The 144,179-nt window shown below is 37.7% G+C and overlaps 5 protein-coding genes across 7 annotated transcripts in view; 4 read left to right on the top strand and 1 right to left on the bottom strand.

Moving 5' to 3' along the window:
• The window catches only part of LOC763882 (ephrin-B1), a 24,011-nt gene extending 7,559 nt beyond the window's left edge, over positions 1-16,452 (top strand). The window contains exons 2-6 of the mRNA XM_030993635.1: positions 835-866; positions 13,547-13,878; positions 14,439-14,540; positions 15,298-15,471; positions 16,103-16,452. Of these exons, the coding sequence (XP_030849495.1) occupies positions 835-866; positions 13,547-13,878; positions 14,439-14,540; positions 15,298-15,471; positions 16,103-16,242 (780 nt within the window). The 3' untranslated portion in view covers positions 16,243-16,452. The remainder of the gene's footprint in view (positions 1-834; positions 867-13,546; positions 13,879-14,438; positions 14,541-15,297; positions 15,472-16,102) is intronic.
• An 18,658-nt stretch (positions 16,453-35,110) lies between these two features.
• On the top strand, positions 35,111-76,084 carry LOC583090 (nuclear pore complex protein Nup160). Its single transcript, XM_030992726.1, has 33 exons — positions 35,111-35,233; positions 37,794-37,905; positions 38,563-38,770; positions 39,456-39,687; positions 47,832-47,910; positions 48,782-48,896; positions 49,109-49,273; positions 49,518-49,693; positions 50,561-50,645; positions 51,147-51,215; positions 51,560-51,769; positions 52,097-52,162; positions 54,654-54,759; positions 55,478-55,646; positions 59,645-59,781; positions 60,462-60,619; positions 60,942-61,075; positions 61,467-61,718; positions 63,668-63,737; positions 64,370-64,588; positions 65,933-66,028; positions 66,635-66,729; positions 67,367-67,463; positions 67,861-67,966; positions 68,603-68,772; positions 69,582-69,648; positions 70,690-70,803; positions 71,238-71,364; positions 72,217-72,312; positions 73,002-73,146; positions 73,979-74,104; positions 74,804-74,908; positions 75,860-76,084. Exons 1-33 carry the CDS (start codon positions 35,122-35,124, stop codon positions 75,965-75,967), a joined length of 4,326 nt encoding a protein of 1,441 aa, XP_030848586.1. The 5' UTR covers positions 35,111-35,121; the 3' UTR covers positions 75,968-76,084.
• Positions 76,085-87,832: 11,748 nt separating this feature from the next.
• Positions 87,833-108,141, top strand: LOC577062 (crk-like protein). Of its 3 annotated transcripts, none has more exons than XM_011684738.2 (8): positions 87,833-88,228; positions 89,408-89,527; positions 91,622-91,763; positions 98,482-98,538; positions 102,484-102,603; positions 105,250-105,378; positions 105,961-106,068; positions 107,419-108,141. In XM_011684738.2, exons 1-8 carry the CDS (start codon positions 88,176-88,178, stop codon positions 107,605-107,607), a joined length of 918 nt encoding a protein of 305 aa, XP_011683040.1. In that variant the 5' UTR covers positions 87,833-88,175; the 3' UTR covers positions 107,608-108,141. The 3 variants fall into 3 exon arrangements, with proteins under 3 accessions (XP_011683040.1, XP_782409.3, XP_011683041.1); XM_777316.5 differs by having other exon boundaries at positions 105,958-106,068; XM_011684739.2 differs by lacking the exon at positions 98,482-98,538 and having other exon boundaries at positions 87,835-88,228; positions 105,958-106,068.
• Positions 108,142-119,245: 11,104 nt separating this feature from the next.
• LOC115918862 (proton-coupled folate transporter-like) lies at positions 119,246-126,291 on the bottom strand. Its single transcript, XM_030992724.1, has 5 exons — positions 124,579-126,291; positions 123,786-123,917; positions 122,667-122,750; positions 120,136-120,292; positions 119,246-119,362 (listed from the first exon to the last, which is right to left on the bottom strand). Exons 1-5 carry the CDS (start codon positions 125,633-125,635, stop codon positions 119,281-119,283), a joined length of 1,512 nt encoding a protein of 503 aa, XP_030848584.1. The 5' UTR covers positions 125,636-126,291; the 3' UTR covers positions 119,246-119,280.
• A 15,768-nt stretch (positions 126,292-142,059) lies between these two features.
• The window catches only part of LOC762767 (proton-coupled folate transporter), a 4,332-nt gene continuing 2,212 nt past the window's right edge, over positions 142,060-144,179 (top strand). The window contains exon 1 of the mRNA XM_001198512.4: positions 142,060-142,294. The gene's annotated coding sequence lies outside the window, so the exon portion shown is untranslated. The remainder of the gene's footprint in view (positions 142,295-144,179) is intronic.

Below are 144,179 nucleotides of genomic sequence, written 5' to 3'. Positions count from 1 at the left end.
AAATATGCTCATATATGGTTTAATCCGGCTGAATTTGATTTACTTAGATGAGAATCGATGAAAGATATATGGTCTGAAAAACAACTCAATTATCAAGACTTGGCCAGCCAGCTTTGTAGCCAGAAGAAAAGGTTAACCCTGACTCATAATACTCATATTTCAATACTTTTTGTATGTACTTGTGCATTCTATTTCAATGAATTTTGAATTTGAATCTTAATTTGAATTCAATACAGGATGTAACAAGAATCAGGGGTTAGGGCATTCTGCCACCCCCCCCCCCCCCCCCCACCAACAAATATTATTTCAAAATTATAATACAAAGTTTTGAGTCAAAGCCCAATGTTCCTAAACCTTGTCAATTTCTTTCGAAACCCTTCTTAACATTTTTAGTCTGTAACCCTGCATACTACCAATGAAATATAACATACCGGTATGTAACTGAATTTTGTATGAGTTTTAAGTTTACCTGATAATTCTGCACAAGTTATAATAAATGATAATATGATGAAAAGACGTTAACAAATTATATGTTGCATCCAGTACAAGGATTTTTTTTTCCAACAAACCTGTAAACAAGTAAAACAAATATATATCTTAACGGAAAATGAGAGGAAAAGTATTTGTGAAAGTTTGAAATACTTGATGAAAGTTCAACTAAAGAGTTATGGATTCAAGGAAAGTTTTACAGAATCATTAAAATGATGAACGAGCCAGTCCTATAAAGTGTAAGGAATGTGGATCAAAAAAAGAGAAGAGAAATGTGGAAAACAAAGTTAGGGATACATGCTGATTGTCATATCAAACATGAATTATTCCTTGTTGTTCTACCAGCATCAGTTCCGTATCCTTGTTGGTCAAATAGCGTGAGTATTATTTTTCAAAACTGCTATGTTGTCATTTTAATATTGATGTTTGTGTGAAAAAGCTTCAATTTCTCACACCATGTTTTCTCATACCAGCAGTCAATGTTGACTAATGTTAGAATTCATACCAAACAAGACCCCTCTTAATTAGCTCCCTGTGAAACCCACCCCATCCTTCACTTTGTTTGTTAGTGCAGATCCAGGGGGTTGTTTCCCCAGAAGTGTTATCGAATAAAATTTGTGGTGTAACAGAATTTACCGAAATAACAAACTAAAAGTGCCGCCGCTGAGTGTAGATGAAAATAGAGCATTTGTGTAGACATGTGTCTATGATTTAAGGCCCTTGCTCCAATTGGTGTTGAGAAAATGTGACGAAATTAGAATGACCCTCGATTGCTCCAGAAAAACAGCGAAAACACTTCAAAGAAGATTTGGAGCCGATTTTGTTGCATTGAAATGTGTCACTGCACGAGTCTAAAGAAAAAATCTTTGTTGGACCCCCCCCCCCCCCTCCCCTCTAAAAAGGGTTAAAACATGTACATTTGCATGTGCTTTTTTGGGGGGTAGGGCTAGTTTTATGTTCTTGAGGTCAGTATGATTTAGTTTTAAGGGGAAGGGGAGGAGGGTCTTGGGCTGCTAGTGGCCCCTAAAGTCCACCAGTGGTCCAATGATGACTTTTCCATAATTTTATGTTAGTCTTTACAACTATGATGTTAAAGAATATAAAATATGCAAATCAAATAAAACACTCCCCTTATAAACACACACACACAAACAACATCAACAAATGTTAAATTGCCCATGCTTTATGTATTAAAAAACATTTTTGAAGTACCGGTACTGTAGCTACGAAACCTAAATCTGTTTGCAATTCCAGAAGTAGTTTCACACCCTTTTGGATATTTACTCGTCAATATTGCTCGTAAATTCATCCCAATTTACACCGCCGCTTTTGTTTGTTGATGTTACCATACCACCAGTTGCCCCCTCTCAAAACTAGACTTGACCCCAGCAGTTATGTAAAGAAAGCGGTTAGAAACAAGGCACTGTTTGCATTAGTTTAGATTTATTAGTCTGGTTAGGAGACAAGCACATCCCCTGTCTCATGTAGGAGATGTTGTTATATTCATTGATGTTGAATTCCTCCCCCTCCCCCTGCTCAAAACCATACAGATAACAACTAAATTATTCATACCCTGTATTACCAAGGTTTGTAATTGTTTAAAGATAAAGACCAGTTATGGTCATGCGATTGCAATGTGAAAGAAACGTCGTGGAATCGATCAGAAAAGGTTGATCATCTAGCATCTAGCATCTGCAAGGTTCTGGTATCATCAAAATGATAAGAAATTTGGCCCATTCTTCGTAAAGTTACAAGCACTATACACAGAAAGATGTATATGGGACTACCCTATATCTCTCACAGACCATGAGAGAAACAAATTTACCAAATATATGAATTAGTAGGCGGTTTCCCTGCAAATTTTTTATCATCATGTATTAGTCAAAACATATTCTTTCACATGATTGGTAATGAGAGCTTCCATTTCATTTTTTGAAATTTGGGCGTTTCCAATACTGTTCTTTACCTTTAAGTATGTGACAAATTGATTTGTCCTGATAAATGCTTCTTGAGAATGTGACATATAACAGCTTTCATTAAAAACTATTCAACAAAGATCGTAATCACACCAGGACACTTTTTGTTCTGGAGTTAATACGAAAAGCACTCATTAATTTTTTTAAGAAGGGGTATGATTAATTAAGTTGTTCAAACTGTAAATGTGACATTTATTATACCATGAAGAAAACATTTCCTGTGCAATGATTCTTTATATGAAGTTTTTTTAATATAATTTGTTCATATAAATTTCATTTAGTCTGAGTTAGCATGTATGCTCTTATCTTTGGAAACCTGGGAGATTTCAAATTGGCCCATCTAGCATGGATGACATTTATTAGGCGATGGGAGAGGGTTGTATTTGGTTATATGGCGGTTCGTTATGAATCGACACATACCTGTTATTGCGGAGAGTGGATGATATATGATGTGCTTGACAGAGAGATAGAAGCAGAGAGAGCAAATGACGGAGAAGTAGAGAGAGAGAGAGAAACCAACATACAAAATAAAGAAAGGGGATATTATGACTTAAAGATAAACTTGAGTTCTGGTAATGCGATTGCATTGTGAAAGAAAAGGTGGGGAATGGATCAGAAAAGTTGATCATATAGCATGTTAGTAACGGTGTGTAATGCAAGGTTCTGGAGTCATCAAAATCATCATAAATTTGGCAGAGTCTTGGTAAAGTAACAATCACTTACACAGAAAGATGTATATGGGACAACACACATGGTGTCGGGGCTAGTACTACCCTGATTTCCTTATCTTTCTATGCTCATTACTCAGCCAGTATACATTTTCTTCCAAAATTGTTTGGCACATGACATTTATTTGTAATCTTGAACATTCAGTGTAAGTTTCGTTAGATTCTGTGAGAATTCATCTTCTTTTTTTACCAGAACTCAAGTTTATCTTTAATGTACATGTATATAAGTGTGGGAAGAGAGAGAGAGAGAGGGAGGGAGGGAGAGAGAGAGAGAGAGAGAGAGCAAGAACGAGAGAGCAGAGTGCTTGAGGGAGTGGTGGGGAGAGGGAGGAATAGAGGGAGAAAGGATGACAGAGAGAAAGAGGGAGGAAGAGGAGGAGGAGAGAGAGAGAGAGAGAGAGAGAGAGAACAGAAATATAAGAGGGGAAAGGGGAGGAGATTTTAGATTTGAGGGGGTGGGGTTGAATAAAATTGAAACAAGAAAGGGATATGACATGTTCTGGGTTTATCATCCTGTTATTCTCCTTCCAAAATTTATCTTTGTTTACATTATGATGCATTTCATGTCATTTGATCAATTATAAACACATCATTCACAGAATTGTGTAGGTCCATAATATGATTTGAGGTGAGGTATTTATGACCAGATAAGTTGGTGATTACGATAATTCATACAGCAAGAATGTGACATACGTCATTATCAACATCTTCTAGAACATTTCTTACTTGTCAAAGGTAAATGCAATGATTGAGGAAGACTTTTATTGCATAATTAAAGTCATTGATGTTACTTTCAAAATACGGTCATTACTTTGCTCCTCAAAGATGTTTTGTAAGAAGATGAAAATACATTTCTCAAAAATATTGGATTCTGCCTGGTGCCATACCCCCAGAATATACATAATAAGCAATTTCGTCTCCTCTCAAAGCTGTATTTTACCTTTAAGACGTGAATGGCAGGGGGAGGTCATCTTCAGGTGTTGCTTTTGAATTGATTTTTCCGCAGTCATTGATCTTTGGAAGGCGGTAGAGGGGTAATGTGATGCGCCCCTATACCACCTGACTGGGGACCGTACAGGCCACCTTACACCCCTGTTCATTAGCTTGTGCTACGTGTCTTGCAATTTCATGAATGAAAGAATGGGAGGGGGGTGGAGGAAATAGGGCGAAGGGACAATTACCGGTGCAAGGGGGAAACTTGATGCAAAGATCTACTTAAATCGATCTAAAGCGTTTGATGCTACAATCCCACTGTCCAACTTTTTAAATGGTACAAGGGTAACACGATGCGCTTCTTTACCACCCAATTGGGGACCCCAGAGGCAGAGGCCACAAATCCCATTGCTCGTTAGATAGTTGTACACTTCTTGAATATTAATGCATGATATAAAGTGTGGAAGCTGCAGGACAAATTTAAGATTTGAAAAATAATGAGAGAAGGGGGAGGGGGTATCTAGCTTTCTTGTTCACTTTACACGAATATTATTTCATCAAACTGTTGATATTTCATTTTTTGTTAATATCATTTTTTTAATTGGGGCAGTGTCCATGAAGGTTTTGATTGACAGAGGAGGGGGGGGGGGGATACCATTCCACATATCTAAGAAGCTTGCACATTTAATCTTCTAGCCCACTTGGGTAAATTTAGCCCACTTTTTAAACTTTTTACTGGAATTGAATTTGAAAGAATGCCTGCATTTTTTCATCAAGTTTGCGTTTTTACTAAAAGTATGTGTGTACTTAGTTGAACCCCTACAGTAGTTACATTGCGGTCAAAGACCCTTGTCAACAAAGTCTGCCAACTAAGAGACTAGGTTAACTGCGTGGTCTGCTGCACCCCATAAGTCCTGGGGTGTTCATTTGACACAGTCAGAGATTGTTAGAAATAGGCTCTGCTCAAGACTTTAGGGGTTGTTAGTAACAGAGTCTGGGAACTAAGAGACTATGTAAACTGCGTGGTGAGCTGCACCCCATAAGTCCTGTACTATAGCTCATTTGACACAGTCAGAGATTGTTAGAAATAGGCTCTGCTCAAGACTTTAGGGGTTGTTAGTAACAGAGTCTGGGAACTAAGAGACTATGTTAACTGCGTTGTCTGCTGCACCCCATAAGTCCTGTACTATAGCTCATTTGGCACAGTCAGAGATTGTTAGAAATAGGCTCTGCTCAAGACTTTAGGGGTTGTTAGTAACAGAGTCTGGGAACTAAGAGACTATGTAAACTGCGTGGTCTGCTGTACCCATAAGTTCTGTACTACATTCTCATTTGAAACACCTGTCTATAAAGACCATGTTTTTTGTTTCCCTTGAAAACGGTTTCTCATTGAATCATGTACTAAAGGAACCTGTCTTCAAAGACCACTCTTTGTGTATCCCTTGGGCGGTTGCTATAGACAGGTTTGACTGTATTTGTGATAAAGTGTCAAATTAGAGTCTGCGCGTTCAGACTACTTGTATACCGCAATTCAAGAGCGATCTATTATACAGGTTAACATTTCTTTCCACGTTTCTTTCCACGTTTCTTTCCACCTTGCAAATATGAGAAACACCCCGCAGGTGAGATCTTAATGGAATCTCAGGTGTGTTGAGTCATGAATATTCATGAGTGACTCATTGCCTTATGAATTATTCAAAGCACTAGTCACCCGACTTGGAAACACTTCTCACTTCATTCACAAATCTTGATGAGCCTTGGAAAACAGACCCCAATCAACCAAAGCTCATGAAGCATTGCCTCAATATCCAAACCATCCAGGTCAAAACAGGTGAAACCAGGTTAAACTAAAAAAAAAAATCCTGGCAAAAGACTATTTTAGAGTTATCAATCAAATTTGAGTAATTCCTAACTTTTATTCAGCCGTTTATTTCAAGAGTTAATCGATTGGGAACTGTTCGAGCAAAAAAGGTTCTGAAATATAAGCCTAAGCAGTTTGAATTCTATTGATTTGAAGTGGAGTTGGAATCTAATTCACCTTGTTAAGTGTGAAACGCTCTAGCTCAAGATTTAAAGGGAAATTCTCTTGAAATCTGTTGCCAGTTTTACTGAAATACCATTGAACCTGAACTTGGACCAATATAACTTTCGACTTTCAAATGACAAAATGTCAAATTACCAACCGTGGTCTAATTCGCGATTTTTTTTCCCCTTTTTTTTCTTGAAATGAAAATTCCAAACGGTGCCACAGAGCAAGTCATTTTCTGGAGGTTCTATTTCAAAGCTGAAATTGCCAAATTTGTACTCAATTGCATTTTGATCAGATGAAAATGAGAATAATTTTTTTGTGTTGTGTTGTTTCTCTCATCCCGTGCAAAAAGTACAAGTGACATCAAATGAATTGGTCTAAAAGTGATTCTTTATTACATTCCAATTTCATATTTTTAGACAATATTATCCATTGAGTAGCCAAAAGGGCATTCAGATGGATTTTAAACACAGTTTCCTTAATGACCTTATGGTTCCACGCGGACAATATTTTGTTTGAAAAAGGGGAGCATTTGTGATACAACTACAAGACTTGCAAATCAGGCAGCAAGAAACTCTTTCACTAGACAGTTGTTTATTTATGTGTGTTCCCCATTGATTTTGGTTTGGCCTGATAGGCTCCATGATAATTATGTTTTTAAAAATCCCAACATTTTATCTTTCATTTTTCTCTTTTTTACCAAGTACTTTCATTCATTTTAGAACATTTTCCTTTTCTAGCCTAGGGTTATGACTTTGCGTTGGCAGAAAATGTTGATAGATGCTTGCGGTCTCATGTTTCTACTCGACCAGGCTCATGTACTTTCTGTGATCATTCAGGGAATATAAGCTCACCCTATTGTTAATGCCCCTTCAAAATCTAATTGTTTTCTGCATGTATTAAGGGGTGTATTCACACAAGAGTGTAATCAAACTTAGTTAGCAATTAGTGTTTACGCATTATCTGAAGGGGCATTCAATCTATGAATTGCTTTGTTATGCAATGCTCTACAGAGTGGACTTTGCAAGATGAGAAATGATGTGCTTCTTTTGTGAGCAAACTTGTATTGCTCATGACCTTTGAACTTTGCTTTCAGTGGAGGTCACGACCTTCAAATGAAGCTATTTATGATTGAAACAGCTGTCATCAGTTTTCTGCTCTTGGAATTCAGGAAAAAATTGTGATTGTTAGATTTGACATCAGGTGGGAGTATGATTTTGCGTATAAATAACGATGGAAGGGGGGAGAGAGAGAGAGAGAGAGAGAGAGAAGAGAGAGAGAGAGAGAGAGAGAGAGAGAGAGAGAGGAGGTATTGAGAACAAAACAAGGAATAGCAGATCGAGAGAAAGAGAGGGGAGAGAGAAAGAGAAAGAAAGAGGGAAGGTCATGAGAGCAGAACAAGGAAGAGCAGAGAAAAGACATGAAGAAAAAGACAGAAAAAAGCTAGAAGGGAGAGAAATACACAGGAGGAAGAGGGAAGTAAAGTGAAAGAGGGGAGAGAGAAACAAAGAGGGGAGGAGAGAAACAGAGGGAAGGAGAGAAAACGTGAAGGGAATAGGAATAGAAAGCATGAAAGAGGGAAAGTGGAGAAAAGGGAAGAGAAAAGGGGACGGGGTGGGGGGGGGGGAGAGTGAGGGAGGGGAAGAGAAAATATAAGAGAGGGGGGGGTGAAAGGGGTAAAGTTGGGGGCGAGAATGGTAGAGAAAGAGAGGGGGACAGGAGTGAAAGTGAGAGGGCGAGGTAGCTAGAGAGACGAACAGTACGCAGAGAAAGGTCATACACATGATTGTGATTATATCAGCTGAATTTGATATCACCAATATTCTTGAGAGTGCATTGTAGATGTGGTATTGTGTTTTCCAGGAGGATAGAATCTGAATGCAGAGGTATATTATTGCTTAAAATTATGATATCCATATCACTAGTATATTGTTCCTAACATACCTGCAATGATTCAGGAGCAAATCTCGAACAGGGTGACATTTTTGCAAAGACATGTCTCTTTCACTGCAGTCGGAGCATACCTGTACCAAACGTCCCAAATTCCTTTCTTTTCCAAAAGATATAAGAGTAGAGTGTGACAATCTTTTTTACTTTGAGACAAAACCAGACACTCAAATGACTCATCAAGCTATTAACAGGACTATTTTTTTTCTATGGCAAGTGTCACATTCTTTTTGAATTTTATCTGTCAAAGCCATGCTAAAACTCCCTCATCTATTATACCCTCATTTTCACACATTTATGAAAAGGTGTCTCCCTTCAAACCCCTTTGTTCCTCTCTTTCTCTCTCTCTCTCTCTCTCTGTCTCTCTCTCTTCATCTCTCTCTCTCTCTCTTCATCTCTCTTGTCTCTCTCGTCTCTCTCGTCTCTCTTGTCTCTCTCTTTCTCTCTCTTCTTTTAGTGTTCAAACATCACACCAGGTGACAGCTGGGAAGGCTCTAGCCTTACTCCAAGGTCTTCAATCATTTCTTATTTCAGTGTTCACTCACTTATCCTTGTGTGAAGGCACAACAGAAAAAAGTTAAACAAGTTAGGATGAAAAGAAGGTTGTCAACATTAACATAAAACTTAACAGAACGATAATAGATCTTCCTCTTCTTCTTCTTCTTCTTCTTCTTCTTCTTCTTCTTCTTCTTCTTCTTCTTCTTCTTCTTCTTCTTCTTCTTCTTCTTCTTCTTCTTCTTCTTCTTCTTCTTCTTCTTCTTCTTCTTCTTCTTCTTCTTCTTCTTCTTCTTCTTCTTCTTCTTCTTCTTCTTCTTCTTCTTCTTCTTCTTCTTCTTCTTCTTCTTCTTCTTCTTCCTTTCCTCCTTCTTTTCCTCCTTCTTGTCTTCTTATGTTCTGGGGGGGGGGGCATTCCTGTTTTCTGCCTGGCAAACAGAAGCCAAGTGGACATAGCATAAACAGAGGGGAGGGAAAGAACATTTGCAAACAAACCAGTCTGTTACATACAACACTGACCACTCTGTAAATAAATCCACATAAAGCCCCCTCTTACTTGCAAGAGCCTGTAGCGGCTCTTACATTCGCCCTACTTACATTCGCCCTACTTTCACTGTACATTCATGTCTCCAGTATTTTTCCATCTATTTTCCATCACGGTACTTATTTATATTCATTATTCGGACCACGTGTGTTCATTCCTCCAATCGAGCATCGTGGTTCCGCGCATCGTTCCCCCGCGTATTTTCAACTCCACGAGGTTTTTCTCCACTCCCGCTTTCACCTTGGTCGAGTCAAGACGTCTCCGTAATTTCCTCTCCAGGCTTTTATTCTTCTGTGCCTGTCGTTTCTTCTACGGCACGTCTACTCTTTCCCTGCCGTGTTCATCGGGCTGCAGTCTCCCAGTGGAACGTTATAGTCAGCACCGACATGGCGCCTGACTCTCCGCTGGGAGCTGCCAGTTTCTTCGTTCCGGTAGCTCTTTCCACTCACGAGCTCATCATTTCACCGCAGCTCATCTAAACATTCATCATCAAAGTCCGGCGCATCAAACGAGCAACTATTACTACTCAGCACCAGTGCCGGCTTTGCATGTCTACATTTCTACTTGCCTCCGACATCAAGCGACCCACTGTTCCGTCGTCGAGCGCCACATCTCGTCTCTTCTCTTCTCGCCTGAGAGCTTCTTCACTATCTTCATCACGGACGTCAGCGTCGAGATTCTTCACGGCTCTTCAGCCACGACAACGAAGCTGCATCTCCGCCTTCAAGCCTCCGCACATCATCGCGTGAGCCCCTTCCTTCGTTCTCAACTCTCTTCTTCTTCATTGGACTTTCGACGGCATTTCATTTCTACTATTGTCGTAAGCTCTATTTATTCATCGCATTTATTCATGTTCATTCTCACCCTTAATCATTATGTAATCTTCGTGCAATATTCACATTTTCAAGTCTGCTACTTTTGCTTGACTGCACTTTGCAAGTGCATTGTCAGCTTTGTTCAGTACCCAATAAATTAACGAAAAGGGAACATTTTCTTTCTTGTATTTTATTGTCAGTGCAACCTTGTTTCCTCGTAGCTAAAATAAAAATAAGAGTTATGTTGTGTGACGAGTGAACACGCTCTCAAATATCCATTCACAATACCTCACACTCATATCTCTAAAAGCCCAACTAATGACCAACCCTTTGTATGTGAACATAACTGCAAAATGCATACCCAAACTGACCACACAGCTTTCCAGTAGGGAGCTGATAAGGACTGGGAGGTTTTTTGTACATTTAATCCATTGTGTTAATTATGAAAGCTATAGCTTAGGCCTACATGCCTACTTTCCCAATTAAGCTATGTTTACATTTGGTAATAACAGAACATAGCTGTATACAGTTACTGGCATAATAGGGGTGGCTCCAGAGTCCAGGATTTTGTAAACAAGGGGGCATAGTATTATTTGAAATGCTGACATATGCACCCCCAAAAAATGAAATAAAAAAGTTTGTCACCTCAAAATGATGCAAGTGTTTGAAATAGATTTAGTATCATTCATGTTGGCTGACAATTGGAAGCTTGAAACAAGCGAAGGCAAGCGGTACAAGAAGTCTTGAAACTATCAAAAGTTGAAAGTTTCAGGTGTGGTGTCCCCCCTCACTCCAGTATCGATAAAAGTTAGGTTGCAGAGTGCAGTGTACTGAAAAGCTACTTAAAATGATTGGCATAACTGGCATCAGATAGCCTGTAGGGGGCAGCATTCCACTATAGGTTGTGCATACAAGTTCATGGATGTGCTCTATTGAAAGTACACACAGGGGTGACAATTTATTTTGGTTTGTAGTTTTTAGATTTGCTCAGTCCCTCTCAAATGGTTCATGCACAAGAATAGTTTGAAAGCAAAAAGATAATCCCTTTTTTTTTTGCTTATTGTAATCTTTCTTCAATTAAATATGGATGGAAAATCTTAAGCAGATAAGCAGATGGTTATGTTTGTTCTTTTTTTTTTGCCTATTAAACTATTTGTCAGAACCTTGACGTGTTGGTTTTTCTTTCAATCTCAGTTTAGAGATTTTTATCATTATCCTTTTTCAAGCATATATTTCTGTCTGTCTTTCTTTCTTTTGGTGTTTTTTTTTTGTTTTGCTCTCTCTCTCTCTCTCTCTCTCTCTCTCTCTCTCTCTTACTGTTGTTTTTCTCTGTGGAGAAACAGAAAATGTTTCCAGGGCATGGTTGAATGGTGCATGTCCTTTCTCTACACTTCCATCAATAGTGTAGGATTGGAAAATAAGATGAAAGAAATGATACCATTCAAGGTGAAGGATGGCAATTCACCTGAAGAGCGTGGAAAATGAAGGGGAGTGAGAGAGAGAAAGAAAGAGAGAAAGAAAGAGAGAAAGAGAGAGAGAGAGAGAGAGAGAGATTGGGGGAGAAAAGAGAGAGAGAGAGAGGAAGAGGAGAAAGAACAAGAGAGGAAAAGAGTAAGAGAAGAAGAATAGAGAAAAAAGGAAAGATGAAGAAAGGAAAGTAAGAGAGCAAGAAAGAGAGAAGAGGTAATGAGTAAGAGATATTACAAATGAGAGAGTGAGAGAGAAAGAGAGGGAGGAAAGAGGGAGTATACAATCTCTAATCCTCCGATACCCAATAAAGACAAATTATATTACTAGAAGTTACCCCCGGGCAAAACCAGGATAGAGAAAGGGGGCCAAATTTCCTCTGCAAGAAAGGAATATTTTCTTTTAATCAAGTACCGACAGCCCCTCTGAATACTAATGAACATAATTTGGTGGTTTTACCAGGGACCGCATTCATTGTTATTGAGCGGTCAAAAGCGGCCTTCCTTCGTTTTTCGGCATCGCCTTTATTTCACCGCAACTTCACGCTTTTGACAAAAGGGGGTGGTTGCTGTACATGTTTATTTCTCTGTGTTTATACACGACATCAAAGCTTTGCAAGTTTTGCGTTCTGTTACTCTGAATGTAAACACGCTGGGTGATTTTGAATCGAATTTGGATGAAATCGTCACAGGTGTGTAATGAATATGGCTAATTCGTATTCATCGCACATATTTGTCTAATGCAACAAGAAGGTTAAATATTCCATTGGTGAGGGGAGGGATTGAGATCTCTCTTTGAAATAGATATCTCTTTACTCTCGTTTTAGTTTGTTATGATTGTAAGGTGTATCAGAATATGTTTATGAAGTGCCACAAATATTATTTAGGAATATGAACTGGAAATCGTACTATACGGCAGTCCCCCCCCCCCTCCCTTATTAAAAAACACTCTTGAAAAGGCACACAAAGTTAAGAACCGTACATTTGAAGGATATTAAATGTGGTTGTGTTAATATTTTATCAAACTTTAGCAAGATGGGGTGTCGAGGTCTTCATGCTCAGACGTAGCATGATTTCTATCAATTTTTCAGGGATCCGACTAACGTGCTTTGTTCGTTTTCTGCCTTAGCGCTTACGAAACTGAACTTGACAGCCCTTCCCCCAATGATGTTGATATTGGAACTCTGAAATGTTTCCAAGCACTTCTTCTCCCTCCTTCTTGGTTCATAACAGAGGTGCTTATCCGGTGGACTTTCTCGTGCCGCGGGCTATAAACCTCGTTCGTGCCTTCATCGGCCGACCACGGGCTTATCCTACCGCCCAATCCTTTGAAATTTTCTTTGTGTCCCTGACAGAGCAAATCAAATTAAAACCTTCAAGTGTATCGTTCTTAATGGAAAGATTTTTTTTTTTTAGGGTCACCCTGGTGCAAGAACGTGAAATGCTACGTGTGGGACTACATTGAAGGCTATTTAGGGATGAAATTATATATTACTCTTTGATAAAGAAAAATTGTTTATGAGTGAAACCATCCAAGACCAGAGATGTAGAATGATTTTTTTCTTTCTTTTTAGTAGAACAAACATTGTATTTCAAATATATTACTCATCATTGCAATTATCTGTAATAGAGGACTAATTCCTGTTCATTTTTCTTCAGTGTCGAACTAATTTTATCAACCCTAATTTCCTCTCTTTTTTGAAAACTTTTGTGTGTACAAACATACTTAAAATTATATATTCCTAATTATACCTTCAGGGATTACTAATTTTGTTAAGGTTGGTAGATATTAAGCACTCTATATAGCCATTCAGTATTTGTTTGTTAACTTTGAACTTGGAACTGTTAATCAATCAGATCATCATTGTCAAATCCTTTGATGGATATTTATTAACTCATTGCATTTTGTAACAATTATTAGGCGCTTAATACGGTCGTTTCTAAGCACACAATTGTCTGTCTACAGATTACCAACCAAAACTTGTAGTGAACACACAAATTATAAATCTGTTCTTTATTTAATAAATCAAGCATATATAATTTAAAAATAGAAATGATATCAAACATATGATCAAACATAAGAGCAAACATACTAGGAATAAGATGGTGTGCAACAATCTGACTAATTGCATTTCTCTTTCTCTTCCTCTTTTTTTCTCTCCCTCACAGTTTCACAAGCACCGGCCTGAATATCTCGGTTGAAATCAACGATCTGATTGACATCCAGTGCCCACAAACAGAGAATACGACCGAAGGCCGATTAAAAGCGCAATACCTCAAGTTTATGCAAGTCTCGTATCAGGGCTACGAACAGTGTTCGCTGTCAGCCAGAAACCGCCATCTCTTGTCCTGTAACCGTCCCTACGTCCAAAATAGGCTCACGTTACTGTTCCAAGAACACACGCCCTATCCACGAGGTCCGACGTTTAGACACGGCGAAGAATACTATTTTATCAGTAAGTTTCCTTTCCCTGTTTCTCTCAAATTCTATCATTTTGTATTAAGCACTATGGTGCTTCATGTTTTTAACACTGTTTAAAGCGCCCGTTGAAATTTGATAAATAAATAAATGAACCATTTTCCCAGGTTTTCCCTTTTGTTACCCATAAATGCTTTGTTATTGAAAGTTTCTTAATAAAACAAGTAACAATTTTGAAAAAAAGTTTTAACAGACACATACAATGTTTCAATCTCTTTTTATTTTTTCCTTTTAAATTACATGTACATGTTTTAAAGCCATACTAAATAAAAGCACTACTGTAAAATCTCCTCTAGCACCATCTAATGTCAGTTGTAGTAATATGGTTCTGCCCCTCGCTCCTTCCCTAGCTAGCTTCCATTTTCTCGCATCAAGTCCTCTGTTTACGAAGTGGAAATTAGGTATTCAGTTTGCACTGTTGGCAAGTTGACCATGAGATGGTGCTGTGCAATAAACAGTGCGCTAGGGCAGAATGATAATTTGTTTAGTATTACTTTAATTGATAATGTCTTTGTTTTGTATCTTTTCTATCTGCAGCAACTTCAAATGGTTCAGCAAATGGTATTGATAATTCAAGAGGAGGTTTATGTGAATCGCATTACATGAAGTTAAGAGTTTACGTCAAACCTAAACCGACAGGTATGTATCCCCTCTAAATCATAATGGTATGATCCAACTTTAATTGAAGTATGCACATTATTTGGAAGGATCGATTTATGGATAGGGGTGGGACATTCTATGCGGGTGGGTGATTTGATACACATTACACAAAGTTAAGAATTTACATCAAGTCTAAACCAATAGCTATGTATCCCCTATAAATCAAAATGGTATGATCCAACTTTGATTGAAGTATGCACAAAATTTGGCAGGATTCATTCATAGATAGGGGATTGGACTCTCTGTGCAGGTGGGCGATTTGATACACATTTATACACAAAGTGAAGAATTTACATCAAGTCTAAACCAACAGCTTTGTATCCCCTTTAAATCAAAATGGTATGATCCAACTTTAATTGAAGTATGCACAATATTTGGAAGGATTGATTTTTGGATAGGGGACAGGACATGGATAACTCTCCCGTTTGTCTGTGTACAAAAGAATAATTAATTTCTGTTTTTCTCCCTTGGGGTACTACTCAAGTATCAATGGAGACCATGTTTATCAGTTGCATTTCTAAACTTATTTGTACCAAAATACTTTGTTTAGCTGTTTAAGGGGTCAGGCTCGATTAGCACATGTGCTATTATCTGGCTCTTTTTACCAACCAATAGTTTCTCTTCCTGTATATGTAAAACCATTGTATGAAATGTATTGCTATTGGTAAATAAATCAAATCAAATCAAATCAAATCAAATCAAATCAAATCAAATTTCTATTTTCTTTTGACCTCAGCTTCACCCACCACCGGCGGTCCACCGACCACGCCCTCAAACTCGTCAACTCCGCCCGACATTTCACGAGCCGCCACGAGTATGACGAGCAGAACAACGACGAGAGCGACAACAACTTTACGCACCACCTCCTTACCACCAACAACGACAAGAAGAACAACACGGTATACGACTGGTGAGTACCGGGTTTATTTTTATTCATCTATTCATTAGTGATAGTTTGTAGTAACAATCTCAACAACAGCAATGTAGTAATAATGATATTAATCATAATGATAAATATTGATAGCAAATTAGCAATGATGATGATTACAATAATACCACTGGTAAGTACTGTGGTATATTTTTATTCATTTATTCATCGATGATAGTAGTAACAATCCCAACAACAGCAATGTAGTAATGATGATTCTAAACATAAAGATAATGATGATGTTGATGATAATAATAAATTATTAAGAATAATGAGGGGCGAGGAGGGGGAGGGAAAAGGGAAGGGGAAGGGGAAGGAGTAGAAGAAGAAGTTGAACAAGAACTAGAACAAGAAGAAAGGGAATAAGAGGATGAGGAGGAAGAAGAGGAAGAGGAAGTTACTCACTATATACTTCAAGTTGTATGTGCTACATTATCAAGCTTTCCAGATCCTTTTACAATATATAATAGCTTTAACAGAACTTGACTTTATCTTTCATATGTAGCTATACATTTCCCACTCATGTGACTTCAAACAAAATACAATATTTTGAAAGAAATACGAATAAATTTTCTCCCTCTTTTCTTCTCAACTTTTAATTCCTAAATTGCAGGAGGAAAGATCAAATCGACCGAAGAAGGGAACAATATCCCAGATAACATGACGCGGGGAGCAGCGAACAGAAGACACGTTTCCACGACCCTTCTCCTAGCGTCGTTGCTCGTCGCGGTCGTCAGATGGCTCCATCCGTGACCTTTGACCTGCGACATCTTGTACTTTTGAACTGTTTTTTTTTCTAATTTAAGAAACTGTAGTGTGTACTTCGTGCCTGTAGAGAAGAGAAAAGAGGGATTTGTCGAAGCCGAGCCGTCGACCTGACGGGAGATGCATTCTGGGGAGTCAGGAGTCTCCAATCGCGAGAGATCCATGGTTTCTCGACATAAATCCACCCATCCCCCTTCTCCCATTCAGTCAAGCAAAATTTATTGCATAACTGTTTGAAAGAAGAAAACAATTCTAATTCATGGGCAACCCAACCTTTGTAATGAGATCATTTGTATGAAAGCAGAAAAATAAGAGAAAAATAATGGCAAAAGTTTGAAATTAATCTGACTACCGGTAGACATAAAAAGATTGGAATATAAAATCACTGTATCTAGGCAAATCTCAAATTGGCAATTTAGACAGTGGATTGAGATTTTGTCACATGAAAAAGTCTTCTATTTGTCTTGTACAAAATATTGCAAAATTTCTATTTATCTCCTAAGCGCCTTCTCCCTTAATTAAAAATCTGAAAATCGATACCTTGCTTCGTATGTGCTTACAAAAACAAAGTCCTTTTTCTTCTTCCGTTAAAACTGATAATTAACTAACGTCTTCCATCAGCCAATACCTGGAAAAAATCATATTAAAACTGAAAAGTGATGGTGTTTGAAATCTTTTAGAAGCATAACGTTTGATTCGTAACACGTTGATAATTTCGATATCATTATTTTACGATCAATATTTGCCATTTATTAAACTTCTCACCCATGAACATTATTTTCAGAGACATTTCAGTTTATTTGAACAATGTAGCAATACAAATTGTTGCCAGTTTGAAGAAGATAGTGATCAATTTAGCCCTAAAAAAAATTGTATCTTGAAAGGGTTAAAGGTTAAAGCCATAGCCCTTCATGACCCTGTTATCACCTCCTGGATGCATCTCCTGTAGGTAGTCTATGTATATAGCAACAGAACGAGATTAAATACCAGGGACCCATTTCACAAAACCTGTTTTTCAATGACAAATGACTAAAATCAGTGACAAACCTGCTGATAACCGATCAGAAGCAAGGATTTCAGTTGCTTATAACAACTGTCATATGTCACTGATGACAAGTTTTGTGAAACACCCCCCAGGGGCTCGTTTCACAAAAACTTTTTTTGATAACAAATGACTAAAATCAGTTACAAATCTGCTGATAACCAATCAGAAGCAAGGATTTCAGTAGCTTATAACAACAACTGTCATTTGTCACTGATAACAAGATTTGTGAAACGTCCCCCAGGACTATGATCCTCTCCAGAACTTTTGTACTTAAAATATATAGCAAAGAGGATTAAATATTAGTACTACTAACAAATTAAATTGCACTGTGACTACTATACATTAACTCCTTCAAAAAAAAAGTTCTGCTACTCAAGTTGATAGCATTGATACCTCTCTTGATACTCTGTTCGTGAACTTGATGTTGGTATCACAGAAAATCTAGTTTATTCCCCTATACAAGGATGCCCCTTTACAAGGATGTCCCTTTACAAGGACGCCCCTTTTTAATGATTATGTAATCATGAAATGTGCAGTACACCTGAATATGAGGACAAATCGATTGTTTATTCCTTTTTAAAGGTGAAATGTTGCATTGTTATTCCTTCTTAACACAATCCACCCTCCAATCTTACGAAGAATCCACCGTTGACGATAACAATGTTTTTTGCAACATTTCACTTTTGACTTTGCCCCATATTCAGGACTACTGCAAATTATAAGATTACATAACCATTGCGAATGGCGCTTCACTGTCTTAAAAAGGGAATAATCAGGCTTTTTGGTGATACAAACAAGAGATATCGATGCTAAAACATGAATTGCAGAACTTTTCGCTTGGAGGGGTTTAGATGACTTTTTGAGATTTCAAAGCCTTACTTGCTGAGGGGGATAAGAATTGCATTTTTTGAAAACTTTTTGTCAGATATGAAATGACTCTCCTTGAACAAAGAGTCGCATTTGTACTTCAAGAAATAATGTTTTATACTTAAATATGTATCCTTCCTGAAAAAGCTGCAATTTTTTTGGAGGATTATTACTATTATATGAGAGAGAGAGAGTGAGAAAAGAGAGAAAAACGGCATGAAACATGTCCGTGATGCTCTCAACGTTTTTGATCAACTTGCATTTCTAACTTGAAGAAAATAATATTTTGAATGACTATTTTGTACATACTTGTACATAAGAAATATATTATTGCACTTTTGTTATGTAAAAACTTGATGCTATAAAAATTGATTTTTTTTTTCTTCTTCATCTACATTATACATCTCTTGTTCTGAACACTTTGTTTTTTCGTTTTTGTTTTTTTGCTCTGAATTTTATTTATATATGCCAAACTTTGTGTATTATTTTCGCTCTAAATTTGTTTGCAAATGTCTCTTTTTTGTTGTATTTGATGTAGAAAAGATAATGTTTGTAAAACTTGCAATGTAGAATACAATTATCACTTAGGAACTCAGAAATTGTGCTTCCAAAGCGTGTATACCCTACCTTCCTCAATAATGGCTGAGTCCATAATGCTATGGTGTGAATGCACATGTAGGAGAGTCCACTTAGTTTTTAGGGGGTTTCACTTTGATTTAGAATGGAGGGGAGAAGTGGTGTGCAGCACAAATGAATTCACCTCTATTTTCCATACATCACTCTGTCTTTAAAAAACAATAGATTTTGATTATGATCGAATGGATTCCAACGTCGCTTCCTCTGTATTCTTCACGTTTTGAAAACGTGATTAAACCATTCAAAATGTAGACTTACGTGTGTACTAAAGAACATTGAAGGGGACCAATTGCCAAAACCTATTTTGCTCTGAACATTTAGGTATCCATTAAGGTATCCTATATCCAAAATGCCACCTGTCAAGAATACGTTTATTAGGATAAAAAGAAAGTTTAAATATCCTCAATTCAGTTTATGAATATTTTGGGGGTCTCTCTTGTTTGATTCATAACTGAAATGTAAATTTATTTGATGGATGAAATTAATCAATGAATTAGTCAGTTTAATTTCTTCATACTCCTTATTAAACTGAACACCCACGCCCACACCAAGGTGGGGGTAAACTTTGATATGTTATGATATATAATTTATCGGTTCACAGCCAGAAGGAGCATTAACTCTGTGTTACAAGTTAACACCTTCCTGCCTTCCGAATGGCTCATATTTGATATTATTCTATACCTGCTAAATTTATGCAAATTATAGATTAGGTAATTGGTTCTCTATGGTGTAGACTTTTACTATACAACGCCAGTAGCAAACCAACCATATATACCTTGAAAATCATGTATTCTGGCCCGCACATGTATTCCTCTGAGTAGGACTGTACAATGTTTTTGTTCGAATTTGATACACTAGTATACTCCATAATGAAAAGATATAAACATCATGTCAACACTAACTTTTTTCTTTCTTTTTTATTAACTTCTTTTAAAAATGGTGGCAGGGTTTATGCTGATATTTCTTTTTAATTGGATTTTACTGTATACTATATTGGTTGGGGAATTTATATGCAATTTACTTGATTTATTTGATTAATGAATCCCTTAGAATCCCACCATTGGTAATTGATGTAGGTTATAATCTTATGAATTTTGATTTTGATTTTGATTTATATAATCCATGACAAACCACCATGTAATTGACTTGATGTTTTATTTTGGGTATGTTTGATAGGAGGTTTTTAGTTTATTGCGTTTATCAGATCAAAGTTCTGACACCTAAATCCAAGATGTTCCCACCTTTAAACCCTTGGTTGTATCAACCAAATATAGCCATTCTGAAATTCAATGAACTTCATGAACATGAAATTTTAAGGCCTGATTAGACCTTACCCATAATGATTACAATAAACTACCGGTATGCGTATTCATATAATGAATGATAACGATTGCGATGAAATGTTCATACCTTAACCATAAAATAATCACTAGAAAATAATCTCCAAAAAGGTTGTCGCAAAGTAGAGGATTGTCAATGTTGGAAAGCAATGATTAAAAACATATAAAAAGATATTATGGTCATGGATTATGAAATATTAATGAAATATGAGATCATGGCTCAGGAACACACAACTTAGCAATTGATTATGAAACTGATTGATCAATCATACAATGAATTAAAAATAGCAATCAATTGCTTACTTCTCAGTCGTTGTGTTGCAGGACCCATAATATTGATATTGCCCGCCAATGAAGGCATTTCCATTTTTTCAAACCCTCCCTTTTTTAAATCGCATTGGAACGTATAGTCAGTACTACTATCAAGTTATGAATTTTGAATTGAAATGTCTTGAATGTAAATTCCAATGTGTTTATATGTTCATTTTTTATATTGTGAAACAATATATCTCTTTATGACTGTATATTTATTGACACGATACTGATTTGCAAGAGCTGTACAAAGAAAAGAAAAAAAATATGATATTTTTCACCTTTTTTTGTTGTTGGTTGGAACAAACATGGGGATATATATTATTGGCTGTACAAATTTTTTTATTGAAAAAAATAATTAAAAAGCAAGCATGTGATTTTGCAATGCAGTAAGTTTATTCTTCTCTTCATATATATTTCAAAAGATACAATTTGTAAAGAAAATATCTCACATCTCATGTCATGAATTCCTTTTGTTTTTTGTGTTATTGAATGTAAAGTTCTGTATGGATGCATTTCTACATTTCATTTTGTATGTTTCTTCATTTCTTGTTTTGTTTCCATGACAACAATGTCCTTATCTTGACCCAATCACGACCTGTGTAGATTTCAATTGAACGAGTCATCACAATTTCTTTCTGTTGAACTTCAAAGTTCATATCTTGAGCTATTTTAGACAATTGCTGTAATTGTGGAGCAACTAACTCCTGTTGAAACGCGTCATATGACGCACATAAACCTAGGTTTGTCGACAAACCTCGGGCCTATATGGCTGTACAAAAACTGTATAGCATTTTGCTTTATATACGGTGATTCTTTATACAAGTTGCATTTGATTGGCTGCGAGCAAATTTGTAATAGTGATTTGACAGTTGTAGTTAACAGCAGGTTTAATGAAACAGGACCCTGCTATCGCTTTTGATACCGTATGTGTAAGAAAATCTCCACCTTTTAATGTAATACATTCAGTTTATTATTTTTGAATTGGTTTTCATTCATCTTTCAAGATTTGACTTGAAACTGCTCAAAGACCTCATACTATTTCTGGCTTTTTAGGGAATATTTTATACTAAGTCGTATCTTTGTGTGAAATACGGCTAAGGACAAAACGAGCATTATGTGAGAGAGAAAAAATGGTATCGTAGTGTGAGGAAATATATTGGTCACTTCTGGAAAGCATGTGAGAGGGGCAAATTATAAACCTCTTGTGACAGAATTAATTTATTGTATCACTGCACAAATTTGTCTGATGTTCCAAATCCTCATCAAATGTGTAAGGCACCAAAACATTGCTTCCAAAGGAAACCGCATTGAAATGTGATTTGCTTTCAAAATGTGGTTGTGTCAGATTCAAAACGTAAGATATGATTTAAACAAATAATGGAAATTATTGTTTTAATATGCTCCTGTGTGATTTTGCTTTCAAAATCTGCTTGTGGTGGACAAGAAAATTTGGATCATTTCCTTTATTTTGTTTCCATGGTTATTGTGTATTGAATTGTACAAATATTTCCAGTGCATTGTCTTTCTGGAATGGCAAATGTGAATAAATAAGGAGAGAATTCTGTCTGTCAAAATAATTAAACAATGAGTTTCGTATTTCTTTCTTTCTGCTTTATTGCTTGTCGATTTTGAATTCCCTTCACCCCTTATCCCGGAGCCGCCTTGGTGACTATTCCAAAAACAAATACCCTAAAACCCTGCAAATCATACAAAAATGGATTTTCAAATAACAGTTGATGAACTAATAATAATTATGATTATGATATTGATGATGAGATGTTGATAATAACAATGACAATAACAATCATAATGATAATAATAATAAGAAGAAAAAGACGAAGAAGGAGAAGAAGGAGAGAAAGAAAAGTAGAAGAAAAGAGGGAGAAGAAGAAGAAAATAATAAGGAGAAGCTCACATTTACATTCAGATTCAATATTCAGATTCAGATACAGATTCAGATTCATGCAGATTAAAATTAAAGATTCAGATCTTGATACAAATACAGATTCATGCAGATTTAGATTCAGATTTAGATACAGATTCAGATTCTAATTCAGATTTAGATTCAGATTTAGATTCAGATTTAGATACAGATTCAGATTCTAATTCAGATTTAGATTCAGATTCAGACACAGACTCAGATTCAGATTCAGATTAGGTTTCAGATTCGTATTTTTAATTGTTCGAAATATACTAAAATGTGTTTCTCATTAGTGTTACAAACAATGTTAACACAGAGATAAACATGATATTGCATGCTGAGAGCCAGAAGGATGTTAAATGCTCCTAAAACGAGAATGAGTCGGCCCGTACCAGCTATCAGCAGACAACTCAAGAACAATATTCTTAGTAGCATAATGAATGCATTCATAAATAAATAGTAAACTGTAATAAATACAAATACCGATTACTGTGAAAGTATTTTACTGATGCCTTTTCAGTTAGGTAGATTTATACAGATAAATGTATGTACAAGCAAAGGATGTCACCGGCTATTTCTGCTCATCATATACGAGGAGGTTAACGAAAGGGCACATTGTTATATTGAAATGAAATTTAATATCATGAGCATGAGTTTGAATATGCTTTGATAAGGGGAACTCTTATTTGACCGTTAAAAGGTGTGATTAATTTACGAACTTTTTTTTTACCATTAAAAAAAAAATGTATTCAAGCAATTCAAAACTGAGAAAAATCAGCCCAAACATTTCTTTAAAACAAAAATAAGATTTCCGACCGACCGACCCATGTTTTGGCACATAAAGGGCAATATAATATCTTTTTTTGTTTAGGCCTAATGTAATGTAATTATCAAAATACTTTAAATTCTGAAGATGAAATTCTTATTTTGATACATTTCAATAAATTGTGATTTAAGAGACAAATAAACGGCCATGGGGAAATATACAGTTGTTTTTGTTTCAATTATAAAGATGAGAATATTTTCTAAAATCACCTGCTGTGCACGAAAATATTAATATTTATAACTGTTGTTGTTATATCTGTCATTATCATGATAACTTTTATCACCATCATCACTTCCATTATATAAGATTTACACCCTAAAAGGGTTGGGTAAAGGTTTCAACCAATATGGGTAATTCCATAAATTAGGGACCCACTTTGTGACATTTTTGGTGTACCTGTTACATACAAACCCACACGTATTTGTGTCACTGAGTAAAGACTTAAATAGTGGAGTGAGATCGTAAAGTGATTTTCAAGCATACTATTGCATCCTCATACCTAGAATCACTTAACAATCATACTCCACTAGTTAAGACTTTACTCAGAGTCACAGATCCGTGTGGGTTCCTTGTGTTACAGGGACACCATAAATGTCACAAAGTGGGTCACTAATTTACGGAAGTACCCATATATAAAAAAGGAACATACACAATGATTGATGGGCGGAAAAATCGTACAAAGTATTCGGTAAATACCCCCAATTAGGTAAAAAAAAAAATGTACTTAATATTGTGTAATGTTTTACCCGACTAATATTTTACTATTTTTTAAAGATTGTAATTCAATTTTTTGTAACTATAATTAGTATCATTACCATAATCATTTATGTGCAGTGGTTTGCGTGAAAATGATCTCACGACATACTATATTCAGGTGAGTGCACATAGTAAAGGATTTTCGCTTAAAAATAAAGTTGAGTTCTGGTCATGCGATTGCATTGTGAAAGAAAAGTTGTGGAATGGATCAGAAAAAGTTGATCATGTAGCATGTAAGTATTGGTGTGTACTGCAAAGTTCTGGAGTCATCAAAATCATAATAAATTCGGCCCAGTCTTGGTAAAGTAACCAGCACTGTACTCAGAAGGATGCATATGGGACTACACAAATAGTGTCGGGGCTACTAACCTTGATTTCCTAATCGTTCTATGCTCATTACTCAGCCAGTATACATTTTCTACCAAAATTGTTTGGCAAATGACATTTATTTGTAATCTTGAATATTCAGTGTAAGTTTCGTTTGATTCTGTGAGAATTCGTTTTTTTTATTTTTTTTTATACCATAACTCACTGGCCTTTATCTTTAAATTTAAACATTGAGATAATCAAACTTTTGTTTGCCTTATGTGCCGATCGGAACAGAATGCTCGTTCACCACTAATGAAGAATGGCACAAAGTAACAGACAACAATTAACAAAAGAATGTCTTTGTCCAACACGAAAGCTTTGCAGAATTACACATTTCTGCACTGATAAGCTACATGCCGACCCTTCTAAATCACTGTGCAGATACATTTTACACTGGAGACATTCGAATAATCTCGAATCCCTTAAGCTACGGTCACAAAGGTTCGTACGAACGATTATTTCGTATGAATCTCCCTGTTTTTCCATGTCTGAAAATCGCGCGTACGGCGTTCGTAGCAGTTCGTAATGGCATTTGTGACCGAGGCTTTAGGTATAACTATCTCATGATAAATGCAAAGCGACAAATGGAGCTAAGTTGTAATGCTGTAATCAAACCAGGGAGAGTGGTGATCCGAGAATTCACAATGCATTCCGGAAAAAGAATCATGGCAGATACAGCGAAATCCATCGAGTTCCTCCATGCAAGTACCTCCATGAAGACACACCTGGTAATCACACGCTGGTGAAATAAAAAGGGATGAAATAAAAAGAGAGGTGACGATGGAGAAGGAGAAGGAGACACGAATACCTAGGAGGAGGATGAGGAGAAGAAGAAGAAAAGCAGCAGCAGCAGCAGTAGATGAAGAAGTAGAAGGTAAAGGGTCGAGGGGAGGAGGAGGAAAGGGAGGGGGAGGAGGAGAAAAAAGAAGAAGAAGCAGTAATAGTAGATGAAACAACAGTAGCGGTTGTAGTAGTAGTAGTATAGTAGTCGTAGTTTTAGTCGTAGTAGTAGTCGTAGTAGTAGTAGTATATTAGTCGTAGTAGTAATAGTAGTAGTAGTAGTAGTAGTAGTAGTAGTAGTATATTAGTCGTAGTAGTAGTAGTAGTAGTAGTAGTAATAGCAGTAGCAGTAGTAGTAGTAGGATTAGAAGTCGTAGTGATAGTAGTAGTCGTAGTAGTAGTATAGTAGTCGTAGTGGTGGTATTATTAGTGGTAGTGGTGGTAGTAGTAGTAGTATAGTAGTCGTATTGGTCGTAGTAGAAGTAGTAGTAGCAGTAGTAGTAGTAGTAGTAGCTAGTATATAGTACCCGTAGTTGTAGTGGGAAAATGAAGAGGAGGAAGAGAAGAAGAAGAAGAAGAAGAAAGAGAAGAAGGAAGAATGGTACGAAATGCAAAGGTTGACAAATTTATCCTTCTTTGACAGCCTGGAAACATACCATTGCATTTGACCGGTTACAAGGCGTGTATTTCAATAGTCGGAATACGCATTGTATACATTATAGCTGCTGCTATGTCTGACATCCCTCTGGTAAGCTTTAAGAATGAACTTTAAACATAAGTGTTTGTAAGCTATAGTCTAATTTTATATTCAATTTTTTTTTCTCGATAGACTTCCTATCATTTGATGCACTCGAGTTGAAGTATGTCAAAAACCTGCATTATACATTTTAGATATAAATTATGATCTTCCTCCACTTTGTTATTATAGAATAAGTGTTCAGATTAAAAGGGTAAAATGATTGAACTAATCAATGCAGGAAGAAGCTTTGAAAATGTATCACCAAAATATTAAATGATAATGCAGAAAAATATATATTTGTAATAATAAATATACTTATTCATTTCACTAACATCATTTTTCATCTATCTTTTAGGAAGAGGGGCGTGCATGTCGGTGATATATTCAAATTGGAAGTTTGGAACACTTTTTACTTGGTGTTAATGACAGAAAATATATAATTAAGTTCTGCAGTGCATTAATTCACTTCGTATTTGAGTGGGAAATACACTACTTTGAAAATACACGTGTTTCTTAGAATTATTCCTTGAAAGAGATTAACTTATTTTCACTAATGAATGATACTTTTAAACCCACAGTTGCATTGATTAAATACTTTCTCACGGGCTAAAATAACGAACGACAATCAATTCGTACAATAGAGAATCCAGCATGCCCAACACCCCTACAAAAAAACTCCCAAACAAATCGAAAAGTTTCATACCTGGATGTGCGCAGTAGAGATTTATTTTATCCCTTGCTTCTTTCGGCGTTCGGACGTCATATTCCGGATGATCACGTGGTAGGTACTTGGGAACCAACTTGATTACGTCCCCAGTACGTTCAGAGACACCATAGGGACAGAAGTCTTGTGTTATCAAAGGACATATTCCGTCAGCAAGAATATCTGTTTGAAGCATGTTAATTGTAATCATGATAAAATTCTAAAACATGTACCTTATACACGTATATAATATATGCACATAACCCAGTCACCTAAACAAGGACGACAGGAGACCAATAACAGACCGGACGATAACAGGGACTTTTAGATTTGCACGACGTGAACTTGGACTGCTCGTGTGACATCCATTTAAAGCGATGTGACGTCCTTTTAAGTCACCGAAAGTGACGTCACATTGCCTTAAAAGGATGTCACACGGGCAGTCCACGTTCACGTCGTGCACATCTAAAAGTCCTTAATCTACATTATCCCGACTGGCCAAGGATCGAGAGTCAGCTTTGAGTGTGTTTGGCGTTGTGGCTGAGGTCCTTGTCAAGCCGACAAACTGACTTAGTTAGCATTAATTTTTCTTTTTCTTTTTTTGCCCCCGGAAATTAGAAAATCGCGCCGGCCGATATTCCGCTTAACCCCCCTCCCCCCTTGAGCAAAAAAAAGAGGAAAAGTTCTGGCCACAATTTGTTTTTCCTTTTTTAAAATTTTATTTATCTTTTTTTCTTATTTCTTAATATGTTTTAGTCAAGGGGGGGGGGCAAGGCCCGCCCGGCCACCCCCTGGATCCGCGCCTGATATAACCTTAATTTTTAAGATTAAGTTTGAAATTTATAAGATTATGTTTATTGGATTGTTTTTCGTAACTTATATCAAATTAAATTTGAACACTTACTCTGGGACTGAAGCTGGAGTATGAAGATGGTGATCGCTAATTTGAAATGCTGGTTCAAAGTGTGAAATAAAAAAGACATATTGCAGTGAACAAAGGGTGCTCTAAAAGAATGGAAGCCGTTTCCATATTTGTAATAGGGTCGTTCACATCTACATACAAAAGTGAGATTTTAAAATCGATTTTTGTTACCCTCTTTTCAAATTGATTTCAATCACTCATGCGTGAAATATGCATCATCTGAGTAGCATCAAATACAAGAGGAGGATCTAAGCTTTACAAATATGTGTCATTTATTAATTACAATTGTGATTAAGTTATGATAAAACAACGATAATTCTAGGTTTTGTTTTTTCTAGAACGCACTGTATTTATATTTCTATTATATTTGATAAAGAAATAAATTGATATAAAGATTAACATTGGATTTGTATTACAATAGAATAGTTATTGCTCTTGCTAGATGTATCCGGCCAATATTGTGTGTACCAGATATTACCTTCCTTCTCTACCTAGTTTGATTTTTTTTGTTCAGATTCCTCCAAACCGTCAACTAGAAAAATGATATACAGTGTTATATATTAGAACAAATCCATGCGTTACAACTATTTTAACAGCAATTTATCATATACATAATAGGAATGCTTATATACATGAGCTACTGTTTTTTGTGTGTGTCATAAAACCTTTATAAAATATAATAGAAATTTAATTTCTTGCTATGATCATTTCGATAATATCATTTATCCTAACCTATCCTAGAATCAGAATCTCCAAACAACTTTTAAAAAAGCAGATAGCAAAAACGTACCATTTTGTTACGGCTAGTCAAAACGCTGTCAGCACGAACCGTTGAAAATTCCTGTCCTTGCACTGGCCAACAACCGATGATTAAATGTTGCTGCCCCTTTCAGTGTTTTTTCATAGCATTGAATGTGCTTTCCTATATATAAGATTAATGAAAATTACATTTGTTCGTTTTTTGCGTTTAGTCCCAGTTTCACTGAACAAAAGCGGTTCACCTAGATACAGCGGCGAATACACAACTGGCACATGCTCCCAATAAAATGACGAGACAAAGAAGTTTAAAACAGAGAAAAGGGGAAAAGAAGAGAGAGAGAGAGAGAGCGGGAGAGAGAGAGAAAGTCGTTTTTTTTTTTGGGGGGGGGGGGAGGGGTAATAATAAGAAATAATTATTATGATTTTGTTAAAGAGATCTTTTAATCGAATGTTTCTTTTGAAAACAAATATTTGCTGTTTGACAATTTCTTCCAGTCACTCTCTTTTGCAGTATTCATTATTGTCTTTAATGTTGTTTGAGTTTACTTGATGTATAACGTCCATACTATAATTATACAGGCAACACGTGTATTCATATGTTTTAGTTCCTGAAGATATTTGTGAAACCAAGTGATCGAAAATTTGAGAACTCGCAAACCTAATTCTTATCCGAAATTGTTTTGTTATATACGTTTTGACGCATACTCCTCCGTAGGGGGGGGGGGTTCGGCGGTTTTAACCCCCCCCCCCCCGGGGTGGCCAAGTGAAAAAAAAAGGGGGGGGGGAGAAGAAAACAAAGAAGAAAACAAAAAAGTAAAACGGTATAACGGTGCGATTTTGGGGAAATCTTGGTTCCGCCACTGGGTCGAACCTCCCCCCCCCCCCCCCCCCCTTGGCAAAAAGCTAGATCCGCCCCTGAAAATGTCCCTTTTTTCTACCGTATATTACCAAACATCAGAACCTTCTTTGTTGGTATTAAAAGTCATCAACTTTTTATGTTGGAATGAGCGTTATCGGAAAAAATGCCAAACTGAAAATATGATACTACATGAAGTTAAAACTTTTGGAGACCATTTTTGTCATCAGCTTGTGGCAAATAATGTTACTGTGGCATCGAGGTAGGGCACATTTAATTGTCTAATAATTCATAAACACATTCTGAGCAATTAATTGCCATGTTCTCGCGGTCTTTCATAGGAAAATTATAGTGTCGTCACTATAATTATAGGCCGTAGCGACACAATGGTATACATTAGAGTCGTTCGCAATATTCCAATCGAAATAAAGTAACGCAGAATATTTTTCTGTCCACAACATGCATCAATGTGCATTGGTCTATTTACATGTATCTGTATGTGTTGGTTATTTATCTATGGTACATAATCATATGTGGTGCTCATCCCTTTTCCAGTGTACATGGTAAAGCATGCAGTGTTTTTTATTTTGGTATAATTGAGCAATCAAAAGGAATTCTCGACTCATAATAGCTCATGTGAACAATATCCTCGGAAAGAAACGGTCGTCAATGATATCTGTTCAGTTTTGAAAAGAGTCATGGATGCCTGCATGGATGAACGCATTTTTAATTATCCCGAATTAAACCCATTTGAACACGTAACTATACGGGTGTAAATGAATAAGTTTTTGTCAGGCATAATTGCGGTTGTCGTGACAACTTTATTGGATTTAATAAGGTTACAGTTTCAGAACCGCATTAATAAAGTGTTTCCAAAATATGTAAACCTCTAATATCTCAATCATATCGATGTGACCGACTCCAGACCGACTACCGACTACTGAACAACAACACTGAACAATACATATACGACTAACGGCCAAGATTTGTTATGGAGTCCGTGTCGGTCTCTTGTCGGTCCAGTGTCGGTCTTCTCGGTGTGATTACAACGGTCTTCGATGCGTTTCCAAGACCAGATGCACTATTTTTGTTGTTGTTGTTGTTGTTGTTGGCCCAATTCATGAGAAAACTATTAGCGGTGAATCAGCCAGCCGGAGAATAGTGTTGGGGGGGGGGGGGAGTGAACACTCCTTTTTTTTCTCAACACCTACCCACCTCCCTTGACCTTGCCAGGAGGGGGGGGGGGGGGTAAAATTTACGTTTAACTATCTTTTTTTTAACCTTTTTTTTTTTTGCCGTCGCCCCCCCCCCCCCCGTGGATCCACGCCTGGAGGGGGCCACCTTAAACTCGGGGGAGTGGGAGGGGGGGGGGGGGGGTAGTGAGCAATAATATTTTTTCTTTTTGTTGTCCCCCGAAATTGGAAAATCGTGCCGATCGTGCCGATATTCCGCACAGTGGGGGGGGGGGGGGGGGGGAGCATTTTTAAAATATTATTTATCAGCACACCCTTAAGCAACAGCCACAAAAACGCACCTGGCTGACAAATTATGATAATAGCAGAGCTAACAGTAACACACCAAAATGATGTAAGGTTATATATCGAAACCGATATGTAGCTATCTCTGACTTCTAAGGAGAGGTGAAGTAGGATGAAATAAAGCTTGCAAATTCACACCTAGTCGATGTAGGATCAAGACCTACAGATGAAGGGTGAAAGCAAAGCAGCAGTGCATGAAACAAGTGAGTGTCGGCAGCAAATATTCAGTAAACATGGCGTAGGTGGTCCGAAATGTTTGGGTAAAACGTAGAAACACCGCTGCCACCAGTGTAAAGTGATAAAAAAATAGGCCACATTAATTTTGTTGTAGGTATCGTTTGCTTGGTTTTATTATGTTTCTATCTACAAAAGAAAAATAAATTAGTGCATCAAAATGTTTTAGAGTTTTCAGGCGAGCAAAATGATAGTTATTTACAACCAACAACAAATAATCTTGTATAACTGATATAATTTTGTTTCCATTCCCCCCCCCCCCCAAAAAAAAGAGGAAGAAAAGAAAATTGTCTGTTTAATTTTGTTACAAAAAAAAATCACACACACAGTTGGAAATCTGAATTATGGAAGTATTATTATGACAACGTGATACGTGGTGATGACATTTTTAATTCATAGGTAGGCCTATCAGTGTGACACTGTCCTACAAGTAGTTCATGACTATTTTCGGTATACTATATAGTTCAAAAAGTTCAGAAGATATTATCCTGAATGTAAAATGTATCAAAATCATTCTTTACTTCACTTAAGTGCATACAAAATACTCGATAGTCACAATAATACATTGATGTCAACATAACAATTATAAGAATTTCTTTACCTTGTACAACCACAATGTTAATTTATTTACGTAGATACTATTTCTGTACATGGCAAGGACAAACAAAAATTAAGTTGAAATCCCGGGTTGGGGGGGGGGGGGTACTCACCTCACATATAATGACATACGGGGGGGGGGTGTGTCGCTCGAATGGGTCACTTTTTTCATCCAAAATCCCTAAACATGGGTCCCACTTTTAACCAAAAAAAATCGAAAACTTGCAAACACCCGAAAAACACCCCAAAACTGTGAAAGATGGGTCTTTTTACGAGAAAAATGCGCCCAAATGCTCCCTAATAATGGTTAGGGGTTTCGAGGCTTGGGTGGCACACCCCCGTCCAAACCAAATCTGAGTACCCCCCGGGGTGAGATGGAAGACTTACATACATAGATGGACTGGAGGAGATGACTGGAGGAACTCGATGAATTGGGTTGAGTAATAAGTAAAGGAATATGTAAGTGAATAAGCAAATGATGTGAAATTAATATGTATAGAAGAGACTCCCGGAAGAGACTAGACTCTAGACAAAGAGAAAATATATTATTAATTGTAAAAGCTATTAGATCTACAACTAATGCAAGTGTATGGAAGCTTAGATCGAAAGTCTAATTTTAACTCATACCTGAACTTCCTCAGTGGATGAAGAATCGAAACCAAGATGATGTTTAACTTCAAATAGAAAGGGCTTACCTCTTTTTAGAAAAAAGAAAGAAATTATAATAAGGAAATATATATGAAATTGACTGCTCGTAACGTTATAGTAGGCCTACAAAGTAGTACTAAGATAACCCTGGCCAAAACAGAAATCATTATTTTGTTCTAAAAGTAGTTCTAAAAAGTCATTTGAATTCAAAGTGACACGCAATAATCAAGCAATCAAGAGAAAAGAGTCTGTGAAGTATTTATGCATTGAGTTGGCTAGCGCAATTTCATTTTCATCTTTAGTAGAATCAGTTGTAAAAAAAGCAAATTCTCGTCTGAAATTTTTGTACAGATATCAAAGTTGTATGGATTTAAAAGCAAGACGTACACTCTGTTTTGCTCTTATTCAATGTTTATTTGACTATGCTAACCCTGCATGGTATATGAAAAATAAACAAGTCAGATCAAAAGAAGTTGAAGATTATACAGAACAAAATGGTGAGATTTATCAACTGTTCTGGTCCAAGAACTCATGTTGGCTACAGCGAACTTTCTAAAGCTGGTTTTCTTGAAGTCGACCAAAGATCAAAATAACTCGTATTGCATCACGTGCATAAAATATATCATACTAGGTCAAATCATTATATTCGATCCAACTTTGATCTTGTTACTGACTTACATGATTATAATACAAGAAATAGACGATTCAACTTTAACTTACCAGAAAGAGTAGGTAGTATTGGAAATTCGTTTTATTACAATGCCATAAAACATTGGAATTCCCTTCCCAATGGTGTAAAAGAAATAGGAAACTATGATAATTTTAAGAGGAAATTAAACGAATACCTAATACTTGACAGTCAGAGAAGAGAAGTAAATGACATGTTATATGATTGAAATTTTTATTCTTCTGTCGGTTCATACTTTTTCATGTTGTATATACTTATGTTTTCGTACGTTATAGAAATTCTACAAATTCATCATTATTTTCCTCTACTTCCTTCTCCTCTTTTTCTTCTTCTCCTTCTTCTTTTTTTCTTGTACTTTATATAATTTCTATCATCAGTTTAATGTTGTTATTATTATTATTATTATCTTTAATAAGTAGTTCTTTTAATTTTCTTATCTGTCTGTAAAACATTACTATTTTAACTTTAAGTTAAAATAGTAATATTTTACAGACAGATAAGAAAATAATAAAATTAATAAGTTATTAATTTTATACATGTCTGTAAGGGACCCCACTGGAACTCAAACTGCCACTGGATATTCAATGTGAATTGTTTGACCAACTTGTATTACCAATACTCATTTATGGATGCGAAGTGTGGGGATATGAAGATCTGAGTCAAATTGAAATATTCCATAGAAAATTTCTCAGGTCAGCGTTATGTGTAAATAAATTTACACCAGATTGTATGATATATGGAGAAACTGGGAGGGCATGGCTAGCTAACAGTATCAAACATCGAATGGTTAGTTTCTGGTTAAGAATAGTAAAAGGTTCTCCCTCTAAATATTCAGTCAAATTTTATTTTTTGCAAAGGTTAATTATTCAGAATGTAGATATGTCTACTTCTTTCAAGTGGTTATCTTGTATTGAAAAAATATTGAACCATGCTGGTCTTGGTATTGTTTGGCTAAAGCAAGGGGAAGGATTTAGCAATAGTTGGATACTGAGCACTCTGAAGTTGAGATTAAACGATATTTCAAAACAAGATGTGAAGGCAACAATTTGGACAAACAGTGTGTGCCTAAATTATAGGATCTTTAAAGAGGATTGTTTCTTTGAAAGGTATTTAGTTTTGCTGAGTAAAAAAGATAGAATAACATTGAGCCGTTTTAGATGTAGGTCACACCGTTTACCAATTAATAATAACAGATTCAAAGAAGCTGTTAATGAAATTAGTATTGAATGCCCATGTTGTGATATGCATGAGTCTGGTGATGAATTCCATTATGTTTTTGTATGCCCTTTTTTCAGAAAGGAAAGAGAGTTATATTTAGGTCGCAAAGTAATAGTTAAACGCCCTTGCACATCACACATGTTGAATTTATTTTCATGTTCCGGTATAGGACAGCTGAAGAAATTAGTACTCTTCTTAAGGATAATAATGTCATATTTTGCTCGTCTATATACATGTAAATCTGAACAATCCAATCATATGTCGCCCATAAAAAGAAATGTTACAACCCGAAGTGGTAGGTTAATTAAGCAACCAACAATTCTTGATCTGTAGTACAGTCTTTCTTTAGGTCAAGTATAGTTTTGATGGTTTGTTTGTTCTTTTGTTCATTTTTTTTTGTTTTTTTTTGTTAGTATACTTTTTGTTTTGTTTGTCTTATTACATTATATTCCATTATGTTTTTGTTTGTCCAATGGACGATTATGGCGTATTTTGTTAGTCTGCATATATCTTAACAATCCAATCACAACTCACTTACATGTACAAAAATGAAACTTATAATTTCTTTTTTAGTTAAGACAATAATGTATTTAAAAAAAAAAAAAAAAATTGTAAAATTATTTTTTGTTTTTATCTTTCTTTTTCTTTGTGTTTGTATTTAGATTGTTCATGTGGTATTTTCCACTTTTCATGTATGCTTGCCATATTGTATAATATTGTATTTATGTTTAGCATAGGCTAGGTTTAGATCATTTCTATTTATCGTTATACTTTTATATTGTTGTTTTGTTGTATTCTGTATTCTTTGTATTATTAAGCTATGTTTGTATTCTTTATTATGTATCATTATCATGACATGTACATGTGTTGTACTCTCATACCCCAGAAGGGGGTCGAATGAGTCAATAAATTCTATTCTATTCTATTCTATTCTATTCTATTCTATTCTGGAAATAAGCTCTCGAGCTTTCGTGGGTTATCCTGTTCAAGCTGACTTATTTTTGATCTGTTATTATTGTATATTGTTGTATGTTGGAAGCTTGTCGAATAAAAATCAATCAATCAATCAATCAACCAACAACATCAACTATCACCAAAAACTAGTCTGAAATGAAAGCCTATGAAGGCGCGAAATCCAATATGGCGCTGTCCACATCCTTTCACGAGGTTCTTATTTTGAGAGGGGAAACACATCGTTGGAAAGATCTCACAATAAATTCAGGTATGTGAAGTAATTTATTTGTATTTCATTTAAGGTTTATATTAACGAGAGTAATCAAAGTACGTGAAACTTACACGAATTTGGGTATTTTGCTGTCGGACGCACACAATACAATATGCATGCAAAACTCATTTTGTTGTCCCACGTATACAAATTGGTGTTAGGTTGAATTAAATTTTCAACTTAATTTGTGTCACAAATGCAGATCAGAGCGACTTCAGAATACCCCACCACAACAAATCGACCAGATTGTCGTAGGTTAACCAATGATTCACCAAGATGGAAGGAAGCTGGATCTTAAGTAGGCAAATTCTTTAAAAAATATATTCACAAAATTGACTCCAAAATTTGAAAACACATCTGACAGAAAATCTGATTCTGAACTAACTCTGTAATTTATGTGTAACCGATACTGTAAACGCTGTTAATTTTGTGTGAATAAATTTTCGAGCTGAGCGACCCCTAAACATATTCGCTGGTAGTGGTTGTGAAATTCGCGTTACACGCAATAAACTCCGTCCAAAACACACACAAGAAGTCATGCTTACATTTTTGAAAGTTCTAACATTCGCAAAAACCGCTCATAGACTATTTCTACTTTACACATTTGGCCTGCTATATTCCAGCTTAAAGTCGATCTTTACTTAGGCCTACTTACTTTGATTTACTTTGGTGTTGAGGCTTGAAGCTTCAGCTTATGTGCCCCTCTTTACTGCATTGGATTCGCGTTGGTATGGGTAGTATTTCAGCGGATGGAGCTTCCAATGATTTTAAAGTTCTGACTTGAACTTATTGATTGATGAGGCAGTAATGGCAATTTCAGGAAGGTTCTTCCAACTATTTATGCTCCTTAGTCTTTGTGAAGCACTCCCCTGGTCCCAGGTTAGTGAATTGCTGTTTACATGTTGTAGGGTGTCTGATCGCGCACCCGATGTTGCAGGATCATGCAAAATTGGTCAATGTTTTTATTACCGAATCGAGATTCAAACCTTTATTTCTTGTGATCCTGAAGGTAATACTCAAAAAATGAGGTGTCATATGAAAGAGCAGATTAACCTCCATATTTCCAAACGGGCATCATCTCGGAATTCTAAAATATTGACGCATTCCATACTTGTATTTGTTTCTTTAGTCTCTTCTCTCATACATATTCATTTCACATCATTTGCTTATTCGCTTACAATGTACATAATAATTTATTTCAATAGGCCATTTTCGTAAATGTAACCAAATTTAATGCATAAGTCTTTGTGAAGTGCCTCAATACAAGTTATTTCATTCACCTGTTAAGAATAATAGTATTTCAATAGTCAGAATGCAAACTGCATATATTAAGTGTTGCTACAGTGCAGGTACATGTAGGTCAAGCCATAATGTTTGTCCAACCTGACACCAACTAATGTATGCAATTTGAATTCTGTCTATTGAAATACTATTATGGTTCATGTCCAGGGCAATAATGAATTACCAAAAAATTTAAATTCTGTAGATTTTTTTACTATGATGTGTACGTCCCTTGAGAGACCAATGCCAGTATAGGTGAGAGCAAACAATGGCAACAATGGCATGAACGGCCTGCCATGGTTAAGTCCAACTTAAACTCGATATTTAAGTGTAAGGTTTTAATTTAATGATCCAGTAGGTTACTTTTTTATTTTACTTTAGCTTTCCACTCGTTTACGCTTTAGTACACTCCTTACCTACATTCATTGTCTGATGTCTGTTAAGCTCTTTGCTTGTATTGTCCTGTCCCTATTCATTCATCCTCATTCACATTACCTGCCATAGCACCACACACACACCCTTCCTATCTCTTGGCTATTCAACCTAGCACACTTAAAGCACATGGCACTCTATCTTTCCTCAGGCTTTCTATTGGTTACTTACTTCATGTAAAATCTTGTGATTGTTTGTTATTGTTTCATGGACTGCATGTCAGCCATCTTGGCAGCCATTTTGAAGATGTTTTAACACATATACATGTAGCAGTGTTGCTCAAGTCAACAATCGTGTCAAGACTAGTTTTGTCTTGTGTGAGTCTTAAATTAGTTGTTTGTGAAACATCCCCATGCAGACCTGCCAACCAGTACGATTTAGTCGTATTTAGTACGATTTTTAGAAGCAAATACAACGTACGATTTTCCTTAAAAAAATATGATTTTCACAAAAAGAAAAAAAAAGAAGGCAAAATGCCAATTATGTTTTGTTAAGTATCCTTCAAGTATCTCACATTGGCAATTTGGGTATGTTCATTGGTTCATCGAACACACCAGTCATGACAAAATCGTGCATATTCAACCAATGATCCATAAAAAAATTCTTCCTGTAGGTAGGAACTGTAAGAGGCATTGATCCACGTAACAATCCGTGTTTATTTTTAAGAATAGAACTTTTGTCAGTAAAATACAACTTTTGGGATTAAAGAATACAGTTTTTGAACTCCAGAGGTTGGCAGGTCTGCCCATGGACACTTATCTTAATATTTTGTGCACCATTCTCATGGCAAGACCCAAACTCTGACGTACCGTGTTAACAATGCCTATGTTTTTTAATCATGCAGGTGGAACGCAAGGTGTCCTTCAAGACGTCAATGTCGCGGATAGCGCAGGGGGATTCGCCTACAAGGACAGTCACAAGGTCAACAGTGCCACCGCTAACAGGTTCATCTACTGGTAAGACTGCTTGGATATGCCTTTATTGAGAGAGAGGGAGGGGGAGGAAGAGAGGGGGGGGGGGGGGGGGGGGAAGAGAGAGGGGGGGGGGGAAGAGAGGGGGGGGGGGGAACTAGTCGGAACTTGCCTTGCAACATCTATCAGTATCAAAACTAGATCGAAACTTGTTGTGATTACTAAATAATTATCATCTTTTAAAAGAAGCATGCAGTGTTTAAAATAAGAGAAAAGTACTTATTTGTCTTAAAAAATTATTCGATCGGTATGTTGTACATTTTTTTTAAAACCTGATTTAGTCATCCTGCATGAATCAAAATGGCGGCTCGAATGTTCCCTTTATATTTTTGCACAGTTTATTATTTTTAGAGGCATCATAATGGCACTAAACATTGCCAAACATGGATGAAAATAATGTCAAATGGGAGAATATACCGATCTGAGCCAAGGTACGCATGTGTTTATTTATTTTATTGATAAAAAAGGTCACTTTTAAGGGGCATACTGATGAAATGCGTTATTTATACAGGCAGACGACACCGGTTCCCGATCGGTGCAAGGCCGTCAGGTCCCGGTTTATAAAATTCCTGACATGACTCAGGCCAACTTTAAAGATGCCATAATCTAGAAATGTATCTTCTTCTTCTCCCCGTTCTAAAGGCGCACTTCTCAGAATCGTGTAGAACTGGTGGAGAGCTCCCTCAATCACAATCTCCATGGCAACGCCCTGCGTCTCAACTTCCAGGGCTCCCCCATCATTCCAAGAGTGTCGATCCACGAGACCCATTCACACGTTGTGGTTCTGATCGCTACGTTCACATCGGTTCATCGTCTGCCGTTCCCCCATCCCAACAAATTGAATAAACAGGTGAGCTCAACAAAATATCATTTATCTCAAGTAAGAACAATTACCTCTAAATTTTCTATTTTCTACTAGGGCCCGGCCCCGTATTCAATTCAATACTTAAGTTTGAAATATGAGAATTTTACTTAGTCTCCGGCTTAACATGGGTGCAGCCATTTTGTTGAAAATGTGACGTACCAGGCGGAGTTGTACATGTTTTTAATTTTAAGATAATTTTAAGACTTTTTAATTCAATAACAAAACCTTTACTTTTCAATAAGGGAAAATCGTAGCCGAGAAGTTAAAAATTATATTTGGTGAAAAATTTATAATAGGGTAACAATTGTAACTCATTTATTCAGAAATGTGAAACCTTCACCCCAGAACAGCACCAACTTATTTATGCAATTTGCGTTCTGGCAATTGGAGTACTCGGTGAATGAAATGCTTCAACACCACAAACACCTGGGAAGTAAGAATTCATAAATTTGAATACATTTAGTTGATAAATGACTTCGCATAGTACGTCATGCAATTTTTCAAAAAAATGGCGATGCCCATGTCTTGCTGAGAAACTGTACTTTATTCTTGTTTTATACTTTTATGGAAATGTTCTTGGAAATTAAATAAAATTTACATAATAATAAAATAAACGTTTGTGTCACGTCTCCCAGAGCAATAATGTTGTTACTAATATTTTCATTATCAGGATTCCAACAACCAGTTCACAAGCTTTGATCTAACCTCCATCTTTGCCGACGCCTCCGTGACGAACTTCCGGGATGCGTCTAACATCCACGAGATCGTACAAGGCGGAGCTCAGACCTATGAGTTCCAGGCATGCGGGTCATGGATGACCGGGGATGGAGAGGCCTGGTTCGCTCTCTCGGTACGCAGCGGTAGCCTGGTCTTGGTCAAGATGGCCCCGCTTGGCTTGAGAGGTAAACAACATCTTCTTCTTCTTCTTCTTCTTCTTCTTTGTTGTAAAAGGACGTGTCTCGAGCGAGCTCCAGAGTTTTTGTAAGTTTTGTCGGAATTATACTGTTTATAATTACAGTTTTAATACTAGTGTACTACTAGTACACAGTACAACCATACCAAACCAAGTCCACCTTTCTTGTGTGTTAATAATTGTAGTTTTTATGCTTTTTTTGTGGTAACCTTGTGTAAGAATTTTTTGGCCACTATGGCCAGTGAAGCCGAACAGGCCTCCCGGGATAAGCCGGGGACCAGCTCGGCTCAAAATACCGTTCCTGTTTCTGCTGCCGAGCCGTTCAAGGCCGTAAGCAGAAACAATGGTATCGTTTTTGGTTCTGCAGCACATGTTCCTATTCATGATTACATAAGAGCGTTTGTAGACACCATTCCAGCTCATTGTATAGTGTCTGCCTCTCGTATCAGTAACCAACGTATTGCTATGTATCTGAATTCCAAAGAAGCAGTCTTGAGTGCCGTTAACAATGGTTTGACCTTTAGAGGCGCATTCATACAAGTCTTACCTTTGGTTTTGCCCACAACACGTCTCACACTATCTAATGTTTACTCAGAAATTCCGAACTCTGTTCTTGTAAAACAAGTTTCTGCTTTTTGTAAAGTAGTCTCACAGATTCGTCCCATCCCTATTGGTTTCAAGGATAAACAACTAGCTCACATCATGTCCTTCCGTCGACAAGTCCAGGTGCTGCTTACTCCGAATGTTACCCTACCCGATTTCGTTAACTTTATTCACGCAGGCACCAATTATCGCGTTTTTCTTTCCACTGAGGCGGCTCGCTGTTTTGAGTGCGGAGAGGCTGGACATATCGGCAAGAATTGCAAAAAAACCGCTCGGCCAAATGAGTCCGCAAACTCTACCCTTACGTCAACACAGGCAAAAGGAAAATCTGACCCACGACATCCCCCCAAAGTGTCTAAACCCTTACGGTCTGAACCTGAAACCCTTAATCTGAGGGCGTCCCCAGTACACACAGAAAAGCCTAGCGGCTCCAGCCCTAGGCCCGCCTCTTCGCGTTCAATGGTTGACGAAACCGCTGAAGGGGCCCTTGCGCGTAGGCCTACAACTCCGGTTGCGATAGTTTCCCGTAGCATTAATAATACAGAGCTGCCAAGTCTCCCGGATCCTGCGGGAGACTCCCGGATTTTGACCCAATATCCCGTTTTCCCGACCCCATGCAAAAATCTCCCGGATTTCCAGATTTTAAGTTGTATTATTTTCATAAACGACTGTTTCACAAGACTAGCATGTTGAGTTCGTACGTACGTATACAAACACACGGCAATTCTGTAATATGAATTTTCCTGTTATCCAGTCGTCGAATATAAATTTACCGTGATATCGTACTTTATTTAACAGCGTAATAAATGAGAGTTACGCCGAACGACTGGCGGGCTAATCTAACAAACCATTGGGAACATGTGATAATGTGAGTGGTGTTTGTGTGATAGCAATTCGCCTGCTTGCTCTGCCGGGCGGCTTCCTCGCCGGCCCCCGTAGCGTCCCGGTACGTTGGTGCCGGTTTCCGATCGGTCGCGTCAGAGCAGCCAGAAGTTGCACTGATACAACAAGCAGACTTTGTCTGCTGCGATCGGCCCAAAAAACTGCACATTTCAACATCAGTTTTTGGATTGATTTGGGGACTTTTGCGATGTGATTTTTAAGTGGATTATCATTTGATACCAACATGGCAGTGTTACTGCAGAGTGGATTTTGAAGCCGACTTTTTTTTTCTGATCTCCTTTGCCGTTGGGAACGCATCGATATAACTTGCATCTTCCGAAGGCGTAAGTCAACTTTGTCCAAAACAAGGCTGTATTTTGCCAGAGATCCTGAACAAAAACTTGAGAATAGACAAGAAATGGTCTGCAATTTCAAAGATGGAGGATGGCAATGGCTCAAAGAAATACACACTTCTGAGCAAAGTGATGAAATCTTTGCTTGTGATACCACATTCCAATGCTTCATGTGAAAGAGTTTTTAGCATTGTTAGGAAGAACAAAACTGATTTCAGGGGATCAATGAATTTGAAAACACTTCAAGCACTCCTAACAGAGAAAATTGCCAACACAGATGTCCCATGCTACCAAAGGGAGTATAGCAAGGACCTCCTTAGCAAACTCAAGCAAGCAACCTACCAGTCACTTCAAGGAAAACCCTCAAGCACACCCCAGTCCTTGCCTTCCACAAGTACATCCCCCATTTCACAATAGAGGTAACAGGAGTTCATAGTCTGAAATATGATGTGAAGTTCATATGTTATCAATTGTATGCAAATAAAATGTGCCATATCAAAGCCTTCCATTTTGAGAAATCATTGAAAAAATGTGTTCTAAAAGGGTTTCAAAGAGGCTTAAAACCAAGAGCTTTTGGGGGCCTGCCCCCTGCCCCCCCCCCCCCCACCAGGGGCACTAAAAGGCCATTCTTGGTTCCCGCCAACAATGAAGTCGTTCGATGCTGCTCTCTCAGAAATCTCCCTGATTACCCAAATCAAATGTTGGCAGCTCTGATAATAGTCCACCTAGCAGCTACCCCACAGGCAGTAGCCAGGACAAAGCTCCTCCTCTTGTAACCCCCACAATTTCTTTGACCCAAACCCTTTGCGACCCCATCTGGGGAACACCGCCCGCCCCGTCCAGACTTTTCGCAGATGTTGTTAAAAGGAAACAACCTCCCGAACCTTCTTTGGTAGACTCCCCTAAACTTACTCCAATTGTGTCTGCTACCCCACCGCGGAAACTAATGAGAAAAGTTTCCTCTCCCGTGACGTCAGAACCTCCCTCCCCTGTATCAGTATCGCTCCCTGCGTCACCAATCCCATCCTCTCCCGCTTCCACGGTAGACACTGTCGACACTGATGACGTGGCGGGATGGGATGATACACAGACTGACGATGAATCCTTTGACTGGGCCTCCTCTTTTCCGTCCAGTCAAGGACCCCTCTCTTCAAAGGAAATTTGCAAATTTCTAAAGATTGTCAAAGCACGGAAAAAACCTCTAGAGGTAGCGAGAAAATTCACTTCCAACATATCAGGACTTGTAAGACAACTTAGACCCCTGAGGAACAGTCCTCTGTTTACTAAAAGTACACAGCAGAGGATTTACAAATTAATCAAAAATTTAGATATCTAATATGGCCATCTTCTTATGTAATATGAGCGTAGACCTGCATGCCTTTCTCTCCCTTTTTATGACGCTGTCGTTGCTCACCCTTAATACTGGAGGTTGCTCCAATGCCATGAAGAATGCTTCAGTGTTTAGTTATGTTGATAATATTGCGTTTGATTCTGACATTGTGTTTCTACAAGAAATTAATGACCTCTCCCAGAATTCTCAATGTTGGAATTTGTGGTCATCCTATAAACCTTTTTGTGCCCCCGGGCATAATCGAGGATCCGGAGTAGCTACCCTTGTGAAGAATAATCTTTGTAGTGATATTGACTCCTTAGTTATACTTAATAGCCACATTATATATGTTAAAATTGAGTTCGATGGTGGTATGTATCATTTATATAATGTGTTAATGCCACAAGATGACGGCCTTGCTATTAAGGCTGTTCATCTTCTTGCGTATCATGTTAATCAGTGCAGTGATGGTGTTATTATTATTGGCGGTGATTATAACTGTACCCTATCTCCGTCATTAGACAGATTGTGCATGCCTAATGAGCATAGACCTAAGTTATCTTCTGCCCTCAAGGAAGTGATTGATAGTAATAAACTTTGTGATACGTGGCGCAGACTTCACCCTCATGAAAAGAAATACTCTTGGCATAGGAACAACCCTCACAGCGTTAATGGTGTTTCTAAAGCCAGACTTGATCGTTTTTATGTGTCTTTTCCCCTAATACCTTCATTACACTCTTGTCGTATTCTACCTTGTACTCTCTCTGATCACTGTGCGATTTCCCTGAAAATTAAAATTCCCCCACAGAAGCCAAGAGGATGTGCTTTTTGGCATCTTAATAATTCCCTTCTTGATGACAATGACTATAGAAGTATTATTAGTCATTTCTGGACTGACTGGCAAAATAAAAAAGCCGACTTTCCTAACATTCTGTCATGGTGGGACTTTGGTAAATCCCACATTAAGGTGCTCACTCAAATGTACGGATCTAAGTTAGCCAATGAGAAGAAGGAAACGATATTGAATATCAATAAAACCATCGACGAACTGCATTCTTCGCCTGAATTCACGCCTGATATCCAGCAGGCTCTTGCTGAACAAAGAACTGAACTAAACATTCTCCTTAAGAATCAAGCCAAGGGTGCTCTTGTAAGGTCACGTTTTCAATATGCTAATGAGATAGACACTAGCTCATCCTATTTTTATGGTCTTGAAAAATCAAACTCTACTTTTAAAACACTCTCTCGTACCCGTCTCCCTTCGGGTAACATTACAGAGGATCAGAACGATATTAAAATTCACGTTCGGAATTTTTATAAGAATTTGTACTGTCGTGTACCTATTGATGAAAATTCGGTTGATACTATTTTATCTGATCTATCGAAACTCAACCCTGAGGATTCAAAACATCTTGACGCTCCTTTGTCATTCAATGAACTTGATATTGCTGTCACACAGCTCGGCAAAAATAAAACGCCTGGTCTAGATGGACTTTCTTCTGAATTCTATCAGACTTTCTGGCCCTTGATAAAAAATGATCTCTTCTCTGTATTACAATATGCCATAAGTACTGGAACCCTCCCACATACTTTTCGTAGAGCAGTGATTACGTTGATTCCTAAAAAAGGAGACCTGGCAGACATTGCAAACTGGCGACCAGTCTCTCTTCTAAATAATGATTACAAAATTTTTGCAAAGATACTTGCCAATAGATTGAAACATTATATTACTAACATTGTATCTGAAGACCAAACGTATTGTGTTCCAGGTCGAACGATTTATGACAACTTAAATTTGATCCGAGACATTGTACACTTCTCTAATTGCAATGATACCCCTCTTGCAGTAGTTAATTTGGATCAAAGGAAAGCCTTCGATAATGTAGATCATAATTATCTCTTCAATACCATGAGAGCTATGGGCTTTGGAGAATATTTTATTTCTTGTATTCAACTTTTGTATAATGACGCAGAGGGCTTAGTCAAAGTGTGTGGATCCCTCACTGCGCCTTTTCCTTTTCAAAAAGGCATACGCCAAGGTTGCCCTTTATCTGGCTTTCTGTATTCTATAGCCATAGAACCTTTTCTTCACAAGTTAAAAGTTAATCTTTCATCGTGTTCTTTCTCCTTACCCAACACAGATATGAATGTCTCGGTATCTGCGTATGCGGATGATATATCAATTTTTGTCACTGAAGACAAAGGCTTTGATATTATTCTAGATACATATAACACTTTTAGCAAGGCCTCGGCTGCCTGTCTTAATTATGTTAAATCTCAAGGACTGTGGGCCGGATCATGGTCGAAACGTAGAGACAGGCCCCTTGATTTCCTGTGGAATTGCGAAGGTCTCCTCTTTCTTGGAGTTCATCTAGGAAATAATAATAATTATGTAAACAAAAATTGGTCAAAGTGTAAAGAAAAACTGAGTAAGACTCTATCTCGATGGAGCTCCCTTTCTTACAGTTTGTCCTTTAAAGGCAGAATCATTATTGCTAATCAATTAGCTGCATCTAAACTTTTCCATTGTCTTGCAGTTTTGTCTCCCCCTCAGCAAACACTAATTGAACTCCAAGAAATGCTTATTAATTATGTCTGGTCTGGTAAACGACATCTTTTAAGAAAGCAAATTCTGTTTCAACAACCCAACAAAGGTGGACTTGGTTTGGCATGTCTCCAAGCACGAACCCTTACATTCCGTTTTGCCTTTTTACAGCGTTATCTCAATCTCTGTTCTCATCCTGCGTATGCCCTTTGTTCTCATAATTTTCGCAGATATAAGAAACTAAATCTTGATTTTCCTTTGTTTCTGACTGAATTAGACCCAAAGTTTTATACCAGCCTTCCTTGTTTCTATTCGGAAATTTTGCGTGCTTGGATTACCTCTGGAGCAAGCGTCGAGACATCGTCCTTTACTGTCAACCATGTGTTAAACATTCCCTTGATTTATTATAAATTTCTTCAATTTACACTGGATGGCGACAAGATCTTCCCTGTTAGACTATTTGCATGTGGAATCAAACTCGTCAAGCATCTTGTAAACCCGAACAACGGTACCTGGCTCCGAGCAGACGAGGTCGTCATTGCCTCCACTTTGCAGCGTCCGTCTTTACGCCTTTTGGAACTTGACCTCTCTCGACTTCACAAAGAGATTTCCGGTTTGTTTCCTAGATTCTTTTCGAACAGCGGACTAAGACTGTCAGCAGCTTCAGCTTATCTTCATAATCTGACTGAACCTGTTACCTCTCCGTTCTCGATCATAACTAAAGACAACAAGAACATTCTTGCCACGCCGACTAAATCGATATATCGAATCTTCAACCGTGCTATTAACTTTCTTCCTAGAGCTCAAGTTACTCATTGGCACGAGGCTGGGTTACTTTCCCCTTCTAAACTAATCAACTGGACTGAAATCTACTGCTATCCATCATCTAAGAAAGATGGGGACACTCAGTACAAACTATTACACAATGTTCTTCCGTCGCTTGCCGTTCTTCATCATCTTAATCCCGATATCTCCTCTTCATGTGGATGGTGTGGCAAGAAGGGAACTATTCTACACCTCTTTATCGAGTGTACTTCTATACAACCGGCCTTGGATCTTCTTCATCATCTTCTGTCAAGTCTTCTACCCGAAGTAAACATTGACTTTGACCTCTACTGGACTCTGGTTCCACATGCAAGAGGTCGTAACAGGGAGGCCGTGCGCCTATCCAACTTTTTTATTGTCATTCTTAAAAGCACATTATATTGGCTTTATCGTACCTCTCGTTTTCTTGATCCACTTCCTTTTTGGAAACTTAGAATCAAGAACAGAGTCATTCTTGATTATGAATTTCGCAAATTACAAAACAATTTGGTGTTATTTCATAAGATATGGTCGTACAATAATGTACTCTTTCTTTCAGATGATATTGATCTCACATGGTTGATTTAATTGTTGTTTGTGATAAGTTTGTCTTGAGAAGAAGCTCTTAGTTGGAAGTTATGAATTCCCACTTAATCGTTTTGAAACACTCTATGGATGTGTAATCATTTGTAATCAGTGTTTAGTACAATTTATGTTTTTTCTCAATTTCTACCGTCGAAATTATTGTTTTTTTATGAATTGTTTAATGGTTACTTTCTCATGTATTACGTACTACTTGTTGTTGATTATTGGTATATGATTCACAAACACTTATTATATTAAGTGCATCACTGTTATTTTTTTATCTGTTTTAATTATTATATGTATTGTAAATAAAGTTTTACTTTCTTCTTCTTCTTCTTCTTCTTCTTCTTCTTCTTCTTCTTCTTCTTCTTCTTCTTCTTCTTCTTCTTCTTCTTCTTCTTCTTCTTCTTCTTCTTCTTCTTCTTCTTCTTCTTCTTCTTCTTCTTCTTCTTCTTCTTCTTCTTCTTCTTCTTCTTCTTCTTCTTCTTCTTCTTCTTCTTCTTCTTCTTCTTCTTCTTCTTCTTCTTCTTCTTCTTCTTTCTTCTTCTTCTTCTTCTTCTTCTTCTTCTTCTTCTTCTTCTTCTTCTTCTTCTTCTTCTTCTTCTTCTTCTTCTTCTTCTTCTTCAGGATAATCTGCCTCCTCCACGTGTTAAGTTTCATTTATCCATCCATTTCAGCCACTCTTGAGATCATTACACCGGCTTCCTTTGAAACAAAGAATAATTTTTAAAATACTCTTGCTTGTGTACAAAATACTCAAAAATCAAGTTCCACAATATTTAGATACCTGTTTGAATCTAAATACAGGGCATTGAGGTCAGTGATGGGACATTAACAATATCTGCTTTAAAATACTGGAATGATCTACCACTCAAAATTCATCAGTCATTATCTTCAGAAAGGCCTTGAAAACACATTTTGCAGTTTGTATAATTTACATGTATTTATGTAATTGTCATTTTCTGTAATTTTTCTGTAATAATAATAATAATAATACTACCAATAATAATAATAAGTTATCATATCTGTAGGTATTACAACACAGAATGAAGTCAAAGAGTCCTCTATCATGGAAAGGTTGTGGACTGGTCTCGTCCCAGTCGCCATCAGGTATTGCTATTTGTACTCTTTTTCTTTTTTCCTTCTATGACAAGCAAATGCCAAAATGAGATTGTGGGACTACAGACTCTGAACTGTAGAGACGATGATGAAGATGAAGATGAAGATGGTGGTGGTGGTGGTGATGATGGTGGTGATGATTGTGGTGATGATGATGATGATGGTGATGATGATGATGCTGATGATGGTGATGATGGTGGTGATGATGGTGATGATGGTGGTGATGATGATGACGACGATGATGGTGATGGGGAGGGTGATGATGATGAAGATGATGAAGATGATTGCGATGATGATGATGATGATGATGATGATGATGGTGATGATGATGGTGATGGTGATGATGATGATGGTGATGATGGTGGTGATGATGGTGATGATGGTGGTGATGATGATGATGATGATGGTGATGGTGATGATGATAATGATGATGATGATGAAGATGATGATGAAGATGATGATGATGATGATGATGATGATGATGAAGATGATGATGATGAAGATGATGATGAAGATGATGATGTTGATGATGATGTTGATGATGAGGATGTTAGTGATGACAATAATAAGACATAAAAAAAAAGATTTTGTGTTGCCCTTCAAGACCGACCCCAAAATCTTTTTAATTTTTTTTTTTTAAAACCGTTTTTCAGACAAAAAAAAATACTAAGCAATCAAAACTGAGAAATATCGGCCCAAAGACGGAGGAAAAACAAAATTCTGACTGACCGAACGATGTTTTGGCAGCTAAAGGGCAATGCAGCATCATTTTTTTTAAGGCCTAATAGTAGTAGTAATAATAAACAGATCATCTCAGTGCATGTTATACTATTATGTTTGATATCTCTTTTTGTGTTGCCAGGAGAGGCCAAGATGCCATGTATCTGGCCCAGAGTGTGGCTGTTCGACCCCTAGGCCAGGACATGATGGCTTTCAGTGTATCTAGAGACCACAAGCTAAGGATCTGGTCATGCAAGGTAATATTAGTTCCAATTCAGCCTTTAAATAGACCTTTTCTTTATGTCTTGATGGGTACATCTGTTTTCTTTTGTATATCAGTTGTCACATTTCTTATGTAAATCAATCAAATATACTATTATTCTTGTTTGATTGTTTGGTATTTGATTTTTCAATGAATGCAGATATGTTCTATTTTTAAATATTTCTTTTTTTGTTCACTTTTCTTTAGACCTTGAACTGCCTGATCACCAGTGACCTGACCAGCTTCCTGCCAGAGGGCATGATGGGATTAGACGAGCAGCCTATCCTCCGTCACGAGATCCGCGTGATCCAGGGTTCAACGCCCTCTAGTCTGACCCTCAGTATCTACTTAACAATCTCACAACTTTCACTGGTAAGTGAATTTAATACTACTACTGCTACTACTACTACTTATACTGCCACTACTACTATTGCTGTTACTGCTACTAACTACTACTACTACTACTAATGATAATAAAAATAATCGTGATGATGATGATGATTATAATAATAGTAATGATGCTAATCATAATCTGTAGCTTATAACAAAAATTGTCATTTGTCAAAGTTTTGTGAAACGCCCCCCAGTTCATATCATATCTCGTCTCTTCTCTTAGTTCCTGATCTTGGAGCAGCAGTGGCAGGATGGTCAGTGCCGTCTGTATCATGTGACCACGCTGGATGATGTCAAGGGTCAAACACTTGTTGACTTCACAATGACTGGTTCCCATGTCGTTGCCATGTGGGGCTTAGCTGATGGTGGCACAGTAGTGAAGACGACATGCTATTCAAAGTGAGTATGATGAAGATCGGATGAAATCTAATCTTGAGTTCTCGTTAAGATGGAGTTCCCTTTCAAGAGGAATTAGTTTAAAGACTAAAATCGACTTTAAGTTGGACTTAACTATGGCAGGCCATTCATGCCATTGCTTGCTCTCACCATTATGATCTTTAGATATTTTTTCTTCAATAATGAAGTATCACAAAATGTAAATTCTGTAGATTTGTGACCATGGTTTGTACGTCCTTTGAGAGACCAATGCCAGTAAATGGTGAGAGCAAACAGTGGCATGAGCGGCCTGCCATAGTTAAGTCCAACTTAAAGTCGATCTTAGTCTTTGTGAAACACCCCCCTGTCAGACCGCCTGTCAGACCTATCTATTGAGGCCACCCAAGAGAAAAGATGAAAGTGGCCATTCTAGACAGGTTCTACAACACATTTCCTTCTAGAGGGGTATACTAGTAACATGCATGACCACTGTTGACAGTCAGCCGTTCTAGACAGGTTCTACAACAGACGTTGAGAGAGAGAGAGAGAGAGACAAAATGCATGGCCACTATGTGCCCTATGATAAGGCATTAATCCTCATTACCAAGTCCCTCAGAGAGGATTTAAAGCCGTTGGTCCCCTGGTTGCTTACTTACAAGCATATGTTTTATCGTAGGTTCTAAATGAAACACAACTCAAAATAGAGACACATAATATAAGGGTGTGGTTGCTGTGAAGGTTTAATCAAGACATGCTTTCTTAGCGGTCATGTAAAATAAAGAAACAAAGAAACTAACCATCAACTTTGAAAATGAAACCCTTGTTAAATCGTTTTAGGCGCCGTATGTGAACATCCCCTTACGATTCTTGATTGATTTTTTTATTATGCAGGCAATGCCAAGAAGGATGGCAGCCGGTCTACCTGGAAACTGACCAGCTGACCAGTGTCCAAGTTCCAGCTTTTCTTGACCCTCGGGTAAGCTTAGAATGTCACCAACAACCTGTCTGTGAACAACAAAAAAAGATAATGAACAAAGGGAGAATATACTGTAGGCCATTTTCGTAACCAAATTTAAACTTAAGTGCCTCAATCCGAATTATCTAATTCACCTGTTACAAATAATTGTATATCATTAGACAGAAGACAAATTGCATAAATTACGTGTTGTTGGGTAGAGTGAGCCATAATGTATTATGTAAGTTACACGTTTGAACGACTAAGTGTGTGTAACTAAAAGTTATTTACACAATTTTTATCTCGTTATTTTAATTTGTATTATGATTTTTTTATTTAAAAAAAAAAAATTGTGTGAATGTTTTTAACGGACTAGCTGAAAAACAGCCTTATGGCTATGAGTAGGTGTTTTAATCATTGTTAAATAAATAAAACAATCAAACAAGTTTCATTGTCTCTGTCTCCCACTCACCCTCTCTTTACTTATCTCTCATCCTTCATTTGTCTTCCCTCTGATCACAGGAGGCGTACCTGGATCACATCTTCAAACCCGGCAGGTTCTCGGTTCAAACCATCCTCAGAGCCCTTCATGTAAGTACAAATCAGCATTATGTTTTCAGGTTGACAGTCTTTCACACCTCAGGGGGGGGGGGGGCTTTAGAAGCCTTTAGAAGCTTTAGAAGCCCACCTCTACATTTTCCGCGATAATTTTGTAATGCAAAAGAATCTTGCGCTGTAATTTTATGACTTTTTTCTTACGAGTCTTATTATTTTCGTTCTATGTAACTTCTCACGTACAATCATATGTTTGAGGTATTTTACCCTGTTAGGCGCCTTGAGCATCCCTTGGGGTGCATATGTGCCATTAAAATTTTGTTATTATTATTATTATTATAGTATATATTTCATGATATGTTCATTATTGTTGTCTCCAGACATACAGTCGTTCCGCCGGGGCTGACCTAGGGACCCTGATGGACGTTGACCTGCCTGATCCTTCCATCCTGCGACAAGATGCCTCCATCGTCGTGGAAACAGAGATACAGCAGAGAGTCGGGGGAGGGGAAGTCTCCCAGGGGGAGTACAGACAGCTGGTGGAACAGAGCATGAGCAAGTTTCTAGCCTGCTGCGTGGAGTATCATCAAGTGAGTTGCTGTTCTATGTAGGGAGATTACTCCCTATGTGAATCATTTTTCATTGAAGATTAATATGAGGATTGGTTTTAATATAACTCACATACTTATGAAGTTTTTGATACCCCACACACTTTCATTTTTATATTAGGTTGTAATTATCTCTCTCTCTCTCTCTCTCTATCTCATTCTCTCTCTCTCTCTCCCCTCACTTTTACCATATATCTCTCACTTCCCTCTCTCTCTCTCTCTCTCTCTCTCCCCCTCTATCTTCTTTTCTTTTTCCCCCTCTATTCCCTCTCTCTCTTTCTTACCCTCTTTCTCTCCTTTTTTGTTTAGGTTGCCAACAAGCCGTTAGGATTGTTCTTGGATTGTAACACTCACATGCCGTGCCTTATTAAAAGAGTAAGTACATACGGCTTACTTTAAATCATTGGGTCATGGGTCGGGACATGTTTGTGAAATAAACCCCTCTCATCTACAAATGGTCTGGTCCGATTTTTTCCTGACACTTTGTGATAATATTTAATTTTCACTGCTTTGCTTAACTTTTAGAATGTAAGAAACGTACATATTTCTTTTTAAACTGATATGCTTTAAAATCATGACCCCTACTTCATGGTAGTGTATAGCACCACTTTTTCCAGGCACTTTAAATTTAGGATTACATTTGAAGTGGGGCTAGGAGGGGAAGGGGGCCGCTTAATGATTTGTTCTCTTTGTAATGTACATAAAATTCAGAAATTCCCTTTTTTCAGGTTGATATTAGGTCAGGGGTCAAAATAAACCCTATATCTATTAAGGGTTTACCAATTTCATTGATCAACGATGTAATCAGGCCTTAAATTAATCGACGGCCATCGACGGCCAGGCCGTCGATGCCCCTATGACTGGCCGCGGTGCCCTCCCCAAAAAAGATATATTCACGGCCAAAAAGGCCGTGCCCTTTTTTTCAAACTGGCCGACGTGCCTTTTTTTCCAACTGGACGTGCCCTTTTTATTTTAAATTTGCGCACATAAAACCACCAATTGCGCCCATAATCATCTAAAACTAGACGGCAAGGCGCAAGTGTTTTCCGTGAAAATGCGCCCATAAATTATTAGAACAGTAAAAATACACGAATCACGAACAGTTTGCCGCCCACGAGCTCTCTTCTAGCTTCGTATTTAGTGCTTTAATAAGGCGCAAGTGCCGTGAAAATGCGCCCTTTGTTATTATATAGGCAATGCGCTAGCGCACGTACGTACGTTCATATTATGCGATCGCATGATATGCATAATTATGGTGCATGCTGTTGACGCACGCACGTACGTACGTACAAATCGAAGGCCAGGATCAAGAAAACAAATCGTCAAATGGAGAAATAAACAAGCATTCAAATAGTCATTAGAGATCTGTCGAGGTTTGTTTGTAGGCCTAGTTTATTATTTTATCTCAAATAGAATTTAGAATTATCTTATTAATAAGTTAAGAACACCTACGATGTTCTCGATCGTAGTTACTCTCATTTTGCCACCAGCCGACCTCGCTTCAAAAAGCTACCCCGCCAGCTTCCCAAGACGAACGTTTCGAGTCCCGGTAAAATTCCGAGGGTGCATCGGTTTCGCTGGCAAACTTCCAGCCCGACAGCTTCCCACCAAAAGTGGCGAGAGTGTGTGTACGAGGAACGATTTTGGTTTCGTGAATGCACGTTACGCAGCTGAGCTGAGCGTGTCACTTTCAGCTGTCGAATGTCTATAAGGACATTTTTACATCTTATTTCATTAGTTAGGCCTATGTAGACCTTTCTATACAACAGTTAAAAAGATAATTTCTTCAAATTTGCTCCTACTACCGAGAGAGTGGCGGAAGGTTTGTGTGTGAGGTGCGATTTTGATTTGGAATACCCGGCCCGGTAAACTTACTAATTAAGTCCTTCTGACTTTCGATGTTTGTGAAATTGACAATTTATTTATTCATTTGCTCATCAATATTTTTAGTTACTTTAAAATACTGTTTAATGTGCAAGTTTGATGTTCTTAATCAATCTTTCCTGTTCATATTGTTAAGATTAAAAAGTTATTAAATTGATCGTTCGATCTATTCACATTATGAAATTAACATTTGTAGACTCTCTTTGAACTTATGATTAGATGAGCGGCCTATCTGTTTTTGGAAAATTGCCCCTTGCTCCGGTAAATTCCCGTGGCAAAGGGCAACTTAAAAAAAAAATTGCCCCTTGCTCCTGGCTGCTAAATCTAAGGCTTGCGGGCCGCCGCCTTGTTTGCAGGCGCGTAGCCAGAGTTTGGTGTTTGGGGGGGCACATACATGTAATCGATCGAGGTAAAAAAAAGGGGTCTACAAAATTTCAACCGATCCTGGAAATTTTAGGGGGGGCATGTGCCCCCCGTGCCCCCCCCCCCCTGGCTACGCGCCTGCTTGTTTGTATGTACCGTAGACCTCTATACATTCTGTGAAGAAGCTGGTGCTAAAAGTCATGGGAAATTGATCCTGCACAAGTTTCATAAAATGCACATGACATCTAACAAAAATAGAATCAATTTTTTTGGCCTCGTACTCGATGCCCTTTTTGTAAAATATTTTGGCCTCGATGCCCTTTTTGTAAAAATATTTTGGCCTTGGTGCCCTTAAAAATATGAGGTACTCGAGGCCAAACTGGCCTTGCCCTAAAAATGACGAAATTTAAGGCCTGTGTAATGATGCATATTTATTGTGTTTCTTACTTTTCTCGCTCTCTCTCCCATTCTCTCTCTCCCATTCTCTCTCTCCCACTCTCTTTCATTTTTTCTCTCTCCCACATTCTCTTTCTCTCCCTTTCTCTCTCCCATTCTCTCTCTCCCACCCTTTCATTTTTTCTCTCTCTCCCATTCTCTCTCCCACACTCTCTCTGTGCAGAACTTATTGTCTGTGCTTCAACCGGTTGGCCTGCTTGAGGACCTTCACATGGGGGTCAAGCGCACTTTCAGTATGGACGACCTCGGAGTGGAGCTGTCTGATGAGGGTATTTATTTATTTATTCATTCTGTTCTATTTAAACAGGTTAGCCACGTCAGTAATCAAAGTACTGTTTTCTGAGGGGTCCTGTAAACAAATGCAACATAACAGTATGAAGATAAAAACTACTACTTAGGTACTGCAGATTATCAGTGGAGTTTTTAGCTTGTTATTGCGTCTGTAATCAGCCCATTCAAAACCATCGATGAGGCTTGTTTTGTTTATATTTAATAAGTGATAATTATAATGATGAAGCCACATGTTCGTGTAGTCCTATATACATCTTTCTGTGTACAGTACTTGTAACTTTACCAAGACTGGGCTGAATTTCTTATCATTTTGATGATTCCAGAACCTTGCAGCACACACCAATACTATAATACAATACTAGGCTAGATGATCTACCTTTTCTGATCGATTCCACAATGTTTCTTTCACAAAGCAATCGCATGACCAGAACTCAACTCTATCTTTAAGCCCCACTGCACTACTTATAGCTACTTGCGCCCTCTGTATAGCAAACAATGCCTATTTGGTGCCTGTTGGTCACCCATGATCCCCTTTTTCTTATGTTAATTGAGAGCTTATTTGATGAGATAAGCACCTGTCAGTGACCTTGAAGGGAGGTCTAATCCCCCTAGCCAAACTAGTACAGATAGGCTTTAAGATTATTGTTAGTATTTTGTGTTATCTTGACTTACCTTCCTTTTTCCCCCCAAACGCAGACCCCACCATTCTCCAGGACATGCAATCGCTCCAGGAATGCATCCATCTCCTCTCATCCTCCTCCTCGGTCGCCATGGAGATGCAAGGCTTCACCGACTCGCTGATGCAGCTCGAGAGACCGGTGGATGTCGCCCAGAAGCTGGCCAGCAAACTCCTCATGCAGGATGGGTAAGTAGGGACAGTAGTAGCAGCAGTAGGATCATGGTGAACGAAATAACCCCTGAATCATTAAGCATTCCATTCAATGCGGGTTTACTTGTTGTTTGCGAAATAGGGCGGCGGAAGCTGGCCAGCAAACTCCTCATGCAGGATGGGTGAGTAGGTTTTACAATGACTTGGATCAAGAAGGAGTGGGTAACGAGCGACAGATAGAGCAGTGGTAGTAGTAGTACATATTTGCCGGTGTTAAGGCCGCACCCCCCCATTTAGAAATTTCGTAGACAAATTTTTTTTTTTTTAAATTGCTTTTTTGCGGACACCGTGGGCAGGAAGCCAGTTTGTCACAGAGTTTCTTCTACGCTTTCACGATCATCCTCAGGAATGCCCTAGATGTTAGAACGCCTGTTGTAAATCTCCATGAGGGTTATCTTGTCAGTGAGGTTAGTGATCTAGGCTTGGAGTGCTTGAGTTCCGGTCTTTGTTTTTTCTCTAGATCAGCCACCTTGTCTGAGTTAAACGTCGCTGAAGCTTCTAGGTCATCAATCTTTGACCTGATTGTTGACACCTCGGTTGTGAGGTTGTCCAATCTAGTCCAAACAGACCGCGGCAGTTGAGCTAGTAATTGCCGCGTGCAGGTCCGCAAGCGTGAGCGTTGCTGGCGGGATATCAGTAGACTCGGCTTGCGGCAGCCCAGGGGCGGTTGCGCCCGCGTGTTCAGGATCCACTACCTTCGTCAGTGAACGGAGGCTACGCATGGTCATGATGGGAAACCTACCAGTAAAAAATGTGGAAAAAAAGGAAAATAATTCAACAAAATCTCACCCAAACTTGATCAGTTCAAAGGTCATGAATCAGCAATAAGGAAAGCGATGAGCTAGTCGCTTAGAGGAGACAATAACTGGGCGAAAATCGGAGTGAAAGTCATAAATATGGTGCTGGCATTTATGAAAGGGGATAGATCCCTTATTAGAAAGAAAAAAGGGCACGTTTCATTGTGATGTTTTGTTTAACTCACTTGGCTCTGAGGTGTCGCGCTTATCTTCACTGTTAGTAGGTCAATGACACAATTTCTTATTGCGAAATGGGTGTTGATTGGTAGCCTTAGCATCTTTTCGATCATATCCTTGTCAAAGCTCGTTGGGTTTTTAAGGTATAATTCATAGAGGGAGCTTGAGTGGTAGCCTGAGTAGCTTCTTGATCATTTCCTTGTCGAAGGTCGTTGAATTATAACGTATAACTCATAGAGGGAGTTTCCCCCGCTTTTATTGTCACAACTCCTCGTACAAATTCTCTGCCTTTTCCCCCCTGCGTGATGGTGTGCCGCTGTTCAAAAGTATCCACCACAAACTTGTATACAGTCTTATTCTTGTTGGCCATGATGATCTATTAAGAAAAAGAGCAAAGTATGTGTTGAGTGGCAGCCTGAGTATCTTCCTGATCATATCTTTGTCGAAGCTCGTTGGGTTATTTATGTACAACTCATAGAGGGAGTTCCCCCCAGCTTTGATCGCTACAACCCCTTTTAGAAATTCTCTTCCTTTTCTCCCCTGCGTGGTGGTGTGCTGCTGTTGGAAAGTAAGGACCACAAACATGTAGATTGTTGCATTTTTACTGGCTTGTCAAAACGCTGCCATGATGATCGATCCAAGTTAAATTCAAATAAAAAAGAACAAAGATATAATTCCGACTGATTGATACACGTCTGTAAGATCCTATACACACACACACACACTCTGACGATATAAATGCAGAAGAATTTCATTTTATTCCATTTGTCATATAAAAACATACAAAATTATAACATTGATATTGACAGATAAGTAAAGAACATACAAAAAACATACAAAAGATAAACACAAAATACAAATATAAATATACGAATGAGAAAACGGCAAGAAAAAACAAAGTCTTATGTGGTGCTGGCCCCTTGCGACAGCAATAAAACGTCAGGATTACTGTAGCTCTTGAGCTGGTTGACTATCTGCAGACTGTGGTAGGGAACCTGCGTCATAATGCTATATTTTGACCTAGAAATGTTGATAAGAAGAGACAATTTACTAATGGAAAATCCGGCACAAATGCTCTTTCGTATCCCACATATATAATACTCGCAAAGGAGTCTACACTGAATGTGCACATATATTCTAAAGAGATTGATTAAGATTCTCAAACTCCTCATGCAGGACGGGTAAGTAGGGACAGTAGTAGCAGTAGCAGCGGAGATAGGATCATGGTGAAACGAAATAACCCCTGAATCGTTAAGCATTCTATTCAATGCGGATGTACTTGTTGTTTGCGAAATAGGGCGGTGGCGTCGACGTCAGCAACGAAAGCTGGCCAGCAAACTCCTCATGCAGGATGGGTGAGTAGGTTTTACAATGCGGTTGGTCAAGAAGAAGTGGGTAATGATCGACAGATAGAGCAGTAGTAGTAGTAGCAAATATACATATTCAAAGAAACACTTTTTTTTCATGAAAAGAATAAATGTGAGAACGCTCTCGTGTAAACAAAAGATAGCATTTCCGGTCAAAATGATTATAAATACCTGCCAAGTTTACATCAAGGTATATAAAAGATAATACTGTAATGCCCTCTACATTTCTATCAAATTCTTCAAAGTTGAACATTCAAGTATTACACAACATAAATGCGGATAACAAAACCATGACACTGAAATGGCAAGATTATGTGTATACAAAAAAAAGGAATGTCGATCAAAGAAAATTTCACCTAAATAGACATGACTGGTATTCTAAAATACTGCAACTATAATACACTAATCTACAGTTTTGTATAACAAGAAGTGTTACAAGCACTCTCCTGCTGGAACTCTGGATTTACAAAAACTTGAATGTTATTACACAACTATAACTTTATCATGAGGTAACAAATACTACTGGACATAATGTCCACCCTCTCCTGGTCAGTAGAAACTTTAAAGGGGAAGCTTGGGCTGCCTCGATCTTCTTCTGTGGTTTTGAAGCTTCGCTGGCAGCTGCATGACTATATCTTCAATTTTGCTCACTAGCGATATACAGTTTAGGCATCAAACGATTTGTTACAACTATGAAATCTCAATGGAATTATGAATATGAATCGAAAAATCACATACACAGTGTATTTATACTGTAAAATGAAATATTAAACACATTTGATAATCATTGGTCATTACCTGGGTGACAACTCCCCTTACTGAAGCTCTTCGCTTCACGGGGCTCCTTTTCAATTCCTTAATTGAGACATTTTGGGGTTTGGGGTACTCTCGTACCGCATCCATCTGTACTCGGAAAGGCGCTGCGCAGAAGTAGATCTGCAAATACAACATAAAATACCAAAACATTGTTTCAAATTACACCCAATCAGAATAAAAATTCAGTAATATCAATGCATATAATTCTGGTCCACTATCAAAATTTTAAATGTTAAAACAAAGGAAAAAGATATAATTCTGACCAATTGATACATGATCCTTCTGATTGATAGACATCTGTAAATACCCAATACACATACACAGACACTCTGACGATATAAATACAGACGATATATATATATATATATACAGAAAAATCAATTTCATTTCGTTCCATTCGTCATATAAAAACATACAGAATTATAAAATTGATATTCACAGATAAAGTAAAGAACATACAAATAACATATGAAATATAAACACAAAATACAAATATATACGAATGAGGAAACCGGGAGAAAGAACAATGAAGTCTTATGTGATGCTGGTCCCTTGCGACATCAATAAAACGTCAGGCTTGTGGAATTAAGGTCCCTCATGTGTAGCTTATAAGTATGTCCTAAATAAACAAACTCGTCAGATAAGGATACTGCATACATTAAAAATGCTTACAAACTAAACTAAAGAACTGAGAAAAATATGAACATAAATAAGTATAATAAAATCTACTGACTACTAAATAATAGCTATAAACAAGAGAAGACAAATGCAACTACTATTATAGTTATTAATAGTAATATTATTTATTTATGTTTAGTCCTCAAAACCAGGCTGTTCGGGAGCAGGTTACACAAGCACTCGGTAGAATCATGGATCCAACGGGAGTCTTCCGAACAGTTCTGCATCTTGTCGATGTAGCAGGGGGCGAGCCAGGGAATCTGCTAGCTGAACTGGGTAAGTAGAAAGAAAGAGAGAGAGAGAGAGAGAGAGTGAGGGCGAGAGAGAGAGAGGGGGGGGGGGGGAGAGAGAACAAACAGACAGAGAAAAAGAGATAGAGAAAGAAAGAGAGAGAGAGAGAGAGAGACAGACAGAGACAGAGACAGACAGACTGCTAGCTGAACTGAGTGAGTAGAGAGAGGGAGAGGAAGAGACAGAGAGAGACAAATATAAAGATACAGCAAGTGAGAGATAGAGAGGCAGAGAGACAGAGAGTAAGAGTTAGAGTGAGAAAGAGGGAGAGAGAGAAAGATAGATAGAGACAGACAGACGTAAAGAGACATAGACAGAGTATATGAGAGAGAGAGAGAGAGAGAGAGAGAGAGAGAGAAGACAGGTCTACAGAAAGTAAAAACAGCTAGATTCTCATTCAATTTCCCTTCTCTCTTCTTTCTCTTCACACTCTACCACCATCTCTCGGTCTTCTCCTCTCTCTCCCTGTCTTGCGCTCTCTCTCTATCTTTCTCTCTTTCTCTCTCTTTTTGTTTATCTCTCCCTCTCTATCTTTCTTTCTCTGTTTAAATTCACCTTCATCTTCTAAAATTCTAAAATCCATATCCCCATATCCTTTTTGTCTCTACTTTTTAATTTGATTTAAAATGACAATTAATGAAAGAAATTATTCATGTTACTTTCAGGTGCAGATGTTCTCCACGGTCCCACACACCACACTCTGAGTAGTGATCTGTCTGTGGTCTGCCTGGCTGCTAGCTTCACAAGGTTCGCCCAACTGAGGCTAGAATTCATGCAGATTCTTCTGGTTCTCGAGTGTCTGATACTGAGACTAGAATCACAGGTTAGTCACAAAGACTAGGATGTTCCTGTAGGGGCAGATCCAGGAAAGGGGAAAGGAGGGGGGGGGGGGGGGGGGGTGTGCAGATCAGAAAAGTTGAAAAAGGAAATGAAGAAATAGAGGTAACCACTTTCTTGTTTGTTTTTCTTTCTTCTCTGTAATTTCTTAATGAAAGGGTACCAGTCTTTTTAAATAGTATCTAATTCACCATTCTTATCCCATCTCCAGTGTCCATAGACTGCTGATTGCAATAAGAAGTTAACCTGTGATGTGATACCAGTCTTATTTAATTGTATCTAATTCACCATTCTTATCCCATCTCCAGCTCCCATGGACCGCTGAATGCACCAAGAAGTTAACCTGTGATGTGATACCAGAGACATGCACCATTCTGCAAGCCTACCATTCTCTAGTATGGCTCTCCACATGTATATCCAGCCCTGTACAAACAAAGACTGTGTAAGTTCATGCACCTTTGCTTTTTGTGATCTGCGCAAGCATTCAGTTCAATGCATTTGTCATAAATATGAGTACTTTTACTCATTTTTTCACCTTAGATGAAATACTTCGCCAATTTCTGTGTTTTTGTTTTAGGGTGATCCATGAGGGGTATAAATATTTAACAGCGACAGGTTTGAATTTTGATACGAGAGGTTTTAAATCGACTTATCCATCCTCTTTTCTGTGTTAAAATATACAAAAATGTAAAATGAAAATAAAGAGTAAAAATAAAATAAAAACGTAACCAGTGGCTTATGTGAAGAAGCCTTCAAAAAGGGCATTTTCTGAATTATCAGGAATACTAATTTGTTTATTTTCCACTGATTTTTTAAACATTTTCTTTTTCTAGGGAATTCCATCTCAGACAGATGGCAGTGCTTGAAATCTCCACCAACAGTCCCTCCCACCTGACGGGCCAGACCTCCCCATCTTCATCATCGACTAGTCCACCTTCACCCACCCTAGTGGAGCTGTTTCTGCAGGGGAGTGGAGGGGGCTATGTCCGTTCCATTCTGGCCAAGAGGGCAAACAGGAGAGCGGAGGGACTGCAGAACTGGGGAAAGTTGTACCCCGCTGCGATGAAGGCGATTGCTCAGTTGATGTATCCTTTGCTTATGTGCATTTGATTTTTACATTGGAATCGAAATGTTTGTTGAATATCAGGGGGTGTTTCTCAAAGACTAAGATGAACCTTAAGTTGGACTTAACTATCGTAGGCAATTCATGCCACTGTTTGCTCTTACCATTTACTGGCATTGGTCTCTCAAGGGACGTATAATTTGTGGTCGCAAATCTACAGAATTTACATTTTTTGATAGTTCATTATTGAAGGAAAAAATATTATCTAAAGATCATAATGGTGAGAGCAAACGGTGGCCTGAACGGCCTGCCATAGTTTAGTCCAACTTAAAGTTGATCTTAGTCTTTGTGAAACACTCCCCAGATCTACTAAAAGAACCCTCCTACGGAGGCACAAATGCTCAGTGGTAGAGCAGTGGTCATGTAACCAGAAGGTCATAGGGTCAAAACCAATTTGATGCACTGGTGCCCTTTGGCAACCATGTGGCACTGATCCTCATTAATAAGTCCCTTGGAGAGGGCTCAAAGCCATTGGTCCCCTGGTTGCTTAGTTACAAGATTACACATGCTTTCTTAGTATTCAGACGGAAGCAAACCCCCTCCAACCATGGTATTTGATTAATTTATGATACATGATGTGTTTTTGGTAAATACATTTTTATGCCTCCGTTACGAAGTAGCCGGAGGCATTATGTTTTCGGGTTGTCCGTCCGTCCGTACGTCCGTACGTACGTACGTACGTACGTCTGTACGTACGTACGTCCCGTTCTCGTGATCGCGTTATCTGAAGAACTGGTTGATGGATTCCTGCCAAACTTTGGTCATGTACGTATCTTGTAGAGCCGATGAACTGATTAGATTTTGGGGTTACGAGGTCAAAGGTCAAAGGTCACAGGGCTCATTATGTATGCAAAACAAGCTCGTGATCGCGTTATCTGAAGAACTGGTTGATGGATTCCTGCCAAACTTTGGTCATGTATGTATCTTGTAGAGCTGATGAACTGATTAGATTTTGGGGTCACGAGGTCAAAGGTCGAAGGTCACAGGGCTCATTATGTATGCAAAACGAGCTCGTGATCGCGTTATCTGAAGAACTGGTTGATGGATTCCTGCCAAACTTTGGTCATGTATGTATCTTGTAGAGCCGATGAACTGATTAGATTTTGGGGTCACGAGGTCAAAGGTCAAAGGTCACAGGGCTCATTATGTATGCAAAACGAGCTCGTGATCGCGTTATCTGAAGAACCGATTGATGGATTGCTGCCAAACTTAGGTCATGTATGTTACTTGCAAAGCCGAAAAACTGATTAGATTTTGAGGTCACAAGGTCAAAGATCAAAGGCCACAGGGCTCATTATGTATGCAAAATGAGCTTGTGATCGCGTTATCTGAAGAACCGATTGATGGATTGCTGCCAAACTTAGGTCATGTATGTTACTTGCAGAGCCGATGAACTGATTAGATGTAGGGGTCACAAGGTCAAAGGTCAAAGGCCACAGGGCACATTATGTATGCAAAAACAGCTCGTGATCGCGTTATCTCAAGAACCGATTGATGGATTCCTGCCAACTTAGGTCATGTATGTTTCTTGCAGAGCCAATGAACTGAGTAGATTCTTGGTTCATAAGGTCAAAGGTCATGGGCTCATTATGTATGCAAAAATAGCTTGTAATCACAATATTCTGAGAACCTGTTAATGGATTACAATTGAACTTGAATTCGAAAAATTTCTTCTGTTTTGGTTTGTAAAATTGCTCTATGACGGAGGCATCATTTTCGACTGCGCGCAGTCGAAGTTCCATCTAGTTTTTTCTGTGTTATTCAGTTTAGAAAGGAAAAGACAGGTATGTTGGTACATTTGCATACAATCAATAAATCCTGTTTCTTTAAACATATGATTGTAAGAAGTGGGAATGTAAATGTCACCAGCTCAGTTGATAGGTTATTTCCTTGACCTTTGACCCTGATCAGTTGGCCAATCAGTGCTAACTTCCTGTTTGCGGAGTACCTGATGATGAAGTGCCAGTATACTCAACTTCAGGTAAAACAATGTTTTCAAAATCTTGTAACTATTTAATGGTTGTCAGGTCCTACTGTAAATGTGTTATTACTGCATCAAAGCCCTGTCTCATAAAGATTTGCGATTGATCCAAATCAATCACAAGGTCTCTAATTAATCGCAAGTTTGTAATCTCCTATCTCTTATGTCGTAGTTGCGATTGATATCAACTGCAAATAAGATGCAGGAAGATGTGAGTTGGTCTAGCGGCACGTTCACTTGGCCAGCTCTCTGTCTTTGCCTACAAACTGACTCAGGCGACCCCTGCTCGAAACTGAGTCACATCTTTGGATGGTGGCATTGAAGGTCTGTCCCCAGACGTAAATAATCATATCTGATTGATACGCGTCTGTAAAATCCCAATTACACACACACACATCAAATCGACTCTAAGGCCTCTAATTAATCGCAAGTTTGCAGTCGCCTATCTCCTATGTACGTAGTTGCGAATGATATAAATCACAAATAACTTGCGATTGATCCAAATCTCCTTGATCCAAATTAACCCCAAGGCAATCGCCCATCTCTTATACACGTAGATGCGATTGATATCAACTAGTTATAAAACAGGGCCCAGATGCACATCTCTAATTCTTGTCCCTCTCTCTACCCAGGGTTACATTCGTCTCCTGTCGCCGTGGTGCGAGTGGAACGCTGCGTCCCGTCAGTTCCTCCTGGCTCACTGCTACCTCAACACCGGTGAGCCCGTCAAGGCCCTGGGGTGCTTCCAGGAGGCCAGCCAGAGGATCGGTGCCGAGGATTTCCTGCTGAACAGGCTCCTCAGGACCACGGAACTACAGGGAAAGAAACTTGAGACTCTCTATCACCTCAAGGTATTTTTATGCCTCCGTTACGAAGTAGCCGGAGGCATTATGTTTTCGGGTTGTCCGTCCGTCCGTCCGTCCGTACGTCCGTACGTCCGTACGTCCGTCCGTCCGTCCGTACGTCCCGTTCTCGTGATCGCGTTATCTGAAGAACCGATTGATGGATTCCTGCCAAACTTTGGTCATGTATGTATCTTGCAGAGCCGATGAACTGATTAGATTTGGGGGTCACGAGGTCAAAGGTCAAAGGTCACAGGGCTCATTATGTATGCAAAAACAGCTCGTGATCGCGTTATCTGAAGAACCGATTGATGGATTCCTGCCAAACTTTGGTCATGTATGTATCTTGCAGAGCCGATGAACTGATTAGATTTTGGGGTCACGAGGTCAAAGGTCAAAGGTCACAGGGCTCATTATGTATGCAAAAACAGCTTGTGATCGCGTTATCTCAAGAACCGATTGATGGATTCCTGCCAAACTTAGGTCATGTATGTTACTTGCAGAGCCGATGAACTGATTAGATTTTGGGGTCATAAGGTCAAGGTCAAAGGTCATGTGGCTCATTATGTATGCAAAAATAGCTTGTGATCGCATTATCATTAGAACAGATTGATGGATTCCTGCCAAACTTAGATCATGTATGTATCTTGCAGAGCCAATGAACTGAGTAGATTCTTGGGTCATGAGGTCAAAGGTCAAAGGTCATGGGCTCATTATGTATGCAGAAATAGCTTGTGAACGCATTCTCATTAGAACTGACAGATGGATTACTATTTAACTCGGGACATCTTGCGGAGCCAATGAACTGAGTAGATGTTAGGGTCATGAGGTCAAAGATCAAAGGGTCATATATGTATATGAGAAATTGCTTGTAATCACGATATTCTGAGAACCTGTTAATGGATTACAATTGAACTTGAATTTGAAAAATTTCTTCTGTTTTGGTTTGTAAATTGCTCTATGACGGAGGCATCATTTCGACTGCGCGCAGTCGAAGTTCCATCTAGTTTGTTTTGAGAAGAGAAGTGAAGGAGGTTTTTAAGATTGAGAGAAAGATGACTGATTTTGAAAGAGATGTGGGATTGTGTCTTGTGTTTTCAGGACGCTAGTCTGAGAATCTGTGCGGAAGATTTTCTTCTGAACGTGCTAGTGAGGACTACAGAACTCCAAGGAAAATAATTTTAATTTTTGTTAATTGTTAAAAACTAATGTTTCGGACCCATGCACAAAAAAATCTGCAAATAACTGAAATTTGATGTAGTAAATCACTCACTGTTTTGCATGAAATGTTTTTTTTATCTGGACAACTTGCGAAATTCTTCAATTTTCGCTTCATTTTCTTCTTGTTTACAGGTGATTGGTCTGTTAGAGCAGTTTGAATTGAGAGAGCTTGTAATCTCTCTGGCTAAAACAGCCCTCAGCGCCGCTGACATAGATGACCCAAATTTGGTAATATTACTGTCTTTCATTGCATATTTTTTAACTTACATTCTTTTGAAGTCTATCTCTATCTATGTTCCTTTTTTTTCATTTTCTTTTTAATTTCTACTTTATTAGTCTTTGTTTTTTGGGGGAGAGATCTGTTGCATGTTCATGTTTTTGTTAGTATTCTCACTTTAATAATATGTTTAAAATTAGTCTTGTTTAAATATATCTTTAAATTTCCTTGTTGTAATTTTTCTTTTGTTTATCTAAATTCTTTTATTTATCTAAATGTATAAAAGTGAATACATACTACATTCCAATTTCAGTGAAACAGTTATATGTAAAAAAATTAAAAAATTAAAATTAAAAAAAAAATGCAATAATTGAAACACAAATGTGACTTATCTATTTTTAAGTGCTTGCTTCAAGTTTCACAGCCTTCACTTTGGGTAACAGTCACCATTCAACCATTTACCTTCCTACAAATCAGCTGTAAAAATCTCTTTCTTCACAATCAGTGGAAAAAATACAAAGGCCTGGAGAAGCTTGCAAGCATCGCAAGCGAAAGAAAGCTTACCAAAATGGATAATAATTTTTTTTCTTTTAAAAAAAATAATTTTGTTTTTACAGCCGACTCTTTGGGTGAAAATCTTCAAGTACCATCTAGAGCTGTGTCACAACGATGAGGCCTACTCAGCTATGACCTCTAACCCCGACCCTGAAAGGTGAGAGGTCAAAGGTCAACCCAAAATACAGTCAATTCTGCATAACTCAAAGTCTCACAAGTCCAATTTGCCTCATTTTGGACCAAACTATTCAAAAAACGTATTATTTGGGGTCCCAACAGATTGGGACCATGGAGAGTTAACTATATTGACTTATTGACTGTATTTTTCTAATGCCACCTGTGTCCTAACCAAACTATTTATTTACTGGGTCTATTTATATTTGCATTCATCAACCTAAATGTTTCATCAAATTTGATCTTTGTAAAACCCAGAAATGATGCTTGTAGCTGAATCATCAGTTTGATTATTGTTACAATCAAAGTTTGACTTGGAGAAGAAATATTGCATTGTACATTTTACATTTCTATTGTTTTGAGCATTTTGTTTCGGCATACCAACATCCAAACCCCAAGAGAAATGACTAAAGAAAGTAGAGAAATTAATAAAATTAAAAATATAATACCTTTTGTCGATGGAAGTATGCAAATGCCAACATTGCTTTAATTTTTGTTCTGTCTATGTACAATTAACGACTAAATTATTCATACCCTTTACTAAGTTTTGTCATTTTTTGTTAAGTATATGAAAAAGACTTAATAGTTGTTTGTGATGTCTTGTTTTGTTTATGCTACAGACGGAGGGACTGTTTACGTCAGTTTGTAGTGGTGTTATGTGAACAGAAACAGATGAAACAGCTCTGTCAATATCCCTACATAGATCTTCATGATGAGGTAACAAATATTCTTTCAACGAAAGACTTTATTTATTTAATCATTCATAAACAAAAGCAATTCAATGAATTTTAACAAATATGAAATAGTAGTGAAAGCATACATGAATACAGCAGCTGTCGATGTGTCAAATCTTCTACTGATAAAAAAAACTTATTGTTTTTAATACAAAGAACAAATTGCATATTCTTGAAAGAATTTTAATAAAACTATTTTTTTCTCATTTTGTAGAGAATATATAACATTTTGCATATAAAGTGACAAGGTAAAAGCTCCATTGTTTACAATTTGATGTAAAATGTTGCAGTTTGGTACAGGTAAGATCATTCCATTAATGAAATTGGGGGAGATATCAATTTAGTGATTATCGAATTCATTTTGTTTTTGTTTTGTATAGATTGTGAGCATCATAGAGTCAAGAGCTAGGTCTGTGGATCTACTGACCATCAACTACTATGATCTACTCTTTGCTTTTCATACCATCAGAGGAAACTATCGACAGGGTGAGATATTTTTTGTTTCTGTTTTTGTCTGTAACTATGTCTCTGTCTTTTTCTGTCTCTGTCTGTCTCTCGCTTTGACCAACATACTCTTTACATTTGATGACATTAGATGAAACTACACACAAGGTTATTTATCTCTCCTTCTCTCTTTTCCTCTCCGTTTCTTTCTCTCTCTCTTTCTCTCTCTCTTTCTCTCTTTTACTTTGGACCGCTTTTCAAGACTTTTCATCTTCAAGACTTTTCCAATAGGTCCAATAGAACATTTGATTGTTGTTTTACCTGACTGCTAAGAAAGCATGTGTATGCTTGTAAGATAGCAACCAGGGGACCGACGGCTTTAAGGCCTCTCCGAGGGACTTGGTAATTCACATTGGGATTTAATTGACAAACCCAGGACCTCCCAGTTATGAGACCACTGCTCTACCACTGAGCCATCATGTAGAATGATAATAATAATAATACTCAGTTTTTATAAAAACGCTTATTAAAATCACTAATCGCCTTCAAACTTCGAGATTATTACCCCCGGCTTTAGCTGTGCTGCCATTACGGTGCTCTAGCATTTCAAAGAATTTTTTCCTGCTAGGCATCTATGTGTAACTTTTTGTTGTTGTTCTTACCCCTCTCCTCTCTCAGCTGGCAGCGTGATGTACGAGCAAGCGACCCGGCTCGCTCAAGAGGTCATCGGTGCGGACAGTCTGAACAGACAAGCGTGCTGCTACCTCGCCGCCATGAACTCACTCAGATTACTGCATCCGGACAATGCTTGGATTATCAAGCCTGCAGTCAGCGAAATGGAGGGCGTTGTAAGTAGACCTGTGAGACTTGTTAGGGTGAAATGTAGAGTACCGAAGCTGTGACATCATAACAATCTATTTTAGCATTTCTCAATATGATCTTCATTTTCCGTAATGTTATGAACCAGAGCAAAATAAGACTGAGTTCCTATAGGAAATCTTTTTATTCAGATGGTCATATCTCAATTGGTTTGGTTTTTGACATTTGGACATTATTTTTTATGCTCTTTTGGAAAAGGAAGTTCAAATTGAGAAATTCTAAAAAAATAGACGCGGATGAAAGAATTGAAATTACTTTACTTAGCAAGGCGATTCTAAAGATGCATAGGAGCTAGCTCTCATGGGGAACGGGACACTGTTCAGGTGTTTACCCAATAACGGGTGTTGTCAATCACCAGGGTTAGCCTTCAGTTTTATGACCAACAGGCCTTGTGTAATACTTTGACTTTTTCCCTCACCCAAAGACTCTGAGACACTAGGGGGTATTTCTTGATAGGCCTAAGGGTTTGCTGTGTGCAGACTAGTACACACCCATTAATGGTATTTCAACCAAGTCTGGTGTCAGCGAATTATGGCCTTCTGCACATGGAAACTGACAACCCTCTCCCTTTTAAACGCAATTGTGTAGCATCATCAATCATCAATTTAAAATGTGTATTTTAAGTTTGGTTTGAGGTGTAAAGAACTGTCTTTTTTATTCAAAATTTGAGCTACATCCAATGAGCAATGAGGATGCCATTTGTGTCTTTTTTTGGGGTGTGTTTTTGCTGTCTTTACATTCCATGTCAAAGACTGGTATCTACCCCTTCTCATGGCAGAAAACTGAAGACATGAATGGAGCATCGCCCAAGAGAGACTATGAAGGCACCCCTCTCGATGAACCAGGTATTTCTTCTTTTTTAATTTTTTTCTAACAAACTCTCTATTCAATTTTTCTCAAAGCATCAAACAGTATAAGCAAATGTACAAAATGATGGATACATACATTTGACACAGAAAGTTACAATGAAAAAGAAGATTCTAGCATTTCCTTTTAGCTTTTCTCTGTGGTGATGTGGCAAAAGCAGAACTATAAATACAATTCCAAAGACTTTCAACAAATCAACTCATGGCCAATTTCAATACACCATCAGGGGCCTGTTTCACAAAGACTTTTTTCAATGACAAATGACAAAAAGCAGTGACAAATCTGCTGATAACCAATCAGAAGCAAGGATTTCAGTAGCTTATAACAAGAACTGTCATTTGTCACTGATGACAAGTTTTGTGAAACGCCCCCCTGATTGCCCATAGAGATCATGTTCAGATTACTTAATGTGTCACTGTAATGTTAGGACCAAACTTTCATGCCATTTCTTTTCATTGTCCCATGTACCTGTTTCCGTGTACAGTGCATGTAATTTTTCAGCAAGATCAAATTATTCAGCAAGGTCCTAAGTTAGGTAATGTTTGCTCATTCCAGAAGGTGGTGCACATGGCTATTGAAATTGCCGTAGGTTGATTTCCCACAAATACTTGAAACAGCTACAGTATTAAAACAAACAAACTCCAAAGTTTTACCTGTGATTGAATCTCTCCTTCACCTCCTCATACTGTGCATGTTCATCCATTTACATGGTCATGAATAATAAAAGTTAACATTCGTAACAATATCATATACGATGTTGATTTCATTCAGCTGAAATTCTCGGATGTATCTAAGTGCTTTACCGATATACTATTACCCCGGTCATTGGATTCAGTACTCTCCACTCCTGGGGAGCATTCCAGCATATTTGATTAGGCGACTAGATATAATAAGGTCTAATAATCGATTGATGATTATCATTATTTATGATTAAATAAGTTGAAGACCAAATGCAATAAACTCTACAGGGCAAATATTAAACTTGGATGATAATGGTGGCTATTTAAATCTTTTGTTAGTTCCGAGGCGCCGAGTTGACGTTCTGGAGCTAGGGGACTTGGAGAAAGAGTATCAGTTGACGTCCGCAAGGCTCAAACTAGCCAATCACCAGCCTGATATGGTTCATGTGACAAGTAAGCTTCCTTCTTATTGGTCGATTGTATCACTTATGTGAAAATGAAAATTTGTATGAGGAGCTGAAAGAAACTACTGGTAGACATTTTTTTTTTTACGATTTTGAAACATGATCCGTTACAACAATTGAAACTTCTCCTAGGGAGCCTCACGTTCAAAACTATTATCCTAATGGCGGATTGATGAATATTAATAAGAGGTATTTGTTTCTAGTTCATTGTGACTGTGCCATGGACCAGTGATGGCCTGGTGGTAGAGTCGCTGCCCGGCAAGCAATAAAAGGCCGGTTAAAATCCCGCTGGTTCCAAGATTTGTACTGACTTGTTTTCAATTACAAGATCAAGCATGCAATCTTTATCTATTTGTTGCAAGCCAAATTTTTTACAACAAGTGTTCAAGTGTTTCATTGAATTGCTATTTCATTATCATACAGCATCTCGGATGTCGGTTGATGAAACAGTGAGTTTCTTGGTTCAGAGTGGCCTATATGACACAGCTATCGATGTCTGCAGGACATTCAGATTGCCTCTTACTCCCGTGTTCGAGAACCTGGCTCATAGGTAAGATGCTCTGAGGGTGGTGGTGGTGGTGGTGGTGGTGGTGGTGGTGGTGGTGGTGGTGGTGGTGGTGGTGGTGGTGGTGGTGGTGGTGGTGGTGGTGGTGGTGGTGGTGGTGGTGGTGGTGGTGGTGGTGGTGGTGGTGGTGGTGGTGGTGGTGGTGGTGGTGGTGGTGGTGGTGGTGGTGGTGGTGGTGGTTGTGATGGTGGTGATGATGGTGATGGTGGTGGTGATGATGATGGTGGTGATGATGATGGTGATGGTGATGATGGTGATGGTGATGGTGATGGTGGTGGTGATGATGATGGTGGTGGTGATGATGATGGTGGTGATGATGATGGTGGTGGTGATGGTGATGATGGTGATGGTGATGATGGTGGTGGTGATGGTGGTGATGGTGGTGGTGGTGATGGTGATGGTGATGGTGATGGTGATGTCGATGGTGATGGTGATGGTGATGATGATGATGATGGTGGTGATGATGGTGGTGGTGATGATGATGATGGTCATGGGATGATAATGATAGTGATGATTGAAATAGTGACGGTACAAAGTAGTTTTTTCCTGATTTTTCTTTTCATGTCTTTTAATCTTTGACTTTCTTATCATTCCATATTTTATTTTCATGATTTCTCTTCCCCTTGCACTCCATCATTATCATCATCTCTTTCCTTTTCTTTTTCTTCTTCTTCTCTCTCTTCTTCTTCTTCTTCTTCTTTTTCTCTCTCTTTCTCTCTCTCACTCCCTCTCTCTCTTTCTCTCTCTGTCTCTGTATGTGTGCCTGTATCTCTCTCTCTCTCTTGCTCTCACCACTGATTGCCTACGTTCTGATTGTATGTTATGATTCTCTTTTAGATGTGTGAAACTATCCCGTAATGGGGCTGACAGCGAGACCTGGAAGTGGCTGGCCGCTAATGACATCGGCTCCCTCAACCTGGGCCGAGAAGCTACGTAAGTACAGTCAAACTTGCTTTAGCGACCACCTGTATAGAAAGACTGTCTGTCTATAAAGACCACATTTTCTGTTTCCTTTGAAAAGTGTTTTTCATTGAAACGTATACTTATTGAACCTCCACATAATGACCACCTGCCTCTCAAAACCACTCTACTTGTCTCTCTTTATATCTCTGTGCCACAAACTTAATCACAAAGCCTTTTGAGAAATGTACTTCAGGGCATCGTTAATAGCTTACAATTAGGTTAGGCAATTAGGCAATTCCTAGAATGCTTGAGCGCCTTCTCATGGTACCGCGGCTAAAGCCGGGATAATATAATGACACGATTGCAGGGCCAAGTATGAATACTGATGAGGTTACCCTGGGTAAACAAGACATATTATTATTAGATCATGTTACAAATGTCCTTTCATTATAATGTTTGCATTATTTGTGATGTATTGGGCTAATGAATCTGTGAGGTTTATTTCTCAAAAGTTTATTTTACATTCATGTTCAACAAAGAATGGCAAAAAACCAATCGTTATCACGAATAAGTGGCAAAAAAAAATTCCCAGTAAAATTCAGAAGTAAATAAAATCAAAATCAAACAATGTCGTTTGTAGATGCGTGGAGAGGATTAAATGTGATATGCGCTATACAAGAATGATACATTATTATTATAATTGTTTCTTGTTTATATAGAGCTGCTGAGTTAGCCTGGCACCTTCTTCAGACGTATCTAGAGAGGTACGACCAGAAGGGAGATCATCTGCACTTCAAGACAGTGATCAAGAAACTACTTTCTCTAGGCTTCCAGCTACCACAGTGGATCATCAACTCATACAAGGTAGGGTGTGATTATGGTGGCAGTGATGAGGATGGTGGTGGTGATGATGGCGGTGATGGTGATGATGGTGGTAGTGGTGATGGTGATGGTAGTGGTGATGATGGTGGTGATGATGGTGGTAGTGGTGGTGGTGATGGTAGTGGTGATGGTAGTGGTGATGATGGTGGTGGTGGTGGTGGTGGTGGTGGTGGTGGTGGTGGTGGTGGTGGTGGTGGTGATGATGATGGTGATGGTGATGATGGTGGTGATGATGATGGTGATGATGGTGATGATGATGATGGTAATGGTGGTGGTGGTGATGATGATGATGATGATGATGGTGGTAGTGGTGATGATGATGGTGGTGATTATGATGATATTGATGATGATGATGATGGTGATGGTGGTAGCGGTGTTGGTTATGAAGATGGTGATGATAGTGATGTTCATCAGGATGACGCGGATGATGGCACTGATTATCAATTCAATTAAATTCCAATTCAATTTCAATGTATTAATTATGCACAGAATAACATAGCATAAAAATCACTTTCCACTTTCCATCATGATATTGGTGATGATAGTGATGTTCATGGGGATATAATGATGATGAAGATGATCGTGATATTGATGACGATGTCCATAAGAATGATGGGATGATGATTGCAACAACAATACTGGCCTACCTTATTGTATTACCGTAAGGAGCTTTGGGTCAACAAACTTTGATTTATCATTTCCTTTTGTTCCTCACCAACCTTTGATATCATAAGATCTTGCAAGCAATGATCTATTTGTTTTGCTGTAAAATGTATTTCAGCTTTTATTCGTTATTTTTTATTTCATTTCTTAGAAACTTGACCCTGGCAACCTGTTGCTGCTCTACATAACCTTTGACCTTTTGGAAGAAGCTGCCAATTTAGGCATCGAGTTCATTGATGCGATCCTCGGCAAAGGAGTGGAGTACTTTGGCCTCAAGGTAGGTATCTTTTAACCATTGTTTTCTTAGAATTGAAACATCAGGGTGGCCCACAAGGGGTTTAAATATGTAACAGCACCAGATTTGAATTTTGATTGAATAGGTTTGAAAATCAGCAACGGGTTTGAATTTTGATTGAACAGGTTTGCAAATCAGTTGCAGATTTGCATTTTGAAATTGCTTCAAATGAAGTGACAGGTATGAATTGTGGTTGTACAGGTTCGAAAATAAGCCACAGCTTGAATTTCATTCCCTACAAAAATTATTTTTGAAATACCACCCTTAAAATTAGTTTGAAAAGGCTTTTAAAGGCTCATTCAGATATGATGCTGTAAAACAAACATTTTAATTTTGTAGGCAAGCTTTCGTCTGTTCCTATGAACTTCCTCAAGCCAAGCGATTCTTTGCATAGGTCCTTGCTGTCTGCTGCCTTGATATAGTAACCAGAGTTGCTATAACTACATGTTATGATCACCCTAACCAAAACAAATTTTTCTTTATTGTAAGGTATTTTAGCGAAAATTTAGTTGCACAGAACAAGGCGTCAGGAACGCAAAATGCATAATTGTTGGAAATTGTGATTTTATGACACAGATTAAGACTTGCACGATTAAGACATGGAGCTGGTAAATACATGTACTGCATTTCGCTAAATTTGCTACATACCTAAATGTTGATGTTTGACTGTCTTTGTTTCAGAACCCGATCCGCCCCACGTCTCCCAGTGTATGGCTTCCCTACCAGCAGCTAGACCATCTCCTCAAGGCCCTGAAGGAGACCAGGAACGATCCAGAACTCATACGGGTCAGTTAATTTCTTTGCTACATATTGTTTAATATATTGATTTTCTAAGTATACTTTGTTCAAGATATATTGCAAAACAGCATCTGAGGAACAAATACTTCAACAAGATCTGCTTCTAGTTAGTTCATTTTTTCTCATGCTATTCTATTATATTTGCTGTTTCATTGTATATTTTTGTAATATACTTATTTATTGTATTATGTTTTGAATGAGAAATAAAATCATTTGAATCAATCTTGAGCTCTGGTATGGGCATCATATGTTGAGAGAACATGGCTATGATTCATTCTGGATTATTTATTAAGAGATTTATTGTTTGAACCACTTGCTGGAAATCATCTTCAATAAAAACCACAACTCTCATTTGCACATGGTGACCTGTGTTAAGCACATGATTTTGGGCCTTCGTACCTTGATTTCCTTATCTTTCTATGTTCATTAATCAGCCTCCATACATTTTCTACCAAAATCATTTGCAACATGTCATTTATTTGTAATCTTGAATATTCAGTTTAAGTTTTGTTGGATTCTGTGACAAATTACTTTCTATCATTACCAGAAGTCATTACCATTTTATCTTTAGCCCATCTGTTTTAGTAGTGTCATAGGTATTGTCATAGCTGCCAACCATTCCTATTTTGGAGGAATAATCCCTATCTTTAGGCCTTCAAGCTAATGTATTGAACCCTAGATTACTGTTTTTCTGAAATATTTTGTATAAAAATTATACAAAATGGACGGTAATTCTTATTTTGCCTCGTAAGAGGTTTTTGCCACCATAAAGTTACCCGTAAATTGATTTGGGCCCATGACAATATCCTCGTTATAACCGTCATCGTCGTTATATTGAGTTTCCCGTGTACATAGAGGTAACACTTATAAATCGATTTAGAACTGGATACTTGTAGACCAAAAATGTAATCTCATTTCTATAATTTTTTTCTTCTTCAGCTTCACAATCTCCTGAATGGCAGGCTGGAGGAATATCAGCACTACGCTGGACAGATCTCGAAAGAAATGATCGCCATCGCTCACAGAAAACAGCAGATATCACGCTAAACAATCCTTATTTTGATGGTTTAAAAGTTTATGGACATGGGTATCGACAGAAATGATCGCCATCGCTCACAGAAAACAGCAGATATCACGCTAAAAAATCCTTATTTTGATGGTTTATGGACATGGATATGAGTCTTCCTATAGGCCATATGAACACGTTTGAGCAAAAATCTGCAGCCTTTCATCGTGCTATAGAGTGAAACTACTGGTAACTGACATTCCAGCTTTTAAAGACATGCTGTAAGCACTATAAGCTGGACAGATCTTGACAAAAATGATCACCATCGCTCACAGAAAAACATCAGATATCATGCTGAACATAAACCCTTTTTTTATGAACAAATCTGCTTCATGTTGTTCAGAACATTATTGTGATGGTGTATGGACATGGATAGGGGTTTTATCAGCCTATGGAATAAAACTACCAGTTAACTGACGTCCCAGCTTTTTTATGCCTCCGTTACAAAGTAGCCAGAGGCATTATGTTTTCGGGTTGTCGGTCCGTCGGTCCGTCCGTACATATGTCCCGATCTCGTGATTTCTGCCAAACTTAGTATGTATCTTGCAGAGCTAATAAATTGATTGGATTTTGGTGTCACGAGGTCAAAGCCCACAGGGCTCATTATGTATGCATAAATAGCTTGTGATCACATCATTAGAACCAATGGATGGATTACCATCAAACTCAAGACATGTATGTATCTTGCAAAGCCAATGATTAGATTTTAGGGTCATTAGGTGTATATGAAAAATAGCTTGTAATCATGATATTCTGAGAACCTGTTAATGGATTACAATTAAACTTGAATTTGAAAAATTGCTCCTGTTTTGGTTTCTGAAATCGCTCCATGGTGGAGGCATCATTTTCGACTGCGCGCAGTCGAAGTTCTATCTAGTTAAAACATACTGTAAGCACAAAAATAAGAGAAACTGAGTGGCAAAAGTTTGAAATATATCAGACCAATATTAACTTAAGAGTTATGAATGTTTGAAATATGACATCACTATTGCTATGGGAATCTCAAATTGGCACTTTTCCCAGTGGATTGTGATGTGAACATGGACTATTCTCCCGTTTGTAATGTGGACATGGACTATTCTCCCGTTTGTAATGTGGACATGGACTATTCTCCCGTTTGTAATGTGGACATGGACTATTCTCCCGTTTGTCATTTAGAAAAATATCATAAATTTTAGTGTTTCTCCTTAGCACCTTCTCCGTATGGGCACTTCTTAAAGTATTTTATGGATAGCATATTATTACAGGTCCTGAAAAAAGAAACTATCCTCCTGAGTCATACGTTTTGAAAAAGGTCACATTCTAGTCATTTTGTGTGTTGGAATGAAATGGAATATTGCCTGACATTACACCCCAGTATTCAGTATCTGCCTGGGTTTGGTGGTTTAATGAAAAATTAAAAAAATCATTAGATTATTGAATATATCTACAAAGCTGATGTTTGGTCATACATAAATCACATTATTTTGCAAAATTTGATGATATATGCAGTTTAGATGGTGAAATCATGCATTTTCTTATTTTCTATCACATTTTTTCTTTCAATTCTTGTATTTGGTTGCTTATTCTTAGTATAACTTATAAGAAGTAACAAAAAGAGAAAATTTACTCCTAAAGATGATAATTTCCATCAATTAATGAAAGATAATGAATACATTGTAAATGTAACGTCTGTATCATATTTTCTAGTGTATGTAACGTGAATGAATAAACCGCCTGAGAATGAGAATAAAATGTACATAGAAAGCAAGATAGTTTAGTGTCAAGAAGACGTTTGATTTCAAATCATGGCTTGTGAGTGGTTGATGGATGAATGATGTGTTTGTGCAATTCAGGTACTGAGATCCAGAAGGGCTTTAAAGATAAAGTTGAGTTCTGGTCATGCGATTGCATTGTGAAAGAAACGGTGTGGAATAGATCAGAAAATTTGATCTTGTGGCATATAAGTGGTGGTGTGTACTGCACGATTTTTAAATTTTTTGGAGCAAAAAAAAAAAAAAAAAATTCTTCACATTTCAATTGTCATAATGCAAAATGCATGTGTTACGTATTGATTGGTAGGATAAGCCAGGAGGTTTGTCCCATCTAGCATCAACTGATATATATTTATGCAAACTGAATTTTGAATTGAAATATTAGCTCGACTACGCGATCCGAACGATTCGTAGAGAGCTCTTAAAAAACAAGACGCTGGCATAGCCAAAGGCTGTATGCCAAATAGCGCCATCTACAGGTAGGTTCCTTAACTAATAAAAATATTAATATAATTCAATTGTCTTATCAAAAATACGGTTAAACAACTGATTGGTTTCATTCAAAACTAAAGTTTAGTTTAGATAAATGTTTTAATAATACACATTATTAATTTTAATTGTACAAATGTTATTTGATATTTTTAAAAATGATATTTAGTTTAATTTACAGTCAGTTTATCCTTCATTATGTTGCTTTTTTTGTTTAAGGAATGGACTAATCGATTAGCTTTGTTTTCAACATCGATTTCAATTTTATTTTAAAATAATTTGTATATATTTGTTTAAATTGTAATTATTAAGAAATAGTTATAAGGAAATTATTAGTGTGCACAGGTAGGAGAAGAAAGGAGAAGAAGAAAAAGAAGAAGGAGAAGAAGAAGAAGAAGAAGAAGAAGAAGAAGAAAGAGAAGGAAAAAGATTTATCCTTTTCATGAAGTAAAAGTGTTTCTTTGACTTTATTTTGTATTCTTAATATTACAAGGTAAATCTGACTGACACGATTTGTTTTTGTTATGGTTTATTCAATTTCTGATTTTTACATCTCAGGCTGTTGAAAAAAAGAAAATAAAAAGATAAGATTCACAAACGGAAGCCTCATGCGAAATGTTATTATGTTTTTTGGAAATCTGTATCTATTTGCTTGTGTGTACGTTTGTGGTACTGTTTTTATGTTTGTAATATAATTTTGTTTGATTGTAGTCCTGTTTTTATGTTTGTAATATCATTTTGTTTGATCGAAATGAGTAATTCCAACCCTACGTATGTACGCGGTGCCTACGCACAGGATACATAACGGTACGCCACCGTACGCCCGCCTACGCATAACCCACGCATGGACTACGCCGAAGCATCATTTTGTTCATGAATACGCGGCCTAACTTCGGCGTAGTCGGTACGTATTTCTACGCAACTCTACGCAGATCCGGTGTGAAAGGGGTTTCAGTGAATAAAAGTATTCAAATAATGGCTCGATGCACTAAATTGCAGCGAGCCTTACAAAAAGAGAGAGTACTGTCTAAAGCGAAGACAGTTAGAGCCGCATGATTGGCTCCTCGATTGCTGTGGTGGTGAAACAAATGTATTCATAAAATTTAATTGTCTACAAAAAATACGATTATATTGCTGAATGGATTCATTCACAACTAGATATAAAGTTCAATAAATGTTTAATTAATACATATTATTTAATCTAATAATGTTAATGTATTGTTTTTTTTTATTTTTATTGACATTTAGTTTAATTTACAGCGGGTTTATGATTGTTTATCATTCATTATGTGTTTTTTTTATAAGCGTTAGACTAATCGATTAACTTTTCGTTCAAGATCGATCTCAATTGTATTTTAAAATTATTTGTATATATTTGTTTTAATTGTAATTATTAAGAAAAAGTTACAAGGAAATTATTATTGTGCAAAGGTAGGGGAGAAGAAAAAGGAGAAGAAAAAGAAGAAGGAGAAGAATCTTGCAATCTGATTGGTCTGCTGCCCCCACTTGCCCATTGAATTAGCATATAGCGCATAGCAAAGTAGGTTACGCGAAATGTCAATGTCAAATGAGCGCGTATGCATGTTGTGCTTTGTAAAATCTAGCTGAAGCTAAACTGTCTGCAGAATCAGTTCTTTTAATTATGTAAAATTCACTTTAAATAGACCTTATTGTCGATATGGGACATAAAACAAATATTAACCTCGTAGTCGATTAATATTTGATTATTATCCACCAAGTCTGGTGTCGGCGAATTATGACCTTCTGCATACAAAAATTGACGAGTGACTCCCATTAATACATACAAATCCTTAAAGATAAAGGTGAGTTCTGGTAATGCAATTGCATTGTGAAAGAAAAGGTGTGTAATGGATCAGAAACAGTTGATCATGTAAGCGTGTAATCATTGATGTGCACTGCAAGGTTCTGGAGACATCAAAATCATAATAAATTTGGCCGAGTCTTGGTAAAGTAACAAGCACTGTACACATAAAGCTATATATGGAACAACACACATGGTGTCGGGGCAAGTACTACTGTCTTTATATGCTCATTGCTCAACCAGTAGACATTTTTTTTTCCAAAATTGTTTGGCTCATGTCATTTATTTGTAATCTTAAACATTCAGTGTAAGTTTCGTTTGATTCTGTGAGAATTTTTTTTTTTTTTTAACCAGGACTGGAGATGATCCTTAATTGATAGCTCGAATACAAACAACTAGCAACGAGCTTAAGAAAAAATCTGCACTGGTGCCCAGTGCTTGTTTTACTAATTGGGTTTAGAAACAAATTTGTTAATATAATTTAATCGTCTACAAAAAGTACGGTTAAACTACTGATTGGATTCATTCACGACTAAATTCAAGTTTCAATAAATGTTTAATCAAAACACATTTTTAGTTTTGAATATGCAAATATATTTTTTAATTTGATTTTATTTAGTTTAATTTACAGTTACAGTGGCTTCATCCTTCATCCTTCAATATATATATATATATATATATATATATATATATTTTTTTTTTTTTTTTAGAGCAAAGAATAATCGATTAACTTTGTTTTCAACATCGATTTCAATTTTATTTAACAATTATTTGTATATATTTTTAAAATTGTAATTATAAAGAAATAGTTACAAGGAAATTTTAAGTGTGCAAAAGTAGGGGAAAAAAGGAGAAGAAAAAGAAAATAAGAAGGAGTAGAAGAAGAAGAAGACGGAGGAGGAGGAGGAGGAGGAGGAGGAGGAGAAGAAGAAGAAGAAGAAGAAGAAGAAGAAGAAGACGGAGGAGGAGGAGGAGGAGGAGGAGGAGGAGGAGGAGGAGGAGAAGGAGAAGAAGAAGAAGAAGAAGAAGAAGAAGAAGAAGAAGAAGAAGATGAAGATGAAGATGAAGATGAAGAAGAAGAAGAAGAAGAAGGAGAAGGAGAAGGAGAAGGAGAAGGAGAAGGAGAAGGAGAAGGAGGAGAAGATGAAGATGAAGATGAAGATGAAGATGAAGAAGAAGAAGGAGGAGAAGGAGGAGAAGGAGAAGAAGAAGAGGAGTGGAAAATAAGCAGAAGCTCCGTGATAGTTTTTATTCGATCTCTATTTTATGCCCCACCATTTTCCAGCATATTCAAAGGGTATACATTCACATTTTGTGTTTTGCTCTCTATATTTTTCGGCCTCAGCTGGATCACGACCCATTAAAAGTTTGTCATGTCATTACAAATTCATAACTTTCTTATTAGTTATCCGATTTGCTCAAACTTGTTTTGATTGCTTTGTATGATTTTTCTGCTTCTATTATAAGTAGGTCCTTAGTCATTTTTGGAGTGGACTTGGCCTTTAAAGCTAATCTTGAGCTCTGGTATGGGATTTGGTTTTTTAGAGAAAATTGCTATTATTTAGTCTGGATTGTTTATCTTGCAGTAGATTTTTTGGGGGGTTATTAAGCAGTGAAGTCATAACAAACGCACCAAAAACTTACTGGGCATCATCTGCAATAATAACCACATCTCCCATTTGAACTTAGTGACCTGTGTTAAAACAATGGTTTCGGGCCTACTTACCCGGATTTCCTTGTGTTTTCTATGAAACATAGTATTTCGCCTTTGTATTTGTTTGGGTGTTGTTGCTAGTGAAACCGGATAACGTGAGAATGAAAGGAGGACTTTGGGCCTAGTCTGGTTTTGGTTAACTTTTTGCGCCCCAAATATCTAGGAATAATAATATTGATAACAATAATAATATCGATAAGGCCTAATAACAAAAATATAAAAAGATGTTATATTGCCCTTAAGGTGCCAAAACATGGGTCAGTCGGTCGGAAATGCTTTTAAATTAATACATTTTTTTCTCCAAAGAGGACACTTTTTTTTTGGGGGGGGGGGAAGGTCACCTTTTTTAGGTCAACCATTGGCATAATTTTTTTTTTAAAACTATTTAGAAAAAAAAAAAAAATCAAAAGGGGGGGGGGGGGTTCCAAAAAAAACATACATAAAACATACACTTAAAAAAAACTCAAGGGGGGGGGGGTTAACCCCTCCCCCCCCCCTGCGTACGCGCCTGTCTTGCGTGGTTGGGAGCTCATAATGATTATACGGTTTAAAGATCATTTTCATTATACACACCTACTTTATAGGCCGACCCGCTCCATATACGCAAATACGTATAAATATCTTCTTAAAACCATTCCCACCCCCCAGACAAATATATATCTTATATATATATATATATATATATATATATTAACCTACATATAATTTTTATTTACCTTTGGGGGGGGGGCGGGGCCGGGGTGGGGGGGAAGGAGGCTGTTCATTTAAGAAGATATATGGTATGGTATGGTATTTATCCCATTTTTCATTTAAACAAATATATATACAATACATACAAAGTATAAACAAATTGAAATCAGAAATACATGTAGAAGGGTAACATTACAGATAATAAGAATAAAAATGAACAAGGAAATAAGTTCAGAAAGTAAATGAGGGGTCAACAAAAAAGAGCATGTAGCCTTGTTGAACGTTATAAATAAAGTACATATTTCACAGAACAAGAAAGCAGGTGAAATCGGTAAAAGGGAAAAGGAAAAAGGAAAACAGAAAACAGAAAAATATATTCAAATATTTTTTTTTTTTTTATGGTAAGTTTTTATTCTTTTCTCTCTTGAAACAAATTATAATCATAGTACAAATTACAATCATCATAACTCTCACTGCAAATGTGATGACATTATAAATCAGTATAAATTTTTGTCATACAAACGACTTCAAAAGAAACTTACATAGTTAGTTCCTATACATCATATTTGAAACAAAAATTCATATTTTCAAAGAAAACATATGCAGTTGTATAATCCAATTTTTTTTTTGTTTTAACAATGTAGCAACTTATACTTCTTTTTATACTGTTGTCCTGAGAGAAAAGTTTTCTCTTTTTGTTAACCCTACCCTACCCGACCTCTCCCTTATCCCCATTCCCCCCCCCCCCCCCCTCTTAACCGGTGGACGACTGGCTCTGGGTTCCAATTGTTTGTCTAATACTCAGGTTTTCCCATTTAGAAAAATGAATAGTGAGAGTTCCCCTCATTGCTGCCAATTTCCTTTCTTCTACTTTATCCCCTATTATACTATTCTTTATTTCATTAAAAGAGGGTGGTTTTTTAAGTTCTCTATTTCTATAAATCAGATATTTAACAAGAATTAAAACATGATTCATTAATTGATATATTATATACGTCATGAATCGAACATGATATTTAAGTTGAGTACAAATTTGATTAAAAAACAACAAAAGGAACGTTTAAAACAATTTACGGAAGGTTGATTCTTTAGATGGTTTGGAATAGGACCTTCGTAAAAAAAAAAAAAAAAAAATCAGTTGCATAATCAGAGTCGTTGCGAAATTTGTCCTCAAATCCTGGACCCCCACCGCGAAAACAAAACAAAGGAAGTTCTCTTATCATAATACCCCCCCCCCCCGCTTATTCAGCAGTTAGCTGAGTCGTTGCGAAATTCTCCGGGCGCAATTTTCAAATTTTAACCACCCCCCTAGAAAAAATCCTGCGTACGCTACTGACTATAGTTATAATTGGGAGAAGATTGGTATGAGCATTATGGTATCAACAAGCGAAAATGTCGACCTCTTCATTCACCCGGCCGGGATTTACAAATCGACGGCGTTCAATTTAGTTAGGATTTTATAGACTTTCTATTTTATTGATAATCTATTCTATAAAATGGTACAGACTATCAAGAAGCAATTTACCACAATAACAGGGATATTTTCAATAACTTTTCTTCGACCACCTCTTTTGCTAGCCAAAATAACCACTTTGTCAAACGATTGATATTATATTTAAGACCTGCTTCAAGGACGCGAAACCAACCTAAAGATCTAACATGTCATACTCAATAATTCAGGCGCGTAGCCAGAGGGGGGCGGTGGGGGCGGTCGCCCCCCCCCCCAAAAAAAAAAAAACGCCGGCCAAAAAAAAAAAGAGAGAGAAAGAGAAGAAAAAAAAAAAGAGGACGTAGGAAGAAAAAGGGAAAGGAGTCGATAACGGTACAGCGAATCGTTTTCTTTCTCTAATAATTTAATGAAACGTCAAAGCTTCCGCGCTTCGCGCGGAACAGGAGAAATTGTGTTCAAATTAAGAGTCGACAACGGAACAAAGAATCGTCTTCTCTCTCTAATAGTTTAATAAAACGTCAAGCTTCCGCGCTTCGAAAGAGGGGGACTGAATACAGATAAGGATTAAGGGTCGGGAAAGGTACAGCGAATCGTCTTCTTTGTCTAATAATACGTCAAAGCTTCCGCGCTTCGCGCAAGAGGAGGGGGGGGGGGGTCTACGCGCTTGATACTCATCACTGTTTTCATTGTAGTTTTCATTTTTTCATTTCATTTATTTCCATATTTCTCATGTTACATATACATTTCAAAATAAAGTACAAGTTTTTTGTTTGTGATGAAATAACAATCAATGATACTTAATAAATGACATAAAGATAACTGGTTAATATAGAGTACTGATTTAACTGAGAGAAATAGGATGGGACCTAGGCTACATGAAAGCAAGCTTGTAAAGCTGTAGGCCTCAGTGACCTAATTTGTGGTAATGAATGGAGGACGAATATAAATAGTGACCAATCCAAATAAATCAAAAAATAAAAAAGGAAAGAAAAAATTGAAAAGAAACATGCGGTAGTGCTGTTTATATTTTCCTTCCTTTTATAACAAGGTAAACAAAAGTACTTAGTAAATAAACAAACACAATGTTAAAAGTACTATGTTCCATTTGCAGGCCATAAAAAATGAAAAGGTTAAATTCCAACGGCATTTGAAAGATAATACTTATTTAGAACTTCCCTAAAAAAAAAGGGGGGGGGGGAGGGCTTGAAAATGTCTTTAAGTGGGAAAATAACGAATATTAGTTGTCAAATCGACTTAAGAAATATAGAGCCAATAAGTAACAGTCTGATTGTCAGACCATTGTACCGAATGGTCGTACGTTTTATGCTGCGCAAAGATTCTATCAGTTTAATTTTGGCCATTACAAGAAGTGGGTTATTGATGTAGACAAATGCTCATAATATGTACCCTTTACAGCTCATTTTATGTATGTTATTACCAAAGAAGAAAAAAGGCCAGTCAGTCACTCAATAGTGTCTGACAGTCTAGCAAGTAAACGGGTTTCCTTGCATAATTTGAATATTAGGACACTGCTAACGTTTAAATTTCACAGATAGGACAAACATGAAATATTCATAATTCTTGCAAAGTTCTACAAAATTTGATATTTGCTGCAAAAGGGACATAGTATCTTTAACAAACTTGTTATAATTTAAATAAAAAAAACCTATGTAGGGCCTGTTTATATATACATGTAAATATGTTATATAGACCATAGGCGCCGGAAGTGGGGGGGCAGGGGGGGCAGTTGCCCCCCCAGTCAAAAAAGTGGGGGGGCAAAACGCATTTTTGCCCCCCCAAAACGCCCCCCCCCCCTCCAAAAAAAAAAAAAAAAGCAGTAAAGGAATAAACATGGTTTGTATTTTTAACCCAAAAGAACATAACAATAATAAAAACCTGAATTAAAGCACATATACCATTCCATTCAAAGAAAAGGAAAGTTCACAGGAATTAAATTTTTATAAACATTGCGCATGCTACCTATACGGTTTATAATAGCGATACGCGCATATCGTGGACATATTGTGCGAGAATGGGAAAACGTGTCTGTTTTTTTGGTTTTGTTATAGGGGTGAGAAGACATGAGCCCCTGAACGCTGGCGTACTGATGGGGGGGGGGGGGGGGTATATCTATACGATACCAGTGATTTACACATGTTGCTGTTATGACATGATTTTCCGGTATTTTTTCTCCATTTTTTTTTAAGTCATACCTTTTTATGCGTTTGTTGGAAAATAAGAAATTCCCAAATTACAGTCGGGCGAAAAATACGCTTATTTAGAAGCCTTTATGACATGGTCTGCAAAGTGGCTGGGCTCGAGCCCCTCCCCCCTCACTTTTTGAAAAAGTATGTTAAAGAGAAAAAGAAAGAAAGACGGAGAGAAAAAATTAGTGACCTGCCAATGTCACAAATAAGGCATAAAAAATGCTCATCTGACCGTAATTAAATGCCTAAAACCCCAGAGCTTACGGGTGCTCCGCCCCCGGACCCCACCAAGGGCCCTAAGGCGGGCCCCTGGATGCTCATCTGACCGTAATTAAATACCTAAAACCCCTGAGCATCCGGGGGCTCTGCCCCCTGGACCCCACCAAGGGCTCTAAGGCGGGCCCCTGGATGCTCATCTGACCGTAATTAAATACCTAAAACCCCTGAGCTTCCGGGGGCTCTGCCCCCTGGACCCCACCAAGGGCCCTATAAGGCGGGCCCCTGGATGCTCATCTGACCATTATTAAATACCTAAAACCCCTGAGCTTCCGGGGGCTCTGCCCCCTGGACCCCACCAAGGGCCCTATAAGGCGGGCCCCTGGATGCTCATCTGACCATTATTCAATACCTAAAACCCCTGAGCTTCCGGGGGTCCTGCCCCCTGGACCCCACCAAGTGCCCTAGGGCGGCCCCTGGTTGCTCATCTGACCGTAGTTAAATACCTAAAACCCCTGAGCTTCCGGGGGCTCTGCCCCCTGGACCCCACCAAGGGCCCTATAAGGCGGGCCCCTGGATGCTCATCTGACCATTATTAAATACCTAAAACCCCTGAGCTTCCGGGGGCTCTGCCCCCTGGACCCCACCAAGGGCCCTATAAGGCGGGCCCCTGGATGCTCATCTGACCATTATTCAATACCTAAAACCCCTGAGCTTCCGGGGGCCCTGCCCCCTGGACCCCACCAAGTGCCCTAGGGCGGCCCCTGGTTGCTCATCTGACCGTAGTTAAATATTAAAACCTCTGAGCTTCTGGGGGCTCCCCCCCCCTCTGGAACACGTCAATGGCCTTAAAGAGGCCCCTGGATGCTCATCTAACCGTAATTAAATACCTAAAATCCCTGAGCTTCCGGGGGCTCAGCCCCTTGACACCCTGCCGAGGCTGGACCCCACGCCAATTTACGCTCTACCTGATCGTTAATACTTCACTTTGAAAAACGTTCCGCGGGACCTGCATGTAACGTGTAAGACTGGTGGTGATGCAGATTTTTCGTCTGCCCCCCCCCTTCCGAACGTTTTTTCTCATTACGTCACTGCCCTCGGAAGGTGAGCCCCCTGGAATGTTTGCCCCCCCAATCCCAAACTGCTTCCGGCGCGCCTGATATAGACCTCTGCTCTTGCAGCTGAGTCTAGAATAAAGTCTTGGATTAATTTAAATATTATTTATTATTATGTTGAAATAATGATGTTTGCGTTTTGTAAGCCTGTTCATTTTTGTGTCTTTGTGGTACTAAAACAATCGACAATCATTCGACCCTTTAGGCTTTACTGGGTAGCTATAATCAGATAGATTGTAATTTGCTATTCTGGACAGTAGTCAATTTCCCATATATAACTGTGTTTTCCCCTAGACTTGAGGTCAACTCCCAAACTGACAGAATTATTCGCTGTCATGAAGTAGGATATATATCGCCCTCTATTTTAGCCATGAAACCCGTCACGTCATAGACTGCCGTGCTATTTAGGATAAATAGCCTATATGGAAGTTTGGTAGCAATAATACACGCAAGTCTATGACACTTTATGAACTTCCTGGAACTATGCATAGCGTTATGTGTATAATGTCTGTGTGTGAATTGCCTATCGGCGACTTCTGACTTTCCGTAAGTCAAGTTTTCACGTCCAATTTCGTCGCGATTTCTTTGCCGATGAGGGTATCTCGATAATTCCACGAGAGAGGATTTAATGAACTACGGGATTTTCTGGTTCTCTGAAAGTGGAATTTAGTCAAACTTTTCCGAACCCATCTCGGTCGGACGGACGATTGCGTGGAAAAGGGTTCGTCAAAAATGATGGCGGCCCAGGACGATAAGGCCCCGTTTGATGATAGCAATAAACATTTGTAAGTTGATTTAATTTTACGAAATAAATAAAAATGACCATCATCACTTAGCACCATGTAATTTTAAAGTATCACCTATCAATTCATCATCGTATTTCAAAGATTTGAGTTGTGAGATGATGAAAAACATCGGATATGTTGGGTGATGTCAAGCAGGAAATTCGTTCACACCCATAATGCAGTTAAAATTGGTGTAGTCCCACGCTATCAAATTTGTGTTGGTGAGATGAAACGTAAACTTTTGTTAACTGTGTGTGCGTGAGTCCCTGCTTGCTCCCTGATTTTAAATTGGCATGCAGAACATTTAGTTTGGCTATTTCCTTTAAAATTGTTAATGTTTTATTTTAATAATTAAAAACTGTTGGCAGGCCAGGTCAGGCAGGACTCTGTCTCCGTTGCCATCTCAGCTCGGGGCAGTGCCAGTGCGAGTCTATTCATTTTTTCTATCACTCGGTATCACATTTGATTTGATGGAAATAAACAATTGCTCCATGGTATTTTTGATAAAATATGGAATGAGATATTTGTAGTAAAGCAAAAGTCTGCAATAGATCTAGATCTAGAGATTAGACCAACTTTGACCATGGATGCATGCTGTTGTTTGTATTTCCAGACGTAGACTCTACCTGATTTTTGTATGCATGACATAATTAAAATTACTTGCTCCAATCCTACTCCTAGGCTCCCCCCTTCTCTCACATGGTGCAACCGTAAGCCTACTGTATATCTACATCACCATGCAAGCTGATACTTATAAGCAGCATCTATACATCATGTAGGCCTAGTAACATAGTTGGTGTACGAGTCACTACGACGCGACGTGGACCAAGTTTTTTGTGGCTATTTTTATTAGCGAACTCGATTGAGATGGAGCTTATTCATGATAATATAAAATTTGGAAATCCTGGTAAACCAAGGAATAACTGAATTATTAGGGAACAAATGAAAGTCTGAATTAATTTGTAATAATTGATCGTAACATTTTGTAATAATTGATCGTAATATTTTGAAATAATTGATCGTAAGATTTTGAAATAATTGATCGTAATATTTTGTAATAATTGATCGTAATATTTTGTAATACTTGATCGTAACATTTTGTAATATTTTGTAATAATTGATCGTAAGATTTTGAAATAATTGATCGTAACATTTTGATGCCTTTCTCTGCTCCCTTAGATGGCACTTTGGTGGTATCACCCGATCGGAGACGGACAACCTCCTGATCCAAAAACGACCCGGGACTTTCCTGGTGCGTGACAGCAGGACGTGTCCAGGCGACTCAGTGCTGTGTGTTAGGTAATACAGGGTCTGAGGAGTCGGGCTAATTCGGACCCAGGGACAACCTCGGCCCCAATGCAAAAACAGTTAGTTTTTGCAGGTTAGGGTTAGAATTAGAATTAGGGTTAGGGCCAGGGTTAGGGTAAAATGACAAAAAACTGACCGATTTTGCATTGGGGCCGAGTTGTCCCGGGTTCGAGTTAGTCCGGATCCGATCTGAATATGAATGAGTTTTATTTCACCCAATTGGTCGTACATACCTTCGGTCCCATGCAGGCAACCTTTTTTCCCTTCCCCTCTCATACTGTGTTTGCACAGTTAAAGGGGAAGTCCACCCTGATATTATGTTGGTTTTGATAGAAGCAGAGAAATGAGAGGAACAAGTCAGTGACAGTTAGTTTTCAGAGCAAATTCTCTGCTTAAAAATAAAAAAGTAATGAATTTTTAAAATTCCGATCGATCAAACACAAATTGTCAGCACTGTTTTCTATTTTCCCTTAAGAAAAATTATATGATACATGCACCCTAAATATGATTAATATATTTTTATGCCTCCGTTACGAAGTAGCCGGAGGCATTATGTTTTCGGGTTGTCCGTCCGTCCGTCTGTACGTACGTACGTCTGTACGTACGTACGTACGTCCCGTTCTCGTGATCGCGTTATCTGAAGAACCGATTGATGGATTCCTGCCAAACTTTGGTCATGTATGTATCTTGCAGAGCCGATGAACTGATTAGATTTTGGGGTTACGATGTCAAAGGTCAAAGGTCACAGGGCTCATTATGTATGCAAAAACAGCTCGTGATCGCGTTATCTGAAGAACCGATTGATGGATTCCTGCCAAACTTTGGTCATGTATGTATCTTGCAGAGTCAAAGAACTGATTAGATTTTGGGGTCATGAGGTTAAAGGTCAAAGGTCACAGGGCTCATTATGTATGCAAAAACAGCTCGTGATCGCGTTATCTCAAGAACCGAGTAATGGATTGCTGCCAAACTTAGGTCATGTATGTTACTTGCAGAACCGATGAAGTGATTAGATTTTGGGGTCACGAGGTCAAAGGTCAAAGGCTACAGCGCACATTATGTATGCAAAAACAGCTCGTGATTGCGTTATCTCAAGAACCGATTGATGGATTGCTGCTAAACTTAGGTCATGTATGTTACTTGCAGAGCAGATGAACTGATTAGATTTTGGGGTCATGAGGTGAAAGGTCAAAGGCCACAACGCACATTATGTATGCAAAAACAGCTCGTGATCGCGTTCTCAAGAACCGATTGATGGATTCCTGCCAAAATTAGGTCATGTATGTTACTTGCAGAGCCAATGAACTGAGTAGATTTTTGGTTCATAAGATCAAAGGTCAAAGGTCATGGGCTCATTATGTATGCAAAAATAGCTTGTGAACACATTCTCATTAGAACTGACAGATGGATTACTATTTAACTCAGGACATCTTGCAGAGCCAATGAACTGAGTAGATTTTAGGGTCATGAGGTCAAAGATCAAAGGGTCATATATGTATATGAGAAATTGCTTGTAATCACGATATTCTGAGAACCTGTTAATGGATTACAATTGAACTTGAATTCGAAAAATGTCTTCTGTTTTGGTTTGTAAAATTGCTCTATGACGGAGGCATCATTTTCGACTGCGCGCAGTCGAATTCCATCTAGTTCGATATAACACCGGTATGATCTGTTCCGGTCATATTCTGCTTCTATTAATACCAACTTAATATCAGGGTGGACTTCCCCTTTTAAAGAGTAAAGGGTCAGGATTCACAACAGGTAATGTTGATTAATTTGGTCGTATGCTAACAATATTTACTGTCTATTTTACAGTGAAGTAATATCATTTTAGTATCTCATATTATGACAAGGAAAAAAAAAAAACGAACCAGTTTGTGATACATGTACATGTAAATTATTAGATTTGTAGGAAGCTTGTACAGATTGAATCCATTAAACGTAGGCTCTAGCCGTTCATGTCAAATGAAAAACTAAACTATCAATTAACTTTGTAATGTATATCTAATATTATATATATCTCTCTCTCTCCCTCCCTCTTTTTGTATCTCTCTCTCTGTGTTCTTATCCTTTTCTCTACAGTGAAAATAGTAAGGTATCTCATTATATCATCACGAGGAAAGCGGATCAGTTTGTGATCGGTGATCAGATTTTCTCTACGCTACCTGACATTCTGAACTTCTACCGAGGTCACTATCTAGACACTACCGTCCTAGTCGAACCGGTAAGTAATTCTTCAGACTCTTCCAAGAATTTGTAGACGAAAAAATGCATTGACATAAAAAGAAGATAATATGCCGTTCTTGTATAGCACATCACATTATGATATGACCTCTCTATGGATATTATTACCCTAGCCTTAGCTCCGGCAACTGTAGCGCTCGGAGCATTCAAGGAATCAATCCTACCAGGTACCGACTTACTACACCTGGGTGGAGTGTGGCAAACGTAGTTATAATGTCTTGCCGAAGGACAGTGCTATGGTGGGATTCGAACCCTGTACATTGTGGTTCATAGTCCGGAGACCTATCCACTAGACCAAAAACCTCTATATCTATTCTGCTAGGGATACAGGGTCCTGTTTCATAAAACTTGTTATCAATAACGAATACTATATTCAGGCCTTAAAAAATAAATCATTTTTAGGGCAAGGCCAGTTTGGCCTTAGAGTACCTCATATTTTTAAGGGCACCAAGGCCAAAATATTTTTACAAAAAGGCCATCAAGTATGAGGCAAAAAAAAAATTGATTCTATTTTTGTTAGATGTCATGTGTATTTTATGAAACTTGTGCGGGATCAATTTCCCATGACTTTTAGCACCAGCTTCTTCACAGAATGTATAGAGGTCTACGGTACATACAAACAAGGCGGCGGCCCGCAGGCCTTAGGCTTAGATTAAGCAGCCAGGAACAAGGGGCAATTTTTTTTTTTAAGTTGCCCCTTGCCAACAGGAATTTACCAGTGCAAGGGGCAATTTTCCAAAAACAGATAGCCCCCTAATCTAATTATAAGTTTAAAGATACAATGTTAATTTCATAATGTGAATAGGCCTAGAACGATCAATTTAATAACTTTTTAATCTTAACAATATGAACAGGAAAGATTGATTAAGAACATTAAACTTGCACATTAAACAGTATTTTAAAGTAACTAAAAATATTGATGAGCAAATGAATAAATAAATTGTCAGTTTCACAAACATCGAAAGTCAGAAGGACTTGGCAAGTTTACCGGGTATCCCAAATCGAAATCGCACCTCACACGCAAACCTTCCGCCACACTCTCGGTAGAAGGAGCAAATATGAAGAAATTATCTTTTTAACTGTTGTATAGTCTAGGCCTAACCAATGAAATAAGATGTAAAAATGTCCTTAGACATTCGACAGCTGAAAGTGACATGCTCAGCTCAGTTGCGTAACGTGCGTTCACGAAACCAAAATCGTTCCTCGCACACACACTCTCGCCACTCTTGGTGGGAAGCTGTCGGCCTGGAAGTTTGCCAACGAAACCGATGCACCTTCGGAGATTCGCAGCGCGTAAGTGTACCGTGACTCAAAACGTTCATCGTGGGAAGCTGGCGGGGTAGCTTTTTGCCAAAACGAAGCTAGGTCGGCTGGTGGCAAAATGAGAGTAACTACGATCGAGAACATCGTAGGTGTTCTTAACTTTTGCTTATTAATAAGATAATTCTAAATTCTATTTGAGATGAAATAATAAACTAGACCTACAAACAAACCTAGACAGATCTCTAATGACTATTTGAATGCTTGTTTATTTCTCCATTTGACGATTTGTTTTCTTGATCCTGGCCTTCGATTTGTACGTACGTACGTGCGTCCACAGCATGCACCATATCAAGTGATCGCATGAACGTACGTACGTGCGCTAGAGCATAGCCTATATATAACAAAGGGCGCATTTTCACGGCACTTGCACCTTATTAAAGCACTAAATACGAAGCTAGTAGAGAGCTAGTAGAGAGCTCGTGGGCGGCAAACTGTGCCTTTCATGTATTTTTACTGTTCTAATAATTTAAGGGCGCATTTTCACGGAAAACACTTGCGCCTTGCCGTCTAGTTTTAGGAGATTATGGGCGCAATTGGTGGTTTTATGAGCGCAAATTTCAAAAAAAGGGCACATCCAGTTGGAAAAAGAGGCACGTCGGCCAGTTTTTGGCCGTGAATTTATCTTTTTTGGGGAGGGCATCACGGCCAGTCATAGGGGCATCGATGGCCTGGTCGTCGATGGCCGTCGATTAATTTAAGGCTTGTATATTTCTATAACAAGTTCGCTCTCAACCAATCAGATTGTCACAATTTCAGTGGCTTATAACAGTTATTGTAGCATGTTATCGATAACATGTTTTATGAAACAGGGGCCCAGTGCAATTTCCTATTGTACAGGGCCAAGTTTTAATTAAACTTGTTATCAATAAAAAATACTACATTTTTATAACAAATTCGCTCTCAGCCAATCAAATGCCATGATTTCAGTAGCTTATAACGGTAAATGTACATGTAACTTGTTATTGATAACAAGGTTTATGAAACAGGGCCCACAACCAAACAACATAGGAAGGACAAGTTTCCGATGAGGCTATGTACATGTAGTATGGAAACTTTCTCTTGAAGTGCAACAACCTTCAGGCAGTAGTGTTGTTACTTAAAGGTACTATGTCCCATTTGCAGGCCAAAAAAATGAAAAAGTTAAATTCCAACTGCATTTGAAAGATAATACTAATTTAGAACTTCCCTAAAACAGGTGGGGCTTGAAAATGTCTTCAAGTGGGAAAATAACGACTATTAGTTGTCAAATCGACTTTAGGGCTATAGAGCCCAAAAGTTATAGTCTTGATTTTCAGACAATTGTACCTAATGGTCATACGTTTTATGCTGCGCAAAGATTCAATCAGTTTAATCTTGGCCATCACAAGAAGTGGGTTATTGATGTAGAAAAATGCTCATGTACCCTTTACAACTCTTATCATGTACTGTATGTTCTTACCAAAGAAGAAAAAAGCCAGTCAGTCACTCAATAGTGTCTGACAGTGAAGTCTAGCAAGTAAACAGGTTTCCTTGCAAAATTTGAATATGAGGACACTGCTAACGTTTAAATTTCACAAATAGGACATAATTATATGACATATTCATAATTCCTGCAAAGTTCTACAGCATTTGAGGTTGGCTGCAAAAGGGACATAGTACCTTTAATTAAAGACTTTGGTGAGACTGAATAAATACTATATATACATGTACAGTATATGCTGTATTACTTCTTGAGATGTCACTTCCAAGAATATTAAAGCAACAGTGATTTATAGCATTAATATAATGACAATAAAACGGTGCTTATGAAGTGCTTCCCACCAAAGTCTTTAAGTGCTTTTTCATTAAAAACTTCACAATTGATACATACATAACAACACAGAAATTTTCCCTTCTAAAGGTTCCTGGTATAAATTTCTTTCACTGGTGTTAATGTAAATTCACAAAGATCATTAAAAGGCACTTAAAGTAACAGAAAATGAGAGAGCACATACATGTCAGAGCCGTCGCTTCTAAGAAGCACCTCTTTACTGAGTCGATAAAAAAAAGTGTCATGTCAGTACTTTCCTCATGAATCTGAACCAACGTTTAAAGGCACAAACATGGCACTGTCTCAAGAAACTTGTTATCAACAAACAACTAGTAACAATAATGGAAGCTACTGAAACCATGGCATTGTATTGGCTGTCAGATGAGTTGTTTAAAGGCCAACTGCACTACTTGTAGCTACTTGCGCCCTCTATATAACAAACCATGCCTAATCGGTGACCATTGGTCCCCCATGATCCTCTTTTTATTATGTTAACTGAGAGCTGAGTTGATGAGATAACCACCTGTCCAGTGACCTTGCAGGGCAGTCTAATCCCTCCTGTACACTATGGCAGATACGCTTTAAGAATAGAAGACTTAATTTTTTTAGCAGGCCATATTGAACTATTCAATTCAGTGTGCTGATTAAGTATTAGGCTCAGCTACATGTAAGTAAGAATTCCTAACCGAAATCATTAATATAATTGTGTCTTTTAAGTGCAGACAACAAATAAAAGGGAAAGCAGAAATTTTTGTTAAATTGATCCAGTATTTTCTTTGTGCACAGGACAAATTTAAAGTATCAATTTATCAAATAACATTGAACTCTCCACAGAAAACTAGGAATCAATTTGAGTTTCAGTTTCAGGGATCAATTGTATTTATTTTTTAGATGCAAGCTCCATGAAGTAGGATTGCTTCATCAACATATGATGTTAAAGGGGAAGTCCATCCTAATATCATTTTGGTTTTAATAGATGCAGAGAAGTGAGAGGAACAGGTCAGTTAATGTTTGAGCAAAATCTGATTAAAACTAAGAGAGTTATAGATGAATCATATGCAAATTGGCAACTCTGCGACATATCTCTCCCATTTAATCTGCACCCCTCAAAAAAAAAAAAAAAAAAAAAAAAAAAAAAAAAAAAAAAAAAAAAAAAAAATCAGAATTTTCTATTTTCTCTATAGTTATTGCAAATATGTTTTTATACAACCCCTGTATTTAACAAATCTTATTACATCATCAATCAATAACTACCGGTAAGAAAATGAAATTTATGAAATGTGTGTACAGAGCGAATTGGAATTTGTCTACTATAAGACCACCTGTCTACAAAGACCACTTTCTGTGTTTCCCTTGGGCGGTCGATATCTAGACAGGATTGAATGTTCATTGCACATGTACACACTCATACATGTTTCCATGACGTGGGCACTAATCCAGTCCATCTGTATTCTTTTATGCACAGTTTGTACGTGGATGTACAGTACATGGCCTATGTCATCACACCTTGTTCACACAGAACTCATTTTCATGTAATTTCCTTACTTGCCAAGCAATCAAGCATGGTTTTTTTGTGTATTGTCCAGGCAGTGGGGATTCCCCTCTCTGTCTTTTAATAGCAGCATGGAACACGCCCATGGCATATTTACAACCTTTCATAAAACGGGCGTTAATCCAACATCTCTCTCATCATGGAATACACCTTTGTTTCTGTTTCAGGTGTAAATTAAGGACTCGTTTGTACACATACCAGTTTCTTTTTACATGTTTGAGGACACACACGTTTGTAGGAATATATAACATTCTGTGGACGATATAGAAATTTACTGCATAACTGTGGACCTTTAATATATACATGTATGCACTCTATGAAGTTCAAAGAAATCCTTAACAACTAGAGTCCTAGATGCTTGAAAACTTAAAGAATTCATACACGAATAAGTACTTTTTCCAAAAACTGGACATTTCTTTTCTGGTGTAATTTGAGGACTCGTTTGTACACGTACTAGTACACGTATCTATTTTTTGAGGACAAACACGTTTGTAGGAATATAACATTCTGAGGACAATATGGAAATTTACTGCTTAACTAAGAACCATTAATATACATTTTCTGTGCCAAGGGAGCACCTAAATAAACACCCCTTTATACATGTACAATGTCAAAGGAGGTGCACACCCTCTTATTTCTTGTTTGTTCGATCTTATGTTTGATCCTATGTTTGACCTCATGTATGTTTGATCTCACTCTTATTTTTATTATTATATATGCATGATTTATTGAATAAAGAACAGATGTAATAGTTGTGTGTTTATTATAAGCTATGGTAAATATTTATTTAGTCAGAATATGGTGCGCTTAGAGACACCAGTATTAAGCGCCTAATGAATATTGTGTATTATTATTATTATATATTTACAAATATATATAATATGGAAGGCCCCCAAATTTTAAGCAATTTACAGGGTTTTCGAACCAAAGACCTGTTACATGTAGTCTGTGTGTTGTCGTCAAAATGAAGGTACGCCCGGTACAATGTTGTCCATGGTTTGTTATTGTAGACAGATATGCACAACATGTACATGTACATGTACCGGTATGTGTGACCTGACACATCACACCCTGTTTACACATGATCTCCTGGCTTTGGCATGATTTCCTATTGCTTTGTGTGATGTCTCAAGGTTCTTCTTTAATAGCGAGTGTGAACAGATCCCTCTCATTAACTGCACAACCCTGAAGTAATCAGGCTGTGTGCCAAAACGGATTAATGCTCAGCGGAAATTAGTCTACATGTTCATTGGAAGTGTAACGTTAGACTTACTGATAATATCCTGCTGCCCTCGTTTGGCTGTCTGAGCCTCTCTCTCTCTCTCTTCCTCTTACCTCCCTTTCTTTCGCTCTCTCCTTATCTACAGTGTACCGGTATGTCTTTCTCTTTCCCTCTCTCTCCTTATCTAGATGTCTTTCTCTCTCCCTCTCTCCTTATCTAGATGTCTTTCTCTATCCCCCTCTCTCTCTCTCCTTATATAGATGTCTTTTTCTCTTCCCCCCCTCTCTCTCTCTCCTTATCTAGATGTCTTTCTCTCTCTCCTTATCTATAAATTATGTCTTTCTCTCTCTCTCTCTCTCTCTCTCCCTCTTTCATATACATTTTCAAGTTAATGCATTGACATTTTTCACAATGTGAATGGGTCATGTCAGTGAAAGTCAGTGTTAACAGGATCTGTACAAGTCACTGCGTTAAACTTTATTTAAATTCACCTGAATTTACATTTTCAAGTTTATGCATTGACGATGTTTACAATGTGAATGGGGCATGTACATGTACATCTGTTATGATACAGTACACGAATGTACATGTACATGTAGATATGCATACACCTTGTGACCACTTCACACTGACATTTTCAAGTTTATGCATTGACTATGTCTACCATGTGAAATGTGAATGGGGCATGTCGATCTGATATGATACAGCACACGTACACATATGTACACGTAGATACACCTTGTGACCACTTCACACTGACATTTTAATCCTATATTAATCCTAACAATGTTCGTTCCTCCTCTACCTGCCAGTGTCCCAAGAACAGGATGGTTCAGCCTCCTCCTCAGCTCCCAGTATCATCACCACCGGTAGGTAAAGGGGGATTCCCCCACCCTTCCCCATCATACCTTGCATGCATGGAGCATCTGTGAGTGTGTGTGTGTGTTTGCATGGCATGTAAATGGCTTTCTCATTGGCTATCAGGCTATCGCAGTGTGAAAAATACTTTTCTGTTTGCGGGAGCTATTTTATGATTTGGTGCTGCAAGAGCAATTTTCTTACAGTGATATTGAAAGTATTACATCGTTTTTTACCAGAGCATTTTTTTCAATTTACATAAGCACCCCCTTTGGAGCTTTCAATTCTCAAGAGTTAATTTGCTTGGGTGTTTTTTTGTGATTTTTTGTTTGTTTGTCATTGCTGGGCTACTCTGATTAGTCTGCAGACACAGACTCTCATTTGATACTTCAACACAATTTCATAAAGTCTTGAGCAGAGCCTTCATGTATACGTAGCTTGGTCAGTCTCTGGCTGCATGTAAAACACAGAGCCTTTGTGGAGCACTAGACTATTCAGTCTACATTCATCATAGAGGCTGTTCACACCGGCAGAGATAGCGCGCGCTATCTCGCGCTATCTCTGCGGTTTGGAAGGTACAACGTCGTTTCGGTCCGCCCAACAGCAAGCCACGGCGAGCCAAATCGGCGTGCCACTGGAGCACCTCTTGGGGGTGGTCCACGAGAGATAGCGCGGGCTAGAAAACAGGGGGTGCTACGATAGACCGCGCTATCTCATTGCGGTGTGAACAGCCTCATAGTCTCTTATAAAAATAAAGATCTCATGCCTTAATAGTAATTGTTTCAGCCACTGTTATGCACTAGAATTTGACTTGAATTCACATTTATGCAATTATCTTATGAAATTCATGTAAAATAGTTTTAAAGCAAATGCCTTTAATTTGCAAATAAAAAAGTTCACCAAAGACCTTCTTCTTTCTTTTGCTGCTTTTAGTTTGAACATCTAATGTGGCTATGTTGTGTTTTGCATGTCTCGTGCTATTAATTATAAAAAAATACATACCATACGTGTATACAGGTATACCCCGTATTATGAAATTGTGCATGCATGCATTTTTGTTTGTGTGGCTTGAATAACATGTCTGCAAAACGTTATAAATGGTACATTTATTGTAAGAACTTGGGAAGCTCCAGAAAAAATGCATCAAAAGCTACAAGCACATTTTGTTTCCTTCTACATTTTTTCTTCTTTTCGCTATTGCTAAAAGTAACTCAAAATTGCTGAATTAAGAAATAAAACACTTTTTGATGTACAAGTGCACATACTTTATCAGCAGCTTTATCACCATCCTCTTGCATTATTGAAGAAAAACACTCTTTTTCAGGTGCTACCTGTACAGTATATATCGTCGCTGTTTTCACGAAGTGACGGTAGTGAAAAAAAATTGCATTCACTTTGCGTTACGATTTTCCTCACTACCGTCACTTCGTGAAAACAAGGACGATATGTACTTGTCCAGGGGGTGTTTCACAAAGATCCTAAGTAGAACTAAACACTAAGTTAGACTTACAAATTATGGACAGCCATTAGAGCCTTAAAATTAAATATATTCAAAAGCAGAAATTCAAGTATTTTAGACTTTTTTTTTTATAAATTCCACATCAAGAACATGAAATCTCCTTGATGATAGAAAATATGAATGATTTAAATCAACATTTTATGCCTTTCAAAATAACTTTTACAAAATATTTTCAAAGATGCTAACGGCTTTCCATAATTATTAAGTCCAACTTAGAGATAAGTTCAACTTAGAATCTTTGTGAAACACCCCCCAGAAACAATCAATCATTTTGATAAATGGAAATATGACTACCGGTCTATTTTGGTAAGAGTATTGGTTATCAATTTACAGCTTTGATTTAACAGTACAAGTAGAGTATGACACAGAATCTTTTAAGCAGATTATTTGTTCTGCATCGACCCCCAAAACAAAACAAAACAAATCAAAAATCAATCATATCACACCTATTATTAAAGTAAAGACCAATCGATTGCCTTATGTACCAATTCAGTAACTCTTTGAATAGCTCTGTTTCGTTTAGTTGCACTTGTCTAATTGTCTGTATTGCCAATTTAAAGGCCCACTGCACTACTTGTAGCTACTTGCGCCCTCTATATAACAAACAATGCCTAATCGGTGACCATTGGTCCCCCATGATCCTCTTTTTCTTATGTTAACTGAGAGCTGAGTTGATGAGATAACCATCTGTCCAGTGACCTTGCAGGGCAGTCTAATCCCTCCTGTAAACTACGGCAGATAAGCTTTAAAGAGGAAGCTACAGAATAAAAAGAAAAAAGAGGAGCTACAGTGTATATAAAACTGAGAGCCCTTTAAGAGGAATCTGTATTTGTTGACAAATATTGTTACCATAGATACACAGCACAGTGATTAGAAAATGTAAAAATCCCTAGTATCTGCTTGTGCATTTAACATTTGAAGCATTTTAGTTATTTAGTTATTTTAGTTATTTTAGTTTTAGTTATTAATTTTTTTTTGCGTAGCCTAATCTGTTGTCTTGCCATCATGCCTTTTGCAAACCCGGATATGTAGTATCTGAGATTCGCATCTGAAGCACACAATGTGTACATTATTATTCTAGGCCTTATCATTGCATCGCATGTGAATGTATGTGTATGCATGGAACCTTTGAAAATTTCATACAAATATTTGCACAGGTCCGATTCTACCCTGAGATTCTGATCTTTTCAGGCACATTGCGACACACTCTCTATATTTGCATGTACTTGTACTTGTAATTGTGCTATTTTGGGCTGAGGTTACAATGTCAGTGTTGCAAAAAATCTTTTTTTTTGTTCTTCCTCATGTGATGATGTCATAGGGGAATTCCCCTGTCGTGCACTGAGACCTACATTGTATATTTAGCCCATACAGTTTAGATGTAGACATTCTAGCATAAATGTTACATGTACACGAATAAAGCTCACGCCTTTGCCTTTTTTCATTATTTTTTCATTAGTATTATTATTCTTTGTTAAATAATAATATACTGCACATATTACAAATTAAAAAAAAGAATTGTGGCAAAGTGAGGATTTAATGTTGCTTGAAAATCATCTTTGTGCATCTTTATTTTTCTTTTTTTTCATTTGCTTTGTTTTCTAAATCCTTTACCTCAACTCATGACCCAACTCTAAATAGCTAGAAAACATGTTTGTGTACATGCACATGGTACCTTTAACCCTTTCATGAAATTTATTTTTATAAAAAAAGGGTTAAATTGATCACATGTTGTTTTTCAAATTGGTAACAACAATATTTTTCTTTTAAAGCTAAGTCGTTCAAATAAAATGCAATGTTTCTGAAAACTTAATAATGCATATTAGTAATATTTTTTGGAGAAGTTAAAAAATTACAAATTTTATAGAAAATAACGATCTTGAACCCCACAGCATGTCGTTAATTTGAGAATTTTAAGGCTCACAATCCTTTTGATAATTCCTGGCCTGTAACCCAATGTGGTCAGTGAACAACAATAGGCATGTAGCGTGTGCAGAAATTTGTGCCTTTTCTTTTCTTTTCATAATGTTTCCCCTACATGTACCTAGCACCAATTAATGTACCGGTATGCATTTTGGCTATTGAAATCCAATTGTTCATAACAGGTTAATGAAATAATTTGTAAATGGGCATTTAACAAAGATTTGTGCATTAAATTTGATTACGTTACGAAAATGTTCAATTCATACATTACCAGCAAAAAAATATATGGGGGCTCAGGGCGCAGTAGCCACCAAAATGCCAAAAAGAGCCCCCAAAAGTCATAAAAGGCCCCCAAAAGGCCCCCAAAAATTTGCATAAAGTTCAATGCAAAACAAATTTAAGATTGATGTTTTCATGCAAGCAAGCTTGAAAAGTAGCCCCCGAAATGTTTTAAATATGTTTTTCCCTGACTACCAATAAGCTATTAAACTGTTTTGTCTTTTGAATGGTCCAGTTGAACGAGAGAAAACCGCCCACACCGAACCCGGATGTTCCTCCTGTCACTCCTATACCGCCACCTGCCATCGTCAGCAATGCAGAGAGATTCAGAGTTAAATATGACTTCTCAAGTGAGGTGAGTACTGTATCCTAACCCTAAACCTAAACTCTACCCTACGGTTGCTGGAGCCTAGTTAAATAGTTACCAGCCTAAACTGTAGTTAGTTACCAGCTAGTTAGCAGCTAGTTAGCAGCCTCGCTAATCCTCAGCAATGCAGAGAGATTCATAGTTGAATATGACTTCTCTAGTGAGGCAAGTATCTTAACCTTAACCTTAAACCTACGGTTGCTGCAGCCTAGTTAAATAGTTACCAGTCTAGTTAGTTTTTGGCTAGTTAGCAATGCAGAGAGATTCAGAGTTAAACATGACTTCTCTAGTGAGGTGAGTATCCTAACCTTAACCCTAAACCTACGGTTGCTGCAGCCTAGTTAAATAGTTACCAGTCTAGTTAGTTTTTGGCTAGTTAGCAATGCAGAGAGATTCAGAGTTAAACATGACTTCTCTAGTGAGGTGAGTATCCTAACCTTAACCCTAAACCTACGGTTGCTGCAACCTAGTTAAATAGTTACCATCCTAGTTAATTACCAGCTAGTTATCAATGCAGAGAGATTCTGAGTTAAATATGACTTCCCGAGTGAGGTAAGTATCCTAACTCTCTTAAACCTAACCCTATGGTTGCTGCAGCCTAGTTTAATAGTTACCAGCTAGCTAGATAGTAATATTAATTAATTAAAAAAATTGATAAATGGGGGAAGAGTAAGGGGGAGGAGTATAAAGTATGTGCCTTCCAAGAGGGAGGCAAACAAATGAACTTAAATGTATAATGGTCATTTAGAGTGAAATGCAACACATTTGCATGGAAAAGTGGGACTTCTATCAGTTGCTACGGGGATAACAAAAGCAGGAGTTTTAATATGGTTGCTTGGCAGGATGTCTTGTGGTCTATGGCACCCGGAACTTTCAATTTCAAGCCCATGTGTGGTTGGAATAGCATCTGTTTGGAGCCAGAAGGGCATTAAATCATGAATATACAGATGTACTTTAAAGTTCCACGGCACTACTAGATACTTGTGCCCTCTATATAGCAAACAATGCCTAATTGGTGCCTGTTGGTCCCCCATGATCCCCTTTTTGATGAGATAGCCACCTGTCAGTGACCTTGCAGAGAGGTCTTATCCCCCCTGATCACACTAGTGATGTACTTTAACATAGAGTTAATGTCCTTCTGGCTCTGTCTGGCCAGGTGATATGTTCAGGAAGGTGTTTCACAAAGACTAAGATTGACTTTAAGTTGGACTTAACTATGGCAGGCTGCCATGCCACTAGTTCCTCTCACCATTCCTGGCATTGTTTTCTCAAGGGAAGTACCAATCTTTGTCACAAATCTACAGAATTTACATTTTTTGATAGTTCATTATTGAAGGGAAAAAAATATTATCTAAAGATCATAATTGAGAGACCAATGATTTGAGGAGGGAGTTGGCTCAGTCGGTAAAGCGTCTGCCTGTCGAACCAAAGATCCCGGGTTCGACTCCTACCCAGGCGGATGACTGAAGCCTGCGTTGTGTGTTAACGTGCCCCTTCCCTTGTTCATAGATGCAGGTTATGTCAAGTGGAAAACACTCCGTCCCTCGGATAGGACATTAAATGGAGGCCCCATGTACAGGAGAGTCACAACCCTTGCACATTAAGAACCCATTGCACTAATCGTATAAGAGAGGGGGAAACCCCGGTGTAATGGTCCACCTGCATACCCCAACCAGGCCGAGTATACGGCATCTGCAAGAATCTTCAGTATTGAAGGAGGCAGATTATCTTGAAGAAGAAGAAGAAGAAGAGAGCAAACAGTGGCGTGAATGGCCTGCCATAATTAAAGTCGATCTTAGTCTTTGTGAAACACTCCCCTGTTCCTTCCTATGTAGCTTCAAAAGCAAACTATTCAAACATAGAACAGGAAAACAACATATTCGCTGTAAACGATTCTGAAAGTCACACTCCATGCAACACTTAGCATGATGATGTACTTTTCTATAATCTAATAATCATACATACATGTAGCAAGAGAACTTGAATTTGAAACTTGAAAATAACAAATATCAAAACATAATTGAGCAGAAGAAACATGTCTGATCTACCTTGTACCTCCTTCCAGGATGTTTATAAGCACTGTTTGTTTTTGTATGGGAATTAGTAAAACCGTGTTTCCTTGCAACCGTTTCCTTTCCTACTCAATGATTGATTAGTCTGTCATTTAAGACTCTAGATTTGGAGGAAATAAATGTTTGAGTTTGGAGGGATTTGTAAGGAGCTCTTTTGATTCCTGCTAGACACACAATCGTCTGTTTGAAACTACACATGTACATGTTTACTCATGTAATATTTTCAGGTTTTTGAATTGTATGTTTCTTCTTTTTTTTTAACAAATTGCTCATAAACTTCTGTTGTGAATAAAAGTGCTGTATCCATACAGTGCAGAGGCATATATTTTCTTCTATCTTCTGCTTTTCGTCTTCATATCCAGGATGCATTGCAACATAAAAAGAACACCACCTTATTTCCCCCTCTTGTTGAGGGAGCTCTTTTGAGTTTTTCTGTGGCGTAACACTGTTTGAGTGTTTGAGATCTCTTTTCTGTGCTGATCAGACCTCGCCAGTAACATTAACAATTTTTTTTTCATAGCCAGATCGCTCATTGTTCTTTTTTCTCTCCTTTTTCTGCTAGGATGCCGATGATCTACCGGCACAGAAGAACGAGATTCTGACGTTAATTAATCGAGACGAAGCTGATTGGTGGACGATGCGCAACTCAAGAGGGCAGGAAGGCCAGTTCCCCGTACCATGGATGGAGGCTGTAAGCAGAAAATAACAAAAGAAAATTATTCAGGATTTGTTTCTTTTCCTGTTATCATGAGATTTGCACTAAAAATGAAATGATGTACATGGGGACAAACAAAAACAAAAACAACAAAATTATCATGGATGAGGAGTACATTACAGTATGAAAGTTACAGAACGAAAAAGAACTTTGAGACACTTTCTATAGAAATTCATGACTACAAATAGTTGCATTTCAAGTTCATCCTTTGGTCTGTCTTATACGATATCTCATAGGGTTATTTCACTTTCTTCTTCTTTCTCCTCAGGTATATCCCTCTGTTTATTCAGGCCTCAACTCCGTGGGGGGGGGGGGGGGGGGGGGGGTTGAGTTATTAGTTTTGAGTGTCAATGTGCATTACATCACTCTTTAATATTTTGAAATTTTGGGTTGTTCTGACTGAAAATTCTGAGGGGCGTCTGTAAAGGACCTTTGTTTAATAGTGTTGCACCTCAGTTTATTTTCATCTAATTGAATATGCCTTTTTTTTTTTTTCTTTACTCATCTTTCTCCATCTTTCTTTCTTTGACCTCTGATCTTCCTTCTATTCTCCAGCAGCTGCCGGTTGAACCACCCCCAGAGGTATACCGCACTGTCACATCGTACGGTAGAGCGACGCAGAGAAGAATTCCCAACGCATATGACACGACACAACTTAAATTTGAGGTAGGTACCAGGTGTTATCCACATACCTCATTCAAACCAGAGACCAACACCAGTCTGACTGCAGTACATTCCCCAGAATGGCAAAGTTTCAGTCAGATTGGCATTCTGACTTCTGGTATGGTATCAGGGCTTGCTCCAATGCATTACACACTGGGTGCTAATAGCGTGCCTTTGGGAACTCCAGAAATAGAAATACCAAGGGGGAAGTCCTATCTGACAAGGGTACATACATGGCACATGGGTGATATATGTCAATGTATCTTATTAGAATGTTATACCCAAAGGTATACTGCACTGTCACATCATATAGCAAAGCAGTACAGAGAAGAATTCCCAACGCATAATATGACACACAAAACTAAAATGTCCATTTCTGGAGTTCCCCCAGGCACTAAGTGTGTAATGAAACAGGTACCTAGATAACATTTTAAACACCATTCACCACCAGTCTGACGGCAGAAGGAACCATAAAGCACCTTACGCCGAATGGCTAAGTTTCAGTCAGATTGGCATTCTGACTTCTGGTATGGTATAAGGGTTTGCTCCAGCGCATTACACACTGGGTGCTAATAGCGTGCCTTGGGGAACTCCAGAAATGGAAATACCAAGGGGGAAGTCCTATTTGGCAAGGGTACTTTATAAGGGTGATGAATATCTGTCAATGAGTTAAAATACTTTGTTCTTTCTAGTCCATTCCCCCTAGTATGCTGCAGATTCAATTTACTAGGTTTGGACCAAATATAGATAATTTTTGGCAGAGAATCCTTTATTCGTCCTCTCCTTCTGTAAGATAAATATTGGCCTATGAAAAGGCCCCTTCCTTGAGCTTGGAAGTAAACAAACTTTCCCTTGAAAGTGACTTACTTGAAACATTTTTTTCAATTCATGCAATAAGTCTTCTATTCAGAGCTACGATACAATGACTTTAAATCCCATCCCCCTTGTTTGCCACACTAGACCCAGGTGAGGTAAATGGGTACCTGGTAGGATTATTCCTTTAAATGCAAAGCTAGGGTAATAACTTCCAAAGCTCTTTGGAAGCACATAGAGACGTTATATAATGTGAAATGCGCTATAGAAGAACCTAATATTATTATTATTACCATGTGCGTCGACCAATAGGCCTTGTGCGTTATTGTTCCAATTATCGAATCGAATGATTGACCGCTGCGCTGGTCCTCCCGTAGAGTATGAAACACGCTTGCTTACATTAGTTTTTATCACCTGACGAAGTGTTGCAGCGGCGCACGAAACGTTGTGATCTTTTAGATCCCTTATTGACCACATTGCGAGACAAGCGAATATCACTAGTGATATTATTTTCGATATTATTATTTTTTTTTTTTGCAGAGAGGAGACATTGTGAAAATAATCAAACAGCATATGAGCGGATACTGGGAAGGAGAACTAGTCAAAGACGGAACTCAAGGATTCTTCCCATTTACATTTGTAGAACTCCTTCCCCCGGAGGAAGCGGATAGAATAGGACAGAACGCCAGTCAAAACGGCATGGAAGGCAACAACTCTCTTCTGAACTGAGCCTGGACTCTTATCATATTATTTTTGTCGAAACCGCGACTTGAAATCGCTCGAGGAGAGAAACGTATGAACGTGCTCCTATATTATGTGTATAGTAATCATCTATAATGAACCAAGAATGAATAGATTTGTAACCGTGCAAGGAGTGATTGTGTGGAGCACTGAAGTGGTGGCAGGAGTGGGAATCGTGGAGGATCAGGGATCAGGAATGGGATCAGAAATGGGTTCAGGAACGGGATCACGGAGGATCGGACAGGAGTGGGATCATGGATGATCGGGGATCGTTATGTTGCCATTGATAAAGACACGCAAACGGGAGTTTCAGTGTGAATCGCATCACAATTCACCGACAACGAACTTGATGGCATCCTCGATGTAGCAACGAACGAATCTCGCATGCAGCGAACTTGTGATCTAACCTAAAGATCACTCAGCATCATGTCGATAAGATATTTAGAACAGCACGTGGTCCTGGCTCGGACGTGGAAAGTGCGTGGATGACTTTTCTTTATGGGGCGGTCCTTGAGAAGTGCATTGTTGAAGGACTACTCCTGGAATGCAGAAAATGAATGCAGATTTTGTAAGCCACAGCGATAGGGGATCATGCCGAAAGTGAATGCAGGAGTTGAATGCAGGAGCTGAATGCATATGAAAATGTCTTGTAGCAGGTGGATACCCAATCAGTGTCGACTCCCCATGAAAGCCAAGCTTATGTGTCTTTAAGTTGCGTCAGGAGTGGGATCGTGCATGTTGAGAGTGTTACCACTTAAACATAGCACAAAGCAGAGGGAGTTCCTTCCCAGGCAGAGTATGTCTACGGAAAGAACAATGATGATCAGCAAAGGATGTCACGAGTTGGATCTTGCCGATAGTGGATCATGGCCAAAGTGAATGCAGGAGGTGAATGCAGGAGATGAATGCAGGAGTTGAATGCAGAAAATGAATGGAGATCTTGTAAGCAACAGCGATAGTGGATCAATGCCGAAAGTGAATGCAGGAGTTGAATGCAGGACGTGAATGCAGGAAATGAATGCAGATCTTGTAAGCAACATCGATAGTGGATCATGTTGAAAGTGAATGCAGGAGGTGAATGCCGAAGATGAATGCAGAAAATGAATGCAGAAAATGAATGCAGATGTTGTAAGCAACACCGATAGTGGATCATGCCGAAAGTGAATGCAGGACATGAATGCAGAAGGTGAATGCAGAAAATGAATGCAGAAAATGAATGCAGATGTTGTAAGCAACAGCGACTTCAGGAGAAGCTAATCCATGAGCAGTTCATCCGCACCACCTGCTCATTCATGGAAGCAACTTGATCCTGCCACAGCGGACGACTTAAACTTAACGCCATTACACGAAAGCCAAAATATGTGTATGGACGGTTGCATCTTGCGCCCTCTTGTTGTTGTTTTTGTCCAGTCCTTCAAGCTCGTCCTGACAAATAACTTATTGTATATCAAGCACTATGTAATTAATTGTACTTTGCCAGAAAAAAAAGTCTTACTGATTAGATTTATATGTTACGTAAAGCCCACTGCACACTATACGATACCCGTTTCACAAAGCCTTTTTTCAATGACAAATGACAAAAATCAGTGACAAATCTGTTGATAACCCATCAGAAGCAAGGATTTCAGCAGCTTATAACAAAAACTGTCATTTGTCACTGATGACAAGTTTTGTGAAACGCCCCCCTGAATTCCAGATAGTCAAAGAAATGGCAATCTTCCTGTTAGCTTCTAAATAATGATATCAAGAAAGGTGACAACCGGAATTGGAGCATTTGAGCTTTTTAGTGAGCATAAAAGCCTAATCGCCTTCAAGACGTAGATAAGCACACTTCTGGTCTGAAGTTACAGTTTTGAGCCAATTTAGCTTTTTTTCCTTCAAGAAAGCATTAATAAGATTTTATTAATCATATGACTACTCAGAACCTCTGTAATTGAGATTTTACATGTTGAATGTTCATATCAAATGCTCTTGCAAAGTCTTTCAAAATTGGATGGTAGTCAGATCGTATAGTGTGCAGTGGGCATTACAATCAACGGGAATCTTGATGATACATGTGTACCTCTATAACGTTGTCCGTATTATGCCTATGAAAAGACGGAAAAAAATGCCCTACCGGCTGGTTTCTTATACAGTTAACAAGTAGATTATTCATACACCTTGTTAATTTGATGTTATTTGTGTTTTTTTAAACTCAAGAATGAAAAGTGGAATGGTTGAATTTGGGCCTTTGTAGAATACTGTGTAGATGGAAACTTTAATAAGACACATTCTCGATAATCATGAATACCGTAGGGATAAATAAAGGTTCACATAATAATAATAATAATATTCCACTTATATAGCGCTTAATACAAATGTCTCTAAGCGCTTTACAGATAAACTATTACCCCGATCATTGGATTCAGTGCTTGCACGTACTAAAATAATTACAAAACTTGGTATGGGGATGATTAAAGGAAACCAAAACCTTCATACTAAGTTACTTTTATTGTAAAGTTTAAGATATTTGAAAAATATCAGTGAAAATTTGAACAAAATCGGGCAAGGAATAAGGAAGTAAGAGCTTTTTGAAATGACTAGTCACTAGAGGGCGGTATTCAATTTGATGACATCATCTGTGGACAACTCTCCATGCCTTTTGTACATCAAATTTCATGTTTTTCCTTCTTTCTTGTGATTGAGGTAATGTACTCCCCTGAAAGCAAGATATAGAATGCAAAATGATATTCTACTTCACATGTTATGAAGTCGGATCAAGAACACAAATAAATACGAAGAAAACAAAAAAATTGTGAAATTTGATGTACAAAAGGCATGGAGAGTTGTTCACAGATGATGTCATCAAATTGAATACCGCCCTCTAGTGACTAGTCATTTCAAAATGCTCTAACTTTCTTATTCCTTGCCCGATTTTGTTCAAATTTTCACTGATTTTATTCAAATCTTTTAAACTTTACAATAAAAGTAACATAGTATGAAGGTTTTGGTTCCCTTTAATTTAGTTGTTAACTGTACAAGATACAATACATGTAATTGGTATCTGCCCTAATCGTGAAGAGCATGGACTATGAATTTCGACAGTATCCTGCAAAGGAAATAGATACCTATGAAATGCAGTCAATAGATATCTATGAAATGCAGTCAATAGATATCTATGAAATGCAGTCAATAGATATCTATGAAATGCAGTCAATAGATATCTATGAAATGCAGTCAATAGATCATCTATGAAATGCAGTCAATAGATATCTATGAAATGCAGTCAATAGATATCTATGAAATGCAGTCAATAGATATCTATGAAATGCAGTCAATAGATATCTATGAAATGCAGTCAATATGAAATCATGTTTGTTGGTGCTTGTAGCTTCTCTGTAGTCAGTAGTTTGATCATTTTTCTTCAGAGGGTTTTGGAAGCACTGGATTTAAATATAAGCAATCTAATACAAGCACAAAGTTGCTTTGGGGAGAGAAGAATTTGTTTTAAAAGCACGAGATTTCAACGATATTATTTTGACAAGCAAAAACAATTTTCGGGGATAAAAACAAGTTTGTTAGAGAGGTAATGGATATTTAAAAAATATTATTTTGCTTAAGACAGACAAAATGTATTAAGAATTAAACAGGTTTGCATGGATTTTGGTAATATTGGGCAAAAACAAGTAAAGAATTTTGTTTTGAAAAAATAAGTTTGTAGTGGAAGCACTAGATTTTGACGACATTATTGGGCTTTTAAGTAAGAAAAAAAACAAAGTTGTTTTGGGGGATGGTTTTATGTAGTTTCTGGCTGATGGACATTAAAACCCAAGGTGTACATATTTATTGTTTTCCTCGGATCGCACTTTGGGTTTAAAAAAAAAATACTAGGATAGAAAACATTTGAAGTGTACCAATCACTCACCTGGGACCTGTTTCACAGTCAATTACAAAAGTCAGTGACAAATCTGCTGATAACCAATCAGAAGCAAGGATTTCACTAGCTTATAACAAAAACTGTCATTTGTCACAGATGACAACTTTACCTGGCATTCTGTAGGTAAATGGTTTAAGAGTATGAAGAAAAACAAGCCATGTATAGGGCTCGTAATGTACCCAAGTTGGGTTCTGTACGAGATCCTATACTATGCAAATACCTACGCTTGGTTTAACTACTTATCTCAACAATAAGTTGTGCTGTTTACTAAGAATTGAATTGCAAGTTTGCAACATCTCTTTGTAGAAGTAATATTCAAAGCTCATTTTATTTATACAGTATAGCCACTCAACCCCTCACATCGAGCAAAACACGTTTTGATAATTTAGTACACTTTAAATCTTGTAAGTTGAGATGGATCGAGGCAATTGACGGCATACTTCAACACAGAGTATGAAATTGGAATCATTTCAATTTCCCAAGGTTAAGTACATAATCCTGTTGTTATTAATAATATGATTATGGAAAATGATGCTTGAAGGAAACTTAATTGACTTATGTTCTCAGATCACAATTTCCCCCTCCATTTTCACTTTCTGGCATTCAAGGAATTTCATATCTGTATCTCTTTCAGTTTCCATTGGTGTTTCTATTTTCATATCATCATAATTTTGATATCAAAAAGTGCAAAAATATGTTATATCTGATTGTTCATTGCTGTTTTAAAGAGTCAGATTTTTCAGATTTTTTGTTTCTTCTAATTTTTAGAAGTGGACTTTTAATTTGTTATTGGATTAAATGCAGTTCAATATTTATAATTTAACAATGGCATAAAGTGTGACCTTTAAAAAAAACACCATTAGAATTGTCAGGGTATATGCATCGTAGCTCTTTATTGAATATGAGAGAGACAAGACGCTGGATATTATTTGGGCATCTCCATATTGATTTCTTGAAAGCCTTTGCAATCCCATTTTCACCAGAAACTGACAGATCTGACATTGATTAATAAATGTTCTAGACTCATTTGAATTACACTTGACTTCACTCACATGGGAATCACTTAAAACTTGTGGCCTGCAACCAGTGGAGAATGCTGGATCAAGCAAAGAAATATGTGGCTTTGTTAAACTTGAAACTATGGTGGCTTTGAATAGAAAATTCTTTAAAAAAATAAGAATGTGAAATCGTGACTTAAAGTTATATGTACTATGTAGCAGGGTGGGATCGAGTCGTGGACATTCAATATTGTTTTTGAAGATATTTAGCTTTAAAAGCAAAGATAAAGTGTTACGCTTTTAAAGATATTTTCATGAAGAAAAAATGCAGCGTATATATCTTAGAAACAGGAAGAGATCTATTCTTATACATGATTGTTTGTTGGTTTGTTGTCCGGGAGAAGACATGAAACCTGACAAGAGAAGGTTTGCATTTAGAAGCTCGGATATCTACATGGACATATATTTATTTATGCGGCCTGATACCCAGGGCAACAGGCATCTTTAAAAAGACTATTGACCGGTAGGCGGGCATGCCATGGCTAAAATCACAACTCCAATTTCGACCAATCAGATGGCTAGATTTCTAAAGAGAGGTATATACAATTTGATACATCATGTACATTATTTGAATTAAAGTGACTGTAACATTCATTACTTTTTTTTCTTGAATGCAAATTCTAATAATGTAATTAACATTGGTTGTTTGTTCCCTCTATTTTTGAGATTGTTCTAAAGTTAACTACCCTTTGGGGGCTATAACTTACAACCATAGCTATCTTTCCAGGCCCCTCAACTCTTCTATTTAATTGAGATCAGTCTTTTTAAATTTCCTGCCTGCAAACAAGTCTATACAGTGTATGAGGTTTTCTCTTTCTGTTTTATGTATCTGTTGATTGAATTCACGTTTTTTGTACCATTTTATTTGTGAATTCATTGCAGAATGTGAAATATATACTTGATACATGTGAAATATGAAACAATAAACTAAAACTGAAACTGGAAACGCATCCGAAAACAGAAGCTATGTGTAAAAGATAGTACTGTATATGGGACTATTACATATGCCTCTCAGTAGTACACCTGCATGGTTGAATGAGCATGTGTGTGCCCATTGATAGGCAACCAGCTGAAATCCTCCCCACGGAGAGGAAAATGCACACTGTCATGCCCAGAACTTAATACAAAAATAGAAGCCATGCATAAAAGATAGTACTGTATATGGGACTATTACACCTGTGTGATTGAAAGGATACCAGCTGAAATCCTCCCCAGGGAGAGGAAAATGTACACTGTCATGTCCAGAATGGTAATTGAATCCAGTGAGTAATGATGAGATTGTAGGTACTTTGGTCCCTTATAAGTGATAAAGCGCTTTAAAAGAAACAATTAATAGTTTGATTATTACGTGACTAGCTAAAGAATGCACTTTTTACAAACAGAAAAGCTGGTGAATGGGACTAGCAGAAAGAAAAGAACGATAGTTGTTCATTATTATGTGACTAGCCATACAATTTATTTTTTACAAACAGCAAAGTTAGTAAGTAGAACCACAAGATAATGACTTGCATTTTGTGTGTATTGTTAGTTGGGTAATGGTTGGCTAATTGTCTGACACTTGACTGAAAGTGAAAGTATTTACAAGAAAAGCACCTGGATATGGAACCGATGTCTCTTTAGTCCTTCTCAATAAATACCTGCTAATTTAGCTCAGCTGGGTAAATTAATGTCACAACCAGTTCATCAATCTGATAAATTTTTTGGCTAGAATTCAAGATAGAGTCATATACTAGTTATGCAATGTCATTGTGAAATTACACACTATGAACATGATGGACAAAGAAAGAGGACAAAATATACAGTTCCTCATTCTACCCTCAACAATTGCTGTGGTAGACAAAGGAACATCCCTTCACTGCTATTATGTAAAAAATGTGTAGAACAGGTGTCACATATTTTGTCCTCTTTCTTTGTCCGTCATGTTCATAGTGACAATAACTGTCTGGAGTAATTTGGAAAGGTTGAGTATGTAGTAGAATTGTCTGTATACTCTGAGGTTTTAGAATTATTAAATGAAAGGAAATTGACTCTTGGTTAAATTGGGTGCACTGCACACATAAATTGGAAGATGGGGCTCTATACATTACACATGTGGCATTCTGTGGTTAATTTTAGTTTCACATCATTTCATTTCATTTACTGAACACCAAACGCTAGACAAAGTAATAATGTGCATAGTGTCAGGTCGTGAGACTTTGTTTATTTCGAGTAGAATAATATTGCTTGTTAAATTGAAGTACTAGTGTTTTGGATGGTGTTAGTTCTCAAGTACCAACACTCAATGGAGATTATTTTTCAATTAGCGTCGAAGCCAGCAACGTTCTCACTAGCATTCTTCAACGCGCCATTATCTGGAGTCAGAAAGGGATCGATTCATTTACTAACATATAACACAGAGTTATGTCCTCCAAGATCTTAAAGGCCAGCTGTACTAGTTCAGCCAGAAGGGATTATACCACCCAGCTAGCCAGCGAGGTCACTGTGACAGGTGGCTATCTCATTAACTCAGCTCTCAATTAACATAAGAAAAAGAGGATCATGGGGGACCAACTGGCACCGATTGGGGAAGTTTTCTATATAGAGGGAGCAAGTCGCTACAAGTAGTGCAGTGTGGCTTTAATGCAAGGTATCGTGTAAAGTTATATACATGTACAATGAAAATTATGTGTGAACTAAAATCTATGCTAAATCATATTTTTGTATGATTGCTGTTCTGGCCACTTCCAGGTCTAGCTTCTCATGAATGCAATACATGTATTGGATTTTGAGGTGGGTTTTGTCTTTGTAAAAGATAAATGAGAAGTATCTTTGATAGTTTGGAAATTACTTTTCTATTGGAACTCTCATTAATGCAAAACATGTATTGGATTTTGGATAGTAGTAATACATGTATGTTGAAGAAATTGTAATAGGTCATCTCAGTTATGTGGTGGGTTTTTTTCTTTTTTAAAGATAAATGAGAAGTATCATTGATAGTTTGGAAATTACTTTTCTATTGGAACTCTCTTTCCTCCCATGAAGACAATGATTGTACAGTCAAACCTGTCTAAGTGGCCACTTCTATATAAAGGCCATCACCTGTATAGCTCCCTCTAGAGGGGAAACCTGTCTAGAAAGGTGACCTGTCTACAGTGGCCACTTGTTCTTTATTTCCTTGGGTGGCCTTTATAGACAGGTTTGAATTTAATTGTTCTATATGGGATATTTATTTTTTAAAAACTGTTTTATTTTCAGAGTTGCAGGAAAGGGAAGAGTAAATTACTAATATACTCGTGGAAATATAATCTCTTGTTTGTAATATAAAGCATATATATTTAATTGGACAGGAATGGTTTGTTATTATTATTCTCTGCTTTGTTGCATTTTAAATTTATTTCTTGCAAGTTTTATGATTGGTATTTATCTGGCCATGATAATGTTTGTATAGGTTTTGTTTTGTTTTTCTTTTTTCTAGGTTGTAATTTTTTTAAGGATGTTTTAGGATATATATGTACCCGTTCTTTTACTTTTCATGATATTGTAACTTTCTCTCTCATTCCCTTCTTCACTGCTCTCTCCCCCTCCCTCTCTCTCTCTCCCTCCCTCTCTCTCTCTCTCTCTCCCCTACTCTTGAATGCACACACATCTCTAATTTTCTTTCTGTCTCTCTCTCTCATCTTCTCCTACTCACCCACTTCATACAAAAAAATTCCAATAAAGGGGAATTAGGGGTAGGAGTCGAGAGATTCTAATTAAACAGTCACTGACTAGGAAAGCACCACACAAACCGCATTGTCTTTTTTGCCCGGAATCGCTTTCAAATAGGGGTTGATTTTTTCAGATTGTGGTGACCCCCATCCCTGCCTCTTTCCCCTTCACTAAACTTCCTTGCATGCTTCACATATACCATAGTAATTATGTATTGTCAACAGGCCTATCACCTTGTTGTGTTTTTTGCAAGACTTCTGTCAACCTCCCACACAAATTAACATCTCAGAAATTTGCAGTCTTCGTAATATTCATGCCCACCTTCAACAGTCGCAAGGTGTGTATATTGGGGGGAAACTCCCTTTTTTGATGACGGGGAATCCCCTTATAGCCTTGTATGCTTTGTTATAGACCTGTTTTTTTACTAATGTTTTTAAATTTAAGCTTGTTTCAGCACCCCCGTTAACTAATTTGCCTGCTCTACATAACACCATCTCTATAGGTGGAATCCACTTTGCATACATTAACTGTTGCTATGTCTGGCAAGCTTTTAAGTTATCAAGGGAAACCCCCTTTTTTCAAGAAGTATGCACGAAATTAGTAGACCGGTCTATTCCACAAGAATGTGATTAAATTTCAATGTTGTGAATAATATTCTTATATTTGACCCGAGCGTAATACACATTATATTCCCTCTGTTGTTAATGTGAATACATTGTATTGAAACAGGATAATATTTATTCCTAACTGTCATAATGTCTGTAATTTTTATTCATTATTTCATCAATTTAAACAATACTTTGATATTGATGCTATATGCTTTGTGCTGCAATGACGAAAATAAACATGTTAACCGTGTTTGAAATATAAGGAAGTGTTTTCTTTTATAAAATTTCTTTGTAGTTGTGTTATAAGTGGAATGTGGCCAGGATAAGGTCACTGGAGCCGAGGTATTATATTGCTGTCATAAAATCTCATTTTTCTATTGCTATATTTTTCCCCTTTCTTTCTTCACTTCTTGAATTGAATTGAATTGATTAACCATATATATATATACATGTAAAAGCAAAACATACAATAGAAAATAGAATACATACAAAATACAAATATATGATCAGGACCGCAAAGAAGCAAATTGCTTATAAAGAGGGCCCCTACTATCTTCCTGTTATTCCCCTTCCCTCTTTTTCTTTCTTGCATTCTTTCTCTTTCCCTTTCTTTCTTTCCACACTTATTTAATATTTCTTTGTTTCTTTATATGTTATTTGTTTCCCTTTCCTTTCTTTCTTCCTGTCATTCTTTGATTGCTATACTTCTGCTGGTCTCTCTTTCTTTCTGTATTTATTTAGTATTTCTTCATTCCTTTATTTCGGTTATTTCCTTTTTCTTTCTTTTTATCTTTCTGTCGTTGTAATTTCTTCTTTCTCCTTTTTTCCACTTTCTTTCTGGATTTTTTTTCTTTCATTTCATTATTCATTTTTTTTCTTTTCCTTTTCCTCTTTTCATTTATTTTTCTTGCTTCACTTCTCTTCACTTCTTTCTGATATTTGCTTTCCTTTCTTCCATTCTCTCTTGCTATATTTCTTCTCTCTCTTTCCGCATTATTTAAATATTTCTTTCTTTTATTTCCATGTTATTTTTTCTTTCTTCCATTGTGATTTACGTATTTCTTTCTTCCTTTCTCCTTTTTCCACTTTCTTTCAATATTTCTTTTCCCCCTTTTATTCCTTCTTTCGTTCGTTTATTTATTCCTCTTTTATTCTCCTTTTTTGCTCATTTCGTTTTCTTTTAATTTCTATCTTTTTTTAAATTTCATTTTCCATTTTCATCCAGACAAATATACAAAACACATTTGTAACACTTAAATACAATGAAACACTTAACAAAACATGATATTAAGTTCCTTTTGTTCAAAAAATGATTTATTCTAACATACTCTTGTAATCCTTCAATATTCGTTTTCGATCATAGATATAATGTCATTCTTGTTTAATTGGCACTATACAGTAGTCGTAGAGGCACGTTTCGAAAATAGCCCTGTAGACGTTATTTAGCTAAATTCACATACCAGGTGTTGCATCAAGGATTTATTACAATCTCCTTGATGCGTACAGTCTAGGGGTGTTTCATAAAGCTGTTCGTAAAGTTACGCATGACTTTACGAACGACTTGTATATGAAGTGCCAGATAGGATGCCCAAAGTTTTTTCTGATATTTCCAATAACCTCAATTAAATTATGGCAAAAAATATACTTTGCATTGAAAATGTTTGTTATGATAAGAATGTTAATCTACATCTGCACAGTTCAACTTAAGATGATGCAGTTAATAATGATGAGGATCCCATTTGGCATTTTCATATACAAGTCGTTCGTAAAGTCGTACGTAACTTTACGAACAGCTTTATGAAAACACCCCCCCCCCCCCCCCCTGGTGCGCATAAGGTTGGTTTAGGGTTGGGGTTAGGTTGTCACTTTTTTTTTAGAAACTAGCATCAACTACTGATTAAATAGTGACTTCCATCGGAAATTGGGAAAACTAATTAATGCGAGTCAGCTTTCTGCAAAAGGAACATAACCAACATGAATTGTCAATGACTGACTAAAATGACGAAAAAGTCATGATCTTTTAGCGGTGAGATTAGAAACTACTTTTAGACATCAAGTGCGATTAGCTCGGTGCCTACTTTCTGTTTTCTGTGTTAGTGACTTCACAGGTAGTAAATGACAGATAGTAATGTTATGTAATAGGGGATAAGGGATATAGGTGGTTAACAACAATGCACATCTTCTCAAGATAGATAAGCGAAATCATACAGTAAAACCCGTCTATAAAGACCACCCAAGTGAGACAAAGAAAAATGGTCTTTATAGGCAGGTGGCCTTTAAGTACAGGTTCCTTTAGTACATGTTTCAATGAGAAACCATTTTCAAGGGAAACACAAAATGTGGTATTTGTAGACAGGTGGTCACTAAAGCAGGTTTGACTGTATAATGTAAACTATTTTGTATCTTTGTCGTCATTATCTTGTTTGTCAACACTAGGTGGCGTACTCTTAATCCAGTCTGACCATTGGTAAAACCTGTCACAGTAGAAAAGAGAAAACATGAGAACATAAATGTTTGTGGATGAGGTCCGAAATTTGGATAGCCTTGAGGGTTATTTAAAGCCACACTGTCCTACTTGTAGCTACTTGCTCCCTCTATATAGAAATCAATGCCTAATCGGTGACCATTGGTCCCCCATAATCCTCTTTTTCTTATGTTTATTGAGAGCTGAGTTGATGAGATAACCACCTGTCCAGTGACCTTGCAGTGTGGTCTAATCCCTCCTATAAACTAGAACAGATAAGCTTTAAAAGGAATTTTAGAAAAAAGGGAACAAAGAAAGAAAAGAAAAATGTAATTAAATAAAATTCTGATAAATAGATGTTGTATTTTCCAGATATAATTTATTCCTAAAAAAATAAAACTGTGGTTTGCATAATAGACCGGTTTACTAATATATTCAAATTTATGGCTGTTTCTCTCGGGAACATATACAATGACGAGATATTTAATTAACCTGTCATAAATGACTGAACTAAAATAATCGGAATCCAATCTGCTTACATAACTGTCCTGATGCTATGTCTGGCAAGCCTAGGACAATCTTTCAGTTTGTTGAAATATGCATACAGTTTAAACATGTTAGTAAGCCGGTCTATTGGGTAAAACGAGGATCAAAAAACGATGTGGCAAGAATTTAAATTCGTATCTATTCTTTACTGACGCAGTTACTTGATACTGTATTTATTTTCTTTTTACATAAACCCAGACTTGTACACCAGTTGTTTTGTCAGGAGCCATTACTTACGTGACAAGTACTGATATTGGAACGTATAGCGCGGCCATGACAAGGAAAACAAGCCCTCGAAAGTAATCCAGAGTGAGACTGTAGATGAGGTTAAACAAGGATGGACCAATCAGATTGCCGAGACTTTCAACACAGCCTGCACAAGCCATTATAGCACCTGTTGAACATAAGGAATAAATAAGGAGAAAATGTAAACAAATGTGATCGCAGAGATGTACCTAAGCTTTCCTTAGACAATTTCCGTTGCTAGGTTTTTTTCAAGTTCAGTTCAATTTATTCATTTTTCTCAGCGTATTAAAAACAAATATAATACAAAATGGCAAATATAGATAGTAAGAGAAAAAATGGAAACTACCAAAAAGTGTATAAAAGCTTGTACAGTAATAGGAAAAATACATGGTATAAACAAGAGAGAGAGAGAAAGAGAGAGAGAGAGAGAGGAGAGAGAGATCCGCCCCCCCCCCCCGTGGCTACGTGTCTGTCAATAATTACACCATTGTTATCACAGACACTCAAACACGTAGGGCCATGCACCTCAGATTTACTACATTGCTAAACGATGCCTTTAAATGCAATTGAAGCTATAATTTCGGTCAGTTACTTTGGCTTCCTGGCACTTGCACCATGCGGTTTTTAGTGTCCAATAATTATTGTGTCTCCATATTCCTTTCAAACCTGTCCAATCTATCCTGAATCATGGTACATTGATCCGTCATAAAATCAAGGAGCGGTACTTCCTCGGCATCAGCGCCCTTAGGTCCGGTGGGCCCCGCCTGGCTAGACGGTCGTGCATATAGATTGTGTGTACACGGTCGTGCATATTATATGCATTTGTAATCGATTATCAGAGGTTGACATTTAATTACAGAAAGAAAAACAGCAAGATATTCCAAAATCTAATACAAAATCCCATTTAAAATTCATTTGCAGAATAAATATAACGATGAGTAGGTTATTTCTATGCAAATAGGTCTGTTTCCAAAAGAAAAAAAAATTGTATTTGAAAAGAAATCGGATAACTACTTATAATAACCAACAATAGCTGATATTAATTTATAAATAGATTAGTAATACTTTCGCATCTCAGTAATTCATAGTAAATATATATCAAATAAATTTTACAAGTGCACAACTTTGAAGGTCGTGTATGATGACAAGAGGTTATTAAAGACGCTGATAACACGTAAGGCCATGCATCTCAGAATTAACATTGTTGAAGGAATAGTTGACTTCTTGTTTCAGACCGCAAACACCTCAAAGTGCATGGTTATTGCTCTTATTCTTATTTATGACATTTCTAGTAACCTATGAGGATCTAATATTCTAGAAGGTAATTTTAGACCCCAAAATGTGTGAAATTCTCCCAATACGATCATACAAATTCAGCTCTACTTTCTAAAAATACAGTTAATCAATCAATTAATTAATAATAACAATACATGGGTCGGCTGGTTGTACGTATTATAACCAACACGAAAAAGCCAACATCGGCAACTGGCTGGAATGAAACGGATGAGGCGCTATATCGTTTATTCAACAGCTGGATCAAATTATCTAATATTTGTGGTGGTACACAAAATATATTAAAAATGGTTATATTTATGGATATTTAAGCCGTCTCTGAACCGATTTTGTTCAAACAAAGATGATTTTGTAATTTAAATTGTATGTTCTTTCAAATTTGACATTCAGTTTTTCATTATCTCACCAGAAAGTGCCCTCTGCAACAGAACTCAACCATCCCTATGCCTTTAAGAGGGATATAGTATAAGAATGTCTCCGCTATCGTTGACTTCATCTTGATTATCAAAATAACTATCATCGTCATCACCTTCATCATCATCACCATCTCACCGTCATAACCACCATCCTCATTCTCTCTTCCTCCTCCTCCTCATCATCATCATCATCATCAGCATCACCATAATCATTATCAGTATCATCATCACCCCATCGTCATCATACCGTGCCATACCACAATCTACTGGATCTTCATCACTACGATGGCGAGGTGTGGTCTTCAAGGTATATTTATTGGGTATATCCATCACCATCATCATCAGCAGCACCATTATTGTTGAATTGGTGTCAGAATTGTTATTATGTAACTGTATACATGGCTCTGCTCCGCAGTACAACATCGACTTGATCAAGCGTTATTTTCCCTCTAGACAGCTATACGTTCTCAAAACTCTGGCTTACTTGTTACTCCTAGAGTTAAAACAAAGTGGGGGGGGGGGGCGAACCTTCGCTCATGTTGGGCCTTCATTATGGAATACTCTTTCTCAATGGATTAAAAATAGCAGTTCTGCTGAAATGTTAAAAAGCAATCTTAAGAAATATCTGTTTAATTTAGCTTACAATTGATTACCATTACCTTTAATATCTGTACCTTTCCTATTGCATTTTTGTAAATATTTATCATTTATTTCATCTTTTGCACAAGCTGCGCCTTGAGCATTTGACTGTCAAGTGGATTTGGCGCCTTATAAATCTTACGTATTATTATTATTATTATTAATTATACTTACCCTGTTCATTTTCATTGGTCAGTTTGGAAAGGCTTGATCTCATCGATGGTGACGTCAGAAACCGGAATGAACCCAAGGTGGCGGCTATGGGTGAAGAAGAAGAAGAAGACGACGGCGGAGAAAAAGAATAAAAGCGATAACGATGATGATAACAATAGTGATGATATAGAGTACCGAAGCTGTGACATCATACAAATCTATTTTTGAAATTTCTCAATTTTTTCTTCATTTTCCGAAAGAGTATCAAAAGAAATGTCCAAATGTCGTAAACCAATTGAATATGTTAAGTATTGGCTGAGATATGACCATCTGAATAAAAAGATTTTCTATAGGAACTCAGTGTTATATTGCTCTGGCTCCTAATGTTAATTGAGAAATTACAAAAATAGATGTTTTGATGACGTCACACTTCACCACTGTATAGTGATGATAATAATAATAACAATAATTGTAATACTACTAATAATAATGATAGTAACAATAATGATAATAATAACAAAAAGGAAAGATTAAAAAGAAGGAGAAGAAGAAGGAAAAGAAGCAGAAGAAAGAGAACAAGAACAGTAAGAAGATAAGGGAGATATTGATAAAGAAGGTGAAGGAGAAGAAAAAGGTTGAAAAAAAATAAGAAGGAGGAGGACAGTAAGGAAAGAGAAGAAAAGAAACAATCATTCGAAGAAAGAAAAGGAGGAATAGGAGAAAAAGAAGAAGAAGAAGGAAACAACGGTTCGATAACAAATAAAGACCTTGATTTTCCGTCTTCGTGCACAGACCAACTTAAATAAGGAATCCTTCCAAAACAATTACAGATAATTTCGTTCAGTGCATACGTTTCCCTATCTTTAAAAGAAATTCTGAACATCCCAACGGTCCAAAATCAAAGTCACTCTAAATTTACTGTCGAAAACCGGCCCTAATGAACATCTCTAGGTAGAAAGTCAACCTGTCTATAGAGATCACACTTTTCGTTTGTTTCCTTTGAACATCATTTCTAAGGACCCTGTACATACATTCCATGAAAACCATTTTTCGTCTCTCTTAAGTGAATTTTATCTACATTTTGTAACTGTATTAAATTTAATATCATCGTGATTCATTGCAGCAATAGACAATACTTACCGATAAAGAGCACAAAACTCGAATCACCGAAAGCGGTGAATGTTAGACCAATGAGACTAGACCAGATCCCGACCTGAGCGATGGATAGATCGTCTGTCATGCTGCTGCAAATTTTCCCGCCAACCATAGTTCCTGCAATGTCGGACAATGCGTACAATTCGTGGTTATCAACATTTAGATGGCATTCATTTGTAATATAGGCTGCAATAAGTTTTGAAAATGCCATCGAATTTATTCTCGAAAGTCATTGCGAATTACGAGGTGAATGTTTGAAGTTTTACAAGGTTAAAAAAGTTATGTTTCATCCTAAATGTACTGTTTACATGATTTAGTCAGTTTAGGAGATAGACGTATTTGGAGGACAGCGAGTGTCCTCTTTTTAAGAGAACGGTGAGTTTAGGTAAAGACGGTCAGATGATTGTGAGCATTCAAATCCCTTTTTGTTTGATCTGGAAGAGTATCATAGAAAAAAGTGAAGCACCTAAGTGGCCTTCTCTTCAAATGCCCTCCTATTTGAAATAAAACAATAAATAGCTGAAAAGTTTGAACCAAATATCCATGTCACATGTATTATGTGACAATCTGCTACAATGAGTCAATTTCTACACTAACCATGGACCCCATGTTATAACTCACCCTAACACTAAACCTAAACTCAATCTGAACCTAATAAACCCCCATTGCAACCCTGATCGGATCCTAACCCTTTATACTTTTCACAAATAGACCCGTTTACTTGAGGACATCAAAACCGGTCGTCTGCCTGACTGTGTGTTTTCAAGTCATCACTTACCAACTGAACCAAGTAGAAGAGAACAAGCGACGTAGAATCCTACAATGATAGACGTCCAACACAGCGGTGGGCTTAGAACAAATAACAAGACCAACAGGTAGGTTGAATGGAGAATCATCATGTGAACGCCAAGAACGACTAGGCAGGAGACTAGCTGACTCCTCTTCTTCGATTCGGCGTTCGCGAAAAGCGCGTATATAGCATCAAACTGGGACGCGGAAAATAAGCTTGTCGGCTCCTCGCCGGCCTTTAAATTCGATTCCTTAATGAAAAATATAATATAAATCATGGCTGTCGCGATAGCGGCGATAATAAGCCAAAACGGAGCTGTGAATCCTGAATAGAATATCAAAAATCCGATAGCGACTTGTGATACACCGGTTGTGAATTCGATTACGATACCGAGAATGATCATGCGATATGTTCGCGATTGGTGTGTAGCGATGTCACACATGTAAGCATTGCAGACGGCGAGAAGTGTTGGAAAGTCCCCAAACGATCCCATGATAAAATGTGCGATGGTAAGATAGGATTTTGGTAAGCTATAATAGACAACTGCAAGCCAAATTGAAATTCCGATCATGTAACCGATAGTTGGTAGCAGCATCGCCTTCTTGCGACCTGCGCGATCACTCCATGATCCGATCAACGGTGAGACAATCATCGCGGGGAATATTTGAACCAGATTGTAAATCAACAGCCAATAGGAAGCGTCGGCTTGAGCGTTCTCCATCTTCGCGATGGCTGAGACGCTTGCGTTGATTGGTATATCGCAGTCATCCTTCCAGGGATCAAGGTTCAAGTTCAAATCGTTATGGATGTTATACTCTTTGTAGATGCGCATTGTGACGTATTCCGTTCGCATTGTCGACGTCATACTGTATGCCATGTAGAAGAGGAGAACGACCGGTTCAACTGTGATGCAGGGAAATTTATTTTTGAGGTCATCATCGTCGTCGTCGAAACTGTTTTCTTCCACGTCTGAGTTTTCATCGAATACCTTCTCTTCGTCCTCCAACAGTTTAGTGAATTTGAAATAACTTCTTCCTGTTGCCATCCTGATCCAATATGACGTCTACAGACACACTCTCTAAACATATACAAAACTATTATGATGATAAATAATATGCCGTTCTTCCACAGCGCTTTCAAAAGGACGTCAGATAATACCCCAGTTTAACTCCGGCAACAGTAGCGCTTACTGCATTCACTCATATCAGGTGCAATTACCACACCTGGGTCGAGAGTGCAATATATAGATTCATGTCCTGCCAAGGGACGATAGTACTGCGGCAGGGATTCGAACTTTATGATTCATGGTCGGGAGACTTATACACTTGACCACAGCACCTCTTGTGATTCAGACTAGCTACTCATACTGCAGCTCTATATGTATCAAAGATCCTACAGTTCAATTTCTTTAAATGGAACACATAGCTCCCCTTTGTCTATAGCCCTCAGCGCACACTTCCACGCTGAAATCTGCGTACACACGGTCGATGCGTTCCATACACCGGGTGGGGTTTTACTTTCGTAATTTTCCAAGCATTATACAATTTCACATTTCGCTATCCATACATTCTGCTCCTCCTGGAAAAAAAATACTCCCAATAATTCAAAGTGTGCTTCAATTTGAAACACTTTATTTCTTCTTTCTTTTAGGAGTCGATGTCTCCCCGGCAAATGTGCAAACGTCCAAGTCATTAGCCTATATGTAATCGTTGTCCCCCAGTATAGAAGTATATTAGGGTACCAGTCGATCTACCAGTAGCATTTTGTACAGGTAGGTGATTCATCATTATAAATTCCATACTATTACTACATGATCAAAACGAATAACAGGGTAATACAGAACTTGCTGAGGTTAATGGTCCTTAAGGATAGACTACCAGCATAAATAACTTTAGTTTGTACAAAATCATGTTATTTACATCATGTTTGATGTGTCATGGTTTCGGCATCCACATTTTGCTGATGTTCCACTTGAATGAATGATAATTATCATTTTAGAAATATGCAATGCCAGGGGGCGTTTCACAAAGATCCTAAGTTGAACTTATCTCTAAGTTGGACTAAAATATTATGGAGAGCCATTTTTGTAGCCTTATAATGAAATATGTTCAAAAGCAAAAATTCAAGTATTTTAGACTTTTCATAAATTCCACGCCAAGAACATGAAATCTTCCATGATAATAGAAAATATGAACGATTTGAATCAACATTTTATGCCTTTAAAAAAATTTACAAAATATTTTCAAGGATGCTAATGGCTTTCCATTATTGTTTTAAGTCCAACTTAGAGTTAAGTTAGACTTAAGATCTTTATGAAACACCCCCTTGCATGGACCTTTATTACCTGGGGACTAAGACTAAGATAGACTTTAAAGAGAAGGTTGAGTTCTGGGAAGAGGTGAAAAATAATTTGTGAGCGTTATCATTCTTATTATGCAAGTGTGGAAGAACATCAGATAAGACATGTTCCCTGAAAAGCATGGCTCTTTAAATGCCTTCATATTCTAAATATGTCATGTAACATCGTAAAAATCCAGGGTAGGATTTTTAAGTCACGTGTTCGTGTAGTCCCATATACATCTTTCTGTGTACAGTGTTTGTAACTTTACCAAGACTTGGCCAAATTTCTTATCATTTTTGATGATTCCAAAACCTTGCAATACACACAAATTGTTATATGCTAGATGATCAACCTTTTCTGGTCGATTCCACACCGTTTCTTTTACAATGCAATCGCATGACCAGAACTCAATTTCATCTTTAAGTTCGACGAATTATGCCAGGCCGTTCATGCCACTGTTTGCTCTCAACATTGTGATCTTTAGATAATAATGTTTCCTTCAGTAATGAACTATCAAAAATTATAGATGCTGTAGATTTGTGACCATGATTTGTACGTCACTTGAGAGACCAATGCCAGTAAATGGTGAGAGCAAACAGTGGCATGAACGGCCTGCCATAATAAGTCCAGCTTAAAGTCGATCTCAGACTCAGTCTTTGTGAAACACCCCCCCCCCTCCGGTACATGTATATGTAATAAACTAAAAATGTAATAATATTTATTTTTACGAGTCGAGTAGACGTTCAATGTTCAAAGGCCATAATTATATAATTAGGAAACATTGAAGTTGCAAATCTATAGTCATGGAGACGCCATCCCCCCATATACCGATAAATCGCAAGTTCACATGCGTACACAAAGGGAGTGACATCCTCTATTAATGTTTAATTTCCCTGGACTTTTATTGGTTTTGCTTGTTAGCTGCTAAGCGAAGTTTATAGACATGTATGTTCTTTGTTAAATAATAAATGTCTCTTGACTTTTTCTGTTCAAAGGCCATAGTAATTATGTAATTAGGAAACATGGAAGTTGCAAATTTAATCAAGTAGACGCCCATCCCCCCATAAACCGATAAATCGCAAGTTCACATGCATACACAAAGGGAGTGACATCCTTTATTAATGTTTGATTTCCCTGGTCTTTTATTGGTTTTGCTTCTTAGCTGCTAAGCGAAGTTTATAGACATGTATGCTCTTTGTCAAATAATAAATGTCTCTTGACTTGTTCATTTTAAGGTAAAATATGTTGAGTATTCATTTGTATTATTAAAGGGATTGGGTAACTTTGTATCAGATTCTGAAACAGAATCCTGGATTTAGCTCATGCTGCAATGATAACTATAAACCTTTAGGTCAGTCAGGCACCCAATGACTTTTACATGCCGTTCGCCTGTCTGATTATCAAGATATTTATAATTGAAAATAAAAATCAAATTGTGCTTTTTCCTAACGGTTTTCATAACACTTCAGTCTATCGGGGAAAACGAGTATGGTAAAACCGGTCACTCAAGGTTTTTACTTTTTTGAGGCACTCCTTGATCATTTTGAAGCGCGATTCTTTTTAGGGCTTCAATATTACACCATATCACAGACACTGATAACACTTAGGGCCGTGAATCTCAGATTTAACATTGTTAAACGATGCCTTTAAGGGGGAATAAGTTGTCTCATTCAACAAGGCATCAAAACATATGCTTTGCCCATGCCCCCTCTTTCTGTTTTCTCGCGGGCTCTAAGTATATATCTCTATATCTCCCCCACCCCCTCCCCCTCTCTCTCTGTTCTCTCTCTATCTCTCTCTCTCTCTCTTGCTCCCTGTCTATCTATCTCCCTTTCACTCTCTTTTTCTCGCGGGCTCTAAGTATCTTTGCCTTTTTATATCTCTCTCTGCCCCCTTCCCTCTTTCTCTCTCTCTCCCTTTCTTTTCTCTCTCTTTTTCTCCCCTATCTCTATTTTTCTCCCCTCTTTCTCTTTCTCTCTCTTTCTCACCCTCTCTCTCTCTCTCTTTCTCTCCCTATTGCACTGGTTCCCATGCACAATATTCAAGCCTTGTAACCAAGCGCTTAAGAATGCTTAAATATTGACTCCTTTACAAAGTGGAGTAAATAATCTGCATTGTACTCTCTACGAATATTTGTCTTCCTTTTACTCCGCCATGGGGATTTGCTTGCAACGACAAAGTGTAAATTAAAGTCTGCTAAAAATAACCGGGTTCTCTTAATAGGCCCGTAGGATTTCTGGTATCTGTTTTCATATAATATTTGCATATAGATTCAGTATACAACTTTTGATTTTTTGTTATCATGCATAGCGGGAGGTTCGGAATTTGAATCCAGTGCAATTTGATGCCCTTTAGTGGTAACCCGACACATGCTCCGCCGACGATTGCTCCGCCGACATTTACTCCGCAAAACGCGACAATTGCTCCGCGACATTTGCTCCGCGACATTTGCTCCGACGTCAAATGCTCCGCCGACAGTTGCTCCGCCGACAGTTGCTCCGCCGACAGTTGCTCCGCCGACAATTGCTCCGCCGACAGATGCTCCGCCGACAATTGCTCCGCCGACAATTGCTCCGCCGACAATTGCTCCGCCGTCAATTGCTCCGCAAAACGCGACAATTGCTCCGCCGACATTTGCTCCGCCGACATTTGCTCCGCCTGAAGCGACACTTGCTCCGCCGACATTTGCTCCGCCGACAATTGCTCCGCCGACAATTGCTCCGCCTGAAGCGACAATTGCTCCGCCGACATTTGCTCCACCTGAAGCGATACTTGCTCCGCCGACATTTGCTCCGCCGACAATTGCTCCGTCTGAAGCGACAATTGCTCCGCCGACATTTGCTCCGACGACATTTGCTCCGCCCAAAAAGTGTCCCATAAACTACAAATGCTACTAGTACTACGACAAATGCTTCGCCGACAATATTTTCTTTACACCTATTTTTTTCGTTTCTTTTTTTCTTCTTCATTTTCTGAATGCATTTCTTGAAATAATGTAGATGAAATGAAATGAATGAATGTTGATGAAGTGGGAGGAAAAAGGAGTTACCTAAAAGTCATTTCGAATATACTGAAATAACTTTCCACCTATCACTGTACGTCCCATATTATGTATACTAAACACTCATTACATGTCGTGGGAAGTTTAAAAAAAAAGTAGAGCAGCAAGCCACATTCCCCAATACGCGCATACCTCCTAGTTAATTTCAAGTAGCTCATCAATATGTAATACCTGAAATTACCTCGATCAATGCATCTTACTAGGTAAAGCATTATACAATGTAATAGGTCATCATGGAAGTTTAGAAAATAAGTAAGGGGGATTTACCAAGTGTTGATCTTTTTAAGAGTTTTATAAAGAAACAAAAAGATATTGAATATTTCTCAGCGAAAAAAAGGAACAAGTTTGTTTCGCATTTTAAGAAATGGCGATTTGACTTATGATACTCATGTTGATTTAACTTTTATTCCTGTGCCCCCTCACTCCCCTTTATGCACTGGAGTTCAAACTATGATTTATATGTGTACAGTGTATTTTTTTTTTACTATAATGTTTTTTTTTATAACTTTCTTGTCCTTTCATTATTGTTAGTTGTTCTTATACATATTTTTATTTTTTTTTGTCTAATTATTACCAATGACTTGTAAATATGTAATTTTTATATGATTGAAAATCTAATAAACACACAAATATAAAAAAAAAAAGTTTAGAAAATAAGGGCACTTATACGTAAGGAAGAGAACCCATTCAAACGGGAAAATGAGATGGCAGCCTTTCTGCTTATTCACATTTATACAAATCATTTTGTTGCAGTTTGATGTTAGTTCTTCATGATAAGCCAATTGCTCTTCTTCCGGTGGCTTCGTGAGTCCCTTAAATTATTTAGTGAAAACAAAGTACTCGAATGAAACGGAGTGTTTTGCACACTAACATATATATATTAAAGCTACATACACTTAACTAAAGGAAAGAAACCTTTAGATAATGGACTGGATATTATTGAACATATTATTCTAAACAAGAATGTACTACATGATTGTATTACTTTACGTTTCAATTTCACGAGAGAAATAGAACTCGAGAGGGGGAGCAGAGAAGAAGTGATGGAAATGAAAGAAGACTAATAGCATGAGAGGAAAGAAAAGAGCAAAGAAGACAAGAAAACGGTGTAAACAGGAAAAGGAGGAGCATGGGAGAGAGAGAAAGAGAGAGAGAGAGAGAGATAGCCTTGAGCTTTGGATCAGCTAATGAGTAATACATGAAACAGATTTTGAGCGGAGTAATTATCTTTCGCCGGAGAACTTGCGTAAGGAGCTATAATTTTATTTTTTATTTTTTTAAATCAAACATTATGGGGAATAGCAAAAAACGGTTGTCTTTTTTGCTCTTTTCTTTCCTCTCATGTTATTAGTCTTCTTTCATTGAGGTAATTTCAGGTCTTACATATTGATGAGCTGTTTGAAATTAACTAGGAGGTATGCGCGTATTAGGGAATGTGGGTTGCTGCTCTACTTTAAAAAAAAAAAAAAACTTCCCATGACATGTAATGAGTGTTTAGTGTACATTATGTGGGACGTACAGTGATAGATGGAAAGTTATTTCATTATATTCGAAATGACTTTTAGGCAACTGCTTTTTCCTCCCACATTATCAACATTCATTCATTTCATTTCATTTACATAATTTTATGAAATGCATTCAGAAAATGAAGAAAGAAACAAAAACAACCCGTGAAAAAAAAATATTGTCGGCGAAGCATTTGTCGTAGTACTAGTAGCATTTGTATTTAATGGGACACTTTTTGGACGGAGCAAATGTCGTCGGAGCAAATGTCACCGGAGCAAGTGTCGCTTCATGCGGAGCAAATGTCGTCGGAGCAATTGTCGGTGGAGCAAATGTCACCGGAGCAATTGTCGCTTCAGGCGGAGCAATTGTCGGCGGAGCAATTGTCGACGGAGCAATTGTCGGCGGAGCAATTGTCGGCGGAGCAAATGTCACCGGAGCAATTGTCGCTTCAGGCGGAGCAATTGTCGGCGGAGCAATTGACGGCGGAGCAAATGTCGGCGGAGCAAATGTCGGCGGAGCAAGTGTCGCTTCAGGCGGAGCAAATGTCGGCGGAGCAAATGTCGGCGGAGCAATTGTCGCGTAGTTGCGGAGCAATTGACGGCGGAGCAATTGTCGGCGGAGCAATTGTCGGAGGAGCAATTGTCGGCGGAGCATCTGTCGGCGGAGCAATTGTCGGCGGAGCAATTGTCGGCGGAGCAACTGTCGGCGGAGCACCTGTCGGCGGAGCATTTGACGTCGGAGCAAATGTCGCGGAGCAATTGTCGCGTTTTGCGGAGTATAAATGTCGGCGGAGCAATCGTCGGCGGAGCATGTGTCATGGAACCCCTTTAGTACGGCCTAAGGTGATTTGTGATTACTGTGTCAAAGCCGTTAGACTCAATTTTTCTTAATTATTTTGCAGGTGTCACATATACCCTCGGATAGGAATTAAAGTCGTAATTGTTCGTTATATGTAGGCATATAATTGCCTCTGATAAAGCAGGCATAGGCCTATGTAAATACAAATCACGAAAAACAGTTCAATCGTATTGATGTGCCCGAGACGGTTCAGCTCCTCTATTCTTAGTCTGCTCCCCCCTGTGTAGCCCTTTTAAACCAATTTCCTATTTCCACGACCACGTTGGGATGTGTTTCAGTGCAAGAAACGACTGGACCGAGAGACTAGAAACAACAAACCTTCAATAATTTGAAGGTCTGATTTCTTCGGAAGTTTTCCAACACACCGTGTTGAATGCAGTCACGTCTTTGCAACATATCAACGTTGCCTGGGACTCTTTCGACATCGTCGGAAATATAAGTAAGCATCGTTGCCAAGACAACACAGCTTCTTGAATGGACCACGTGATCAATGAAATGTCATCATTAGAAAATGATCAAGCTAAATAAAATGTTATATTTTAGGACAGGATGAAATGAGGAAGACTGTCTCGCAGAACTGCAGATAAACGCACCGCACTAAACAACCAACGGAAGCATTGACGAGACAGATAGCTGTAAGATTATTTTGGGGGCGATTATTTCGTTATGTGTCTACGAATCAAAAGCAAATGTTATCAAGGAGATAATAATTGTCTCTCGGCCTTGGTTTGATACTGATTAAATTCACCTCCAACTGTTGTATCAAGATTGAATGGTTGCACCGTGAATGACAACGCTCTTTAATTGGCATAGTCACCAAAGTGTTATCGGAGTGGAATATTTCATGATTCATACAGCATCACAACTTCCATCTTATAGCTTGAAAAAGATTCCGCAACTCATTGTTCAAATTCGGATGTCTTGTGCGGAATTTCATTCAAATTGGATGTTTTCATCTTGTTGGACTTAATTACACGTGGCTAATATTATCTGCAATTGAATAGAAAAAAGGGAAGACCAACGTCACAATTACTATGATGACAATATATGGGTAAGATAAATTAATCAATCATTTTTCGATTGCATTATGGATATTGTCTTTTTTCACATTTTACATACAACTTTAATTATTTGATATACATTAATATTATAGAATAATAAATAAAATATAGGCTACTCCAAATATAAACGAAAGCAGTGTTCAAAATGTCTTTGTTGATTCGGTCATCTGTCATTTTTGACAATTGAATAGAAAAAAGGGAAGACCAACGTCACAATTACTATGATGACAATATATGGGTAAGATAAATTAATCAATCATTTTTCGATTGCATTATGGATATTGTCTTTTTTCACATTTTACATACAATTTTAATTATTTGATATACATTAATATTATAGAATAATAAATAAAATATAGGCTACTCCAAATATAAACGAAAGCAGTGTTCAAAATGTCTTTGTTGATTCGGTCATCTGTCATTTTTGACAAGGTAAATTTCTTTTGATTTGATTTATTTTTCATAATTCCTCTTTATGATTATCGCAGATTTCCTTCCATTCCTCTTTCTCTCTTTTATCTTTCATACTCACTTTTGCTCTCCTTTTCCTGTTTCCTCTCCCCATTTCAATCTTAACTATAGACTGATTCTTTCTATATGTCTCGCATTTTATATATATATATATATATATATATATATATATATATATTGCCCCTCTCTATATTTTTCATATTTGGTCTCATTTGTTCCTTTCTATATCAATGTATCTCTTCACACTCTCCAACTCTCCCCTTTTATTATTTCCCCTTCCCCTCTCCCCTCTCTCCTTTTCTCTTCCTCTCACTCTCTCTCTCTTTCTCTTACTCTCCCTCTCTCTCTCTCTCAGTCTCTCTCTCTGTCTCTCTCTTCCTGTCTCTCTCTCTCTCTCTCTCTCCCTCAGTCACTCTCTGTCTGTCTGTCTCTCTCTCTCTCTATCGCCCTTGCATCTTTCTCTTTCATTTTCTAACTGTTTCTCTCCCCAAGTCAAGACAAGAATAAATAAAAAAGAAACTAAGCGATAGCAATCTTGTTGGAAACATTTAATTTATTAAAATTTACAGCCATGGCTTCTTTCCCCTTTGTTTTTTAAAAGGGAGAAAGGATTATAAAATTATGTGAACAAAAACGGTCGCCACTGTAGACACTAACACGTATCAAAAAATTGAAAAAAATATAGAAATTTGAATAACCGCCCCCCCCCCAAGACATTTCGTATAGACATAGTTGAGGGATACGCCTTATCAAGTGTAATGGGGAAAAACGATAATTAAAAAATATTGATTGAAACCACGCCCGCCATTGCAGATAAAAAAAGCAGCAAGAAATCAAATATTGAATAAAATTCAGAAAAACCTTTAGACAGAGTTATAAAGACGGACTCAGAGAAAATTAATAGAAAAAGAGATATTAAAATGTTGAAATTTTGATTGAAACCACGCCCGCCATTACAGATAAAAAGCAACAAGAAATCAAATATTGAATAAAATTCAGAAAAAACCTTTAAACAGAGTTATAAAGACGGACTCAGAGAAAATTAATGGAAAAAAGAGATAGTAAAATGTCGAAATATTGATCGAAACCACGTCATTGCAGAAAAAAGCTACAAGAAATCAAAAATTGAATACAATCCCCAATAAAAAAAAACAAGATAGAGACAGAATCAGAGAATAATAGAGATTACTGAAAGGATCACCTGTCTCAAGAGCAGTTCTTTGTATCGCGTCCTTCCAGCGTATAATGACAACACCTGCATGCCTGGTTTTAAGGTTTTCTACAATTATAAGCGTCATCATCATCATCATTGCTATTAGTATCATTATCATTATTATCATCATCATCATCGTCATAATAATCGTTATCATCATCTTCATGATTAAAAGTATATGTATTATCAGCATCATCATCATTAAAATCATCATGTTATTTTTATCCTTGTGCTGGTTCTTGTTCTTGTTCCTCTCGTTTTCTTGTTCTTCTTTTTAGTTTGTTTTTGATAATGTTCTTGTTTTTGTTGCCTTATTATTATCAATTATTATTATAATCAACATCATCATCATCATCATCCTCATCTGCATCACTATCATCGAAATTTGTATTTTCAATTACCTATCCGTTTCTGCTTAATAAATGTGTTAATATGTTTCATGAGTTTCTGTCTGGGGCTGTCGTTTTATCAAGCAATCTGCTTACAATGACAGTCCTTCTTCCGCAAACAATTTTATAATGTTTTATCATGCTTGAGGAAATTTAGTATTTATAACAATTTCGTTTTTGATTTTTTTTTTAATATATATGTATTTGCTTATTTATGATTCATTGTCAGAAAAATACTTATTGTACTTTATATTATGATTGTTATCGAAAAAATGTATGTTTATATGAATGCAGAAGAAAATCAAATCAAGTCAAAATCAAAATCAAAACACTGGTCAGGTGGCCTAACTACAACTACTATACTACTACCGTGTCTTACGTTTAACGCGACTTAGCGTGGTGCTACTTTGTGTTACTAGTTTCATGGTCTTATTTATCATGTAGTTGCTATGTTATGTTAGCGGGAAATATCAAGTGTTTTTTAATCGCTCGTCTAATATTGACTAAAACGGGTAATGTTTGTTTTGGGAGAGGGAGAACCAATGTAATGGAGCTGGGTTGGTTTGCTTTGTTCTTGTTAGATTAATGTTTCCTTCTCTTTAATAGTGACACATTGATCTAATTATAGGTTATATATTTCTTTCCTTCTTCCGTTCATATAGATTTCTTTTTTAGTTGTTCACTTGTCCAATATTAATATTTCATTCTTGAAAGCCTTTAAAAAAAAATTGAAATTGAAATAATAATTGTCGAATAAACAGATGTTCTCGACAATGAGTCAATATATTTTTTCATTGTATTTCTTTATTTTCATTATTGTTTACAGACTGATGACGTTCTAGCTTTGACCGACTTCGATCAACTTATCATGAGCGGGGTCCGCAAGAAAAGATGGAAGGGCCCTCTACCGGTCAGTGCTATACAGGGAGTACTCCTCAAAGACAACCGTTTCGCTGGTATGCTCCTTGAAGACCAAATGAAGCAAATGACCATAGACCGGAAGCGAGCGAAAAACCTCCTAGACTGGCAACAACAGTCGTTTTTATTAAGCCAAGCAATAAAGGAAACCGAGCTACGAGAGATGGGTGTGAATCACACTTCATTCTTGCCAGAACTCACAATGAAAGTAACAGAACCAGACGTGAGGGCCAGGCGTCCTTTCGGGAAAGTCCGCCGCTCTGCGTCACACATGCTTGAGGATTTACACGTGTTTGAAAAGCGATCCTCGCTGCCTGATATAACGACTAGAAGGAGTCTAACCCTGCCTGAATTTTCGGTGTCCGTGCCAACTTTTAGCAAAAGAAAGAAAACACGCACTGATGAATGTACGTCTACGCAACACGTTCCAGGCGAAGCTGCTAGCGGAAATTTCACGCAGCTACATGGTATTGATCTAAGCATCCCTAGCAAAAGTAAAACTGAAATCGAATTTAGACCCAGGAGGAGAATGTCGCAGGGAGCCGCTACTAAGCGAATGTGTGGGAGTCATCTACCGCTCTACGGGCCCGAGGCTGAGGCAGAGCGAGAGGAGAAGGAGAAGCGACATGTGAGAAACCTGCAGCGAAAAATGAGAGAGCTGAAGGTTTACCAGGACGATCGATTCAAACGACTGGTAATGAGTTTAGTACGTGATTCGCCGGACTCAGCCGAGTCGGATGCCAAAATCAAGATGTCGGGTCTAGAAAAACTCGTCGCCTCTGAGAAGATAGAGGACATAGAGCGAAAAGAATCTATTCATGCTAGACTCGATCATCCAGACTCTTCTGAGAGCGAGTATGACTCCGAGAGCGAGGATGAAACGACGCAGCGCACGGAATCCAAACTATCGAACTAATTGTGGCGACTGTCCGCAAAGTCTACGCAAAATGATTTTTTCTTTGTTGGGTTAAACTGAACCCTCTGAATATTTCAATCAATGTGTACATTACATCTCTATATTATCCACGCAAAATTGTTATTTACTGCATTGACATACGTGGCCCTCTACACTACTAACAATTAAAGATAAACTTGAGTTCTGGTAAAAAAAGAAAATGATTTCTCACAGAATATAACGAAACTTACACTGAATGTTCAAGATTACAAATAAATGTCATGTGCCAAACAATTTTGGAAGAAAATGTATACTGGCTGAGTAATGAGCATAGAAAGATAAGGAAATCAGGGTAGTACTAGCCCCGACACCATGTGTGTTGTCCCATATACATCTATCTGTGTAAGTGATTGTTACTTTAACAAGACTCTGCCAAATTTATGATGATTTTGATGACTCTAGAACCTTGCATTACACACCATTACTTACATGCTATATGATCAACTTTTCTGATTCATTCCACACCTTTTCTTTCACAATGCAATCGCATTACCAGAACTCAAGTTTATCTTTAAACTAGATGATGTGTTCATTCTTGGTTTAAATAAAGATGACTTTCAAAATGGAAGTTACAATGAGGTATAAGTTTTTCCTTTGTTTGAAGTTTGAAGTTTGAAGTTTGAAGTTTTATTTATTCCACATTTTACATAGAAAAACAGTTTATATTCTTTTCTTTTTTATACAGGCGTATATTATTATAAGAATAGATTTCACACAAGAATTATTTTTAATTAAAACAAATTAGAGAATTCAGATCAAATATAATGGGACTTACCCCTGATGTCTGGTTAGAGAGAGCTATGATTAGTTTATCAAGTTATTTTTTGAGGGGGGGGGGTGGGGACGAACCAATTTCTGTGACTGGTATTACTTTACTTACCAATTGCAGGAATTTCGAAAGAATTCAGAACTGAACGAACCATATGAATTACAGAAATGTTGTATAGTTGATGTTTCATGCTTATGTTGAAATAATAAAAGTTCATTTTATGCTAATTCTTCAATTTTGCATTTGTCAATTTGAATTTCTGTCTTCATCAGTGTTTTGTCATTAGGTTTAATAATAATAATAATAATACTAGACTTTAATTCGTCACTTAGACGAATTAGGTGATACGTATGATAATGGTTTACATAACGAATAATGCATTACACGATATATTATTTTGTAAAATGCTTCTCCCATTCATATGCTTCTCCCATTATGATCTATTCATATGTCAAGATTAAATTGTGTCTCCTTGATCATCATGGATCTAGGGAAGATAGATTGAAACAATATATGACTTTTGAACCAGTGCAGTAACCAGTTACACATTTGACTCTAATTTACATCATGAAGAACACCTTTTGACGATTTTATCTTATTCAAAGAAATGAAAATGTAATTGATAAATGATTATCATCATTATGATAATGATGATCATGAGCGCGATCATGACATCTTATTGTAAAAATGAGGGTTGATTTAGATAGCATATAGTCTCAGCTACAACATACTCAAAAATCAACAAAATCCAAGCCGAAATAACGGCGATATTGCTCGCAAAAGACAGGAATGTAGACTCCAGATTTGAGAAAAAGTCATCTCCCATAGGGATTACACGCAAAAAGTAATGGATTAAGTGAAAATAGGGTAATAATAAAGTAAAAAGGGTTATTTATGACATTATTTGCGAATCTACGTGTTTAAATAATCAAAGGAGATGGTACAGTGAAGGTCAAAAGGAAAAAAAAAGTGAAGCAAAAAATTGTTGGAGACACCCGGACTCGAACCAGTGATCTCGAGGTTGGAAGTCAAGTGCGTTACCGATATACCAAAACATCTCCCATAGCGATTACACGTAAACGGGAAATGGAATTCAGAAATCCTACTTTTCAAGTGAAATATGAGCATAATCCCGGCATCTGATCGAAATATAAAAGGCACACGTGTGATAGCTTATTGTCTCAGCTACAACATATTCGAAGCTCAGCGAAAACAAAGCTAAAATATGGGAGATTTCGCTCGCAAAAGACAGGAGTGTAGAATCCAGTTTTGAGAAAAAGTCATGTCCCATAGAGAATACACGCAAAATGTGAAAAAATGACATGCCTCCTTTAATCGCAAAAGTACGCCTTGATGCCTTAGTCAAAATGAAAAATTGTGGCAACTATACTTGTAGCAAATTGTCTCAGCTAGAACATTTCAAAATTTAAAAGAAAATTGATCAATATTTACAGAGATACAATTAATTTTCCAAAAATATGCTGACGTTATAATATGCAAATTGAAATTTTGAGTTTGGAGGCCATTATGATGACATCATGAGTTAATTGAGGGTCAAATGAGACATGAAATCATATCTCCAACTCATAATCTATCTAAATATGAAAACATATTGGGAGTTCCCATCCATTCTGAACAGTTACAATGAATTTTGTATAGGCATGTTTTTGCCAATGTATGGTGGATAAAGATAACGCAGATCTGCGCGTGCTGTCAACTTTGACGGACGCTCATTGCGTTATTAAAAGGTGAACAAGTTATCAAAATGCTTGGAAAAATGTATCAAATATAATGACAGAAAAAATTCGGCGATTCTATATTGCAAAATGCCAGTACGCGCGAAAATGCGCGCGCATGCGCGTGTGCGTAATTTTTTTATCAAATGCTCCATATGGCCTGAAACGGATGTAAAAAAAAATTGGGATGATTTGGAGCATTTTAATTTTTTTCGCGCGCGTAAACGCGCGGACATAAGCGTACGCGCATTTTTGCGCGCATTTATTGACTTGAAATTGACCGGACGGATATTGAGTTTAATCATGATAAATATGAATGAAAAATGGCTTTCCTTTATGAAGATATGATCATAAGTTGATTTTCACAAAATGGCGCCTGGATGACGTCACGATGACCTTGACTGTCTGAAAAGTCACACAGTTCTAAGTTAGACTAAGATCTATCATCATTGAAAGTTTCATGATAATGGCTTTATTCAGTCTTGAGATATCCTGCGAACAAATTCGAGGAAGAATAATAAAAATAAATAATAATAATAATAATAATAATAAAGAAAAATCTTGACGAAATCAAAAGGTGATACGTTGACTTCGTTACGTATCACCTAATTTAATTCATATATAGCGCTTAATACAAATGTCTTTAAGCGCTTTACAAATATACATACCAATGCAATGGGTAGGTTCGAAAAACATCTCCGAGAGAGTACGGGGTCACCAAGAGAGGGGATGTTGTGGAAGTCTAGGGATCACTTTTTTTTTCACGCTGAATAAGCAGGGAAGGGGAGGGGGGGGGGGGTAATGAGCACTGATTTTTTTTCTTTCCTCAACACCCCCTCTCCCCTTGATAACAAAAAAACAATTTACTTTTTTTTGCCAGGGGTGGGGGCTCTTTTCCCCCTTTTTTCAAAGGTGTTTTTGACTTCTTTTTTTGCCAGGGGCGAGGCCCCTGTCGAACTGGCCCCCTGGATCCACCACTGTGTTCCACAAAATAGTGGTTCAACAAGCCGCGTTCCACTTTAGTCGGTGATAAACAGATTTTATTTGCACATGACCGATACAAGATAACGCGCATCCCTTATAGTAGAACGAGGTTAGGCGTTATCTCTGTTTGTGATACAAGAGTTGCGTTGACAAGTTGTTGACCCGGTGTAACGATGGTAATTGTCCGCCGGAAATATTGTCCCATCAACGCCATCCAATTAATTAAGTCGATCACAAGCCCTTCTATGTGCATTATCATTGATGGAGAAATAAACTTTATTAGGGGCTGGACACGTCGGTCCGTATCCTACTACCTACTAGACGCTGAATTTAAGTTTGGCCAATGAAAAGTCGACGTAAACCAAGCACAAAATCACAACTGTTTTGAAGACAAAATCAACTCAAGGGCATGGATTTTGATACCATATCGTTATACTCGATGGAGGAGGTGTCGTGGCATATAGCGCTTGCCTAAAGGGATTAGGGTTGGGTTTGAATCCCAGTACGGCACTCTCCACCCAGGGGGGTGTTTCATAAAGCTGTTCGTAAAGTTACGCATGAATTTACGAACGACTTGCATATGAAGTGCCAGATAGGATGCCCAAAGTTTTTTCTGATATTTTCAATTACCTCAATTAAATTATGGCAAAAAATATACTTTGCATTAAAAATGTTTGTTATCATAAGAATGTTAATCTACATCTGCACAGTTCAACTTTAGTTGATGTAATTAATAATGATGGAGCATCCCGTTTGGATTTTCATATACAATTCGTTAGTAAAGTCATGCGTAAATTTACGAACAGCTTTATGAAACAACCCCCCCCCCCCTGGTGTAATGGATACCTGGCAATTGCAGTATGGAAGCCCAAACTCTAATTTTATAAACTTTACCACTTTTCCTAAAACCTAATTGAGCAGAGCATAGACCTGTCAGTTTCTGGCTGTATCACAGCTCAGAGCGACTAAAGTACACACCTTTCTGTAGTCTACTATTACAGACACTATAACACACACCAAGAGACAAGAGTACGCGCCTGCAAACTATATCGGTGGTGTGACTGACGTTTCAAACCAAGTTCAAATCATCTGGGCGGATCCTCCTCGAGATGCGGACAACAACGGCCGTGACACCAGGCGGCGCATGTCAGAATTACGCACGCCGAATTACCAGGGTATTTAAACGTGCTGATCACTGCATGTATACACGTCTTCAGCACATATCAGGACTAATCGCATATATATTAGCTCTCAATGTCCTGCATGTCTAAATCTACGGGTACCCTGACTAAAACGGAAAATATATAGAGGTTAACAAAATTCCTTTACGTAGCTGGTCTCATGACGAGTTGTAACTGAGCGGCACAATCGAGCGTCTATCTTATAGAACCATAGGACCTATCGCGGACAGCCTTTGCTTGCCTTAAGTCAACATTGAGGAGGTACGGTATACATTGTTTACTTTTATCGTAATGTTTTACCTGTTGTTATTATAATGACTGCAAACTGTCGACGTATTTACTCGAAGCAGTTCAATTTTTTTACTATTAATCTGAAAAATATTGATATATCCAATTCTATGTCGTCTTAGGTAAGCGGAATGTGGGTATTATGTTGGAGTTGTTGCTATGTCGGAAGCATAATCGCACAGACTTTCGAGACATCAATGCAAAAGGGATTAAAATTCCCTATTGTATATCCCACAGAAGAGTTCGGATTACGTAATATGTCGGTGTAAGATACATAAATTAGTTGGGGAAAATCATAACAAAAAGTCATCTAAAATCTACCAAAAACTGAAATTTAGTGGGCAAGCTTTTGTCCCCTCCTGTGGACTTTCTCAAGCCAATTGATTATTCGAATTACACAATTTCTGGCTGTCAGCTCCCCCGGAATCAGTGGAGCAAAGTATTATGAGTGACAATCATGAATAGCCAGAGACCTTATTCAGTGCTGAAGGAAATCATAATCATAAATCATTTTTTGAATTCAGATGGATTCTTTCACATTTCTTGATAAGGAATAAAAGGTGGATTGGTTGAATTAGGGCATTTATTGAATACTTTCAGATGTAAGCTTTAATATGTCACATAAATCATAACAAAAACCTGGATAAATACATTTGCACTTGTTAAACTGTACATGTAAAGCGATTGTAAAGCCTTTCTATAAATCAAATCAAAAGTAATTCCAATACCCTATTGTTTATCCCATATCTATCATGTTCAATATTACGTAATACGTAGATGACGTAATTTTAATGTCCGGTCATGATTGTATGTGAAGGACATAACTATTGGAATAAGCGACGATACTTTCGAAAGTAGTTTTAATTGTGTTAAAATGTGTAGGCGATGTCGGTTTCTACCAGAAGTGCTTTCTTGACGAAATGAATGTAGGAGGAAAAAGTGAATCTGTGGAAGACACTCTTTGTTCCTTAAATTTTAAAAGAATATTTTAAAAGCATTTTATACCGAGATTGGAGTAAAATGCAATATCACTCTTAATGCCAACATAATATATACTATAACGCGTTCAAACCTTCCCCCTGCACATCAACCCCCCGGATAACCATCCACAGTCAACTGCCCCCTAGGACGACTACCCCCAAGGACAACTACCCGCGTACTACTACCCCCAAGATAACCACCCCTAGGACATACCCACTAGGACAACTACCTCCGGACAACTAACCCCGGACTACTACCCCGGACAACTACCCCAGACAACTACCCCTACGACAACCATCCTCTAGGACAACTATCCTAGGGGGTAGTTGTCTGGGGGGGAGTTGTCCGGGGGTAGTGGTCGTAGGGGGTGGTTGTCTGGGAGTTAGTTGTCCCGGGGGTAGTTGTCCTGGGGAGTAGTCGTCCTATAGGGTGGTTGCCCTAGGGGTAGTTGTCCTAGGGGTTAGTAATTTGACTGGGTGTGATTATCCGGGGGCTGGATGTCCAGGAGGTAGGTGTCCGGATACGGTCATTCAGATATGACCCGGCAAAACCGCGGCGTTTTTTTTTTAAAGCTTATCTGTACTAGTTTACAGGAGGGATTAGACTGCCCTGCAAGGGCACTTGACAGGTGGTTATCTCATCAACTCAGCTCTCAGTTAACATAAGAAAAAGAGGATCATGGGGGACCAATGGTCACCGATTATGCATTGTTTGTTATATAGAGGGCGCAAATAGCTACAAGTAGTGCAGTGGGCCTTTAATATGAGGTTAAAATAAGTGAAATACGTACGCTCCAAGTTTCTGTGCCTGAGCTGAAAACATAGAGCAAAGTGAATGATAGCGTTTGTTGATGGCAATGTTCATGATGAACATCAAA

The sequence above is a fragment of the Strongylocentrotus purpuratus genome, unplaced genomic scaffold (genome assembly GCF_000002235.5).
Source record: "Strongylocentrotus purpuratus isolate Spur 01 unplaced genomic scaffold, Spur_5.0 spur5_scaffold_20, whole genome shotgun sequence".
Classification (NCBI taxonomy): Eukaryota; Metazoa; Echinodermata; class Echinoidea; order Camarodonta; family Strongylocentrotidae; genus Strongylocentrotus; species Strongylocentrotus purpuratus.
The sequence above is the reverse complement of the archived record's forward strand: the minus strand, read 5'-3'. Positions and strand labels throughout refer to the sequence as shown.

What these genes read in the sequence shown, in the direction of transcription:
- LOC583090 (XM_030992726.1), top strand. Translation starts at nt 35,122, where the DNA reads ATGAAAGCCTATGAAGGCGCGAAATCCAATATGGCGCTGTCCACATCC. An exon ending in GCTAACAGGTTCATCTACTG is followed by an intron (nt 37,906 to 38,562) that starts GTAAGACTGCTT and finishes CCCGTTCTAAAG; the next exon opens with GCGCACTTCTCAGAATCGTG. An exon ending in TACTGAGACTAGAATCACAG is followed by an intron (nt 60,620 to 60,941) that starts GTTAGTCACAAA and finishes TCCCATCTCCAG; the next exon opens with CTCCCATGGACCGCTGAATG.
- LOC577062 (XM_777316.5), top strand. Translation starts at nt 88,176, where the DNA reads ATGATGGCGGCCCAGGACGATAAGGCCCCGTTTGATGATAGCAATAAA. An exon ending in CTACCGTCCTAGTCGAACCG is followed by an intron (nt 91,764 to 98,481) that starts GTAAGTAATTCT and finishes TCTACCTGCCAG; the next exon opens with TGTCCCAAGAACAGGATGGT. An exon ending in TCCCAGTATCATCACCACCG is followed by an intron (nt 98,539 to 102,483) that starts GTAGGTAAAGGG and finishes TGAATGGTCCAG; the next exon opens with TTGAACGAGAGAAAACCGCC.
- LOC115918862 (XM_030992724.1), bottom strand. Translation starts at nt 125,635, where the DNA reads ATGGCAACAGGAAGAAGTTATTTCAAATTCACTAAACTGTTGGAGGAC. An exon ending in GAGTTTTGTGCTCTTTATCG is followed by an intron (nt 122,751 to 123,785) that starts GTAAGTATTGTC and finishes CTTCACCCATAG; the next exon opens with CCGCCACCTTGGGTTCATTC. An exon ending in GACCAATGAAAATGAACAGG is followed by an intron (nt 120,293 to 122,666) that starts GTAAGTATAATT and finishes TATGTTCAACAG; the next exon opens with GTGCTATAATGGCTTGTGCA.